Source organism: Manis pentadactyla, chromosome 4 (assembly GCF_030020395.1).
Source record: "Manis pentadactyla isolate mManPen7 chromosome 4, mManPen7.hap1, whole genome shotgun sequence".
Classification (NCBI taxonomy): Eukaryota; Metazoa; Chordata; class Mammalia; order Pholidota; family Manidae; genus Manis; species Manis pentadactyla.
Window position 1 is genome coordinate 17,516,149 of NC_080022.1, and position 139,762 is coordinate 17,655,910.

The window sequence follows — 139,762 nt, forward strand, 5'->3', positions numbered from 1 at the left end:
CTTGATGGGGTTGTATTGAGGGTGGAATTAAGACAGCCCAACCACTGGCGCTCAGTGCACCCGACCTAGGGTGGTCGCGAGGGTTAATCCCTGCTGGTTCCCGAGCGGCGGACCAGCCCAGGAACCACCGACAGGTGTTACTCGGGGCGGGGCTCACGGCCCCCGCCAGGGGTGGGCGGTGGGGTTTATATTCACAAGGCCGGGCGCGGGGCAGCGGCCTCATCCTCCTGCCAGGCTTCGGGCCCGCGCGCGGAGGGCCGGAAGGGGCCAGTCGCTTCCGTCTCCGCCGGGGCTGCACGGAGGGCGGAGCTGCGGCCCGAGAACGCGACGCGAGCCCAGTTCCGGCGAGGAGGCCGCGCCAGTGACAGCGATGGCGGCGGAGTCGGCGCTCCAAGTCGTGGAGAAGCTGCAGGCGCGCCTGGCCGCGAACCCAGACCCGAAGAAGGTGAGCGGGCTCGCAGCGCGGAGCGGGGCGGGCGTTGGGCGCGGGGCGGCCCCGTAACGGTCGCCGGCCCGGGTGTGGCCCATCCCGACCGCCGGGGCCGTGGGCGCTCGGACCCGAGGCCAGGCCCCGCCGAGCTCGCGTCCGGGGTCGAGAAGTTCGCGGCCATCACCGCTGCCCGTGCGGCCAGGTCCGCACGCCAGGCGGCGGGCTCGGCGGGCCCGGCCTCCGGCCTCCTTGCCTTCCTGCCCCCCGGCCGGGCCGGGCCGGGCCGGGCCAGGCCAGGCCGTGGGCACCACACGTCGTGCCGCCCTGGAGCCGCTCCCCGCGGTCCCGGGCCAGCTGTCTCCCGTCGGGAGCTCGTCCGGAGTTCACTCCCTCTGCGCGCCTCTCCCTGCAAAGTGTTTCCCAGTGTCTTGATGATTGTTGGGAGGAGAAGGAACCGGTTCTGCCCGTGGTCGGTGGAGTCTGGGCTCCTTGTGTGGTCCCGCGTCTCTAAGAGACGTTTTTATTGCTTTCCGGTTTAATATGAGAACGTGGATCTTTTCTATATCTTAGTAAATCCCTTTCAGAACCAAACAAAATGAATCTTATGTCACCTGGCTGTAGGTACGCCTAAAAACTTGGCTGCAGTCAGAAGAAAAGGTTATAGAAGTTGCAGCTTTTAGCTTTCCTTCTGGGCTTTATAGAAAGGTAAGAGCTACCGTGTCTCCTGGCAGCAAGGGATGGGCAACCATTTTTAATTGAACTCAGCTAGTTTTGTTTTGAACTGTTTTCTTAAGTTAAACGCCTTCTTTTCCCTGTCCGACTTTCTGTTATCCGGCTTCTGGTGTCTGAGAGAGCGTCTGATGGATGTCAGAATTTTTAAAAATAGAAATACACTGATGAAAGCGCTTAAGGTGTTTGACATTCTCCGTCAGCACTGTAGCCTGAGTGTACAGCCCCTGGGTTGGACCTCTGCCCCAGAGTACCTTTTGAAGAGGAAGTAATCGAGGGAGGAAGTCTAGATAAAGTGGTGGCGAGATTTGTGTTCTAATCCGTTTACCAGCCTGGACGTTGGGGACGTTCTTTGCCGAGCCTCTTTCCTCCCCTACTTCTTCCCAGGACTAAACTAACAGCGGAAGCGCCAGGCTCATACGAAGCGCTCACTAGATATTATTGGCAACTATTCACTTTTTCTTGAAAGGTGCCTTCTCTTCACCTTGCTTCCAGTCTAACGGGAAGTTCTTTCTGCATCTCTAAAGGCTGCTGCACACAGCATCTCACCACCAGGCCACTTCTTAACTCTTTTCGTGCATCCCTAGCTCAGAGAGCCAGTTCTTCAGGAAGCCATTTTAGTTTTAAATCTGTAAAAACTTAAATGCTTCCAGTTGTTTTATGTTCTATTTTCTATTGCGGCTTTAGTACCTAGTAGCCAGGCATATTTACAAGTTTCTTTTCACAATAACCCTTTGTGAACATCTAATAAGTGGTCATTATTTCTGGGTACTAGTTTGTTTTCCTAAATACTGTAGGTTTGTGACCGATTTTTAAAACAGAGCAATACTGTGTAACCTCCCTCTCCCTCCCAATTTTGCCTTTATTTCTTTCAGGTTAAAAAGTGATCCATATAGTAGCTATAGTCATTTTTCCAGGGGAGTTTAAATTTTGAAGTAGCATTTCTAGTAGTTGATGTGCCTGACATTTCAAATAAGGAAAATATTTGGTTGGTTTCTCATCCTACTTGAACTATTAGTGATTATTGTGAGTATTTGGGCTTTCTCTTCCCAGACAGAAAATCACCCTTTATGAAGATGAGAAAATGTTGGGAGATCATTTCTGCAAAGGGCACAATAGTTGGCATTCAGAAATGATCCAACTGCAGAGGGAAAACTGCAAGCTGGCACACCAGCCTTTTTAACCTTCTGTTAACCTGACAAGCTCCCACAGGTTGTTCCTGAAATTGCAAGATGATTATATAGCAGTATTGAATTTGCAACGTTCTTGATGTCAAACCATCATTAGTCAAAGGGTTGATTCCACACCTATGTTCATGGATCTTCTGTTGTTAAACATTGGTGTTCAACTGTAACTTTGTTTTCACTTAAGTCCATCTATTACCTAGGCTTACTTGGGGGAAAGTATCAGGCAGACGAGGTCACTTGGTTCCTACTGTATAACTGGGAACAGTTTTCATGGCTGGTAATTCTACCTGTCCTGTGTTAGGTTTTGAATGTGAAAACTGCCAAGAACACAGTTGGATGGCAAGTAGAGAACAAGGGGTCAACATTATGAACGTCTTTTGTCCATTGGGTTAAAGGAGTGTGCAAAGGACAACTGAGATTCCTAAGCGTGTATTATGCAAATGCTTGACATTTCTCAATGACCCGTTATCAGTTCTTGCAAACTCTACAATTGGTCCCTTGGTTTGATAACAGCAAGTTGTTATTGCTTTGCTCTTTCTTGAACCTCATTGAAAATAGAAAGGCTCCAAAGTTCTTTTTCTCTTATATTGAGCTACATCAGTTTGAAAATCTCCAGGGTTTTAGTTTTGTCTGCTTTTAAGTTGTCCCTGCTAAGCCAAAGCAAAGCAGAAGGGCAGCGTTTACCCTTCCAGTTAGTGCTCTGCTTTGAGATGAGCACACCCTCCGTGACTTCTGGCCCCATCCTTAGATGTTGGCTTTGTAGAGGTCCTGGGAGTCTGTCTCCATGGTGACCTCTTTTATTCTGTGGACTCTAAACTGTCTAACAACATGATAGTGATGGAGGAACTCTTCTGCTTTTTTTTGGATATGCTAAGAAGCATGTGAGTTCCCGTTCTGTCTTCTTTTGCTATTTTCTAAGGACAGTTATTACTGTGGTGTATGTTTCTCCTGGCTTTGTTTATGTGCTGCGGTAGACACTTTGACTGACTGGCTCTTCAGGCAAGTTACCTAACCTCTCTGGGCTTGATTTCATTATCTATAAAATGGGGAGAACAATACCCATTTTACAGAGTTGTTCATTGAGGATGAAATGAGGTGATTGATGTAGGAATTTAGCATAGTAACTGACACACAGTAGATGGTGTATAGTTGCCTTCCAGGGAGACAACCTGTTTTTAACCTTTCCAATCATTCTAAATTTTCCATTAAGAAAAGGAATTGGCAGTCTTTGCACCCATAGTTTGGGTGACAAGAAATACACATAAACTTTTTCTTGAGTTGGATGATGGTGATTGATGAAGTGGAGCATAATTTTCACTCAGCTATGATGGTGAAACTCCCTAGACACACCACTTGGCTTCCTGTTTGTTCCCAAACAAGATTTTCACTTAGGATCCAATTGCTGTGTCTAGTGATGATGTTCAATAATTATGGAAGTAGAATGACCAGAAAAACATACCTTCCTGCTCCACCTAACAATAGTGTGGCACACTAGTTATAGCCTGGCTACACGTGAAAAAGACAGATCTGATTGTCTAATATTTAAATGTAAAGATGATCACAGTGATCTGTTTTGAACTACTTTACAGCACTCCTCCAGTGGTGCATTTATCCACACAGAACCATTTCCTAGAGAAAGGCATAGCCAGTTATGGCTAGGTAAAAATGTTGCAATTAGGAATTGGCTGGGGAATGTCCGGGTGAGGATTAAGGGTAGACATTTAAAGAGCTGTTGGTTGATAAGTGAAATGATTAATAGTAACCCTTTATTGAGCTTTTCTAGCGTGACAGGCCCTATTGCTAAGGACTGCACATGGTTTGTCTCAGCAAATCCTCCCAGCTGGTGAAGCAGAGACAGGATCCAGTTCTTCTTTTACAGATGAAGTAACTAAGGTTGGAGAGGCTACCAACTTGCACACGGTCACCAGGCAAGGAGGTGACAGAGCCAAGCTGAAGCTTGTCTCTAACTCTGGGACTCTGTCTTAACAGTTCTGCTATCCTGATTTTGACCTACTTTTAGGGACTCCAGAAAGGAAATGTGGCCAAACCCATATGACTTTCCTAACCTACCCAAACGTTTTGTGTTCACCATTTGCTATGGCAAAGCTCTGATGCTGGCAACTTGATATTGGTCTTGGCTTCCCACTTGTATGAGAAAAACAATTCTATTAAACACCATGACTCTTCTTGGAAACATGCTGCCCTTTTCCTGTAGAGACCTCTTCTCCTTTTTACTTTCCTCTGAGTCTGTGGGTAATTTTCCTAAAATTGGTACCTTTCTCAGAAATTCTCTCTGAAAACTGGGGCAAGTGATAGTAGCTGATGGCCTTTATTAGAGTTGGTATGTTTGATTTTCTTCTCCAAGTCTCAGTTCCTCTTGGTGTAGCATAATGGTTGAAAGCATGGAATCCAAAACCACAGGCCTGAATGAGTCCTGCCCTACTTGCATCCTGGGGCAAGTGACTTTTCTGAGCCTGTTTTCACTCTTGTAAAATCCCTATTGACCGTCTTATTCCTGTATAACGCTTAGAAGTGAGTAAGTACGTGACCATCAGATATTCTTATTTATTCCAGTGAATGAGGATGATTTTATAGAAATTAATGTTTATTGTGTCCTCTCTGCAGCTATTGAAAAATTTGAAGAAACTCTCCACTTTGCCTATTACAGTAGACATTCTTGCGGTAAGAACTGTGTAACTTTATATATTATATAACTATATCCCATCTCCACTGGGAGAGATTGTACAGGAAGATTAAGAGCATGGACTTTGGAAATGAAAGAAACCAGACACAAGATCACATATTGTATGGTTCTATTTATAGGAAATGTCCAGAATAGGCAAATCCATAAACAGACAGTAGACTAGTGGTTGCCCATCCCTGAGGGGAATTGGGAGGAACAGCGTTTCTTTTTAGGTTTATAGAAATGTTCTGGAATTAGTGGCAATGGTTGCACAGTATTGAGTGTCTTGGAAACCACTGAACTATACACTTTAAAATGGTTAAAATGATGAATTTTATATTACATGAATTTTATCTCACAAAAATTAAAATATTGGCTTTAGCATCAACTAGTTCTAGATTCAAATCCAAATTCTGTAGCTTTAGGCTGTTCCTTCTTTGTAAAATGGGGCAGATTCCTGCCTCTCAGAGTTGTAAGGATTGGTTCAGATATTATATACAAAACTCTTAACTCAGTGCCTGACTCTAGCCAAAATCACTCCTGTTTTTATTATTTAAGTCTAGAAATGTTTTAGTTCAGTGTTTTCATCTTAATCTGGTGTGCTTTGCTGCTGTCATTAGCATTTTGGGCCACAGGCACCAAGCACTTTTGTACTGAGACTTGCAAGGTATGTTTTCGGAAGGAGTATTGATTGGTGATCCTAGGTCCACAGCCTTCTAACAATTTCTTTGTTAAATTTGTAGGAGACTGGGGTTGGGAAGACGGTAAATAGCCTGAGAAAACATGAGCACGTTGGAAGCTTTGCCAGGGACTTGGTGGCCCAGTGGAAGAAGCTGGTTCCTGTGGAGCGGTAAGAGCATCACTAGTAGGTTTGTTCAGCTTCTCTGTTAAGTCTGGTACTTGGAGTGTTTACAGGCTGAAGTGTTTTTGTTTATTCCTTCTCTGCCTTCTTATTTAAAATATTTATTTTGCATCTGTTATAAGAATAATTCATTATTGTTGTAGAATATCAGAAAATATTTAAAAATAGAAGTAAGAATCAAAATTTCTTATAATTCTACCATCCAGAGATAAGCATTATTAACATTTTGGTATGCTTCTTCCTACGTACTTCTTAAAAGGCATTTTTTGCATAGCTGTGAACAAACTATATAAATAGCAACCCCTTTGTTATGTGACAAGTTAAATATGTCCCTGTGTTGAAATTTGTTTAAGTATTTTCATGTCCACAGATATATGATATTCTTTTTATCCTGTAGTTAAGCTCATCATTTTCCATTTATTAAATTTTTGAGTTTTCCCTATTTTAAAACTTAGTTGAGGATCTTTGAGCAGAGCCCATTTACCTTCTTCCCAAGACCTTGTGAGTTCAGGTTCTGTAACTTTGTCCTCTGAACAAGGATTACATTGAGATTTATATCTGCTTTATCTACCTCTTTTTTTTTTTTAATTTTAGAAACACGGAGCCTGATGAGCAGGACTTTGAGAAGAGCAATTCCCAAAAGCGCCCCAGGGATGCTGTTCAGAGAGAGGAGGAGGTGGAGGGGGACTACCAGGAACACTGGAGAGCCTCCAGCAGCCAGTCATATAGTCCTGATCACAGACAGAAACACCGGAAGCTCTCAGAGCTCGAGAGACCTCACAAAGTGTCTCACGGTCAGGAGAGGAGAGAAGAGAGAAGGAGGTGCCACAGAGGCTCACCAGTGTACTCTTCAGACCATGAATCTTCTGATTATGGCCATGTTCAGTCCCCCCGATCTTCTGCCAGTCCTCATCAGATGTCCATGGACCATTACAGATCCCCGGAGGAAGATCATGAGCCCTTTGTTCCACACCAGAAGCCTGGAAAAGGCCACAGTAATGCCTTTCAGGACAGGCTGGGGGTCGGTCAGGAACGACACCTCGAGGAACCCCCAGGGAAAGGGGTTGTGAGTCAGAACAAGGAGCACAGATCCTCTCATAGGGAAAAACGTCCAGTGGATGGCAGAGGAGATGAGCGGTCGTGTTTGAGCCGAGAGAAGTCACACAAAGCCATCTCCAAAGAGGAAAACCGAAGGCCACTCTCAGGGGCGAGCACCAAGGAGAAGCTGTCCTCCAGCGGTGTCAAGAAGGAGAAGGAGAAAGACAGCAGCACCAAGAAGAAGTATTTACCCCCCTTGGAGGCTGCTTCAGACAACCACCTGAAAAAGCCGAAGCACGAAGACTCAGAGAAAACCAAGTCCGACAGACACAGGCCGGGCCCAGACAGCCTGCACACAGGGAAGGGGGCAGGGGGCCAGCTGCCCAAGGGAAAAGAGAAGGTTTCCAACAACCTGAAGACTCAGGAAGGAAAGGGGAAAACTTCTCATTTGGATAGAAAGTCAGCAGGCTCCCTTCCTAAAGCTGAGGAGGCAGATATGGATGATGAATTCGAACAGCCTACCATGTCTTTTGAGTCATACCTCAGCTACGACCAGCCCCGGAAGAAAAAGAAGAAAATCGTGAAAACTTCAAACACAGCTCTTGGAGGGAAAGGACTTAAAAAAAATGATTCGAAAAGCAGTAGTAAAAACTTGGACTCAGCTCAGAAATTACCTAAGGTGAATGAAACCAAGTCAGAGACACTTCAGCCTCCTGGAGCCAATTCAGCCAAGCTGAAAAAGGTAACCGTCAGCCCTTGGGTGGCTTCCATTCAGAGCACCCAGCCCTCTGAAGCTCCCTGGGCCCACCCTGCCACTGTTTTGCATGGCTGCCTTCTCTGTGCCTGTTGAATTTGAGTTTGAAGTAATTTCCTCTGGGCCTCTCTAGCTGCCAGGGTCGGTAGTACCCGAGTTAAGTATTTTCTGAGGTGTCCCTTTATGCTGGGCCCATCCCTGTGTTTTTCCTGACTAGGTGGTATCGCACATGAGTGCCTCCCCTCCTCCAGCCTGGATCTGCGCTGCTGGGCTGGGCTGCGGGGAAGAACTGGTGCATGTAGGAAGGGGCTGTCCAGACAGTCACCGGTCTCCTCTCCGCAGGTCCCCATCGATGCACTGCCAGCATTGCCGGACCTCCCTTTACCCATGATACAGGCCAATTACCGTCCACTTCCTTCCCTTGAATTGATATCCTCCTTCCAACCAAAGCGCAAAGGTAATTTTCTGTATCTTTTCTTTCACTGGGAAAAAGATTTAAAAAGTTCATTCATGATCTGATGGCAGGTGTTTGTGCCTCTCTTAATCACACAGGCTCTGCAGTTTGATGGCTTGGGTGTGAATCCCAGTTCTGGCTTTTCCAAGTTATATGAACTTGGGTAATAACTTAATTTCTTTGGAGTTGAGTTTCATATTCTAAAAACGGGAATAATAATGGTATGTGCCTCACAGGGCTGTTGTGTAGATTAAAGGTGATCATGCTGATAAAGCTCTTAGCTCTGGGTTTTCCCACATAGTAAGTGTTCAGTAAATCTTAGCTGCTGCTGTTACTAGCTGCCCTTTACTCTATTTGTTCTACATGAACTTTTTGTTTTTAAAAGAAGCCATTTTAACAGCTAAAGAATTAGGATCCACATGAGTGTCCCTCAAGCAAGAGACTAACAGATAAATCAAGGTTCATCCACACAGTGGCATCCTGAGCAGTTGCAAAAAAATGTGAGATGTATTGATGTGGAATAATTTCTAAAATAAGGCAAATGGAAAAAACTAGTAATGTGTTATTGGTTAAAAAGGAATAAAATACATGTGTGCTTGTTTTTGCATAGATTGTTTGGAAGGATACAGAAGAAACGGGTAGCGTTGGTTGCTTTGAGAAAGGGAGCTGGAGGCCGAGGAACGGGCTGGGAAGGAGAGCTTTCATTGAGTGGCGTAGTGCCTTTCATAACTCACAGCTCTGGCTTTCTGGCCCTGTAGCACTCTCTTCACCCCAGGAAGAGGAAGAAGCTGGATTCACTGGACGAAGGATGAACTCTAAGATGCAAGTGTATTCTGGTTCCAAGTGTGCCTATCTCCCTAAAATGATGACCTTGCACCAGCAGTGCATCCGGGTACTTAAAAACAACATTGACTGTAAGTCACATGCTTCTCTCTTGCTTTCAAGCACTTTCTGGCACTGGGACCTGACCGCTGGGTGGCTTGGCTGCTGCTCAACACTTTCACCTTTGATTCTCTGCAGCAATCTTTGAAGTGGGAGGCGTCCCATATTCTGTTCTGGAACCTGTTTTGGAGAGGTGTACACCTGATCAGCTATATCGCATAGAGGAATACAATCATGTGAGCATCCTGTTTGGGTGGGAAGAGGGTGGTTTTCTGGCTTGGGTTTTTAGGAATGGCTTTGTCTCTGTGAATCGGCCACAGCTGAAGGGCAGGCAGCAGTGGTCAGATCACCATTCTGAGCACGTCTGGTTTGTCTATAGGCCTTTAAACAAGCGTATTTTTAGCACCTGCTTCTGGCATCAAATCAAGGTGGGATTTAAAGGGAGCAAAAAACACTTGCCACACATCCTTTGACCTTGCCTCGTTACAGAGGTCAAGGGAGAATTCTGGCAGCACAGCCCCAGGGATCCAGGGTGGGGGCAGAGCTTTGTGTTCACACTCAGGTGTCTGGTGATTATGAAAGAGCACAGATTGGCTGGGTGTCTCTTAGAGACATCGGGATCTGTCCAAAATCCTTCTCATCATGCTGGGACCTACTGGTTTGATGGCATTAGCTGTCTCTGATTCTGGAGGATCGACAGCAGCATCCTTCTTAGGTTGCCATTTCAGCTCCGTGTGTGCTGGCAAACACCTGGATTTGACTTCATCCCAGTTCCCCTTTCACTGATTTTTCTAAAGGAAAAGGCTGATCTTAAAACTAATTTTTGTGTTGTCTTCTCTTGTAGCCCCCCAGTTCCCCAAAAGCAGCTACTACAGTGCCTCACACTTAATAATTTTTAAATTATTGATTTGATTTTTTTTTTTAGAACCATGATGTTTTAATATACTAGTGCTATGGAGGACCAAAAATCATTAGGAAACTGGTCACCCCTAGGTGATTAAGGGTGGAAAAGAGATTTGTTAGAGTGCTTGAATATAAATGATGTCTTGGTTCTGATTTTAGGTATTAATTGAAGAAACAGATCAATTATGGAAAGTTCATTGTCACCGAGACTTTAAGGAAGAAAGGCCAGAAGAGTATGAGTCGTGGCGGGAGATGTACCTGCGGCTTCAGGATGCCCGGGAGCAGCGGCTACGAGTCCTGACAAAGAATATCAGATCGGCACACGCCAATAAGCCCAAAGGTGAGCGGGCAGGAGAAGAACCGGCAGGATGGGGCTTCTGGCAACTTAGTGAGCCCTGTGCTGTGGTTGACAGCAGGGCTGTAGTGGGCCTGGCTGATGAAGCCTCTGGCCCTTAGAGCCCCCTTGGATTTACAGAAGTAGGGTAGGGATGACGTGTTTTTTTCTGCCATTTTCCTTGCTGCCCTACAGAGGGGTTTTCAGGGTTAATAATTCCCTAACTTTGGGGGTATTTGAAAAGCTTTTATCTCCTAATAGTGTAGATTATGAAAATATTAGTAGCATCTCTGTCCAGAGAGGCAGGTGTTCATCACCATATTTTTTCATAGGCCGACAAGCAAAGATGGCCTTTGTCAACTCTGTAGCCAAGCCGCCTCGTGATGTTCGAAGGAGGCAGGAGAAGTTTGGAACAGGAGGAGCAGCTGTGCCTGAGAAAATCAAGTAAGATCTCTGCTCTCTGCTCCTCTGTAATTTTGTGCATGCTCCGGGCCAAGAGCCCCAAGAGCCTGCTGTTCAGCCTCAAGAGGCAGCCTAGGGGCAGGAAGCAAGGCCCTTTTGGGATGAGAGCCCAGCCGGGCAGAGTGGGCTCCGGAAGCCGACCGTGAGCAGCTCTGCATGAGACCTCCCTGGGTCCCAGCTTCCTTGACCTCAGCGTGGACCAGATCATTGTTTCTGCCTCTCAGAGGGGAAAGTTAAGTGGGGACTAGCTTCTAGGAGGCATTCCGTTATGCTTTCCCTTCACCCATTTAAACAAAACATGTTACTGTCGGGACTAAATTATTTAATCTAATTCACATTAGCATTTTCAAAATACAGATTTACACCTAAATGGTGAAAAATTAGTTGAGATTTTCATTCATTCTGAAGGAGATTATCATTCATTCTGAAGGGCTAACGCCATCACCTCTGAGCCATCCACAGAATCTAGGGTACTCGGGTCTGCTGGTCAAAACCACAAACCTGAGTCTCCCTCAAAGCAGGCCAGCTTTGGGCTCCGAAGGCAGGTTGCTGGGGCTCATGACTAACCAGTTCCATCCCGTCTGTGTTCCAGGATTAAGCCCGCCCCCTACCCCATAGGAAGCAGCCACGCCCCCTCCAGTGGTGGCAGCAACAGCTTTAACGCCAGCCATGAGGACCTGGCCTACGACGGCCCGAGCACCAGCAGTGCCCACTTGGCACCGGTGGTCAGCAGCACTGTTTCCTATGACCCTAGGAAACCGACTGTGAAGAGTATGTAACTTGGGGTTCCTGCTAAGAAAGTTCACAGCTAGTATTGGGAGGCTTTGAATGTCATCACCACTGTGTCGTGGGCGTAGCGTCTGTACATGCCTGCACGTGGCTGCTGTAAATGTCAGTGCAGATACCTTTTAAATAACGATTATAGTGAACATTCATTTTGGCACTCTGCATTTTTTTTTACTTAAATGTAAACCTTTTTCTCCAGGAAATAACATGGGATTCATAACTATTAATAACTAAATGGCAGCCCATCTTATTGAGGCTTTATAACCTTATAACCGCAGCTTCCAAGTACTTACTTTTTTGTATCTAGTTGGGTCTATTTTGTATTTTATTAGCTTTATTATCATAGACTATCCCCACTATTACAAGGGGGTATCCTAACTTAAGAAAAGCATTATTCTGTATTCACTTCAGGGCCCACGGGAGGGTGTGGGAGTCCGGGCTTGAGCTTTGGCTGTGCTCATGTTGACCAGCTGAGAGGGCAAGCTAGGCCTCTTTAGGTGGTGGGCGCACTGAGGTCATCTTAGACCTGTTGCTACGCTAGACAGATGCGGGCTCAAAGGGGGTGCTTTTCACTGGTTTGGATATTGGTGAGGTAGAGCTAAATGATGGCTCAGAATGGCCTGTAGAGTCAGGCGAGGATTGAATTCCAGTTCTGCCATTTCTGTACAACCAAGGGCAAGTTGCCCAGGCTCTGTGTGTCTTGGTGGGGCTGTTAGAGATTGAGCACCCAGCAGGTGCTCAGGAGGTTGCTGCTTTTATGGGGGAGGAGCAGATAGCTCCTGCTCGGATCCATTTGGTCACGCAGAGCCGAGAGTAGTGAGGTTTAGTGGGATGTGTCTGAACAGCACACATCTGAAACCACTCCCTTATTTCTCTTTTCACAGAAATTGCCCCAATGATGGCCAAGACGATTAAAGCTTTCAAGAACAGATTCTCCCGACGATAAACTGAGGCCTGGCCTTGGGGATGAAATTTGAGGGGAAGAAAGCAGGGACACTGGGGGTTGGGGAATGGAGCTTCCGAAGGAGGCCGGGGCCTTTTGGTCTCCGGGTCCTGCCCTGTTCGCAGGTGTGGCTTGCACCTGTGAGCCCGTGTGTGGCAGCCACTGCCTCCCTGCTTGAGAACCCTTCAGAGTTCTGAAGAAGATGTGAAGCTCAGTCTCACTGAGGATTTTAAGGTCAATATACTTTTGTTGTTAATTAACGTCTTTGTAAACTATAAGACATAGTTTTAATTAATAAATATCGCCCCCAGATTGTATTTATATTACCCCCAGTTTTTTTTTCTTTTTCTTTTTTTGCCCTCTACCACACACTTAGCCTTTTATTTTCAGGGTTCTTTATTAAAGTTAGATAAAAGCCTAGTGAAAGCCATTCCCCTGCCCCAGGTCAGCTCTCCTGAGGGGACTCTTGTCCAGAGGGAGGACAGGCACCCCCAAAGCCTGTGTGGTGCCTGCTGCACATAGGGCGAGGAGTGGGGCCTGGGCGGCCCGTCCTAGAGAGGAGCCTCTATGGGAAGACAGAGGTGTTCAGCTCACCTCCTCACCTCCGAGGCCCTTTCCAGTGTCGCTTTGAGTTCCTCTGCAGGTGCGTCTCTTTCTTACTCATTAAATAGTATTTATTGAGGAAGGTTATTTGTAAAGGTCTAGCATCTTTCCCCCATCCTTTTTGCCAGTTCCCACTTTTTTGAGGCTCACTAGAGGACACAAAACTTTGGGAGATGAATTTGCACAGGTGCCCAGCATTTTTATAATTTCCAGTTTCTGATAAAAACTTTAGGGGTTTTTCCTCCCCCATTTTTCCTTCTCCCCACAAGCAGGGGGAAAAAACACAAATACATGGCAGGGCTTTTTGTAGCCTCCAAATACAACTGTAGAATTTTAAAAGCCAGCACTTTAATCTCCTGTTCCCTATGAATTGCTACTAGAAGTGAATGGTTTTAAAAGTTGCAATGCTATGTTGGAAATCGGTTTTATTTTTGCCTGTCTTTAAAAGGTAAGATCATGTAATTGGAAGAGCACAACAGTGTGTTATGTTTTGTAGAGAACTTTGGAAGGAAGGGCCAACTTAAGGCAAGTGTCTGAGCTGTAGTGTCAGGATCAGAGAGAACTGGGAGGGCATGCATGAGGTTTGGGAGGGAGGGAGGGCCTCACTTTTGAGTTGGTGTAGGAGCAGGGCCAGATCTAGGAGGACACTGTTATCACCCCTCTTGGCTGTTGAACAGTGCTGATCTAGTAGAAGCCTCCCTGGCTGTGACCCAGATGGATGGATGGAGATGCTCTACATTTGAGGTGCCCATCCTTAAACATGATGAATAGACTGAGGGTGTGGGTACTGCGACAGCCTTGGGGGCTTGGCAGTCCCCTCAGCAAGCTCATTCAAAACCCTAGGAGATGAAGCCCCCTGTTTCTAACCATCCTGGAGACCCCAATTAGGCTAATTTTAAAGATTCCAGAGCAACACAGGAAATCTGTGTAGCAGAAGCCCGTCGTTCAGTGTGTGTTGCTATGCAGGGTACCTGATGTGTCGGGATACACATGTTGCTGTGTTTTCTCCTGCTGTATTTTGAATTACATAAAGCTTGATTTCTCTTGATCATTTGTGTTACCATTCCACCCATCCCCTAGCTTGCTCCCCAAACCCTTTATCAGGAAGTTCCTTACCTAAAACCAAATGAACACCGAGTCAGGTGCCAGACATCTGTTGCCTAGAATGACTTCCTCTAGGTGCCCACCACCTTGGATTGGTCTCTTAGCTGTGTGTTCAAGTCTTTGTCATTGAAACAAGTTTTTCGTATTTCAGACTCAGTTGTGGATGATTTAATTTCCTTTATTAGGAGTCTTTAGGCAGGGAGGGAACAAAGGACACATATTCATGCTGACATCACTCATTTTTGGCACAAAAAAATGTTTGATCACCCCTGTGTGCATAGAGCCGGATCTTCCCCTCTTCCCCCTCCAAGAGTATCTGCATCAGGGATGTGACTTGGTGAGAAGAGTAAGGAGGGGAAGAGGAAAAACCAAATTTTGAAACAACCTCCTCACCTGGGCTATTAAAATGGCTGCAGAGCAGACACAGGGTGATGGTCAACCTTAGGTCTCATTTGTGAAAACGTGCAATTTTTTTCTGTGCTACACTACACACAAATCACCAAATTGCAAATTAACCCTTTGTGGTCCTTGGTGTAATGGGCGGCTTCGTTGGGGCTTTCTCGTTCTGGGAAGCGGGAGGGAAAGGAGCAAGGTATCATCCTGCTCTTCATTTGTATTTTGGTCCCAAAATGTAAATACAATTTTCTATGTTACTTTTTTGTGGTAACTACCAAGATGAATATTTTAATTAGATAAGTTATATGAAAAGGAAGGAAATTCCATGTCTAAATAAAAAAAAAAACCCATATACTGTTGTCTTTCTTCCTTTCTCCATTATCATGTTAGAGAATGGGAGTCGGCCATAAAACTTCTGGTTCCTGGGCTCTGAGGTAAAGATCTTAATCCTTGGACTGGGCTGTAAAGGATGTTGACTTTCTGTCTGTAGCATAACAGGACTGGGAGAGAGGAATCTGGGGGAGCAAACCCAGTGAGAAAGGGAGGGAAAATGCAGATAGAAATGAGCACCTAGTGGGGATCAGGCATTGTCTGGGATCCTGGGATTGAGTGATTAACCCTGTTTAACAGTTAGAAGCTGAGGCTCAGAGGGGTGATCGATATCACAGCCATAGCCATATAGCTGCTAAGTGGCAAAGGAAAGGATTTGCAATTCAGATTCATGGGCTGCAAAGCGTGTGACACTCCACCTTTCAGTCACTTCTTGGGCGCAAAGGACCCTGGTAGGTCTCATCAGTCGTACACTGGCTTCCTAATGACAGCGTAATGGACACTAATGCAGAAAGGTCGTGGCAGCAAGGACTTCACAAGAACCTGCTATGTCGGCCCTGTCTGAGCTGCATGAGCCTCAGCATTCGCTAAGGGCTTGGTTATAGCCCCTGCTTATGTGGAGTGGGTTGGATCTTAAACCTACAACATCTCACAGCAGCAGGGTTTTATTATCCTTTCTCTCCTAAAGAAGCATTCATGGTATATGGTCTGGAATTATTTTCCTAATTCTTTATTGGATCTAATTCTGCTAGGGATTAGTATGCATTGAAGTTAATTATGGATTGTGGTATCTGATGGATGACTTCACCTGGGTTTTGAAAGTTAGCCCTTTGTCCCTTATCCAATAGTTCAACATTTACTGAGCCAGGACCTGCATTAGACCCTGAAGTACAGAATAACAGCCTGGCACTCACTGGTAAGAGTAACTGATCTCCCTAGTTATGTACCTACTATGTGCCAGGCACCACTCTGACTCATATACATCATCTCGGTTATTACAATGATCCTACAAAGTAATCAGTCATGGACCCATTTTAAAAACAAGAAAACAGCAGCACAGAGAAATGAAGAACTTGCCCCAGGACACATCATCAAGGAGCAGTGGTTCTGTGTATTGGCCTGACATGGCCCAAGCACATGTTCTGAGTCACATTCACCATCATACACAAACACATAGCTAATGTTAGACTTCTGGACAAAGCTGACCCTCCAATGCAAAAAGATGCCAAGGCCAAGTGAGTAGGCCAAGGCCCTGATCATTTATAAGGGTTATTTCTTTTCTCTGCTGCATGTAGCTGATGCCCAGAAGAATCCTCTACCTGGCTTGTCACCTTGACAGATGTGCCCTTCACAGGGTTCTTTACTAGGGTTCAGCATCCACTTGGGTCTCTCCCTAGTTATTTGACTAAATAGTGAAAGGAGCAGTTTGTCTTTACAGGCCCCCAGTCTTCTCTTCCTGTGATGCCTACTGTCTCAACCCTTTTCAAAAACTCCCATGGAAAATTCAAGCCATCAAAATTTTGTATAGCTACATCTGTGTTTACCAAGCATAGACTCTGGGGTGGGGCCCCAGAGTGTGCATGAATAATAAAAAATAAGTGACTGGGGGAACCCTCCTACACTGCTGGTGGGAATGTAAAATTAGTTCAACCATTGTGGAAAGCAGTATGGAAGTTCCTCAAAATGCTCAAAATAGACTTACCATTTGACCCAGGAATTCCACTCCTAGGAATTTACCCTAAGAATGCAGCAGCCCAGTTTGGAAAAGACAGATGCACCCCTATGTTTATTGCAGCATTATTTATAATAGCCAAGAAATGGAAGCAACCTAAGTGTCCATCAGTAGATGACTGGATAAAGAAGATGTGGTACATATACACAATGGAATATTCAGCCATAAGAAGAAAACAAATCCTACAATTTGCCACAACATGGATGGAGCTAGAGGGTATTATGCTCAGTGAAATAAGCCAAGCGAAGAAAGACAAATACCAAATGATTTCACTCATATGTGGAGTATAAGAACAAAGAAAAACTGAAGGAACAAAACAGCAGCAGAATCACAGAATCCAAGAAGGGACTAACAGTTACCAAAGGGAAAGGGACTGGGGAGGATCGGTGGGAAGGGAGGGATAAGAGGGGGGAAAAAGAAAGGGGGCATTACGATTAGCATGTATAATGGGGGGGTGGGGGAAAGGGGAGGGCTGTGCAACACAGAGAAGACAAGTAGTGATTCTACAACATCTTACTGAGCTGATGGACAGTGACTGTAATGGGGTTTGTTGGGGGGACTTGGTGAAGGGGAGAGCCTAGTAAACATAATGTCCTTCATGTAATTGTAGATTAATGATAACAAAGTAACAACAAAAAAAGTATCAAACTGAACACACACACACACAAAATAAGTGACCCAAGTAATTCTTTAAATACACATTAAAGCTTGAGAACTGCTCCAGAGAATTTGCCACAAATAGTTTAAACACTCTTTCACAGCTGGCCCATGGGACAGGGCTGGGAAGCCAGCATGTTCAGTCGCAGTGAACCCTTGTGTTGCCCTTACCTTGTGTCACTGCGTAAGACAGGGCTGCTGCCTTCGCGGAGCTTTCATCTGGTAGGCGAGATGAATCAATAGAGGTTTCTGGGCCCCACTGCAGAAATCTGTTCAAAAAGGTCAGACTTAGGATCTAGAAGTATGTACTTTTTTATAGGCCTTCCCCAGTGAATTCAGTGAGCTGCCTGGTGTAGTGTAGACAAAGGACTCACTTTCAAAACAATGCATGAGCTTTGGAATGAGTCAGATAAGGTTCAAATCCTGGCTCCACCACCCTTTAGCCTTGTTGACACCCATCTGAGCCTCAGTTTCCTCATCTGTAGCATGGGAATAATGACACCCACAGGAATTCTAAGGATTCAATGGGAGAAGGAGAGCTCAGTAAGTTTCAGTGTCCTTCCTTCATTCCCACTAAATGTGGAATGAAAGGAAAACTCTTGTTTCCTGTTGACGGGAATTGAATCTTTAGGGTCACAAGCTAAGAACTGTTTTGAGGTCAGTGAGTCCTTCCTGAGAATCTTTGCTTCTGCTGCCTTTGATAGGGTTCGTTCAACATTTCTGTTTGGACTCATCTATTCTTTCAGTCCTTTACACTACAGGTCCTAACAACCACCCAAAAGGAAGATTCTACCTAATTTCTTCTTAGGAGTCACAAACTCAAACACCAGGCATTTGGTGTGAGACAATGGGGAGTGGCGGGACAGGAAGAACGGGGGAGCTATTGACCCAGCTCTGCATGTTCTCCAGGGGGAAGCAGAGCCCAGTATGGTCACATCTGAGTTTGAAAGAAAAGGCAAAAATCTAGACTGCATGTAAAATCTCCCAGTTTTTAAAGCCCTGTGCCCCAGCTATATACAACATACCAGAAAACCTTTATGAAGTGGATAATTTTCCAGAAAAATGCAGCTTACCAAAATGGGTTCCTACAGAGATGGCAAGTCTAATAGACTAATGACCATAGAAGAAATTAAGTAGTTGAAGAGCCTCCCCTGTAAGAAAGCTCCAAGCCCAAGATGGTTTTATAGAGGAATTCTTTCAACCATAAAGGTCAGGTAATACCAACGCCACTTAAACTATTCCAAAGCAATGAAAAAGAAGGAAAATGCTGTTGTAGCTAGTATAACACTGACATGGAAACTGGATAAAGACTGCACAAAGAAAAAAAAAATAGCAGACCAATCTTATTTATTAATATTGATGGGACCATCTTAAATATTAGCAGAATCTAACAGCAGACTGAAACAAATCATGCCTGAATGATTTTTTTATTCAGGTGCATTTAGGATAGGTAGGGTAATCAGACTATTAGGATAGGCTAGGGCAGAAATTCTCAACTGCAGGTGATTTTTCCCCCAATGTGACACTTGGCAAAAAAAAAATGTTAAACATTCCACAACACGTACAAGACAGTTCCCAATAGCAAAGACTTATTTGACCCAAAACGTCAACAGTGTCGAGGTTGAGGACCCCTGGACCTGATTATGTTGCAGAAATACCTCCCAAATCTCAGGGGCTCAAAACAGAGGTTTCTCTCTTTGTGGATCAGATGGGGCTGTGCTATACATCATCCTCTCTCAGGCCCCAAGCTAAGGGAGGCACCATCCCTGTGCTGCTATTTCCCAGGAAAGTAAAGAATATTACACTGGCCCCTAAGCTATGTCCAGAAGTGACATCCATCATTCCCATCATATTTCATTGACTGCACCTAAATTTCAGGGGACATGGAAATAAAATCCATCCATATGCCTGGATGCAGAGAACTGGAAATACTTGCTAACAGTAACAAAGACTCCAAAGGCAGTCATAGCAGCCTGGACATTCAGGTAATCCACAAGGCCACCCAGCTTCCAATCTCATACTTTCTAGCTGTGTGCCCTTGAGCAAGTCACTAGCCTCTCTGTGTCTCCATTTCTTCCTCCAAAAAGGAGAAAAATACATCAACTTTACTGAGGTATTGTACAATGAGCTAATGAGTTAAAACATGTGAAGGGCTTGGGACAGTGCCTGGCACATAGGAAGAGCTCAGGACATGGCTAGCCAGGAAGTTGATGATGAATAGGTGAAGTAGTCAACATGGAATGGGCATGTAGTAAAGGACTATCATGACTGAAGCTCTAAGGAAAATAACTTGTCCAAGAAAATGCAGCTGGTCAGTATAGCATGGTGGTTAAGTAAGCTCTGGGTTCTTAGCTTGACACATAGTACATAAGTACTTAACAGATGTTAATTAATATTTGGAGAAGGCTCAATGTGTATAAGAGTATGGACCTCAGAGGCCTGCTGCACTGGTTTAAATCCTAGTTCTGCTCCTAACCAGTTGTGTGACCTTGGACAAGTTACTTAGCTTCTCTGTCCAGGTTTTCTCATCTACACAGTGAAGATAATAATAGGACACCTGCAATTCTGAAGATTTAAAATAATTGAAGTAAAGCCCTTGGGACAGTGTTTGTCCCAGTATTGGTGCCATATAGCTGTTAGTTATTATTACTACTATGCTCTCCGTTTGCCACAAAGGAGCACTAAAGAATGACAGAAAATGGTTTGTTTCTCCCTGCCTAATGGAGAGAGGAGAGAAGGGAAGGTGGATACAAATTCAGCAGTCCTTGAGCTACAGAAATGTTTGCAGATGAACCTGGGAATGGGAGAAAGAAAAAAAAATTGGAAGTTTTTCCTACCTGCCTTAGGGTAGTCCTAGAAGTCAGTGAGAATTCCCATTTGTCCTCAGACATCCCTGCAACATAGGAGTGCAAGGGACAAGCAGAGTAAGCAGAGGCAAAACACATTATTCCCAAATCAGAGCTAAATCACCCTGCAACCATTGGTTTCTTTCAAATCTAGCCTCCTTGGCAACTGCAGTTTCACATCCACCAGCTGGGGGCTCTGAACTGGAAGTCTGGCCCTTGGCAACAGTATTAGCCACTATTTAATCTTTTCCAATGACTGGATGTCGTTCCAAATACTTTTCATGCATTATCTAATATTACCCTCATGATAAAACCCTATAAAGTATGTATTCTTAATAGTCCCATGTCTTATATGATAAATACAAGGCTTAGAGATGTTAAGCAGCTTGCCTAGCAGGCCATATGTAGTATTTGAGGGACTGGGGCAAGAGTACAAATGGAGGCATACTTAAAAGGTTATACATGGAGCTAACGAACTGTTAAATAAAATACAGTCTATTCTGCTACCTTGGTAAATATACCTTACAATAACCTGGAAGGCCACATTCAAATTTCTGGGCCTCTTGGAGCTCTGCATTAGAAGGTGTTAGAAAATGGTAGATCAGGACTAGCCACACCCCTTTTCTCTTCATATCCCTAAATATGTTACCCTGCAAGGGGCGTACATGTATGCAGATGTCCTAGCCTGTGTGCTCACATTCTGTTCTATGGTTCCTCAGCTGAAAGGGCCCATCATGTATCCAGCACAGTGAATGACAAAAGAACCAACAGCATCACCACACTTGAGAATACTAGGGACCAAGAGAAGTATAAGAGGAGAATAAGGACATTTTCAGTGGTAGTGGAGTAGCCAGCCTTTAATGAATTCTACCCTACTGGTATTCATACCTTTATATAGTTCCTGCTCACCCTGAATATGGTTGACCTGTGGAAACATGGGATATTGCAGAATTGACAGGTGATTTCTAAGGCCTGGTCATAAAAATCATTGTGCTTTAGATGATTGCTCTGTCTTGGGTCACATGCTCTGCTGCAGTGTCATGAGGATACCTAAGCAGTCCTGTGGAGAGGTCCATATGGCAAGGAACTGAGGCTTCCGGCCAACAGCCTGCACCAACTTGCCAGCCCTGTGAGTGCACCATCTTGGAACAGAACCACCAGCTAAGCTGCTCCCAAACTCCTGACTCACAGAAACTGAAATAAATGTTAACTGTTGCTTTAAGCCATTAAGTCTGGGAGTAATTTATTATACAACAAAAGATAACTATTACACAGGTACATTGGAGCCACAGTATTCTGTAGCTCTTCCAGTTGAAAGGTGAAGTCTATCTCTCCACCTTTGAATTTGTATTTGGCCATGAGACTTGTTTTGGCTGATGGGACATCAGCAAAAATTACAGAAGTAGAGGCTTAAAAAATGCTTGTGCAATGGGTCTTCCTTCTCTTGCTCCTGGAACTCTGCAACTGCTACCATGTGACTGAGCTCAGGTAGCCTGCTGGAGGCACATTACTTCACCATCTCAGGGGACAGCCAACATCAACCAGATATGTGAATGAGGCCATTCCAAATCAGCCCAAGCCAAACTGGTCCAGAAAAGAAATGCCCAATAATCAACAGGATCATGTGAAATAATAAATGCTTGTTGTTTAAAGCTTTTAAGCTGTGGGGTGATTTGTTACACAAGATAAGCTAATTGATTCAACATACTTCATGTGCACTTTTTGTTTCAGGGGGCCATAGGATGTCTTCAAAGTCTGGTTATTTCCCTAAACTCATCTGATCTTGGGTAGGATCATTCATCTCTTTCAGTCTCAGTCTTCCTCATCTTCAAGTTGGAGGTAACATTGGGTAACACTACCTATCTCTTAAAAGTTCATCTGACAAATAATTGAGATGAACTACATAACACGCTTAGCACAATGTCTGGCACATAGTGCTCAATAAATCAGTAAAATATGAGAGTGATCAAAATGACAGGAAAGAAGTCAGAAGTGTGTAGATGTCCTAGATAAGGCTTATGTCAGTCCTGTACTGGGACACTGCCTTTCCAAAGAAAGGCTACTGAGTGTATCGCTCAATTAAACAAATATTTATTACCTGTGCCATGTCCCTTCCCTGAAACTGTGATGTGAAAGCAGGAATAATTCATGACGTTGAGCTATTTTAAACCAGAAGCAAGCTTCTGATTCAAAATTAAGATATTTTGAATTGAATTAAGATATCAAAATATTTCTGAATGGAACTTGAACAGATGGATATTTTGGCTTCTGTTTCACCAGCCACACTCCAGAGCCAGATGTGAAAGGCACGGGATATCCAGAGTACCCCATAATTCTCTCTACAGCCTCTGTCTCTTCCCCTCCCCTCCAAGGAGTAAGAATGAATTCTAGCTTGAAACCAAAATCACTTCAACTCTAAAACAGTGGCTTTCAATTCTTGTGACCTCAACCCACAATATGAAAAACACTTTACATTGCATCTGAGTACACAAAAGCCAAAACTGAAACACAAGTTCCATAAACTGAGACTTAAAATGTATAATACATTCTGAACTTTTTATTACATACTATTTGATTTTTTAAATGCTGGTCACAATCCTCTAAACGGATTTTAAGAACCTTTAATAGATCACAACCAGATGTTTGGAAAAACTGCTCTGAAAATATCACACAGGGAGAGGACTTAAAGGTCATCAAGTCCAATCCTTGCACTTGACAGGGGATAAAGTGGGACGCAGAGCGGTTAAGTCACTTGCCCAAGGTCACACAGCTAGTAAGTGGCAGTGCTTGGAATTGAACTAAGATCTGACTCAGCTATTGAACTCTTACCACATGTCGGCTACTGTGCTGTGTTCTTTAAGCCCATTTTTCATTTAATATTGCAATCTTATGAAACATACCATTATCATTACCACTCCAGAGATGAGGAAACGAAGTTTCAGGATGGGGAACATGAGTAAGCAATTCAGGGTGTCAGGCTATCAGTAGACCCAGCACTTGTCTCCAGATCAGCCGCCCACAAAGCTCTGGACCGCCAAGCCCGCTCTGAAGAAAGCGGTCTGCGATCTTTAAGCGCCTAAGGACGGTGATAACGTCGCCCTCCCTCCCCTTCAGGGCCTTATCATTGAGCACACTTTTCTCCACCAGCTCCCGAAAAACATTGGTGGTAAAAGAAAAGAGCACAGTCTTTTAGCCTCACAGGAAGGAGGATTGGAATCCTAGCCCCACCATTTACTCGAAACACCAGCTTAATCTCTCTGTCCTTCAGTTTTCGCGTCTGCGAAGCTGGGGCAGAAACATCGTCCCTCTCCAGGCCTGAGTCAACGTTAATTCTCCCGCACCTGCCCCCGCCTGTCAATTTCTTCCGAGCCACGCCCCCCTGCTCCCCGAACGCATGCGCCGCACAGGGGCGCCTTTTACGACGCAACGGCCGCAGCGCGCTTGGCGGCTGGAGCGGAGCGAACGCTTAGCGGGTGGCGGCGCTCGGCCCGGGACGACTTGCGGGTGGCGGTGTCGCCATGTCGCATGGCCACAGTCACGGCGGGGGCGGCTGCCGCTGCGCCGCCGAACGGGAGGAGCCGCCTGAGCAGCGCGGCCTGGCCTATGGCCTGTACCTGCGCATCGACCTGGAGCGGCTGCAGTGCCTTAACGAGAGCCGCGAGGGCAGCGGCCGCACGGTCTTCAAGCCGTGGGAGGAGCGGACCGACCGCTCCAAGGTGGGCCTTCCCGGGCCTGGGCCGGGGACCCGCGCGCGGCCTCATTCCTGATTTTAAAAATAACGCCAGCCTGATGGCCAAGCGTTTTCCCGTACCTGCCTCCTGCCATCCCATTGGCAGGCGAACACGGTCGAGTCTCCCCATATTGCAGACAGAGGAACTGAGGCCTAGAGAATGAAGGGGGCGCTTTGGCTTTACACAGCCAGAGTTCTGTTCCAGGGCTTGGGAGTTAGGGAGGGAGGATGGCCGTGAGGACGTTTTCTCTGCCATTTGACCACTAGTCCCAGTCGCTGCCTGATCATCTCACCTGGTGAAGACCAGACTAGCTTAGAGAGATGAAGCATGCTATTCTGTCCAGAGCATTTATCGTTGTGGGGTCACAGACATTTAAAAGCTGTGGACCACATAGGCACAGATCCTTGTGCACAGTTTCAGGAGGCTAGTCGGTCCTGGAAGTTCATTAAGGGCTCCCCATTAAGAGCCCTCCGGTTGAATAGTCTGTGACTATTAACATCAAGTTAAGTGCTGGAAAATCGAGGGAGGCTGACTATTTATTTGCATTGCACTCCAGTTGTAGAACAGGGTGGAAGATGCCTGAAATTGTAGGCTCTCAGCAAATATTTGTTGCTTTCTCCACCCCCCTTCCCTCTACCCTCCAGTTTGTTGAAAGTGATGCAGATGAAGAGCTTCTGTTTAATATTCCGTAAGTATCTCCTCGGTGCTTGCCTCAGGTTAAATAGGGTGTATCTGGTTGCCTTATCAGGATTCATTCATTGATTGGCACCCATCTGTTTCTAGAAATGAGGGATAAATTGCCATCGTGGGTTTGAGGAGGAAAACATTATAGCTTTCTTGGTGCAGACCGGAAAAAAATGTATTACTTGAAAGATAACTGAGAAATCAAGGTAAATCTCTTAGAACTGTAGAATGCCAGAGGCAGACAGGATCTTAGAAATTATCAGGTGCAAGCCTGACACATGAGTGAACTGAAGCCCAGAAGGGGTAAGGGTCTTGCCCAGGGTCACACAACAAAGCAGAACTTCAAACCCAGGTTGACAACCTTCTCTTTTGCATTCTGGCAGATTTACAGGCAATGTCAAGCTTAAAGGCATCATTATAATGGGAGAGGACGATGACTCACACCCCTCTGAGATGAGACTGTAAGTGGCAAGGGCTTAGGCCCTCAAGAAGCTCCTAGTTCTCAGAATAATACAATTTTTTTCTTTTTAGTGGATTAAATGTGTCCTCCCTTAAAAAAATCTTGGTCTTGTTCTGCATCAGAATACACTTATTTCTTCCTGAATTAATGACTTTTTTAGATTGAGTATCTTTAAGACCAACAACTTGTCTCTTCAAAGTACTGGGTATGGCATCATTCATTCAGAGAGCATCCTATAAATGCCAGTTGTTGATGACTTTGCAGTTTTCTTAATAACACAGCTACAGATATCAAGTGATCTTTATGGCTTTTACTCTTGGGGTTAGCTTCAAAATTTCCCTTTGCTATTTCATACAGTTACAATTTTTGCATGTGTTCTGTTGACTTGGAGTTACTCCATCTGGGTATGCGTGGCCTTTATTTAGTTAGCAAGGTTCTGTCTACCAATACAGTAGATCTGTTGCCACCAGGGTTAGTTCTCCCTTTTTGATAACTTGCCTTATTCCAACATAGCTTTCCTAAAGGAAGAGGAAAACTGCTTTTTGAGTAATGGAGAAATATCAGAAGAACTTTACATGTAAAAAGCTTCTAGAGAAAGACAAATACCACATGGTTTTACTTGTAGGTGGAGTCTAAAAGATGAACAAACAAAGCAGAAATAGACTCATAGATGCAGAGGACACCTGGTGATTGCCATAGAAGAGGGGGCCAGGAGGGTGAGGGGACAAGGGCAAAATAAGTGAAGAGGATAAAGAGGTACAGACTTCCAATTATAAAGTAAGTCACAGGGATGAATAGTACAGCCTAAGGAATAAAGAAAAAAAATTGTGAAAAATTGATCAATTAAATGAAATGTAAGAAATTGACAATATTTTTGAATGTTAGAGACCTGAATTTGAGAGCAAATCCACGTATTCAATCATTTTAAGGAAACAGTATGTTTGAGTTCATGCTTTTGGAGACTCATTTACTTGGGAGATGGATTGGCTTGAGAAGAGTAGATATCCGTGTTGCATATGGTTAAGAGTGGGCTCTGGCATAAACAGCTTGGGTTCACATTCTGGCTGTCCCACTTGCTGGCTGCCTGACTTTGGGTCATTGCTTACCTTCCCTATATCGCAGTGCTCTCATATGTAAAGTGGTGATAGTAATAGTTCAAACTCAGAAGATTGTGGAAAGAATTAAATTAATATGTAACATGTAAAGAGCTTAGAATAAAAGTGGAATATAGTAAGTGGCCAATTTTAGGAGGGCAGGTGCAGATACTTTCATAGTCCTCAGGTCTAAGCATTAAATATATTACTTATTGAATCTAAGATGTCATTGATTATAAAATGCACCATTATTTTATGTACCATTAATAGAGAAAAATATGTTGTTTATTCAACTATGACATGCCATTGACACATCAAGAAAAGTTCCATTGAGACTTGAATCAGTGAAATTTAAACACAGACTAGGTTTAAGAATGGTGTGTGTGTGTTTATTTTTTTAAGAAGTCTTTACTTTTTGGAGATACATACTGAAGTATTTATGACTGAGATGGTATGTTTGGGATTACTTTAAAATATCAAGCACAAGCAAAAAGGGGGTGATAGGCAAAAATGGCTCAATGTTGATTATTGAAGCTAAGTGATAAGTATATGGGTATTTATAATATTTTTCTCCTTTTGTGTATGTTTGACATTTTTCAAAGTAAAATTTTTTTGAAGTATATATATTTCTTAGAGTTGATTCAATTTGCTCTCTACATCAACTATATAGTGTATGTACTATTACTGTAACCATCTTATAGATGAGGAAACTGAAACAGAGAGGTTAAATCATTTGTGCAAAATCACACAGCTGGTAAGTGACAGAGCCAGGCTTTAAACCTAGGAAATCTGGCTCCAGAGAACCTGCTTTTAACTATAGTGCTACACTGCCTCTCATAATCCTGCTCATAAATGTTCACTATTATTATTCTTCTGTGCCTCATTCTTAGAAACACTTTGAAGCAAACATTTGCTTTCTTAAATTATGTACATTTTGCTGCATCTAATATCTAGGCTTCTCCTGTGTCAGTGTTTTAATAAAACACTGTAGAGATAGGGATGGAGTCGGGTGGCTCAGTCCTTCAGAATTTGTGAGTTGTGGAGGAGAGCTGTTTCCTTGATATTTCTTGGAAACATTTTGTTCTTCACTAGCAGTTTTACTTGAATTTCCAGAGCCCGTTGTGTTTGCAGACTTCTGTGCTCTTTTCAAAATGGAAATCCCCAAATTGTATTCTTTTAAGTATTCTAGGATGACTCAGTATAAAGGGTAATTTTGAATACAAAAAATGCTTGAGCTTTGGGTTACCTGATCTTATCTCTTAACTGTTTAGTATCTTTCTGCCAAAGTACTTTTTTCCCCATGAGTAAGCTGTTTTATTTCATTTCCTCAGCTTGGTGTGAATGTGCTGAGTTGCTTATTTTGTGCATTGGCTGCACATGACCTAGTTTGAGCCTTCCCTTTGTGGATTGCTTCTCATGTGATCATATCCCACTCAAAGATGCCATTGGTTTATGTTGCAGCTCTCAGCTCTTTTCTTGTCGTATTAGAGATAATTTGTGTATAAATGCCAGTAAAATGCCATTTCCAAAATTTGAATTCCTTTTGATAGAACTGAGGGCAGTTGAGAAGTCAGTAGGAAGTTTTGAAAAACTGAAAAATGTGAGAATTTATCTTGACTAGTCTTCCCTTTCCTTCCTCAGGTACAAGAATATTCCTCAGATGTCCTTCGGTGATACAGACAGGGAGCCAGATCAGACCTTCAGCCTGAACCGGGATCTTACGGGAGAATTAGAGTACGCTACAAAGTGAGTGCTTGGCCTGTCTTCTACTCTCTGTGGCTTCTCCTGAGAATAGCAGGCATTCCCTCATTTGCAATGGGCATATATGCATTAGCACTTACTGGAGTTGCAATTTAAGTTTGGCCTGTCCTCCGCTCTCTAAACATCAGGAATGAGTTAAAACAGTGGAGGATGCTTGTTCCTTGGCTTGGTCAATTTTTGGCAGAGATTTAGTGCAAGCTACAGACTTGTTAACTTATAAGCAATTGGCAGAGTTGAGTGAGCTCCTAGGATGGTTTTAGGAAAGATGATTTCAGAATTCCTCTTTGCTTAGGGGGCTTACAGCAGGCTAAGTTACACGTGACCTCCTAACCTCTTCACTAATTCTCTTTTTCTGAAGGGTGAGGTCAACACTGAACTTTCCAGGTCATAACAGCATTTCTCATTTCTGCTCCTTGAGGGCAGGGCAGCATTGATTCATTTTTCTCTCCGTGTTGCCTTGGGAAGGATCTTGCAGATGCTCAGTAAATGTTCACTGAATTAATTGCTTGTCCAAAGGAGAAGAATGAAACATAAGATCTCAAGAGTGTTCTCTGACATTTGCCTGGGTTTTACCACAAATTGAAGCTAAAATTGTTTTTGATATGGTGGTGAGATACTCTTTGAACTTTAACCTGTGTCTTCTCCCCACTCCTTTCATCCTCTAGAATTTCTCGTTTTTCAAATGTCTATCATCTCTCAATTCATATTTCAAAAAACTTTGGAGCAGATACCACAAAGGTCTTTTATATTGGCCTGAGAGGAGAGTGGACTGAGGTAAGATGGGGTTGGAAACCCTACTGCCCCACTCCAATACATGTGTGTGTGTATCTGCATGCGGTGGTGGTAGGCGCTATAAGGAAGGGAAACAGAGCAAATGAGACATTGGTTGTTCCCAGTCATTTTATAACCTTTATTAGTTTCATCACTGTAAACTGTCCGTCTCATTTGATAGGGTATAAGTATTTTTTGAAGGAGGTTGAAATAATGCAGTGGATATCAACTTTTTTACTTTAAAATTCTTTGTCATTCAACATTTTTGATAACCTTTCTTGTTCCAGGCACAAAGATAAGATGATAAACAAGATAGACAAGGTTCTCTTCTTATGGCCCCTCCATTATAGTGGAATAAATCTTCTAAGTTATGGGGTGAATCATTGATAATGATCTTTATAGGCTTCCTAGGATAGAAAGTATCAGAAGTCCAATTAGAACATGACTTACAGAAATGAACCTGAATAAGGACTACTCCAGTGTGTGGTCTGGGAAACGGCCGGCTGACCCAGCCTCTCACTTTTCTTGCAGCTTCGCCGACATGAGGTGACCATCTGCAATTATGAAGCGTCGGCCAACCCAGCAGACCACAGGGTCCATCAGGTTACCCCACAGACACACTTCATTTCTTAAGGGCTGGCCAGGGCTCCCACTGCGGCGCTGTGTCAGTGAAGATGAACAACATCCTGCTGGGAAGGACTAAGAGATGGGCTTCCGGAGAGCTGGCTGCCACGGCCTCTGCCAAGCTTGTCTTTGGGGCTTGCTGCAGAAACCTGGCCTATGGAAGATGCCATACCACCGGGAGGGTGGTGTGGGTGCCCAGGGACAGTCATGGTTCTTTAGGGCCCTCAGAAATTGGGTCTTGGGCTGGTCAGCGTCTGGCAGTCATGGATAATGCCTGCCTTTCCAGTCAGTGTGGCCATGGGATCCTGAGTGTCTTGTTTGTGGCAGGATTTTTGTGTGACTTGCTTTTTCAAAAGTGGAAATTATTCCTGAGCTGCAGTAAATTTTCTGAAGCCTCAGCATTGTGTTTGCATTAGCCATCAAGAGGGTCTCCAACTAGAAATACCTGTCCCTGCTTGCTGTTTCTCCCGGTCATCGTTCAGCATTCTTGTCAAGTTGCCCAGCTTGGAGTTGTCTGTCATGTACGGGTGTCCCAGGTTATGGCTAGAAGAGCAGGAAACTCCCAATGATGCTTAATAGCTTGAGGAGAAGGTCTTTTTTTACTACCGCCTATGTAAGCAGTCTGGGGTGAGCATGGACATCATTCTGTGTTTGTGAGTACCCTGGTTGGGGTAAGATTGGGACTTCAGTAAGATCCCCCTCGGGACATCCTTGATGTTTATTAGCTTCTAATTAGTGTTGTAAGCCCAGTGCCGGAATTTGGAGATCTCAGTTCTTCTGTTCATGGCTTTTTATTCACCGTGACTAATAAGCTTCGTAATAAATTCTTGCCAGACTTAATGTTTGTATATTCCTTTGAGTTCTTGATAGTGCTGATGAAACTTTTACTTTACTAGGAACTGTATGGAACTTGGAAATTTTTTGTTGTTTTGTACTAGGTAGATCATAAGTGCCACAGTTATATCAAGACTAGGTCTATTTCTCCAGGAAAAGTCCAAGCTTAATTCTGTACAGTAGGCTTACATTCTTTCATCCATTCACCCACCCAAATTTTGTGAGGATGAAGGTGAGGTTAAAAACCTATGTTCCGCTTCTCATGAAAGAAAGTAACTTGTGGTGTGACATTTACAAAAATAAGGGAGAACAGATTCTGGAGTTCGTCAGAAGAAATGAGGAGGAAAGTAAGTGAGCAGCACATGTGGCCTGAAGGTGAACCCGACTTTGGATTTAAAATTTGAAAGTCAATATGGCAATTGGAGAGAATTTAAGTATCTAAAAAGAGGGAGTTTGAGTAGTCCCTCCCTTACAGAAAATAGAAACATTTGATCTTGGGAATTAGTGTTGAATCTGATCCTCTTTTGACAGAATTCCTCTGAGGGACTGGCTGCTGACACTGTGGTTAGCAGCATATGCCCTGTTTCCCCAGCCTGTACTAGGGAAAATCTCCTGCCTCCAAGCCTTGTTGAGCCTTAACATACCTAAAATGCAACCAGAATGCCAGTACGATTCTTGATGTGCTAAGGGCCCTACTCACTGTTCAGCCACAGCCTCTTTATTTCAGTTGGATCATTTTGGAGTCTAGACTAAAAAGGCTAAATTTTATTTTGGAGTAGAGGGGAAAATAAAATTAAAACTGTTAGCACAGACCAACCCTTCATTAATTCCACTAATTAAAGCACTAATCACAGGTAGCGCCTGAGACTGGGCCTCTGAATTTACGCTTTACTCTGAAGAATTTGCTCAGTGTGCCAGCGTCTCAGGTGATTGGGGTGCAGGAGAAATTGTTCTTCCATAAACAACCCAGCAGGGATTCTCCCGGGAGTGGGGGCAGCTGTGTTTTCATCCACTCGTCCCCTTCTGACATCTAGTTCTGGGACTTTGGCTTGCTGTGGTCCTCTGGGCCCAAAGATTTCCTGCTTGGAACTTTAGGCTCTGAACTGTTAAGCACATAAGACCAAACTACCTCTTAACTTGGGAAAAAGTGCTTTGTTGAGCCTCCACGTTTACTGTTTTCTTTCAGTTCAAAGAAAAACTAGTGTAGGTTATGCTGGGAGAATTGAGTCCTAAGCTGCTGAGATGAGCATGACTCATTTCCTGTTTGCAAGGGCTCTCACATGTTCTCTTGGAGTCATGATCCTTCAACCCAGTTTGTCTTCCCTTTTCAGGCTTTCTGTGGACCCTGAGCCCCATTTCCACTTTACCAGTGCAGCAAGGAGCAAAGGGGTGACCAAATGAAGGCCTTCTTATTAGCAGCTGGTGCTCATTGATGGTGGTATTTCGTGCGCTGTTGGCATGGCATTGCTGGTGGAGGGCAGAGCAGAAGACAACACTGCTGATGCTTGGTCACCTGATACGAGGCGTGTTATTTTCCCAGGGCCCTTTTGGACTCAAAACCTCGCTCTGATTTTACAGCATATAAATATGGAGGTCATTTCCACACGACCTTATTTGGGCCCAACAGCAAAGCTGTGAAACAGGGTGGTTATTATCACCACTTTGTAGCTCAGGGAGCAGGTGCAGAGGCAGCACTATCGGCAATCTTCCTGAGCCTCGCTTTCCTCATCTTTAAGACTGAAGGACTAGATGGTCCCTAAGGATCTTTTCAATTCAGTGTTTGTATCCATGATCCTGGAACAGAGCATGAAAACCAGTGGTGGCTACCCAAGGCCCTAATGAAGTGCGGCACATGGGAATGGGAAGGCAGGAAACTATGCTAGAATGCGGAATGCTTCTCCTTCCAGACGGCGTTCCTCCAGGGGGCGCATGGATGGTGGTAGCAAGTGGGAGTCCCGAGTACGCTGTCTAGTTTCTGTGGGTGACTTCGTGCTTCAATTACCGGGAGTGGCCCACTGTATCCAACATGGCAGCCCCCACTGGAGAAACCCCGAGCCCACTTCCGGGTTCCGTACCGCTGGCCAGGCTACTTCCGGCAGCGCGATGGCTGGGTTCCCGGGACTCGAACGGAAGTTCCGGCGGGGGCGGCTGAGGGGGAAGAGTGTGTGTCTGTGCAGGAGAAAGAATCGCCCCAGACGTCTCGAAACCGCCACGGAGTGGAGGTACCCTGGTCTGGGACCAACAGGCGGAGGGAGGTACTGCGGGCAGGTCGGATCCCCCCGCAAGTGGGGAGGTCAACCGCAGTTGTGAGGTGGGGGTAGGGAGTGAGGGGCGAAGAGGCTCTGGCCAGTCTTGGGGACTTTGGGGGTAGAGGGACAAGAAGGAGGTGTTTCGGTACGATGGGAGGAACCCCAGGGTTGGATAGATCCCATTGTGGGGCAGGGGCGCCCCAGGGTCAAAGGTGGACCGCCTCTTTGTGGGCAGGAGCGGGTGCCAGGTTAGGGTGGAAAATGTCATAGTGTGGAGGGGGGACTTTTGGTCAGAACAGAAGTTCCCATTGTGGGGAGCGGGACACCTGGATCAGGGTGGAAGTTTTAACTTTGGAAAAGAGACCCCGGATCTGGGGAAGGCACTACTCTGAGAGGGGGGACCCTGAGTTGAGAGGTAGAGGTTGCCCTGTGGCGAAGGAAGGGAACACCGGCTTAAGGCAAAAGGTGCATTCCCGGGTGGGAAGAGGGGGCCCAGGGTCAGAGGTGAGGGCCCCCACTGTGGAGGGCTGCACTTGGGGGTTGAGAGATGGGAGGTGGCAGCGAGTTGGGAGGGTGGGCGGGGGCGGCGCCCACAGGTAAGGGTGGCCACTTAGATGCAGGTAGGGAAGCTTCCGGGGAGTGTGGAGGATGCTGAGGCCAGGGAGTGGCCAGCAGCTTGACATTCTTTTGTGTGCTTGGGAGTCCCAGAGCATGGTCAGGCCAGGGGACCCATGTGGAATCACTGCGCCGCAGCAGCATGTAGCCCCACTCAGGGGCTTGTGGGGTACCAGCTGAGGGCACGGGGTGGGCCCGAGTCTGTGTGCTTTCTGGGTACAGGGACAGCCCGCCGGGGCTGAGCCAGAAACTGCTGTGGAGGCTGGTTGGGGGCTGGATGGGAGGGAGTTTGGAGAATATGTGTGTGCGGGGTTGGGATAGGGGCTGGAGGCGTATTTCCCTGGCATTTTTCTCCCCTTCATTTTCCAGTAGGGCTGGGAGTTTGGGAGAAGGGGACCCAGGTTCCCTAGAGAAGGATGAAGATTAGAGAGCAGGGAGGAGGCAGTTCCCTGTTGAGGAGCGTTTGGTGGGGGAAAGGCAGCAGGGGATGCCCTGGCTTCCCTCCCCGTGGTCCCTAAGCCCTGCCTCTGCCATCTCCAGGAAGCTGTGTGGTGGATACTAGGGTGGCTGCCTGTGCTTTTCAGCTCCAGAATGGAGGCAAACTTCCTACCCACTCTGGCCCAGAACTTCTTGCCTGCCTTTTCTTTGTGCCCAGGACAGAAGTCCCAAGTGCCATGCAGGGGCTGATAGCCTGGGAGGGCCCTGGGTCTGAGGCTTTGCCTCTGTGTTAGGAGTCTCCCCTGACTTTGCACAGGCCCCAGCCGTGGAGCCCTGCAGTGTATGTGCGGTAACACCATGTCTGTGCCCCTGCTCACCGATGCTGCCACTGTGTCTGGAGTTGAGCGGGAAACGGCCGCGGTAAGGGTCCTCTCCTACCCCCAGCTGCCCCCAGGTCAGCTGAGGAACTGGCTGTAGGTGGCAGTATTGAGAAGGGTGCTGCCTGAAGCCAGGAGGTTAATAACCTGTTTGGCGGCTTCCTTAGTTCCCCCCACCATCCTTGGGCATGCAAGAGGGGTGGCCAGAAGTTGGAGGACAGAGGGGTGATAGGATGATGACTGCCCTCTTCCCCATCTCTGACCCCTTTCCAGGTTATTTTTTTACATGGACTTGGAGACACAGGGTAAGTAAGCTGGGGAGGTATTGTTCCTTGGAGAGGTGGGGAAGGGCCCAGAGGGCAGGATTGGAGAGGCCTGCACCTCTCTTTCTCCCTGTTCACATTGGTGCCTTTCCCCCCTCCCTTCCTATAGGCACAGCTGGGCTGACGCCCTCTCTACCATCCGGCTCCCTCACGTCAAGTACATCTGTCCCCATGCGTGAGTGTCACCCCTGCAAGGGAGAGGCTGAGGGTGGGGATCCGCTTACGGGTGGTTCTGTGGTCCCAGGCTTGTTCTCCCCTGCCAGCTGCATCTTGGGGCCTGGACCCAGGGCAGTTGGGAGTGCCATTTTTAGCCTTCACTCCTGTGCAGCCCCAGCCCCCAGCCCCAGGACCTCTAAGACCTGAGACATCCTAGAAGCAGGCCCTCCTGCACCCCTTCCCCAAGTACTCACCCACTGAGCTGGAGCCCCGTCATACCGAGTTTTGGGCTCTGTTTCTCCATTGCTACTGCTGATGCCTCAACCTCAGCTTCCAGCCCCACGTGGCAGGTTGCCTGGCAACACCTTAAACACAGGCCCTGCCTGCTGGGAGGGGCCCCCAAGGGCTGCTCTTGGACTCTGCTGTGGTTTCCTCATCCCTCCTGCCATCCCTCCCTAGGCCTCGGATCCCTGTGACACTCAACATGAAGATGGTGATGCCCTCATGGTGAGTTTGGGGAGATGTGGAACCAGAGTGGGCTGGCCTGGGTCTGCCAGCAGCTGCCAACGCCTCTGCTCCCCCAGGTTTGACCTGATGGGGCTGAGTCCAGATGCACCAGAGGATGAGGCTGGCATCAAGAAGGCAGCAGAGAACAGTAAGGCCCTAGCTCCTCAGCACCCTCCTTCCTCCCCTCCACCCCCAGGAAAGCGCGGGGCAGTATCTGTCTGGCTCCCCTCCCTGGGCCCCTCTGGCAGCTTCCCTCCCCGCCCACTGATGCTCCCTCCCCGCAGTCAAGGCCTTGATTGAACATGAGATGAAGAATGGGATCCCTGCTAATCGGATTGTCCTGGGAGGCTTTTCACAGGTGAGTGGGGAGGGCTGGGGGGCAGGAGAGGTGAGGTGTGCCCTCCTGACCTCTTTTATTCTCTCCTCCTTCCAGGGTGGGGCCCTGTCCCTCTACACGGCCCTCACTTGCCCCCACCCTCTGGCTGGCATTGTGGCATTGAGCTGTTGGCTGCCTCTGCACCGGGCATTCCCCCAGGTGAGTGTCTCCACCACCCGCCTCCTGCCCTTTGAGTCTCCTTGTGGCCTGGGGATTGTGCCCAAGCACTGGCTTTGTCTTCTAAGCCTCGTCTGGCCCACAGGCAGCCAATGGCAGTGCGAAGGATTTGGCCATCCTTCAGTGCCATGGGGAGCTGGACCCCATGGTTCCAGTACGGTTTGGAGCCCTGACAGCTGAGAAGCTCCGGTCCGTTGTCACGCCCGCCAGGGTCCAGTTCAAGACTTACCCAGGTGTCATGCACAACTCCTGTCCTCAGGTCAGTGGAGAGGGGCTGCTTCCCACTCACCCCTCTCCGTCCTCCCTCTAGCCAGGAGCCTCTCACTATCTCCCCTTGTCCCCAGGAGATGGCAGCGGTGAAGGAGTTTCTTGAGAAGCTGCTGCCTCCTGTCTAGCCAGAGTTGCTGGCCTCTAGCATGGTCCTCCAGCTCGAGGGACCCAGCACGCGTGGCACCATCTCAGTTCTGAGCCGGTCGAACCCATCCCCCTCTCCCCGACCTGTCCTCTTCCCACAGGCCTCTGGGGCAGGCGGGCCGAGGCCTGGCCAGGTCTTCCTTCCTGGCCTCAGCCACCTGGCTGTCTGCAGCAGGGGGTGGGCTGCTTCTTACCCCATTTCCCTGGAGGTGGGCCTCCCTGGCAGCAGTATTGGAGGGGCTGTAGGCAGCGGGAGAATGGGGCCCAGCCGCTGACCCACTCTCACTCAGGACCTCACTCACTAGCCCCGCTTTGGGCCCCCTCCTGTGACCTCAGGGTTTGGCCCACGGGCCCCTCCCAGGCCCCACCTACCACCCCCCCAGGTGATTCTGCCCAGATAATCGTGTGTGTCTCCTGCCTCCACTCCAGCTGCTTCTCAATCATGAATGTGCCCCTGGCCCTGGGCCCCACTGCTGCTGTGGGCCACCTGCCGCTGGGCAGGCATGTTGGTGAGGGGGGCGGAGTCCTTTGAGGGTACCTTCCCTCAGCAGGTCCCGGCTTGGGGCTGGGCCCTGCCTCCCTGTCATCCTGCTCCCCGCAGGCCTGGAGCCTGCAGGGCTGGACTGAGGCGCAAGGTCTCCCCCAGCTGCCTCACCCCCACGTTGTCCCCACTCTAGGGCCAAGGGGGAGGTGGGGGAGAAGTTCTGTCTCGTCTTCTGTCTCCATGTGGTTTGGGGTGTTTTTCTTGTTGTGTCCTGGATTCCGACAAAATTAAAGAAATTGCTTCAACTTCCAGGCCTGGAGGATTCCATCCAAGGGGTAGAGTGACCTTGTGTGGGAATCTGCCCTGGTGTAAGAAAACTTTTATTTTAAATACTTAGAGAAGCTCCTTCATCGCAGTATAAATTAGTGCCTGGGAGGAGGGTGTTTTGTCTCGGAGCCCTGCCTCCCCTGCTCACTCCTGGTGGTCCTCGTGGGCTCCCAGAGCCCTGGGAAGAGAAGAGTTAGAGACCCGCGCCTCTCGCTCACTGGGGCCCTTGGCCTCACGCTGAGTGGGGCCAGCTGGGGTTTGAGGTCGGGGAGCCGCTGAGGCCTGACAGAGGCTGGAGAGCAGGCGGTCCTCTTTCCCTTTCCTGGCCCACAGCAGGGGAGGCTTCAAGCCTGGGAGCTGAAGCCCGAAGGATTCTGCTTCTGCCAGCGCCACAGATCTTCACCTGCGAATACAGGGCAAGGACCACACTGGTCAGGGTCCACACTGGAACACAGGGCGCCCGAAGGGTGTATGCCCAGACCCAAACGGCCCCTTCCTAGCCCTTCACTCTCCCCCAGGGGCCAAGCCAGCACCCAGGGTCCGGCGTTGGGGCTAGCACTCACACATCCTGTCGAGCCCTAAGGCTGCAGTCCAGCCCAGCTCCTCGAGGGCCAGGCTGGGGTTGGCATAACAGGCAGCCACATCACCTTCCCGCCGTGCCACCACCTTGTATGGTATCTGTAAGAGAAGGGGCGTTTGCCGCCTAGCAGAGCCAGCCCTGGCCTCACCCATACCGCTGGTCCCAAGAAGAGCAGGTGCAGAGCAGGGCCTGACTTGCAGCACCTAGTGCTAAGGCAGCCTGAGTAGACAGGGCTGTGCTGGTGTGCCCGTCAGGTCTTCTATTGCCAAGAATCAGGTGGGGCTGCATGCCCACCTGGCCTACCTTCTTCCCTGAGGCCTTCTCCATGGCCTGGACCATTTGCAGCACCGAATAGCCCGTGCCTGTGCCCAGGTTGTAGATCTGCTCAGAAGAAAACGGATTGTGGAAGGGCCTGGACTAACCACCCCTCTGGGCCCTGTCTGCCTGGGGCTCCCGTCTCTCTCCCTTCCCTTCTGTTACCCGGCAGCCACACTGCTCCTTCAGCTTCCTCAAGGCTGCAATGTGGCCCTTGGCCAGGTCCACGACATGGATATAATCCCGGATGCCTGCAGAGGAGGAGGGCTTTCAGTACAGTCTCTGTTCCACCTCAGTGTCCGCGTCCGGGATCCCACTCCTGGATCCTCCTGGTCCTGGGCTCACCTGTGCCATCCTCTGTGTCATAGTCGTTGCCAAAGACGTTCAGTGCCTCTCGTCGCCCGATCGCCACCTATGGTGGGAGTCAGGTTAGCTCTTCCCAGGCCCCTGGCACCAGCTGTACCCCTCAACCCTATTGCCACCCCATCTTTCTTACCTGGGAGACATAGGGCATGAGGTTGTTGGGGATGCCCTGGGGGTCTTCGCCGATGTGGCCCGAGGCATGGGCGCCAATGGGGTTGAAGTACCGCAGCAACACCGCGTTCCAGGTCTACAGGACATGGGTCAGACGGGGGGGGGCAGGGGCGCAGACCATGTCCCAGTGGAATCCAGAGCCCTTCACCCACCCCTCCCACACCTGTTCTCTGTCCCTAGAAAGCAGCAGGGGATGGGGCCCTCCCCCAAGTGCTGTGACTGCTGGGTCCTGGGCCCTGGCTTCCTCCTTGGTGGATGTTGCTCACAATCTCATCCTCAGGCTCACGGGGGGCAGTGAGGAATCCATGCGCAGGGGCAGGGGCAAGGGCTTCCTCACCTTGTCTGCCTGGCACAGGTCCTGGATCATTTCCTCGATGAAAAACTTGGACTTTCCATAGGGATTGGTACAGCTGCCTGTGGGGTGGGACTCATCCAGGGGCAGGTACTGAGGTTTCCCATACACAGTGGCTGAGCTGCTGAACACCAGGTTCTTCACCCCGTGCACCCTCATGATCTGGCCATAGAAGGGAGGAGTCCCACTCAGTCCCACTCCCTTACTCCTTCACAGGTGAGTGTGGCTGGGGTTTGGCCACTCCCATTTACAGATGGGGAGACAGGCTGACAGGTAAAGAAAGCCATTTCTAAGGTGCTAACAGTTTGGGCCCTGCCCGGTTCTACCCCCGAGTCCCTTACCCATTGTGCGGCGCAGCCTGCGGGACTAGGAGCCCCCCCAGTGTCTGTGTCCTTGCCCCTCTGTCTCACCTCCAGAAGCTGGGTGGTTCCTGTCAGGTTAACTCTGTAATAGTCCAGAGGCTTCTGTATTGACTCGCCTACAGCCTTGAGCCCCGCAAAGTGGATGACCGCCATAAAGCTGTGCTGCAGGGGCAAAGCTGGGGTCAGAGGTTGCTTTACAGCCCCATCCTGCCTGTCTGCCAGGCACCCACCTTCTTGAAGAGACACTGTAGGGCTGCCTGGTCCAAGATGTCCATCTCCTCAAACTCCACAGAGCGGCCTGTTAGTTCCTGAACCCGCCGCAGGCTCTCAGGCATGGAGCCCTCTCCTGGTTTGGGTACATGGAGGCCACCAAAATCAGGAGATGGGATACTCGGTTCCCAAGGGACTAGCCCCCCCCCCAACACACACACAAAAAGGGACTACACACACACACACCTTGAAAGTGGAACCTTCCATCCCTCCAGAAGCCTGGGCTCCCCTGCCCCTGCACTCACCACGTATAGCATTATGGAAGTTGTCAATGACCACGGGTGTGTAGCCAGCCTCCAGCAGCTCCAGCACTGTATGGCTGCCAATGTAGCCTGCCCCACCTGTTACCAGCACCTTCTCTGCCATCGCACCTGGCCCAGGATACAGAGTCTCAGAGATGGCTGAGGCTATCTGCTCAGAGCCTCTTTCCAAATGGAATCTGGCCCCAGAGGGAGGCAGTGGTGTACCTAGTTAATAGGATGGCTCTAGAGTCAGCCTTGGTCCAAGTCTGGATACCATCATTTTCTGGCCTTAGGACTGGGAGATCATTTATCCTGTCCTGGCCTCAGTTTCCATCTCTATAAAACAGAGCTGGTAATTGTACAAATATGTGGTAGTGTGAGGGTTAAATGAAGTGAATTTAAAGGCCTGCCTTGTGATATGTGGGGAGACTGGTGCAAACGCACCATAGTTTTGAGTTCCAATTGACCTAGGGTTGGGAAGATGGAACCTGAGGCTCCTCAATGCCTTTCCCCAGGTGTTGGGGGACTGGACAGTCCTGGGCAGAAGGAAACATGACAGCAGCACAGGGACTCCCCAAAAGCCCAGGAAGCAGTCCTGTCTGCTTAGACTTAGGCCTTCCCAGTTCCTCTACCATCACTAGGGTAAACTGGCTCAGTGACTAGTACCTGCTGCTCTAGGCAGCCCTCCTGACTCCCTCTCCCTAAAGGGTCTGCTGGGAGGAAGCAGTAAATATACCAGATGGCCTCAGGGTGGGGTCCTTTTCCAGGCAGGCTGAGCCCAGCTCTGGAGCTGTAGCATTGCAGTCCTGGAGTGGGCCCCACCCGGCCCCACCCCACCCCAGGTCAGCCAGGCTGGTTCATCCTCTGCAGATGCCGGGGCAAGCCTGATCACTCCTGGCTTGGAGCAAAGTATCCCGCCTGGCACTGAGCCGGGGGTGTCGACGTGGCCTTGGCCCTGACTCCACTGCCAGGTGTGCGCCTCCACCATGAACAAACTGCGGGCAGAGGGGGTGGAGAGGTAGGAAACCCCAGACACTGAGGCCTTTCATTCCTGGCGGCCTGGCCCACAGCCACCTTCCTCCAGGCTGCCTCAATCCCTTTTGGGCTCTTCCACTCCAACCCACTGGACTGAGTGCCTGTTGCGTTTCAGGCTCTGTACTGGGCTCTTTTGCATTACTTTCCTAAATTATCCCCAAATCCTGATGAGGCAGGTATAATTACTGGTACTTTACATAAAAGATACTAAGGTCAGAGAGGTAAAGTGATTTGCCTAAGGTCACACAGCTAGTGATCGCCAGGCTGGAATCCATATTTCCAGGCTCGCAACCTCGCCCCAAGAAGTCCACCCCGACTGCTTCCCTTTGGACACTGCTTCCCTCTGGACTCTGCTCCGGAAGCCACCGAAGCGGTCCCCGCCCTCACCTACCGAGCTCTGCGCACTGTGCGGACTCCAGGAAAGTGGGCGCGGAGGGACTCTGGGAGACAGAAAGGCTGGTGGGACCAGCTTTGTTCCAGACCTGAGGGGTGACCTCGGTCAGCTGTCGCCTCCTCAGTTTTACCAGTCCGCATAATGGACAGAAAGGGGCGCTGGGCGCGAGCACGCAAGTGCGCTGGGCCTCGGGCTGGGATTTGGGCCATGGCTCGGAGAGGACCGAGCTAGGAGTCCCTAGGCCTGGAATGAATGAACCCGGGCCACCCCAGCCAAGGCAGAGGGAGCTGGAAGCAGCGGGGGCGGACTCGCCCCACCCTGGCCGGACTCTGTCCAGAACGCGCCGGGATCCCCGAAACTCTTCCCCGCTCCCTACCCGCTCCTCGCGAGCCCGCCCGGCCCCTCATTTGCCTCCCGAACCTGCTCGGGACATCTCGCCCCGCGCTGCCTCCCAGCGGCGCCGCCTCCCGCACCCCGCGCCCGGGTCCCTTTAAGGGTCGACTGCCCACCCTGGTCCCGCCCCCTCCACGCCCCCAAAGAAACGTGTCACTAGGGAGTTCGTACTACGGGACGCCGGGAGGTCAAAATGTGTTGCGGCTTCAGGGCGCCTGCGCCGAGCGCTCCCACAAAAGGCGAGAGCTGGCGGCCCCGTTCCCGGTGTCTGGGAAGTTGGCGGGGTGAGATGCGGGGCGCGGCCCAGACCCGAGGCCTGAGCCTAGCGGCAGAGGTCCGCTCCCTGGTCTGTGCCACCCCCTTCTCGCACCCCCAACCCCGGTCCTTACCTCTGCAAGAGGGTGCCGCGCCCCCGGGCTGGAGGAGTGCAGAGCGCCGGGAGTTAGGCCGGCGGGAGCCACAGGCGGAGGGCGGGACCGACCACCTCCGCTCCAGGCTCACCCACAGGTTTTCCAACCTTTTTATATCTGCCAAAATCCTTTCTTCAGGGTAAGCCCGGCATGAAATGCAAAGATAACGAGTGCATGCAACAAGAAAACGGGGTGGCGCTGATTGAAGGGAATGGGTGGGGGTCGCCCAAATGCTGCTGGTTCCGGGAAGTGTGGTTTGAAAATCCACCAGAGAGCTGGAGGAACGTCTGAAACTAAATAGGAATTCCAGTGCCGACTGAGCTCAACCATCACGCACCGTACCCCGCTCCTCCGCAACTGCCGGTAATGGTTTGTATGCACCTTGCCTACCACAGATTACAAAATGGTATGTTGTGTTTAAAATAAAGGTAAGGCTGTGGAATGATATGTCTAACTAAAGTCATGACATTGGGTGATGAAATCCGAGCGAGGAAATAAACGCACAAGTGTTTCTGACAGAGGACAAAGCCCGAGGTAGAGAGAGCTACTAAGGGCGTCCAGACGCACACCTCCCAGGCCCAGAGGAGCAAATGGCTGCTGCCGCCCACGGAGCAACTTGTAAAATAGCCCTGGTCACAAAGCCAAGAGCCTCAGAAACAGCATCTCCAGCGTGTTCTGGCTAGCCCTGTGTAGGCACAAAGCCACTGATTTCCAGACACTGAATTTTCATCTCAGGTCAGGAAATGGAGGAAATCCAGAGATAGCAAACTTAGTTCAAAGTCTACATTTTCCTCTCATAATGTGATGTAAAGATGTGTGATTCCCCCACCTATCCCTCATTCATTTATACACGTATCTGCACAACAGAATAGTGGAATGGTTCTATGTCATTAAAACTTTAATTATATAAACTTATCTAAAATCAGGTTCAGCGTGGAGATTTTCCAGAGGTGCTGGAGTTGGCTGGCGGCTGTCACAGAACTTAGCCTTACCCCTTCTGTGAATGTTCTCTGCCAGCCTGGGAAAAACTCCATTCCCTTTGTCCTGGAAAGTCAGAGAGCAATACCCCAAGGCCATGGCAGGGTCAAGTTGTGTATAGTAGTCAGCTGGCAGATTTCACCCAGTGATGAGACCTGAGCATCAACCCAAGCCAGGCAACTGCGTTCCCAAGTACTGTCAGGCATTCAACTTCTGGACTGTTGGGTCCAGCCCCCAAAGCTTCTCACTCATACTCAGGTCTGGAAGGCAGGGTCCTATGGCCAAGCAGTTCCTGTCCCTCACCTCCTTTCTGCAGGAGGGACTTACGTGCAGAGCTGGTGTGAGGTGCCTGCCCCTGTTAATTTCATTCCCATTTCCCTATTCCCGAGTCATCCATGCACGTCCCCCCTATTCCCACACAGTTCCCAGGGCTTTGGGTGGGCAGGGGGCTCACAATTTACAGGTAGCCTGAGCCACTTTGGAGCTGGTTTTTCTGTTCAGGGCTTGACAGATAAAGGTCCCAGCTTCCAGGAGCTTCTGGAGGTTCACACCCTTTGAGAAACAAGTTAGAGGATGTAGTGAGTCATGATGTGCTCTCAACACCCAGGGGGACATGAGGCTGGACAGAAAACTGATGCTGAAGAAGTAAAGGTGAAGACAAACAGGTTCTTGTTCCTCTGCTGGTGGGACACCAGCTGCTTGATAGGTTGTGTCCTTCTGGCATCTGGGGCTACCTCTCTGACTCCCCTTGTATAAAATGCCTCAATCTGTGTAATGGTTTCTTGTGCTGTCACCAGTAAGGACCTCACCAGTCTGGCTCAGTACTCTCATCTCCATGGCCCAGTGCAGGACCTGGCCCCCAATGGTCAGAAACTGCATATTGAATAAGCACTGTGAGGCACAGAGTAGTAGGAGTTCAAACATCAACTAAAACGGCCCCACTGAAAACCTCTGTTCGTAACAGCTCACGTGTACTATGTACTCAGCTCTGGGGTAAGCATTCTACATTTTCCTACTTAATCCACGTAACGGCCCTACAAAATAGGTGCTGTTATTCCCATTTTTTAGGCCCAGAGAGGTGAAGTAATTTGTCAGGTCACATAGCCTGTGAGTGGCAGGACTAGGTTTTAAACCCAGCTCTGTCTGATCCCAAAGCAGAGGCTGTACTGCTTTCCAACCCACCACTGATGGTGCGAACTGACTCTGACAGAGCCCTGAGGGGCTAATTCCACCACCCTCATTTACAGAGAATGAAAGAAAGGTCCAGAGGGAACTAACTAAATTCAGGTCATGGGCCTGACCCCTTTCAGGGATCTTTCCCTACACCCTGGTGCTTCCTCAGACTGAACTGTCAAAATCAACAGAGAGCCTGGCCTTCTCTTGGCCTCAACCAAGCGTACTCTGCTACCTCCAAAACAACAAAATATCCCTAATACCCTGGCACCCTTCCACTCTAACTGCCTTCTAACACCAAAACAAACCCAGCAGCTTCTGGCTTCAGGCCAAGCCCTGCTCAGTTCAGGGATGTTGCCACCAGGGGGCAGGTGGACTTACCGTGTGAATGCCCAAGCCAGACAGCATGTAGACAAGGTCCTCAGTGGCCAAGTTTCCTGATGCCCCCTCTGCATAGGGACAGCCTCCAAGTCCTGACACAGAAGAGTCCACGACACTCACTCCCATCTGGATAGCACAAGGATAGTGAAACATGGCTGTTATTGTGGGGATCAGGGCCTACATAGCCAGCCCTTGCAACCTCTCAATTGGCTGCTGAAAGTCCACTGATAGTTATTCATTCCTTTGGCTATGATTCTGTTAAACACTGAAAGAGAGTGTTTCTCTTTTTAGTTCCTGGAACAGTGTCAGTTTTTTTTGCTTATTACACTGTTTCCTCTGCCAGGAGTATCTTCCATTTTTTTTCACAGCTGATTCCTCACCCTTAAAGTCTCAGTCTAAACGCTACCTCCTTCAGGCCCTTCCTGATCACCACCTAAAGTAAGCCTCTCCCAATGTTGAGATTTTGATGTGGGCACTTTCAGGACAGGGTCACATGTCTGCATACACCATGGCCAGCTCAGGGCCTGGCACAAAGGTATCAGTGGATGCTCACTGAAAGAATAAATGAAACCTAGTTGTCCTGCTGCCATACCCTTTGGGGGAATGGCCATGTGCCTTTCTCCTAGGACATATCTTGATTACCTGCAGGGCCATCAAGGTGTTAGCCAGGGCCTGGCCGTAGGTATCATGGCAGTGGACAGCCAGGGAAGATACTGGCACCTCATGCATGACAGCAGATAGCATGTCCTTCATGATCCCAGGGGTGCCCATGCCGATTGTGTCCCCCAGGGAGATCTCATAGCAGCCCATTGAGTACAACTTCTTGGTGACCTGTGGAAGCAAGCAGGCACTTGGAGGACACCAGATTCCTCAAATCAGGGGTCCAAGAGCTCAGAAGAGGTGGTCTCTGCAGAACACCTCCATGTCTGAAATACTAAATTCCTATCAGAAAACAGGCTCCTTAAACTTTGCAAGTGAAATGATAATCCTCATTCTGCTTTTCAGGACACAGGACATGGAGCAGAGCCGGTACTGGCACAGCCTCGGGCTGTAAACCTGTGCTTTCCTTCCACCCCTGTGTCTCAAACTTCATCCTTTACTTACCATCTTTTTTTTAACAGCTTTTCCCCCACTTTGGTGCTTTATTCCATTCTGATGCTTGTCTAAAATAGCCACAAAGTCACTGATGGTTCTAAGTTTTAAGCTTGCTAGTTTTCTTAATTTTTGTTTTTTTAATTCAATTAATTTTAATTTCAATAATTTTTTATTGATGTACATACAATAAATGCACAAATCTTAGTGTATAGCTCAATGAATTTTGACATGTGTATACACTCACATAACCATCACCAAGCGTTCCCATGAATTTTTTTTTTGCCTTCACCTATTTCACCCATTCCCCTACCCCTTTATTACTTACCATCTTTACACACTGTCAAGACCAATACTGGCATCAGTAAGATTGATTTCTGTCATGTAGCATTATCCTCAAGTAAGAAGATCTGTGAAATCATGGGTCTCAGGCACTATTTCTATATTTTAAATAGCAGTACAGAACTATTTTAATTTTTAGAAGCCAACTTGCAGCCCTCTACAATCACTGCAAAACCAGAGCAGTCTGTGCCCACCCAGAGCAGGAGGTGCTGGCCCACATCATGCTGCTGGGGAGGAGGACAAGAGGCAGGGCCAGGGATACTCAACAACAGCCTGCCAGGTAAGCCTGACAGTGAGTCCCCAGCAGCTGGCAGGCAGAGTGACAAGGAGCCTCATAAGGCTGTGGGGGTGGGGGGCAGAGGAAGTGACACGATGATGGATCAAAATCCCAGTTCTGCTGCTCACTAGCTGTGGGACCTTGACAGGAACTTAAACTTATATATATATATATATATATATATATATATATATATATATATATATATTTCTTTATTAAGGTATTATTGATACACACTCTTATGATGGTTTCACATAAAAAAACAATGTGGTTACTATATTCACCCATGTTATAGTGCAGTCACTGCCCAACAGTACAGTAAGATGCCAGAGTCACTATTTGCCTTCTCTGTGCTACACTGTCTTCCCCATGATCTCCCCACACCGTATTTGCCACTCATAATGCCCCTCAATCCCCTTGTCCCTCTCTCCCCACCCGCCCTCTCCCACCCCTCCCCTTTGGTAAACACTAGTCCCTTCTTGGAGTCTTCGAGTCTGCTGCTGTTTTGTTCCTTTAGTTTTGCTTTGTTGTTATAGTCCACAAATGACGGAAATCATTTGGTACTTGCCTTTCTTCACCTGGCTTATTTCACTGAGCATAATACCCTCCAGCTCCATCCATGTTGTTGCAAATAGTAGGATTTGTTTCTTTCTTATGGCTGAATAGTATTCCATTGTGTTTATGTACCACCTCTTCTTTATCCATTCATTTACTGGTGGACAGTTAGGTTGCTTCCATATCTTGGCTATTGTAAATAGTGCTATGATAAACATAGGGGTGCAAATGTCTTTTTGAATCTGAAAAATTATATTCTTTGGGTAAATTCCTAGGAGTGAAATTCCTGGGTCAAATGGTATTTCTATTTTCAGTTTTGTTTTTTGAGGAACCTCCATACTGCTTTCCACAATAGTTGAACTAACTTACATTCCCACCAGCAGTGTAGGAGGTTCCCCTTTCTCCACATCCTTGCAGCATTTGTTGTTCTTAGTCTTTTCGATACTGGCCATTCCAACTGGTGTGAGGTGATATCTCATTGTGGTTTTTATTTGCATTTCCCTGATAATTAGTGACATGGTGCATCTTTTCATGTGCCTATTGGCCATATGAATTTCTTCTTTGGAGAACTGTCTGTTCATATCCTCCACCCATTTTTTAATCGGGTTATTTGCTTTTTGGGTGTTGAGGTGTGTGAACTCTATATATTTTGGATGCTAACCCCTTGTTGGATATGTCGTTTACAAATATATTCTCCCATACTGTAGGATGCCTTTTTGTTCTGTTGATAGTGTCCTTTGTTGTACAGAAGCTTTTTAGCATGATGTAGTCCCATGTGTTCATTTATGCTTTTGTTTCCCTTGCTTGAGGAGATGCATTCAGGAAAGAGTTGCTCATGCTTATATTCAGTAGTTTTTTGCTTATGTTGTCTTCTAAGAGTTTTATGGTTTCATGACTTAAATTCAGGTCTTTGATCCATTTCAAGTTTACTTTTGTATATGGGGATAGACAATAATCCAGTTTCATTCTCCTGCGTGTAGCTGTCCGGTTTTGCCAATGCCAGTTGTTGAAGAGGGTACCATTTCCCCATTGTATGTCCATGGCTCCTTTATCATATATTAATTTACCATATATGGTTGGGTTTACATCAGGGCTCTCTAGTCTGTTCCATTGGTCTATGGGTCTGTTCTTGTGCCAGTACCAAATTGTCTTGATTACTGTGGTTTTGTAGTAGAGCTTGAAGTCGGGGAGCGTAATCCCTCCAGCTTTATTCTTCCATCTCAGGATTGCTTTGGCTACTTGGGGTCTTTTGTGGTTCCATACAAATTTTAGAACTATTTGCTCTGGTTCGTTGAAGAATGCTTTTGGTATTTTGATAGGGATTGCATTGAATCTGTAGATTGCTTTAGGCAGGATGGCATTTTGACAATATTCTTCCTATCCATGAGCACGGGATGTGTTTCCATTTATTGGTATCTTCTTTAATTTCTCTCATGAGTGTCTTGCAGTTTTCAGAGTATAGGTCTCTCACTTCCTTCATTAAGTTTGTTCCTAGGTATTTTATTCTTTTTGATGCAATTGTGAATGGAATTGTTTTCCTGATTTCTCTCTCTGCTAGTTCATCATTAGTGTATAGGAATGCAACAGATTTCTGTGTATTAATTTTGTATCCTGTAACTCTGCTGAATTCAGATATTAGATCTAGTAGTTTTGGAGTGGAGTCTTCAGAGTTTTTTATGTACAATATCATGTCATCTGCAAACAGTGACAGTTTAACTTCTTCTTTACCAATCTGGATGCCTTTTGTTTGTTTGTGTTGTTTGATTGCCATGGCTAGGACCTCCAGAACTATGTTGAATAAAAGTGGGGAGAGTGGGCATCCTTGTCTTGTTCCCGATCTTAAAGGAAAGGCTTTCAGCTTCTCACTGTTAAGTATGCTGTTGGCTGTGGGTCTGTCATATATGGCCTTTATTATGTTGAGGTACTTGCCCTCTATACCCATTTTGTTGAGAGTTTTATCATGAATTGATGTTGAATTTTGTCGAATGCTTTTTCTTGTTCCTGATCTCAAAGGAAAGGCTTTCAGCTTCTCACTGTTAAGTATGCTGTTAGCTGTGGGTTTGTCATATGTGGCTTTTTATAATGTTGAGGTACTTGCCCTCTATACCCATTTTGTTGAGAGTTTTATCATGAATGGATGTTGAATTTTGTCAAATGCTTTTTCAGCATGTATTGAGATGATCATGTGGTTTTTGTTCTTCTTTTTGTTGATGTGGTGGATGATGTTGATGGATTTCCTGATATTGTACCATCCTTGCATCCTACTTGATCACGATGGATGATCTTTTTGATATATTTTTGAGTTTGGTTTGCTAATATTTTGTTGAGTATTTTTGCATCTATGTTCATCAGGTATATTGGTCTGTAATTTTCTTTTTTTGTGGTGTCTTTGCCTGGTTTTGGTATTAGGGTGATGCTGGCCTCATAGAATGAATTTGGAGTATTCCCTCCACTTCTACTTTTTGGAAAACATTAAGGAGAATGGGTATTAGGTCTTCACTAAATGTTTGATAAAATTCAGCAGTGAAGCCATCTGGTCCAAGAGTTTTGTTTTTAGGTAGTTTTTTGATTACCAATTTAATTTTGTTGCTAGTAATTGGTCTGTTCAGATTTTCTGTTTCTTCCTGGGTCAGCCTTAGAAGGTTGTATTTTTCTAGAAAGTTATCCATTTCTTCTAGGTTATCCATTTTGTTGGCATATAATTTTTCATAGTATTCTCTAATAATTCTTTGTATTTCTGTGGTGTCTGTAGTGATTTTTTTTTCCTCATTTTTGATTCTGCTTATGTGTGTAGACTCTCTTTTTTTCTTGATAAGTCTGGCTAGGGGTTTATCTATTTTATTTGCTTGAAAAACCAGCTCCTGCTTTCATTGATTTTTTATATTGGTTTATTCTTTTGATTTTATTTATTTCTGCTCTAATCTTTATTATGTACCTCCTTCTACTGACTTTGGGCCTTCTTTGTTCTTCTTTTTCTAGTTTCATTAATTTTGAGTTTAGAGTGTTCATATGGGATTGTTCTTCTTTCCTGAGGTAGGCCTGTATTGCGATATACTTCCCTCTCAGTGCAGTCTTTGCTGCATCCCACGGATTTTGTGGTGTTGAATTATTGTTGTCATTTGTCTCCATATATTGCTTGATCTCTGTTTTTATTTGGTCATTGATCCATTGGTTATTTAGGAGCATGTTGTTAAATCTCCATGTGTTTGTGGGGTTTTTCATATTATTTGCATAATTTATTTCTAGTTTCATACTTTGTGGTTTGAGAAGCTGGTTGGTAGAATTTCAATCTTTTTGAATTTACTGAGGCTCTTTTTGTGGCCTAGTATATGATCTATTCTTGAAAATGTTCCATGGGCATTTGAGAAGAATGTGTATCCTGCTGCTTTTGGGTGTAGAGTTCTGTAGATGTCTGTTAGGTCCATCTGTTTTAATGTGTTGTTCAATGCTTCTGTCTCCTTACTTATTTTCTGTCCAGTTAATCTGTCCTTTGGAGTGAGTGGAGTGTTGAAGTCTCCTAGAATGAATGCATTGCATTCTATTTCCCCTTTTAATTCTGTTAGTATTTGTTTCACATATGTAGGTGCTCCTGTGTTGGGTGCATAGATATTTATAATAGTTATATCCTCTTGTTGGATTGGTCCCTTTATCATTATGTAATGTTCTTCTTTGTCTCTTGTGACTTTCTTTGTTTTAAAGTCTATTTTGTCTGATACAAGTACTGCAATACCTGTCTTTTTCTCCCTATTATTTGCATGAAATATCATTTTCCATCTCTTCACTTTTAGTCTGTGTATGTCTTTGGGTTTGAAGTGAGTCTCTTATAGGCAGCATATAGTTGGGTCTTGTTTTTTTATCCATTCAGTGACTCTATGTCTTTTGATTGGTGCATTCAGACCACTTACATTTAGGGTGATTATTGATAGGTGTGTATTTACTGCCATTGCAGGTTTTAGATTCGTTGGTTACCAAAGGTTCAAGGGTAACTTCCTTACTATCTAAGAGTCTAACTTAACTCACTTAGTATGCTCTTACAAACACAATCTAAAGGTTCTTTTTTTTCTCCTCTTTTCTTCCTCCTCCATTCTTTATATATTAGGTATCATATTCTGTACTCTTTGTCTATCCCTTATTATTACCTCTGGTGACAGCTATTTAACCTTAGGAACACTTCCATCTATAGCAGTCCCTACAAAATAGACTGTAGAGATGGTTTGTTGGGAGGTAAATTCTCTCAGCTTTTGCTTATCTGGAAATTGTTTAATCCCTCCTTCAAATTTAAATGATAATCTTGCTGGATAGAGTATTCTTGGTTTGAGGCCCTTTGGCTTCATTGCATTAAATATATCATGCCACTCCCTTCTGGCCTGTAAGGTTTCTGCTTGCTGAGAAGTCTGATGATAGCCTGATGGGCTTTCCTTTGTATGTGATCTTATTTCTCTCTCTAGATGCTTTTAATAGTCTGTCCTTATCCTTGATCTTTGCCATTTTAATTATTATATGTCTTGGTGTTGTCCTCCTTGGGTCCCTTGTGTTGGGAGATCTGTGCACGTCCATGGCCTGAGAGACTGTCTCCTTCCCCAGATTGGGGAAGTTTTCAGCAATTACTTCCTCAAAGACACTTTCTATCCTTTTCTCTCTCTTCATCTTCTGGTACCCCTATAATATGAATATTGTTCCATTTGGATTGGTCACAGTTCTCTCAGTATTCTTTCATTCCTAGAGATCCTTTTTTCTCTCTATGCCTCAGCTTCTTTGTATTCCTCTTCTCTAATTTCTATTTCATTTATCGTCTTCTCCACCGTATCTAATCTGTTTTTAATACCCTCCATTGTGTTCCTCAACAATTGAATCTCCATCCTAAATTCTTTCCTGAGTTCTTGAATACCTTTTTGTACCTCTATGAGCAAGTTTATGATTTTTTTTTTAATCTCTTGCAGGAAGATTTATTAGTTCAGTCTCACTCGACCCTTTTTCTGGGATTGTTGAGATTTTGCTTTGAACCAGGTTCCTTTCATGTTTCATATTTGTATGTGGTGCCTTCTAGTGCCCAGAAGCTCTACTCTCCGGTGCTGCTCAGCCCCTGGAGTGATGTTGGGGGTCGCAGGGGAGTGGTGCTGGTGCCTGGTGGGAGGAAAGAGCTGTTTCCTGCTTCCTGGCTACTATACCTGTCTCCACTGCCAGAACCAGTGGGCTGAACACACAGGTGTAAGTCTCTATGCTTTGTGTTTGTAGCTCTTGTAGGCGGGGCTTCCCTGTGGCAGGCCTGATGCCAAGGCAGGGTTTGCCAGTTTGTGAACCAGGTGCGAGCTGGTCGGGAGGAAGGTGCAGCAGGCTGGGTATCATGGTGGGAGGCCTTGAAGTTGTGTAGCCAGCCAGGGGGCTGGAGTGCCTGAGGATTGTGAGAGTTCCCAACCTGCTGGGCAGAGTGCACCTGGACAATTCTGTTTACCTGTCCTTTCTCCTGAGCAGTAAGCTCTGTGCAATCCTTGCCCCTTTAGCATCCCTCTTGCTTTTAGAAAGTCTCTCAGACTGCCCCACCCAGATCAGCCAGATATGGATCCCTGTTTTCCCCAAGCAGCTGGAGTGTCAGTTTCTCCAGTTATTCCACCTCTCTTAGCTTTCCAACCCTGCTAATCACCAGAGCAACATGCAATGTAGGTTTGTGCTCCCAGAGCAGATCTCCAGGGCTAGGTGTTCAGCGGTCCCAGGCCTCCACTCCCTCCCTGCTCTGTTTCTCTTCCTCCCACCGGTGAGCTGGGGTGGGGAAGGGCTTGGGTCCCACCGGGTCACGGCTTTGGTACGTTATCCTGTTCTGTGAAGTCTGTTATTTCCTCCACGTGTATGCAGTCTGGCACAGCCTTCTTTCCTGTTCTCTTTCAGGATTAGTTGTATTCATTATATTTTTGTATTATATGAGGTTTTAGAAGGAGGTCTCTGTCTCATCTCTCACGCTGCCATCTTTAATCCTCCTTCAGGACTTAAACTTTTTTGAGCTTTATTTCTGCTTCTAACAAACAGGATGAGCCTTTGCAGGGCTGCAGTGAGAACTGGCAGCAATGGGAGGCTGTGCCTTGGAGCACAGCAGCCACTGCACTGAGCTGTGTCACTGCTGTTACCATTCCTCATTTGGGGGATGCTCCATGGTGCATGGGAAGAGCAAGTGGACTTCAGAGGTGAACAAAATGAGGGCTGAGACCTGATTTCACATTTTCAACCTGTATGGCAATTATTTAGTCCTGTTTCCTCAGTTTCCCCAACTGTGAAATGGAATAATAATGACAATAACACCTAATGTGCTGTGTGGTTATTTGACACAGGCTCCTGGGTTCTAATGACTAAATGACACAAGCTTCTGGGTTCCTCAGACTCAGTTCCTGCTCTGTGTTCTTCTCAGTACTGACTTGGTCACTGCCCAGATGATGTCTGGGGTATGTCCTCTCCAACCACTACAAGGACTGCAGGAACCCAGTTCACCTGTCCACTGACCAGGCTAGAAACTGAATCAGAGGCTTTTATTCTGGGGTAGAGAGTAGGGTTTCAGAAACTCCATGCCAGTCTAGGAGGTGGGCCTCGGGGAACAAGTGCAGGGCTGTGCTCACAGAGGGGCTTAATGAAGGAGATGTGTGAACAAATAAAATCAGTGACCCATCAGGAAAAGGTAGGGAGAGGAACCTCTATGCTCGGGGCAGGCCAGGTAGCAGATAGCAGACCCTCACAAAATCCCACCCCTACACACACACCTCAGCCACTTTAGCCGGGGAGATCTTCCCTTCATAGGGGCATCCAAGTGCACAGGAAACATACCTGTGGGAAGACAGGGGAGGAATGTCAATGCCCCCAAGCTCCTTGGCCAGCAAGGCTGGGGCGGGTGGCTGTTTGACCTACATCCCTGGTTAGCCTGAAATCAAAACCTGAAGCTGGGCAGAGGTAAGGTGTGTGGGTGAAAGGCTAATTCGATGATTGTAGCAAGAATGAAGGTAGTGTTGCTAATGCCAGGAGGGAGCAGTGGAGAGTTACAGCAGAGTGTTGGGACAAATAGGCCTGTAGTTCAGGAAGCAGGCCTCAGGAGAGGCAGCCAGACACCAGCAGAGGGGGAGCAGTATGAGCGAGAGCCTGAGCTGCACAGCGGTGAGGTAAATATGCACCACAGGGCAGCTGGGGCCCATCCTCACAAGGGGGGACCAATGAAACCAAAGGTAGGAAGAGAAGAGCCGGGCTGGCCTGAGGGCCAAGGGATCAGCTGCTTTAGAGGATTCACGCACTCGTTTATTCAAACTGATATTTATGAAGTTGCCCATTTTGTGCAAGGCAATCAAACAAGTCAAAGAAATAATCTCAGGAAGTGATGTGCTATGAAGGAAAGGGGGGAATGTAACAGGAGCAACTACCAGAGGCCAACAGTAGCTAGGACGGTCCAGGAAGAGCTGTGAGGACAAGATGGTGGAGCAGAGAGGAGAGAAAGTCTCGGGAAGGGCATTCCAGGCAGAGAGGAGGCGGAGTGTAGAGGGCCTGAGGTGGAATGGCAGGCGTGTTGAAGATGCAGAACACAGGACAGAAGCTGAGGCACAGACAGCAAGAGCCAAAGAAGTCTGGCATGAGGTTGGGGAGGTGGACGTGGGCCTGATCACGGGGTCTTGCAAGACATGGTAAGGAGTTTGGATCTTTGGATCTTGGGTGGGCTTCTATTCCCACACATCCTGTTGGAGCTTAGGTGCCATTAAAACCTTTTAGTCTAGCGAACTATTCTGCATATTACAAGGCATAACAAATGTTTGCTGTATAATGTCAGACTCAAAGATCTCAGTCTGTTTTTCCATTTTAACTCTCTCCCTTATGCTCCAATCACTGCTGAGCAAGGAAAAGATAGAGACACTGAGGAACGATCATGTGCAGTGCCCACGTGGTCTGACTCACCCCCGCACAGCAATGCTCGCTGTCCGGGCGGCTTTCAAGATGTCGTCACACCGCTGCAAACTCTCTTCTATGGAGCAATTGACATTCCTTTGGCTGAACAGCTCCGAGGCAGCTCCAAAGACGGCTACTTCCTTGGCTCCAGCAGCAACCTGCAAACAGCCAGTGAGGACCTCTCAGCATTTTTCTTGTCAAGGAACACCAGAATGGCAAAAACCATTGTCTTTTTTGCTTTTATTTTTTGTTGAAGTGTAGTTAATATACAGTGTTATATTGGTTTCAGATGTACAACACAGGGATTGACAATTATATACATTATGAAATGCTCACTGCAATGTGTTGTTACCCTCTCTCACCAGTTATTACAATATTACTGATTATGTTCCCTGTGGTGTACTTCCAGCCCCATGACTAATTTATTTTATAATCGGAAGTTTGTACCTTTTTATCCCTTCATCTATGCACCTGTCCCCCCAGGCCTTTCCTCTATGGCAACCACCAGTTTGTTCTCTGTATTTATGAGTCTGTTGCTGCAAAAACACTTGTCTTACAGTAAATTTCATGGTATTTGAATGTTATAGGTTGAAATGTGCCCCCCGACAAAAAAGATTAATATTAGAGTCCTAACCCTTAAAAACAGATGTGACCTTATTTGGAAATAGGGTCACTGTAGATGTAACTAGTTAGGATGAGGTCATACTGGTCCGTACTCCAGCATAACTGGTATCTTACTAGGTAGCTTACTAGGTAGCTTACGAGGCTCTTGCTAAGCAATTTATGTGCACTCTTAATGTGTGAATTCCTCATTTTAGGAACTGTCATTAGCCTGATCTTATACGTGGAATGTGAGGCTTGGAGAGGTTAAGCAGCTTGTCAAGATCAGAGAGCTGGGAGTGGCAGGGCCAGGACCGCCTGGAGTCTGCCTGACAGTGCTCATCACCTTGGGAGATAAGACCTTCAGAGAGACGTCCTGGGACGGGGACTGGGACCTGCGGAACAAAACAGGAACCAGAGCCAACAATCTCATTTCAGGAGCCTTCACCAACATGCTATGTCTCTTACCGCTGCCTGGAAGCCTTTGAAATTTGGGGTCAGGACTGGGTAGTTGATGCCAGGAAATTTCTGGATGCCCATTAACACTTCAGAGTGGTCAGCCATCTAGGAGGCAAAGGAGACATTGCCAAATCACTGCCAAGAGCAGGCAGAGAACTCAAGCAGAGAAAATGTTTTTAAATCACAAATCTCTTTTTTCCAGAACACATGAATGAGTTCTTTTGCAGAGCTGAGTCTCCCCAATGCTTTTTCTATCTGTTTGACTGATGATGGGCCAGAAGGCTCCTTGGTGTGGGTGATATCCCCAATTTCTCCATATGGCTGACTGTCAGCAATAACACTACCAGCCATTTATTGAGGATGTGCTCTGAGCCAGGCACTGGGCTCAGCATCCTATGTTATTTAACACTCAGCTGGAACAGGATATTTCTTCCCACATGACTGTTTCTGTGAAGCAGGAGTTGTCATATTTTTATTTTCCATTTTACAAACACAGAAACCATGTCTCTAGACAGACCTAGAGATTCTAGACTTCTAGAGCCAGAAGAGACCAGGAGTCATCTTCAACTGGAGAGGGGAAGGCCTCATCAAGGTCACGAAGTCACAACCAAATCCAGACTTCCTGCCTCCCAGGTTACTTTCTTCTGCTACACCATGCTATTATGAATCACCTGAGGCTTCTCAGAGCCAGAGACCTGGAAACCTATGTTCCAGACTTTTATTTACTTTTCAGGAAACTGCAAAACTTTACACTCCTCTTATCTGAGAAACGTCTCTTACTGAGGGCTGAGGCTCACCTGGGGAACCCACTTGGGTGACACAAAGCTGGTGGCTTCTATAACGGGGAGTCCTGCTTCAGAAAGCATGTTTATCAGCTTGATTTTCATGGGTGTAGGTACGATATTCTGTGATGGAGAAACACCAGAAAACAGGTCAGCAAAGTTGGGAATAAAATGTTCTCAGAATGCAGTGCCGGTTGGTTCAAGGCTTTTGCTACAGCATGCGCTTCACTACCTCAACTTCCAAACGCTAACAGTAGGTGGAGTACAAGGCTTCTTTTCAAGTTAGCATCTTTTTTTTTTTTTGCAATACAGGCAGCTTCTCACTTGAAGAGGAGTTAATATTTACATGGAAACAGTATTTTCCACCATACAGACTTCTTCTTAACTAAATGTTGGTTATATATGACCCCATCATTTACAAATTGGGGGCAAAGTGCCATGGCCTGAAAAGACAGAGATAACCAACCCCTCTGGGTCCTCTGAGATGGGGCCCCCAAAGTATCACACCTTCTTCTTTTTAAAGTGCCACTGGCACAGGATCTCATCCTTACATGTTCAAACTACTGCTTCTTTCTCTTCCTCCCCTACCATGGCTAGTTGTTTACCAGAGTCAATGGATTCCTCTTTCCAAATGTATCATCATTACCCCATGTATATTATGGGTGGCCTGATCTCACTCAACTAATTCATCCCACAGGAATCCTTCTAAAACAGTCTCCATTATTTCATTCAGCTCAAAAGCCTCCCATGACTCCCTTGTACTTACAGGATTAGGTAAAAAAATCCTAAGAACTCCAAGTCCCTCTCTCCTTCCACAGCTTCCCCCTCTAATTTTTCTCCCACTGCTTTAACTCAGTCCATTCCTCAAGATGTTTTTGAGAGCCCTCCATGTTCCAGGGATTGTGCTAGGTGCTAGGGATAAAGCGATGAGCAGCCTAGACATGATTCTGCCCTCACAGAGATTACAGTTTATTGTTTCCAACAAGTACCCAATATTAAAAAGCTAGGCTGATCATGCTTTTAAAAAAAGGAAAAAAACTTTTTTTCTTGAAAAAATAATTAATACACAATTAATTCAGAAAAACATGCCCAACCAAAACTACCCTTTAAACTTCCCAGAGGTAACACTCTCAGCACCCTGACATGTATCTTTCTAGATCTGTGCAGCCCAGTACATTAGACACTAGCCATATGTGATTATTTGAATTTAAACTGACATTATATATATATCAAAAAATTCAGTTCTCCAGTCACACCAGCCACATTTCAAGTGCTCAACAGCCGCATGTGTCCAGTGGCTGCTGTGTGGGGCAGCTCACACCTAGAACATTGCCATTTTCACAGAAAGTTGTATTTAACAGCCCTGTTCCAGATCTTTTTCTAAGTAGATACTCCCACACATATAAAACCCTTTTTGGTTTTTACACAAAAGTAAAAGATTAAAAAATACATATAGTTATTTGATATTTTATACTACTTTATACTCTGTTCATAATCTGCTTAAGTCACTTAATATATGCCTCTATATTAATGGCTTCATAATCCATTTTAATTAATGTATTTGATCTAATTTTTCCCATACTGAGCATTTAGGTTATCACAACTGGGCTGTAAGGAACATTACCAAGGCTAAATCTTTGCATGTGGCCTTCATGACTTCTTTGTGTAGAATTGCTGGATAAAAAAAACATGCTTGAAACTTGACTCTACATTCCTGCAGCACTTACCATCCACCCGGCCCCACTGGGCCTTGGGATGGATCCAGGGACACCATACCTGTTGCACCTCCATGTTAGATCACAGGTGCCTGCCTGGCCTTCTCCACCTCCCCTACGTAGGGCTAGGTGATCACATCTTACATAGCTCTGTCCATCCTGGCTGCACCTACCACATGGACTCTCAATGCTCATTTAAAACCTTTTCAAATTTCCATCTTTACCTTTTCATTCTGTAGTCCGTCTCGGGGTCCAACTTCAACAATTTTCACCTGCTTTGGGACTGTACCCAGAGATGAGGTGCTGACCTTTGGTTTAAAAGAGGAAACCAAAAGTTAACAGGAAGAGACAAAATCTGAAAAGGGGGACCAATCTGAAAGAATGGATCCATCTTCACTAATATTGAGACGAGAAGCAATAATTCTCACAGTTTAATTCACATTTGACCTGTTTCAGAACTAAGAACGAAAAGAATATTTCACTGAAAAATGAGCAAGTGATTCATGCTCCCAGAATAGGCCCATTTCCAGCTCCTTTGAAGTCTAGACCCATTTTTAGCTGCCTAACAATTGAGCATTTAGGTGCAATCTTTTTTGCACCTCTCAAACTTAGTAGTCCCAAAACAGAACTGTTTACGCTCTCCTCAAGCCCTGTCTGACTTCCTTCTTATCTCAGTAAAAGGCATCACATGCAACCTGTTGCTTAAGGCCAGAAAACTGACTCATCCCTTTCCCCCACTCACCATGGGCTGTAAGTCTCTTATCATTTGGATCCACTTATCTCAGTGAACTTATTACATTCGCCCCACTGTCCCCCACCCCAAGGGGTCCCACTGGCCTTTCTCCCATACCAAGGACTTGGTGCTTACTTTTCCCTCTGCCCAGAATGCTCTTCACCTGGCTCTTCCCACATCTGGCTTCCTCTTATCTTTCGGTCACAGATGGACATCCTCTGACTGCCCTTTGAAAAGCTGCCAATCCCCTCACCCTCATTATTTTCTATTTCAAGAATAAAATACTTCCTTTAGAGCATGGCACATAATGCCTACTCAATGTTTCCTCCAGTAGAATATGAGCTCCATGAGGAACTTTGTCACGACCTCCACTTCATCCCTTGTGTTTGGCACTGTGCTTGGCATGAAGCATGCACTCATTAAAATGTTGCCAAAGTAACAGATAAATGTGTGACGGGCATAGCTGCCCCACAGGAGGGCAACTACTAGCTGTGGGGAGGAGCAGTCAGTCTTGGACTTTGTGGGGTTGGGGGAATGGAGGAGGGCTCTGTTCTGTTACAATCACAGGCTGGGTGGGTCTGTGCATGGATGACATCGTCAGCTGCTAAAAACAATAAATAGGCTTGGAGTCTTCTCTACATAACATCTCCCCCAAATCTTCCCCTTCTCACCGCCAAGTAACACAGGCTTCTTTTCCCTCTTTCCTCAGTTCTTAATACTACAAATCTTCAAATTAACTTCATTTTACCAGATTTAATCTGGATAAACATACTGAAATGGAGTAAGGGGAGAGGTGTACTGTGTAATCTGCAAGGGTCCAGATTCCTAAAACCCTTAAGGAAATATTCCCTTCTATGAATCAGCTGGAACTTGAACAATTTACCTGAACTGACCTTGGCTGTTAACCAGCAAAGCTTCCTAGAGACGAAGATGATTAACCACTAGATGCCATGATGTCAGCAGGCTAAACCCAAGGCCCCTGCAAGCTGAAACGCCCTCCAACAGGGATGTTCAGCCTCTGCTGGAACACCACTCTAAAATGATCCCCCTGGAATATAAGCTTCATGAGACAGGGGCTTTGTTTTGTTCATTGCTATATTTCCAAAGGACTGGACATAATAGGGGCATAGTAAATAACTGCTGAATGTTGTGGGAAGAATGTAAAACCTGTTTCCAAGTTCCTTTTATTAGAACAAACTCAATTCTACTTCCTTCTTCATAACAACTTTTCATATAATAATAGAACAGTAATTCCTATTTATTAAGCATTTAATATTTATCAGGCACTTCATGCCAAGCACAGTGCCAAACACAAGGGATGAAGTGGAGGTCGTGACAAAGTCCCTCATGGAGCTCATATTCTACTGGAGGAAACACTGAGTAGGCATTATGTGCCATATGTATAAGAGTGTTTTACATATTAACCTGTATCATTCTCTCAACAACCTTATTAGGTAGGGACTATTATAATCCCCATTTTACTGTGAGAAATCTGAAGCCCAAAGAGATTAAGTAACTTTCCCAAGACCACATGCTTAGCTAGTCACTGAGCCACTATGTGAACCTGGCCATGTGGCTCTAGAGCACACGCTCTTAATTCCTGGGCCATGTTGCCTCTCTGCAACCCGGCAGTCCCCCATCTTCTCTTGTTTTGGTTAAAGTATCCAGTTCCTTCCCTCTGTAAAGTTCTGCTCAGAGATAATCCCCTCTTAACCACACAAGTCCTGGGCCACAGCCTCCTGAACTGTATGTAGTGTACCTGTATCAACAGCTAATACTGACAAAAGCCCAGTGCTAACTTCAGGCAGCAGTGCCTCATTTAGTCCCTACATGGCTGGGACTATTATCATCTCAACTTCATAGGAAGAAACAGCTTCCAAAAGATTACTCAGAATCACACAACTAGGAAGTTTAGACCTGAGCTGTCTGGCTCTGGTACCAAATCGATGCTAGTAACCGCGTGGAGGGCCTGTCACCACCACGTCATTATGCCGAGAGTTTTTCAAACCACATTAATATCCACCATCTCATTCAATTTTCTTAACTTTTCAAGTTGGAATTACCATCTTTATTCTACACATGAGCAATTGGTGGGGATGGGTGGCCTAGCAGACATTAGTTTTTTGAGTTGGGTCCACCACCAAGATAGTGTAATTTTTCCCACTATACAGTCATAACTTCTTTTATAATCTCTAAGATAAAAAATACCACAACTAATCAATCATTTACTAAGAGCTAGAACAATGTTTGATGCTTTACCTACATTTTCTTTAATGTCCAAAAAACCTTTATGTAATGTTCATCCATGTTATGAGAACACAGGTTTACTGAGTAAATAACTAACTCAACCTAGAAAGTGGCATAACGACTGGGACACCACAAGTTGAGCTTTACCAACACAACTCATTCAACCTTTTATACAACTAGGTCTCCTTACACCTTCTCTCCACCCATTTAACATGGGAGAGAGGGGGAAACAGCAGGAAGGAACATGCCCAAAGTACAATTCCAAGGCCCCACGAGGCCCAAGTCCTGGTTGGCACGCTGGGATAGCCCGCCAAGCGGCCCCAGACGCAACAGGAGCTGAAAAAACGGAGGCTTACGGAGGAGGACTTTGTTTTTTCTACTCAGAATGGAAGGGTATTCGTGATTTTCATTAATATGGGGCTTGGAGAGGTCTGAAGCCCAATAAGAGGGAGAAAGGTGCCAAGGTCACTGGGAGGGCCCTGGACAGGGAATTAGGGCCTGTGAGATGGCGTCCCAGATCTCCGCGACCCAGACACCTCGCTCCCCCTCTCCGGGCCTCCGTTTCCCCATAGCCCTCAAGGGATTTGGGCGGGACAGAGGGTCCAAGGCTCTCCAGACTATGGTCCGAAGAGCTGTCCGGCTTCGCCTCATAGAGAGCGGACGCCACGGGCCAAGCTCAAGACCCCGACCGTCACGGCGCCTGCAGGGCCGCCCCTCGGCAACCGGGGCACTTACGGCCCGGAGGAACGTCAAGCCCACCAGTCTCCGAGGTAGCGCCCTCCTCACTGACGCCATCTTGGCCCAGCTTCCCCTGCGGCAGCCCTGCTGAGCCACACGTAAACCCCTCAAGGGCCAGGTAGGTGTGGCCTCACCCTTGGGGCGGAGCCTCTGGAGCGACGTGTGACGCCTTACGCTGGCTTCGTCCCCGTTCTCTCGGTTTTTATTATTTCCGGCTAGTTCTTCCTTCAGCGTTAAGTTTCCTGAGCTCTTATTCTGTGCTTGGTAAAGTGGAGCTCTAGGACTGTAAAGAGGAACAAAAATTAATCAGAGGCTTTGACTTCATGGTCTGGAGTCTGGGAGGTGTGGGAAGACAGATATGAGCACAGATAGTTGTGTCATTACTACCTTTCAGAATAAGATGAAACATTACTATTTGCCTATTGGATCGTTCATCACATTCTTAAGGATTCAAATGCAGGCAGCCGACTCTGGAGATGCATCCTTTGATTTCATATCTTGAAGAATGAGTAAGATTTATCCAGGTAAAGAGGATACAAGAAAAGCTTTTACAGGCAGAAGTCGTAGCATATGCAAAGGCTCAGAAAAAAGAAACAATGCCTAGAGAAGTGTTTTTCAAAATGCATGTTGTGCCTCATTAATTAGATTTATCAATTTAATGGGTGCCACATTTAAAAACAATAGAAACTATCAGAGTGCATTACATAAGTAGTAAAGGTAAGTACTGTTTTAAAAACATTATATGTCAACCAGGTTGGCGGTGTAAAATAAATTTACTGTAGGCTGCAATTAGAAAAATTTGAAAAACATTGTTTTAGAAAGATGAAAAGAAGGCCAGAATGATGGGAAAGCAGAGAAGGGTACTTCCTACTAAGATGAGAGTTTGACAGGGACCGTAACAAAGGGCTTTGGGAACACATTAATAACAGCTTTCCTTAATCACATGTATTGTAATAAAGAGACAGAGGCAGTTAGAGAGAGAGAGAGAGACATACATTCAGAGGAGAAGGAAATGTAAAGGCAAAAGCAGAGCCTGGAACGATGCAGTCATAAGCCAAGGAATGCCAACAGCCAACAGATGCTGGAGAGGCAAGAAACAGATCACTAGAACCTCAGAGGGAGCACAGCCCTACTGAAACCGTGATTTTAGACTTCTGGCCTCCAGATTTGTGAGACAATAAATTTCTTTGTTTTAAGCAAAATAAATAAATAATAACAGCTTTCCTAATAGCAATGCATTTGAAGGGTGTTAAGCAGGGAGATAGGACCAAATATGGATGCCTTTTAGTTCCTCTTCTTGTCTAATTTTTCTGGCTAGAACTTCCAGTACTATGTTGAGTAGAAGTGGAGAAAGTGGGAATCCTTGTCTTGTTTTTGGTCTTAGAGGAAAAGCTTTCAGTCTTTCACTATTTAATATAGTGTTAGCTCTAGGCTTTTATATATGGCTTTTATTATGTGAGGTAATTTCCTTCTATTCCTACTTGGTGTGTTTTTACCACAAAACATGTTGCATTTTGTCAAATGGTTTTACTGCATCAACTGAGACAGTCATGTAATTTCCCCCCCTTCATTCTGTTAATGAGGTGTATTACACTGATCAATTTTTGTATGTTGAACTATCCTTGCATTTCAGGAATAAATCCCACTTGGTCATGGTGTGTTGCTGAATTAATTTTGCTGGTATTTTGCTCAGGATTTTTGCATCAATGTTCATAGGTGATATTGGTCTGTAGTTTTCTTGTGTTTTTGTCTGGGTTTGGTTATCGGCTTAATGCTGGCCTCCTAGAATGAGTTTTGAAATGGTGTGTCCAACTTTTTTTTGGAAAGTTAGTTCTTTAATGTTTGGTGGAATTCACTAAATATGCCATTGGGCTTCTTCTTTTTTGGTCAGAAGATATTTTATTACAGATTCAATCTCCTTACTAGTTAGAGGTATATTCAGATTTTCAATTTCTTGATTTAGTTTTGGTAGGTTTTGTGTTTTTAGGAATTTTTCATCTATGCTTTTTGTTGGCATTCAGTTGTTCATAGTTCTGTTATAACCCTTTTTTATTTCAACAGAATTGGTAGTAATGTCCCCACTTTCATTTCTAATTTTAGTAATATGAGTATTTTTTTCTTAGTCCATCTAGTTCCAGGTTCATCATTTTGTTGATCTTTTTGAATAACCAACTTTTGGTTTCATTAATTTTTCTATTAAAAAAAATATCTGCTCTAATCTTTGTTTCCTTTCTTCTGCTAGCTTTGGACTTAGTTTGTTCTTAAACTAGTTCCTTAAATTTTAAAGTATGTCAATTTGAGATCAATTTTTTAGTGTATTTATAGATTTCCCCCTTAGCACTGCTTTCACTGCATCCAGTTAAGTTTTGGTATGTTGTATTTTTGTTTCTGTTCATCTCTAAATGTTTTGTAATTTCCCTTGTTTCTTCTTTGATTCATTGGTTGTTAAAGAGTGTGATATTTAATTTCCACAATTTTGTGAATTTTTCAGCTTTCCTTCTGCTATTGATTTCTAACTTCATCCAGCTGTGGTCAGAGAAGATATTTCTGTTGTCAGGTAGCTGCATACGGGGAGGTCTCTCCTTGTGCACTAAGTGAAACCTCAACCTGGACGGGGGAGGCTTCTTGACTCTGATCGAGAAAGAATTATTGAACAGGTTGGATGAGTGTAGGTAAGGAAGGAATTCGTTGAAGCAAGAGTAGTAGTGAATGGCAGCAGCCGAGTAGTCAGTAGAGAGCAGGGACGAACAGAGGGAGGAAAGGGAAGCTCACTGAACTCCTGTTCGGCATAGGGCAGGTCTCTGGCCAACTCCTGGAGCCAGGGTCCCCTGGTGTCCAGTATTTGCTTGATCCGCACAGCGTGGGAACCAAGCATCTACCACCCCAGGATTTAGCAGAGCCACAGACCACTGCATGGAAAGAGATTATGTTCTGAGAACTTTGCAAAGCAAAGAAAGATTTTCGGGCAGGCTGCTAAAGGGCATGATAATACAACTGCAGTCCAGTCCTGGTCATGCAGGTGATGGGAACTTGCAAGCCCAAATCAGAGATCTCAGTAGCCCTTCCCTACTTGTCTGAAGTAGGACAGAGAAAGTGAAGAGTTGTGTCTAAGTCTAGAAAATTGAAGGAAGTAGTGAAGTAACAAAGGCACTTATCACCGGGAAAGGGGTCTCTTATTAACCTCCCTGCAGGCTTGGAAGAGCATGGAGACAAACCAATAAACTGAGGACCAAGGTTTTATTTAAAGCAAAGTACACACTTGGAGAAAAGGGGAATGAAGCAGCCTCAGAGGAGAGGTGCGCTTAAAGGCTTAGGATTCCAGTGTTTGAGGATTTCAAGAATGGGGTAAAGGGCCAAGGGAGTGTTGGCTGATGTGTGGTCTCATAATGTCTATCTCCAGTGGCATAGAGACATTAACATGATCAGTCCTTACATAATATTCTGTAAGAAAAACTTAACACAAGCTATTGGTCCTGTTCTTCTCCAAGACCATGGTTACCCTCAAGCAGTGGAGACATATCATTTATAAATGCTTGTCTGGCCTTAAGATAAGGTAGGCTGTTGGCTAATCACCGTAAAATATATTAGGAATCTTACCTCTTAACTCCTTGGTTAAAATGGAATCTTAGCCTTAAGATGGAGTCCCTCCTGTTCTTACTATTTATATCTCAGCATTTTTCATCATAGGAAAAATTAATAATGTTTGTCCCATGTCTCTGCTTTTTTTTTTTTTTTAGCTCCATATATAGTGTTTTAAATTATCATTCTAAGTATTTTATAAGTCTCCATATGGTGCCTTCTTTGATCAATTAATTAGAAGAATGTTTTAAAGTTTGCAAACATGGGTTTTTGCCAAGTTTTTATGGTCTTTTAATTATGTTGTAGACATACTATATAGTCTGTATGATACTGCTTCTTTGTTACGTTTGTAAATGTTCCATATGTGTTTGAGAAAAACAAATATTCCTTAAATGTTGGGTAAAGATTTCTAATACATCTAGTAAATAAAAAAGAAACAAAATTTGACTAGATCTAAAACAAAGAGGCTAAACTGATAGTCAACTCAAAAGAATGGTACCAGAAGTGAGCAGAAAACCAAATGGCTTCCACCGGGGCTCTGCATCATGCAGGCTTGGCAGGCTGCCCTGCAGCCCCAGAATTTTTTGTTTTTTTTAAAGAACATAAAGCTATAGGCAGCTCACATAGTCCCGGAAGAAAGTTACAACATGCTTTTTGGTAGTAATAATCTGACATACAAATTTATTTATTTGTTCATGTTTTAAAAAGCAGGGCAGAATCACATTCATTTTCTTACAGTATTGCTCTAAACAGACTCATTTTCAGAGCTCTTAGTTTGCTTTGGAAATTTCTGAAAAGCTGACCATAGCAGCCTAGCAAGCCTTTTCCTGCCCATCCAGGCTCTCCTGCTCCTGTTGGGTGATGGGGGTTCGGAGGATAAGCGGGTTTTTGATGACAACTGATACTAAATAATTAGCATGAGGCTAAGTTTACCAAACCCGTTTCGCCCCTTCCCATGGGCAAAAGGGTGACCTGGCTTATTCTTCACCTGAAGTCAATGAATAACTTCAACCACAGAGGTTATCAAACACAGAGAATGGAGGGTAATTTTCAGTGTAGCTAATTTCCAAAGTTAGGTATGGATGAAGTCAGAGCTTAACTGTTTAGTTCCTCCTTCTGCTGATCAGAGATGCTAACAGTGGATCTCAGATCCTTGACCCATTGAGACATCAGTGTAATGCACTCAGTTCCACTGATTGAAATGTGTTGGAAAAGGCATTTCTGGGTAGAGAAGAGTAGTTTATTACAATGATGATACTCCAGAGGAAAATCAAAGTAGCAGACAGCAGGTAGTGTTCCTCTTGAACTCCCGTGATCACTTAACTCCTGTCAGCTTTAGAGCCCAACCAAACTGAACGGGGAGAACTGAGAATGGTAACTGGGGCAGATAAATGAGAAAACCTACATTTGGATCTTTGGTCCACTTCAGATCTTTTTCGACTCCCAGCAACCTTATCTGCAGAAAGTAAAAGGGATGGAGAAATCATGAATGCATTAATGAGGTCAGAATATGGCCTGAACATGGTGGGAAACAATCCTGCTGGGCCAGGACAGGGAAGACAGTCTACAAGGGGAATAAATATGGGGAAACCTGGGGAAGGAAGACATAGAGAAGATGTGCCAATTTCTTCAGAGAAAGTTATATGGCGGGAAGGACTGACTGAAGCTCCTCACCTGGGTAGCTGAGGTAGTTACAGGGGTTTGAAGTATTAAGATTCCATTTTCTGGCCAGTACAGGAAAAAGGCATAAACATCTGATCCTTTTGAGGTATACCTGGGAAAAAAAGACACATCACTCTCAAAGATACCTGCCTTGTTACCCTGGCACATAATCTCACACATCTCTCTCTCAATTATCCACCCATTCCAAGACCTTGAGTCTGTCACTGCTACTAGGAAGCACTGATAACTTGGTACCAGTTAAACTCTGTGGGAAGGAGGCAGCCCTGTAAGATTCTTTTGGTGACACCTCCATATTGGGCTAAAGTTTTCTTTAAAACATTTTAATTCTTATACTAGGTATTTCACACTGTGAAGTATCTGCCTTATCATTTGCCTTATTATTCAAATCTTTTTTCAACTCCAAATCCAAGAGAAAACAGTAGAGGACATAACAAGGGCAAGATGTGCAAAGGAGATGAATCTGTTGTTTTGAGATCTCACTGTGCTTAGAGAAGAGCAAGAAAATCACTAAAACAGAACTCACCCAAAACAAAGGGATGAATGTCTTTCCCCTGACCTGAAGACCTATGCTCTACAGCAATAACACCAGCAGATACCTTTTGTTGAACATGTGGCATGTGCCTGGCACTCCACTGGGCACTTTACATTGGCTCATTAACCCTCACAATAACTCCAGGAAGTTAAGTATCATCACCCCATTATGCGGTTGAAAAACTGAGTCCCACAATCAAATAACTAGATCCATAATTCCAAGTATGAATCAAGACTTCTCCACTTTTCAGCTCTGTGATATGACTGCCCTGGGTCCTGTTTCTCACTTATAACAGGGGGACAATAACAATCTACTTAGGTGAAACTGTTGAGGAGATTAAATGAGTGGAAAGTCTTTATAATGGAGCCTTGCGCCCTGCAGGTGCTATACAAGTATTAACTACTGCTGTGTTTAGGAGGCAGGGCAACAGTGTCACATACATTGACTGATGCTTTGTAGCTCCTTTTTCCACCAAGCCTACCATCTCCCTCACTAGTCAGGTATGTTGGTGGCCTAATACATAAATTGGGATACAAATTTAATAGCAAAAGGATAGATTTTGGGTTTCCTCACGATGACTTTCAGCCTAGCTTGTAATATTGTGGAGATGCCAGTTCAAGATGGGCTGCAATCCTGTTTCTGTGCACAACAGATGACAAGACTCACCAGACAGATGTCATGTTCTTTTCAGATTGCACCCTCCATGGTTTAGAGGAATAGATGGCCTCCCCGTTGATGTGTAGCCACTTCCCAACTGCAAGTAGCCTTTCTTGGAAGATGGGAACAATCAGTCCGTCTTTAGTTGGTCCAATGTTGAGAAGATAGTTGCCTCCTAAGCTCACTGTCTCTATCAGTTCCTGGAGAGGGCACAAACAGTGAGATCTTAGCTATGAAGACCAAGCCTGGCACGACACTCAGAACACACAGACGTGAGAAGAAAAAGAATCTAGGGCATATTCTCTGCTTTGTGAATGTCCCTTTTGAAAATAGTCACTATTTCTGCCATTATAAAAGCAGGACAGGCTTGTATCAGAAAATTGAAACATCCTGATACAAGATGGAGAAATATATTAAATTGAATCCCAGGCAGTGATGATGGGTACTTCCCTGCAGGACCGCACTTCTCATGGTGCTGTATACAGCGGGGACGGTCGTGTATCAGAAGCACCAAGTGTGAGCAGGGAAGCTGGGAACAGAGCACTTGGCAGTGAAGGAATCAGAAGGAGCCACAGAGAGGGAATATAGGGATCAGAGGGGAGACATTCTGAGTGGGTGTCATGGAGCCTTTGGGGAGATGAAGAGAGATGAAAATCTTTGGGACACTTGGTATTCAATGGACTATGTAAATATAAATGCTGCTCTTTTGGGAAAACATGCTGTGAACAGATACATTCTTTAAGGCTTCTGGAGTGTGGGGGGGGTGTGTGTCCTCAGATAGGTGCACTTCAAAGCAGCTTGGAAAAATTAAGGTTACATACAGAAAATTTTTAAAAGGAGAATTTACAACATCCTAAAGACACCACACCACCACTAACTTTCGTTTCCTTCTGTTTTTTTTTCTGTGCAGTTAATTTTATATAGTTGCTATAATATATGACTATTTTTTTCACTCCACCCCTAAGCATTTACCCATATTACATTCATGAACATTTTAATGGCTAAGTAAAATCCTCAAATCGACTTTAATTATCCTCTTATGGTTGCAACAAATTGAAACCCATATGTCTAGCTGAAAATAATCCTGGGAAGAACATCTCTGTACATAAAACTTCCTTTTGCAATTATAATTATTTCTTTAATAATTAAAAAGTAACTTGTTTCTATGAGTATGTTTAGTAATAGCCCCAAAGGGTTCCGTCAGCCTGCACTTCCAACCAGAGTGCTTCCACCACTCTTAGGAGGCTAGCTGGAAATAATAGTTAACAAACAATGAGCACACAGGTGCTCTTACTGAAATTATTTCAGCTTCACTTGAAATGCCAGACATCTTCATGTTTCGGCGATAGCCCCACGACAGCTTGTCTATCGAGGTGCACATCTCCCACTTGTGATTTGGCAAAGTCTGTGGCTTGAATTTATCTTCACAGTTGTAGTATCCTCCATGCCGACAGATGCAGCTCTTACACCATCGGTCATTTACCACTACTCCATTCTAAAGGAAGAAAGAGTACTGTGTCATCGGGTAAAACCACTTAGCTTCCTTATATAATGCAGTTTTATGAATTAAGTGTCTATTTGGAAACAAGGAACTGACTTAGTCTAGAGCAGTAGTTCTTATCTGGGGGCCACTTTGTCCTGGAGGAGTCTTTTGGCAAAGTCTGGAGACATTTCAAGTTGTCACACTGGAGTGGTGCTACTTGCATCTAGTGGGTAGGGACCAGGGATTCTGTTAAACATCTTAACATATAACGACAGCAGCCCCCTTACAACAAAGAAATACCCAGCCCTAAATGTCAATAGTAATGAGACTGAGAAACCTGGTCTAACGTTATGTAATGTCAGAGTTGGAAGAGTCTGTTTTAAAGATCATCTAATAAACCACTGATTCTATTAGAGGAAGAAAGGGGAAGAGAAGACTTGCTTGAAGTCATATCCCTAGGCCGAGTTTCAGAAAGCTGGAACTATGAATCATGAAACCAGCCCCAGATGCTTTCCACAACATAACCTGTCTTTGCAGGTAAAGAAAGTCAGCAGTCAAATACTCTTTTCCTTCTTTCAAGGTTTTGTTGAACTCTGAGAAATCATTATGTGGAATACCTTAATGTTAATGTTTAATGCTACCATGAGGCTCATACTGGGGCATCGAAGGTTCTTGCCTTCCGAGACCCAGCAGAGATCGGCTAAGGAGAAAGATCTGTGGTACTTAAAATAAGACTTCACATCAGAGTTAATTACCTAGGGGTTAGAATAAGTGGCCACGTTATTAAAGGAGAGTTTCTTTCTTGTTCAGGGAAGGATATAAATTATCAGGAGCCAGATTTAGTTGACACTGGACCAATATTATTGCCTAACTAAGCCAAGCACTGTTCTCAGCATTGGGGGTTTAGCAGTTGTCAATTTAGGGCAGACTTCCCTGCCGCCCTGCCTAGAATTACTAAGTAAGGTGAATGGTATCTCAAGTATGTTTGTCCAGGTGACCGCTAAGGGAAAAGGAGTCGGGGAAGGCATACAGTTGTGACAGGACATGCTGCAATTCTAGGCAGGGTGACAGGGAAGTATGCCTGCCCTAAATAGACAACGGCCTCTTTAGACCTACAGAAAGCATGGGAGTGAGCTACGCGGGAGTTACAGGCAGAATGAACAATATGGACAGGGGAATTTTTTTCCTAAAAGCACTTCCCTAATGTGAGTATAGCTCCTAAATAACACTCTTTCCTCATACGAGAAAACCTTCAGGACAAGACTGGGGAGAGCAGGGTTGGCAGCATCCGTGTCTGCGCGGCCCCAGCCTAAGTCCCCACACAGTTAGCAAGTCCCAGAAAATCGCTCTTAATGTCTCTTTTTGGCACATAGGATCTTTCCTTTTGTCTTTCTTCCCATTTTCGGAGTTTAGTACTAGTTACCCAGTAAGATCCGTAGAGGTTTATGAATCTACCAAGAAGATAGCTCAGTTCAAACTGGTCTTGAATTTTTCTTTAAAATCCACAATGAATCTAGATTACATAAAATTTTTGTAATTTTCTATAGTGAAGTTTAAGACTTCTACTTCGCAAGTATACTGAAATACAACCTGTAAATGGGCGGCTATTATACGGTGAAATAGTGTTGATCATGGGGAAGAGGAGGAGATAAGCAAAGTTCCCTCAATAATTTGGATATAAGGGAAATGAAATTTCTCCCTTGAGAGTTAAATTACATAATCAGCACAAAGTAGGTGAGGTCACAGATACTCACATTTTATCCCCATCATTTAGTTTGGCATGTTTTGTGTATTAACTTTTTGGGTGTTTTTCGCATTTATAACATTTGCCTACTAGTTTATTTTATTTTCTCTATGGTGATCTGAGATTTCCATATACTATTTCTATTCTACTACTTAGATTTAACAAGATCTAAACCTATGTTGTCAAAATCAAGAATTAAAGGAGAAAAAGAAAGTATATACTCCAAGGAAGGGGGAAATAAAAGAATTAAAGGAGAAACCTTTAATGTCTATTAAGTCCCCTGGTCCCTACCGCTCCTATGTTGATATGACATATTATTGCTGCCGCTGTAATTGTCATTACTCTAGATCTTGGCTCCTTACACGTTTATCATAACAGATAAATAAGAGGTAAGTCATGTAACCACGTACTTTGACTGGGCTATCATTGTAGAGCCAAGCAAGAAAGGCTGTAGAGTTCCAGTAAGACTCAGGAGCTTCCCACTGTCCGTCAGACCAAATCAAGTCAGGTCTGTACCTGCAAGACATTCGGTTAGAACCAAGTTTATTACCTGAATCCATTCATAGGAAAATCTTATGGATCTATTTTGACAACAAATACTTATAGATTAATCTTCTACCATTTTGAAATTACCATAAAATTATCATAGTACAGAGAATGTGGAAAACTAGAGACAACATACACACACACACACACACACACACACACAAACTCTTTGCTAACATAACCACTGTTAATACACAGAATTTTGTTATATTTCTTCCTAATCTTGTTTTTTTAGATATCTTCTTTTTTTTTTTGTGTGTGTGTGTGTGTATAGTATAAGGTAGGGATCCAATTCCATTTTTAGATATCTTTTTAAAAAATAGAGCTATAATTTATATACAATTTAATATAATCACTTTATATACAATTTGGTTTCCTTCCAGCAACTACTTCTAATTAAAAGAGTGGTACTCTATAACTAGAGAATTAAGGCTTCTGCTTTTAAGATGTATTAAGAGATGAACTGTTCTACATTTTTTTTTTTGGACAGCCCAAAGATTTGACTATCAGGGATCTATTGAATCCACTTGAGCCACAGCTGCACTTTTCACATCATTATTACTCTGAGACGTATGAGGTGTGTGCATGTGTTTGTGAGAAAGAGTGTGTCTACCTCTAAGGTGCACATTATTCTTTAGAGAGGAAGAATCTGAGGCCCAGCAGGGCGATTTGTTTTAGGTGACAAAGTTTTTAAGCAACAGGAGCTGGAACTCAAATGAACAATATGGACCAGAGTCCTGCCTGATGCCTAATCGTCTGCTGTACTCCCTAATTAAGGGAGCAAGTAGACACCTGTAAAAAGGCTGCCTGTTTAAGAGGCAAGAAACAACATAGATGGTCTGTGTTTTACTGTGCATGAGAAACTCTTCTAGGCACTTGATACCATTACCTCATTTGTTCTCAGAATGACTCCATGGTCTGTGTTATTCCCATTTCACAGATAAAGAAACTGAGACCTAGAGAGATCAAGTAGTTTGTTCAATGCCACACAGCCAGTAATAAAGAACTGGATTTCAGATCCAGTTCTGTCTGAGTCGAAGCCTCTGCTGGTCTCTCACAACTGTACTTTTTCCTTAGAGAAGTCATCTGGATGCAAGGACATTTTTTATTTTTTGTTCTAACATGAGAGTCCAGGCAGAGATGGCAGCCCCTTAAGCTTGTCCAGGTTCCTCTAAGCACCCAAGGTTCAATAAGGACAAACCAGGAATAAAACATGGTGAAAACTAGTGACAAATCCCAAAGTGAAAGTGGTCATTTTAAGAATAATGATGACAATAAAACCCTTATTCTGTACCAGACAAGGTGACAGATACTTTTCACATATTATTCTGAGCCCTGTATGGAAGGCATTATTATCCCTATTTTATAGCATGAGAATCTGAGGCTCAGGTAATCTGTTTAAGTTTTGCAAGAGCCAGGATTCAAATGCACATCTGCTTTGATGCCAAATTCTTTGCAGGGTCCAGCACCATGTTGCCCCTCTCCAAGGTCCTGACAAAACAGTATGTGAGGAGGGAACCAAGGTTTTCACTTAATTACCATCCTCGGTTTTGTTTGATTGTTTCAATTTATAAAGGCAATAGGACCACATTACAGAAGTCTTGAAAAGTAAGAGGGAAAAATATAATTTGTCTTAATATAATCACGACTTTTATTATTTTGATGTCTTTTTTCCCTATTCCTCCCTTTCCCTCTTCCCCCAACTTTAATAGTATCATATTATAGGGAAGTCTGATTTCATTGATAAAAGTCATAGTGCCAGAAACATTTTTTTTTTTTTTACCTGTCAACAAGGTCGTACAGCTCTGGCATTGTTTTTGCATTGACAAAATACTGTGTTTTGAAGCCATTTTTCTTGTCAAGTAGGTAGAGTGGATGGAACCATTCTAACAGTGAGTGATAGAGTCCATAGCGCATATTCCTTAAACAGAAAAACAGGACAGCAGCTGTCATCGAGCAAAGAAAAAAGCATTTAAGAAAAATCAGTGGCAGCATTTTTTCAACTCAGTGAAACTTACACGAAAGTACGTACAAAGGGGTGGGACCCCAAACCATTTCCTTAGATACCTCTTATTACTCACTTAAGCAAAATGATTGTGTTTATTATGTTTTTGGTAACATACATAATTACTTTTTATACGTGAATATCATGACATCAATGTCATTTAAACCATCTTTTATCTTTTAAGTCAATTATCTCAGTAACGACATACTGTCTTATTAAAAAGTTTTCTGTCAATTGTAAGAATACACATTGTAGAATGCTCATGTGAAACCTTCATAAGAGTGTATGTGAATGATACCACCTTAATATAAAAAAAAAACAGGAAAAAAAAAGACTACACACTGTAGAGATATTGGAAAATAGGGAAAAGTATAAAGAATAAAATATCCAAAATCTTATCACTCAGAAATAATCATTAGTAACATTTTCTCCGTTGTTAAATTAATGAATATAGGTTTGTTTCACTTACCTAAGATTTACTAATAGTTCTTAACATACTTGAAATGAAAAATGGCTGAAGTGTTTATTTTCATACACAATAAAGCTTGTTTTGAGTTATGAATGGTGTTACAGAAACACTGTAATGCAAGTAAAAGTAAGGATAACATTGCAATGGTACAGATAAAGTAGAAAGAATTGAAGTATTTCATCATATGATTCAGGGACTAAATAGATAAAACGAAGGTAAAAATCACGGGTGGTAAAATCCAAATCTAATCAACATCTTAGAATTTTACAGCAGGACTTAGCAAAGCAAAGCACCGGGAAACTGAATACTGAACAACAGGTGACAAGAGTCAGCAAATGCTTTCTTAATGGACTGGATAGAATTTTAGGCTTTGCAGGCCTTGTGGTCTCTATCCTAACTCTGAAATTGTAGCCTGAAAGCAGCCGTTGACAACATGTAAATTAATGGGCATAGCTGTGTTCCAATCAAACTTTATTTACATAGAGAGGCCACTGGCCAACCCCTTAAGTAGGACATCAAGTTTTAACAAATCACAACAGAGCTGAAATTAGGCATGGCATAAATACCACTTTTCTTTTTTATAGTAAACATATCCAGGACTGTATGGTCTAAAACCAGGATACCTGGGTTCAAATCCCACCTCTACCACTTCCTAGCTCTTTGATCCTGGCAAGTTACTTCTTACTAAGAGGTAAATATCAGGGAACATTAATTAGAATCAACCGAGTGGCTCCTTACCTCATTTTTTGCTGCTTTAATTGCCCTTTTCGGTTCCCTCTTGAGCTACCTTTCATCCAAACTTTCCCTGAGCGATCGCAAAGCTCTGTGTTGAAAACTATGGGGCACAAAAGTTAAGAGACTCAGCCCCTGGCCTCCATCAGACACTGGAAAAGGCCCTGGATTGGAAGGCTTTCTGGAAATAATCCTTCACAGGGTCAAATGGGGCACTGTGGTCTCTGCTGACCACGACCAGAGAGGGACGTGAACTTCTCTGATGGTGTCACCCTGGGTCACAAGAAAACTGCCAAGCATTAAATGCTGCTAATTTAAAGGCTAGACTCCTTCAGGTTATTAGAAATGCAGACATACAAAACACAGGAATAGAGAAGGTATGAGAAATCAGAAGAGATGGCAGAGTAACTGTCTGTAGACACGTACCTCTTCCGGATAGCTTTTCCCAGCTCGCCAACCAAATCACGATGGGGCCCCAGATCCATAGAGTTCCAGTTCCAAGATACAGGACTGGGCCAGTTTGTGAAGCCTTCATGGTGCTTTGCTGTCAGGACTACATACCTGTGGACACCAAAGTCACATGAGCAAAGGAAGTAGTAGTGGGGTGTGATATAATGAATCATAAGAAATACATATATTTGGTCATTTATATGACCAAATGTACATATTTCCCAGGTATATTTGGCCTTCTTCCACAGTTTCTGAAAACACTACAGAGTCTTAAAGGTGAAATGGGTGTTCTGTCATGTTAACGACAGACTTTTGGACCCCCACCGGCTGGAGGTTGGGTCAGCCAATGGCCAATAATTTAGTCAATGATGACTATGCAGTGAAGCCCTCACAAACACCCTCAAGAGCTTACCTCTCTGCTCTGCTCAGTTGCCGTCCTGCTTCTCCGTCAGAGAGAGCTATGCTTGGGGAACCAGAGTGCCTCCACATGCCACTGAACCAGGCCCCACGCTCCACAAGGAGAGAAGCTCCTTTATTTGGGACCAGTGTCTCTCTTCATCTGGCTGTTAACTTGTATTCTTTATAGAATTCTTTATTAAACTGGTAAATGTGTTTTCCTGAGTTCTGTGAGCTGCTCTAGCAAATTAAGAGAACCTAAGGGGCGAGGTTGTGGGAACCTCCAATCTGTAGCACAGGGAACTGCCTGGGGCTTGTGACTGGGTCTGGAGTAGCGGGTGGAGGGCAGTCTTGTAGGTTGGAGCCCTAAATATGGTTTGGTGCTGTCTCTGGGCAGACACCATCAGAATTGAGTTCTCCAACATCTTGCTGGTGTTTGAGAAGTGCTTGGTGTATGAATGTGTGGGAAGACCCCCTCCCACATATTTACACACATTGGAATTGGGTCCGGGTACCCAAATGAAGTTATATTACTATTACTGCTGTGTATAATACTGTTACTGTTATACATATATGTAGGAAAAAATACACCATTGCTTTTGGTGTTGGGCGGGTGGGAATCACAGGGCTATAAGCATGAACTTACCCAGCATATGTTAAGGCTTTTAAAATGGTTGGGAGAACTTGACTACAGGAAATGTACTTATATAAATGGGTGAAATAACAGTCAAATCACTCAACGTTTCATTTGCTTTTATGGCAGAAAAATAGATAATGTCTACACGTGATCATTTAATCACTAGCTGGTGTGGAGAGCTCCAAGACTTAAAGAGCCAGATAGTATTTCAGGTGTTTGGGCCACATTCTTCTCTGTGGCATATTTTTCTCTTACTTAAAAAATTTCTTTTTTTTTAAACAATCCTTTGAAAATGTAAAAATCATGCTCAGGGAATTTACAAACACAGGCATAGGACAAATTCCTAAGGCCATGGTTTGCAGACCCCTGGTGCGGCGTGAAGGACCTTCTCTTTGGAGTCACGAGTTTGCAGTCTAGGATGTTAGTTCCCTTCCGCTGTCTGGGCCAGTCATCCATACAGTAATGGGTCTGGATGAAGGACACCTCCCAGATTTTAATTTCTGTCATTTGTAAATTACAGGTTTCTAAGGCTCCTATAAGATAGTGAACACCACCTCTCTTTAGTCAAGCCTTATAATCCCTTGCATTTATTGGCAAACACTGAATGTCAGTTGTAATTTCTCTTTAGTATGGGAGAACTTAAAAAGTCCAAGAGAAACTAAAACCCGGAAAGACAACTGAGGAGACCTCATGAGGGTGGAACACTGCTCTAAGCCAGGAGTGGAGAAACCTCCCTGCCGCCATTCTGACTCTCTTCCAACCCCCCTTCCTCCCAGCAGGCAAACTGATTTTCTAGAAGCTGAGGGTAACCATTCGCTGACTCAACACCTGGCAACATACTTTAGTATGTTTAGTGCCTTCAGGGTGGGCTGCAGCCTTCAGCAACCTCATGGAGCCTTGCTTCGCTCTCCCCCAACCCAAGGCTCTACACTTAAGGTTCTCGGAATACTTCACACGCAGGCTACGAAAGTTCTCAGAACAACTCAAACATTTCTTGAGCACTTTCTACGTGCAGTTCATTAAGAGCAGATGAATGCGAATCTGTACTGTTGCCCAAACACAATGCACACCAGAACTCCCTTCCCTCCTGGAAATATTAAAGCTGAAAGGAACTAATACAATTACTTTCTATAACCATTGAAGGAGGCTGAAGGGCAGTGAAACGCCTTGTTCAAGTTCACAGTTGATTTAAGACCAGACTCTATACCACTGGCTTAAAATCCTGGAATCCTGATCGTCTTGCTGACTGGGAAGGGGCATTAGGTATTACCTTGCTCAGTTCTCTCAATATGCATTTGTGGACACTGAAGGCTTTCCAGTCCACCACTTCCCTGAAACCTTTATTTTCTTCTAATCCCCAACCAGATGCACCTTCTCATGATCAGACGTGCCACACTCAGTTCTGCCTCCTTCAGCAGGCAAAACCCAGGTTCCAAGGGCTATATCTTAATTAAGTCTGACGGCCGGCTTTGTGAGCCTGGGCAAGTCGCCTCCTCCAATCCCCTCCCCACTCCGCGCTCGTTTCCCACGTGCCCACTCCCCTCTCGGGGCTCCGTCAGCCGAGCCGCCTAAGGGGAGCCGTGCCCGTCCCCGCGGCGACACTTACTTGGCCCCGGCTCTCTGGAAGAGGTCCGCCCACGCCTCGGGTTCGAAAAAGCGCGTCGTGAACTGCGGCCCGAAGTCGGCGTAGGTAAAGTTGGGGGGGTAGTTGTCGTCCATGAATTTTTGGTATTGCGGCTGCAGCATACCCTTCCAGTTCCACCAGAACCACTCGCTGCCCCAGGCCGGCACCGAGAACACGCCCCAGTGTATGAATATCCCAAACTTGGCTTGGTCGAACCATTCAGGCAGCGGCCGGGAGTCCAGACTCGGCCAATCCGGGGTGTACCGGCGCACATCTCCGAGCGCCGACCCGACCGCCCCGAGCCCCAGCAGCCCCAGCAGCGGGATCAGAGAGCCCAGCCCCCGCAGCGTCCTCTCGGGGGCAGGCATCTCTGCCTCTGCGCCACTACCTCCCTCCCTTACGCGCAGGGAGGCGCGCGGCCACGCCCATCCTGGCTAATGATTGGCTCGTAAGGAAAAAGGGCGTGCTAACGCAGGCCCCCTTGGGTTGAGTCTCCACCTTTTCCGGGTCAGCAGTCCCTGCACCACCCTCTGGCGCTCAAAGGGAGAAAGACGCAAGGATCGTTGCGCTCTGCTGACCCTGGAATGAAAACTTGAGAAGGGCTTTCACTGCTGGGTTAAATCGTATCCGGGTGTGGAAGGCGAGCTTTGTGCAGAGAAGTGGGAGTAGTCCATTTGCCGTTGTGGTCACAGGGGACTTTTTTCCTTTTATTAAATTGAAGAGTTGGCATACAAAATTATATTAGTTTCATATTTACATCGTAGTGATTCTACAATTATATACATTATGAAATGGTCACTGTGACGAGTGTAGTTACTGTCAACATACCAAGAAATAACATTATTATTGGCTATATTCTCTATGCTGCCTTTCATCCCCGTGACTCAATTTTCTGTAATTTAAAGTTTGTGCCTCTTTAACTCCTTTACTATTCATATTTTACCCATCCCTCCACCTTCTCCCCTGTGGCAATCACCAGTCCCTTCTCTGTGTTTGAGTCTATTTCTATTTTGTTAGTTTGTTTTAGATTCCACGTGTAAGTGAAATCATGTGGTATTTGTCTTCTTCTATCTAATTTCACTTAGCATAATACCCTCTTGGTCCATCCATGTTGTCACAAATGCCAAGATTTCATTCTTTTTTATGACTGAGTAATATTCCATCATGTATATGTACCACATCTTCTTTATCCATTCACCCATTGATGGTTGATGATGGTTAGGTTGCTTCCATATCTTGACTATTATAAGTAATGAGGCAATAAACATAGGGGTGCATAGATCTTTTTGAATTAGTGACGTTGTTTTCTTCTGGGAAATTTCCAGAAGTAGGATTACTGAGTCTTATGGTATTTCTATTTTGTTTTTTGTGAAACCTCCATACTGCTTTCCATAGTGGCTGCACCAGTTTACATCCCTTTTCTCTACCACCTCACCAACACTTGTTTCTAGTTTTTCTTTTTTTGATATTAGTCATTCTGACTGGTGTGAGGTGATGTCTTATTGTGATTTTATTTGCATTTCCCTGATGATTAGTAATGTCGAACATCTTTACATGTGTCTGTTGGCCATCTGTATGTCTTCTTCTGAAAAATGTTTTAAAGTGGATTATTTGCCTTTTTTTGGGTATTGAGTTGTATGAGTTCTTCATAAAATTTGGATATTAGCCCTTTATTGGATATATCATTTGCAAATATCTTTTCCCATTCAGTAGACTGCCATTTTGTTTGGTTGATGGTTTCCTTTGCTGTACTTTATTTTGCTTTTGTGTCCCTTGCCTGGGGAGACATATCCAAAAAAAATTATTAGTGCTGATATTCAAGAGGTTCCTGCCTCTATTTTCTTCTAAGAGTTTTGTGGTTTCAGGTCCCATATTTAGGTCTTTAATCCATTTTGAGTTTATTTTTGTGTGTGGTATAAGACAGTGATCCAAATTCATTCTGCAGGTAGCTGTCCAGTTTTCCCAACAACATTTATTGAAGAGGCTGTTTTTTCCCCCAGGGAACTTTTGAACTGTAATATAGAAGAGCAAGAGCCTGGAGGCAGGAAGACCAGGCAGAAAGGCACCGTCACAGCCCTGGCAGAACTAGTGGGGTAGAGTGATGATGGGAGGAAGCATTGTGAGGGGAGGAGTGGGGAGCAGATGGTGCTGCAAGAGGAAGAGCAGGTGTGGCCATGCCACCTGTCTGATATTTACTGTACGTGCTTTGGGAATTCTGAGGCAATTTAAAGAGCTTAACGTCTAATCGGAAAAAAAAAAAGACCCAGGTACAGGTCCCCATGAAGTATCTTTGGAGTAGCAGGGTGAGAACATTGAGAGCCCCAAGCCCAAGGGGGGCCTGTGTGAACCTTGTCTGGCAGGGAGGTTACCAGCTCCTCTACAGTTTGTACATGCTGTGCCTGCTCAAGCAGGAGGTGAGGCCATCAGATGTAGGAAGTCTAAAGGCCCCACTGAGCACAGCTGGTTCCCATATGTTAGTGAGAGAACTGCAGTATGTCAGATTTGGAGAGACTTTGGAGTTCCTTGACATTCTCCCTTTCCTTACTCTTCCCATTTTACAGAGGAGGAAACTGAGGCCCAGAGAGGAGATCGGAGTTGCACAAGACCATGCAACTAGTTTGGGTCAGGGAGGAGCCCAGGTCTTCAGGTGCAGAACCTATGCTTCTTAACAGGCTGCTTCTCTCTTGCAACCTGGGAGGGTCACAGCCTGTGTTGACAGAGTCAAGCAGTTCCTCATTCTGGAGTAATAAAGAAACAATGACGATTTTGAATGAACAGCCATTTTCCTTATTGTCTGTGTTCTTCCTCTGCAAGATTATGTTGAAATATTGTCCAAAGCAGTAAGCATCTTAAAAAACCCCATTCACATCTAATGACCAGAGTGAGTAACGGTCTTTGATGTTACAGAACTCATCTTAGGGAAGATAAAATGGGACACTGGGACCTTTGATTCTCCTTATCTTCATAACAAAATGTATGTCTGCAGGGACAAGTGAGAGGCATTGCAATAGAGTGGGCAAAACTAGAAGTTGGGAAATCTGGGTTTCTTGCACTGGACACCACCTTTGGTTCTCCTCAGCAAGTCTTGTCCACTGTCTGGATCTGTTTCCTCATCTAAACAATGAGGGAAGTTCTCCATCATATCCAGGGACCCTTTCCCCCAGTTTCTCTCCCCCTCCATAAACTCCAGGTCTTTACTGAAAGCAGAATTAGAGTGTGCTTGTGGAAGGAAAGAGGTAGAAAGTGTGGAAATGCATTTAATTCAATGATTTTACACTCTAAGTTTATTCTATTTACTGAGTGTCAATTTATCTCAGGCACTTGGGCATTTTCTTTGCTAAAATGAGAAAGAAAAACCCACCAATGAATAAATAAAAATCATGTCCCAACCTAAGGAACTGAGGTAGGGCAGAGACATGGGATAAGCATCATGATTAATTTTCCAAAAAAGCCGAGATATAAATGGCATAGTAAGAACAGGAGAGACTCCATCTTAAAGCCAAGATTCCATTTTAAAAAGCAGAGTGTTGAGAAGTAAGATTCCTAACATATTCTTTAGTAATCAGCCAATAGCTACCTTACAGCAGCACAAGCCTAAATGATATGTCCCCTGCTTGAGGGTAACTACTATCTTGGTGAGGAGCAGGATCAATAAATTCCTCGGGTTAAGTTTATCCTACAGAATTATCTAGAGAACTGACTGTGAATGAAGACATAGTATCCTTCACTGGAGAGAGATATCATGAGACCACAAGTCAAGCTGAAGCCCAACAATCCCCCCTCTGCCCTTTGCCCCATTCTTGAAAGCCTTAAAAGACAGAATCCCCAGCCTTTCAGTGCACTTCATCTCTGAGGTTGCCCGCACTCCCCTTTAGGTGTGTACTCCTAAATAAAGCCTTCTCACTGCTCAACTTACTGCGTTGTCTCTTTGCTCTCCCAGTGGTGTGTGCCTTTGTTGTCTCTTTGCCGTTTTATTTTATTTCCAAGTCTTCACTGTGTCTGTGTTTTACTCCTGATAAATATGGAGGAGCTGCTGAGAGCTCTGATTTGGGCCTGTAAGTTCCCGTGGCCTGGGTGACGCAGACCGAACTGCAGCTGTACAATCTGCCCTTAGTAGCCTTCCTGAAAGTCTCCTTTCTTTGGGAAGTTCTCAGAACATAATCTCACTCCATCCTGTGCCCCGTGGCTCCCCCAAATCCTGGGGTGGTAGGGGCTCAGTCCCCTTGCTGTGCAGATCCAAGTGGATACAGGACACAGGGTCACCTTGGCTTTAGGACTTGGCAAGGAAATCTGCCTTAGGCCGAGAAGGAATTCAACAAACTTGCCCTCCATCCCTCTGTATCTCCCTGTTCTCAGCCACCCAGAGGGCAGCTGCCACTCCCTACTACTACTCTTGCTTTAATGAATTCCTTCCTCACCTGTGTTTGTCTGACCTGTTTGAAAATTCTTTCTAGTCCAGAGTCAAGAACCCCGTCCAGGTGAGGTTTCTCCTAGCGCTTCACCTAGGGAGCAGGGAGAGACCTCCCCAGACGCAGCTGCCTGGCAACAGAACCCCAAATTCACCTTTAAAAAATCATGCCATTTCTTTCCTGACAAAAAAGATAGGTGTCTTGGTTAAAGTAAAGTTTGATTTTCCAAAATGCAATTCAAAGCTTTTCAGAAGCAGTTCAGGTCCACAGATACTGACTGGTCCCCCAGATGACTGTATGCTGCGTCCTCATGGGACCCTGGCATCCACAGGTGAACATGGAGCTCACTCCATGGGGGAAGACGGGCCAGTGACGGCCACTAGCACAGTTCATGATATGGGCTGTAAGAGGGGCGTGGACTTTGTCCTTGGGGGCTCTGCTGGGTTGAATAGTGTCCTCCAAAACTTCATGTCTGCTCAGAACCTGTGAATGCTACCTTAGTTACTAGGAAATAGTCATTGTAGATGTAATTTATTACAGTAAGGTGAGGTCATACTGGATTAGGGTGTGCTTTAATCCAATGACTGGTGTCCCTAAAAGAAGACACCAATAAGCAAAGGTGGGGAAGGCCATGTGAAGATGGAGGCAGAGATTGGAGTTTTGTTACCACAAGCCAAACACAGAAGCTACCAGAAGTTGGAAGAGGCAAAAAAGGATCTTCCCCCCTTGAAACTTTGGAGGGAGCATGGCCCTGTCAGCGCCTTGATTTTGTACTTCTAGCCTCTGGAACTGTGAAAGAATAAACTTATGCTTTTTTTTAGCCTCTCAGTTTGTGGAAAATTGTTACAGGAAATTAATACAAAGCATAAAATGAAATACATCAAGAAATAATGAGTTAAAAGTTGCAGGAATCAGATGTTTCAGAAGCCTAATATCACTCCTAATCAAGCCTGATTTGACTGAAGAAGGCCAAGAGGTTAGTGGTGAAGAGGGCAGGCTTTGAAGTCAACAAAACTGGACTGGCAACCCAGCTTTGGTTGTATTAGCAGTATGGCCCCAGGCAAGTGGTTTTGCCTCTTAGAAGTTTCCTTATCTGTAAAATGAGGATACCAAGACTCTCTTCAGCAGGTTTTTGTGAAGACTAAGTGAATCACCTCATTGAAAAGCACTTAGCCCAGTGCCTGGCACATAGTGAAGACTCCGTAAAAGCCAGCAGGCATTAGGGCCAGAGGACACAGCGTGTTTTCTCTCTGCCTCACTCAGTCCCTACCCCATGACCCTGATGATCTCCTTACCTGTACCACCAGTAATTATCTTCTTTATTTACTTATTGGCTTTCTTCCCACCATAATGTAGAATGTATGTCCCATTAGACAGCAGTAGTTTTGTTTATGGCTGGGTATCAGGGACCCATCACAGAACCTGACACATATTTGTCAGATGGGTGGATGAGTGAATGAACAGTGGTTACCTTGTCATTAAATGAAGGCATGTCTAATAAATATTTTTCTTTTTCTTCTGCCTATGATCCTGAATAATTACATTAGAATTCCTCTGCAATCCTCCCCACCACCACCAATTTCTCTTGTCTACTGTTTTAAGTCCCTCTGGTAGCAATCCAGCCTCCCTGATATGTAAAATGTGGGTGTTTCCTGGAATCTGGAAAAGCATGGGGCTGTATTCTTGCTGGAGATAATGGACTGCGGACTGTGGGCTATGGGCTGTCAGCCTTGTGTCTGGCACATAGTAAGGGAGTTTCCCTCTCCCCACCCGCTCTGCTTATTATTCATTATAGGGGTGTGAAGAAGACAGTGGGGCTGAATTGAGGGGCACCTGGGAGGAATTTGGAGATTTGTAAAGTATATCCCCCCCTTTCTGGAGTTGGCTTAGGCTGGGACTTCGCTTGCTTCCTGTGGTGCCACCAAATAGGATGTCATAGGATCAGTAAAATTCTCTGAAGGTTCTGTGTCTCAAGTGATCCCAGCCTCTTCTGTATTCCCCAGGGACCTAGGAGGTCACAGTGGCAGTGAGTGGGGATGATCAGGGTGTCAGGGAGAGCCACTGCCCTAATAACAAGGTATCCTGAGCTGGGGGGGTAGGGGGGCTGGTTATCAATTACCTCAGAAAAAGGTAGACCAAAACCCTTGAGCCTCATCTCATCATAGTTCTTGGTCCTTCATGGGAAAGGGTGACCTGAAGGTGGGGCCTCTCATAGCTCCGGAAGCAGGGAGCTCCCAGCAATTAAGCAGGAACAAGGACTGGCCAGCTATCCCATCCCATACCCTTGGATTCCAGAATAATCCGTTCTCCTTCTCAGATCTCTTCTGAGTCCCTCAGTGCTGATGCTAAAGGCTCCATCTGGCTCCTGTGGTCCCTGGAGGATGCAGGCACTAAGCCATCTTGTTGGGAAGGTTGTCCTAACCTGATAGGCTATGAGCCTGTCCCAGCCTCTTGCTTCCTGCCTACCTGGCCACTCCAAGCTATCCCGCAAACTGTGCAGGGAGGCATGGCCAGGCTATGCTCCAGGGTTCAGTGCCAACACTCATCAACAAAATGGGGTAAGTGTCCAGGCCCCTGAGGCTGGTTCAAGTAAGATTGGACGGTCAAGACCACTCTCTTTTCTCTAGGGAGTGAAATGACTTCTGACTTTGCTTGTTTAAAACTGTGAAAGAGGCCTCATCAGCAATCAGGGCAGTATAGACCTCTGGAATCTGGTCACTGGGTGATTTTCACATCAGCCTCTGTCTCAGTGACTGAGGACTTCGGGACCTCTTCTTTTCCCTCGGGCCCAGGGCCCCTCAGGTGCCTCCTCCAGCGGGCCAGGCAGTGGTAGGCAGAGGAGCGGATCTCCCCACTCCGAAGGGCATAGATGACAGGGTTGGCCATGGAATTAACAAGGCAGAGCAAGGAGAAGAAGGCAAAGACTTTCCTGACCTGGTCGCTTAGAGTGGTGACCAGGCTGTAGACCATGAGGGCCAGTACCGGAAACCAGCATATGCAGAGCACAGCCAGCAGCATGCCCAGGGTCTTAGCCAACTTCACATCCAGCCTCATCCGGGCCATTCCTGGCACCTGCCTGTCCTGGTGCTCGGTCAAGCTGGCTACATGCTGATGAGCCTTCCAGAGGACATGCCCATAGGTGTAGATGATACCAGAGAAGAGGAAGGCAATGAACAGGAGCCAGCTCAGCAGATAGTCATTGGGGATCAGGGGGAAAAGCTCAGAGCAGGGACTGGGACAACAAGTCCATCCCATGAGGGGCAGGTAGGAGACCAATGCTGAGAGGACCCACATGATGCCCAGCATCACCAGTGCCCTCCCACGGGTGAGTAGGGCTTTGTATGCAGGTGGGTAGCGCAGACAGAGGTAGCGGTCAATGGCGGTCAGCAGCAGGCTGCCTACAGAGGCTGTGAAGGTCATGGTCACGCTGCAGATCTTCAGCAGAAAGACAGCCTCAGAATCCACACCTTGGAAGACATGAAAATTTACAAAGCTGCAGGCAAAGACCACACTGGCCAGGAAGTCAGCTACAGCCAAACTGCCAATGAACAGGTATGAGGGCCTCCTGCGGAGCCGGTGGGAGGATAGGATCAGGTAGAGCACAGCCAGGTTCTCCAGGGCACTTAGCAGGCCCAAAGGTGTGCACAGCACTGCAACAGCTATCTTTTGGGAACTGCTCAGGATCATGTAGTGCTTCATGGGGTTGGAATCCAAGCCATCCTTGGAGCCATTGGCTGCCTCCATCCGGCATCTCTCCATGGGGTGGGTTCCTTTGCTTCTGCTGGCCTTGCCCAGAAGCCTTTGCTGTAGTACAATGAGAAGAAGAAATGGGTCTTTCTCAATTAGTGCAATGACTGCCACAATCGCCGACTTTAGACAACCCCTTTACCTGTGTGGATGGATCATATGTTGAAATAGCAATTTACGTTTGTTTTTTTAATATTTTGCCCTCTGGCGCTCAGTCTGTGCTGGTTGCTTTAGGAGAGGTATGTGGGAATTCAAGAAGCAGAAGTAGCCTGCAAAGCTTTTGGCCTTTTGTTTTCAAAAAGGCTAATCCTGAGGCTTCCCTTTGAAAGTAAGGGAAATCTCCAAAGGTCAAAAACAGAGGAAATTCAAACCAAGAAAAAAAAAGGAATCCAGAGTGATAAGGTGAAGGGATTTTTTCTGTATTGACACTTTATTTGCCAGTTTTGGTAAGTAAGATGCTGAAGTTTCAACATTTTAGGGACAGGAGACAAGGCTTTCACCTCACACCAGCAGAGTTGTCAGATAAAATATAGGGGTCCCGATAAATTTGAGTTGACAGGTAATGAATCATTTTTTTAAGTATAACTGTGTCCTAAATATCAAGAACAATAAACAAAAAAACAAACCCAAACCAGAACACTCAAATATTGTACGGGACATTATTAGATACTTTTAGAAAGCAAACTCCAAATTTCTTTAGAGGGATATGCTTTTCTATCCAGGTTATACAAGATTCCCACATATAAAGGCCCAGAGAATTTGAGCTCACAATGCAAATTTACAAAATGCAAAATGAAATATGAACAAGAATTAGCAGAAATGTCAGATGGTCGAATTAGATTTCCAAGAACTTAATGTAATTCTTGGGTATATATATATATAAATATGTTTAATATGATTAATCAATAAAGAATAAAAAATGTGAGTACATAATTAGAGACCGCCTAGCCAGATTTGAAAAAGAATCAAGTAGAATTTCTGGGAATGAAAAAGTCATTGAAAAAAGAAACCCTTATAGGTAGGCTAAAGAAGCGAACAGAATAGTTGGAAAGCATCAGTCTAGAAGGCAGATCTGAAGAAGTTTCATGAATGCAATGCAAGGAGATAAAGAGATGGGAAGTATAAAAGAGAGGTTAAGAGACATGGAGGACTAAATGAAAAGGTTTAAAGGTATATTGAATTGGAGTTTCAGAAGGTAAGAACAGAATTTATGGTGGGCACTGGGGAGACTATATTCAGAGATAAGAGTGGAGAATTTTACAGAATTTATACCTCAGATTCAGAAATCACAGTGAACCACAAGCAGAATTTTAAAGACAAACTAATTCTACATTCACATATATCATGATGAAACTCTAAAACAGAAAAAAAATAAAAGTGATCAGAAAGAAAAGATACAATACCAGCAAAGGAATCATAACTAAATTTAAAAGAAGATTTCCCAATAGCAACAAGAGTAGCCAGAAGATAGAGGGGAAAAAAGCTAAATCATCACTCGAAGTAAGAATATTTTTAAGAATTGCCCACTAACAGACCTTTACTGAAGGAACAGCTAAAGGATATACCTTCAGAAGAAGGAAATTCTTCATAGAGGGAGGACTAGAAAGACAAGTAGGAATTGTGAACAAATATGTTGATAAACGTTATGAATAAAGAAAACATACGGCTGTATAAAGCAATAATACCAACAATAATAATAGCTGACTTGGAAGGTAGAAAAACAAAGTGGAAGTAAAACTGTGAATGACAGTAACATAAGTTAAAAGAGAGATGAACAGAGTTGAAACTGCTTAGGGAGTGAGTAAAGGCATTGGTCCAATTTAGACTTAAAATCAGGCATCATCATTTCTTACCTGGTTTACCTCAAGAGCTTCCTAACTGGGTTCCGTGCTTCTCATCAGGCCCATCTTTAGTCTAATGTCAACACAACAGCCAGAGTGATCCTTTAAAACTATGTCAGATCCTGCGACTCTCTGTCCCAAACCCTGCATTCCATTCGGTGTAAAAGCCTGAGTACTTACAGTGGCCTAGAAAGCTGTGTTCTGGCCCCATTACTTCTCTGACCTCCCTAAGACTGTGCTTTCCTTGGTGAAGCAGCATTAGCCCTGCTGGCCTCCTGATGGGTCCAGTCTCCTGCTGCAGGGCCTGTGCCCTGGCTGTTTCTTCTACCTGAACACTTTTTCCACACATAAATGCTTGGCTCAGGCTCTTAACCTTCTTCAAGCCTTGGCTCAAATTTTACCTCTTCATTGACATCTGACCCGCCATCCTATTTAATACTGTAACTCGTCCCACCTTCCTGCCCTGCTAGTCTCCCTTACTTTGATCTATTTAAAATTTTTTTCCAAATATCACCTTCTAACATATAATTTACTCTATATAGCTTACCTATTTATTATGTTTTATTGTTGATTATCTGTTTGTTCCACTAGAATTAAGTTCCATGAGGTCAAGAAACTATTTTCTTTGTTGACATAAGGGCTTAGAACAGTATCTGGTGCATAATAGATCCTCAACAAATATTTGGGGAATCAAATTGAAATGAAATTAAATAGTGAGTGATTTTAGCATTCTTTTCTCAGAAGTTGGTAGATTAAGCAGACATTCTAGTCAATAGAATGTATAAGATTTGAACATGAAATTAACAAGCTTGATTTATGTCATATATGGAATTCAACATCCAGTAATTGGAAAATATACATAATTTTCATGCAAATGTGGACATTTACCAAAACTGGCTAAGTCTTCTGCAAAAAGTAAATTCTACAAATTTCAAATAATCTGTAACATACAAACCATATACTCTGACCACAGTGCAATTTGTTTAGAAACCAAGAACCTAAAAATACATAGCTAACAAACTTCATAGATATGAGTATTTAAAAACACACTTCTGAATAATTCTCGGGTCAAGAAATAATAAAGGAAATGAGAAAAACATTAAGATTTGTAACATAGTAAAATTCATGGGATGCATGTGAGTGGTACTGAAAAGGAGATTCAAAGCCTACATGATCACTTTAGAAAAGAAAAAAGACTAATGCCCTAAACATCCAACTCATGAAGTAGAAAAAAAAAACCAACAGCATAAGTAAAAGAAGGCAGAATAAACATAAACAGAATAAATAAATAAAGCAGAAGACAGAAATAATAAGAGCAGACATTAATGACATGTGAAAGCAATAGAGAAGATAAAGAAATGACAGAGACAGAGGCTAGTTCTTTGAAAAGATAATAAAATAGATAAGCCTCAGGTGAGATTATTTAAGAAAACAAGTGGGGAACCCACTAATAAGTAGAATAGCAAGCATGAAAGAGAGATGGTCAATAATCCTTTCAGAAGATGTTTAACCTCAAAGGTATCACAGAAGTGAAAGTTTCACTCCCAATAGGTTGGCATAAAATTCAATCTGACAATATCCAATGTTGAAGAAGGTGTGGAGTGACGGTACCATTCAGCGCTGTGATGGGATGTGAGTTGGCACAACGGCTTTGGAGAGGAGTTTGGCAAAATCTAGTGAAATTGACTGAGATAAATTGTCTGAGATGAGAGGAAAGATGTGCACTTCTATATGGACATTTCCAATGTATTCTTCAGATTAAAAAAAAAATTATACATTAAAACACTAGTTGCTATTGAAAAATTTGTAAGTAGGTGTATCAGTATTTGTACAAAGTTTAAATATTGTATTTACATCCAAAACAGGATGTTTTATAATTTTTTGGCACTCATTTAAATTTTGAGCCCATGTTAAGTGCCTCCCTCTCACCCCACTTGTGGTCCTGCTAGAGGCTCTTAGGGAGGAGAAGTTGGGACAAGATTGGTCTGTGGCTTCCTGAGCAGCGGCTTCCTGGTGTTTCTGGGTAGGAAGACCTGGGTATTTCCAAATTTCCCCTCACAATGCACTTCAAGGTGGATGTGCTTTATAGAGGAAGCAGGCTTAGGAATGATAAGCTCTTGTGGCCCCCTGTACTCCTGTTTCCTCATCTGTGAAATGAGGATAATGAAGGCAACTCACCTTTATATGTAATTCATGTTTTGAAGATTCAGTGAATTAATATGTAAAATACATTTAGAAGAGAGCTTGATACTGGAGGTAGCTACTCTTAATTGGGAACTTGCCCAGGAGGAACCCAGTTACTTAAATGTGGGAACCGGGATTCAATTTCAGTTCTGTCCATCCCTGTGCTGTAAGTGTAGCTAGTCTGAATTGAGATGTGTCTTAAGTGTAAAATACACACCAGATTTCAGACAACATGGAGGAAAGAACATAAAGTATCTCACTGATAGTTTTTTTCTATTGATTACAAGTTGAAATATTGTATTTACATCCCAAACAGGATGTTTTATAATTTTTTGGCACTCATTTAAATTTTGAGCCCATGTTAAGTGCCTCCCTCTCACCCCACTTGTGGTCCTGCTAGAGGCTCCTAGGGAGGAGAAGTTGGGACAAGATTGGTCTGTGGCTTCCTGAGCAGAGGCTTCCTGGTGTGTCTGGGTAGTTGACATGATAAATTTTGGATATATTGGGCTAAAAAAAACATTTATTTTGCCAGTTGCCTTTTATTTATTTTTTCAAAGTGGCTACTAGAAAAATTTAAATGACACGTGGCTCATGTCATCTTTCTATGGGTCAGTGCTGGGCCTCCCCAGGGGTGCTGAACTGCTTGTTGACAGGCAGGTCAGGACTGATTCATCAATGGCCATTGCAGGCAACCGCAGTCTGGCTCAGTGGCTGCCTCCCCATTCCCCAAATAGTTCTTCTCTTGTACCTTTGCCTACACTTTTGCCCCAGGGTTCCTTTTCTGGCTCACCTTCCTTCTGGAGTCATCTCTTGTCCAGGGAAGCCTTCCCTGATCCCCCAATCACACATGGAGCGTCTGGCCCTATTCTGCATGAATTGTGGCTGATTCTGCATGAGTCTCCTCTCCAACCAACTTTTCTCCAACTAACCAACATTTATATGGCATTTAAGTTTTACAAAATATTTTTCACAGTCACAATCAAATGCAATCCATACTACTCTGGGATATAAGGGTTATGGTTATTGCTCTTCCATAGATAATGGAGGCTCAGAGGTGTTAAACCACTTGGCAGAGGCCACACAGTTTGTCAAGGTCAGGGACTGAGCCGTCATCATTTCTGGGTCCTCAGCGCTTAGCACAATGTCCGCCGCAGAGTAGGTGCTCAAAAACTACTTAATGAATGAAACCCATGTGGATGGAAACGGGCTGTCTCAGAAAGAGTAGTTCCCAAGTAAGAGCATGTAGGGGTGGGGAGAACACTGTGTAGGTTCGAATCCCAGCTAGGTGGCGTTGTTCAAGCTACCTAATGTCTTGTTTTCCCCATTTCTCATTTGTAAAATGGGTTTTTGTGAGGATTTAAGTAAATTAATATAATATACTGAAGTACTTATTATTACTATTATTATTACTATGAGCATCTTCAAATGGGGATAATGCACCTACTCTGTGAGGTTGTTAAGAATAATACACCTAGCATATCACAAGGCTCAATAAATGGCAGCTTTATCATAATCCAGTGTTTTGTAAATTTTTAAGAGAGCAGAACACTTTTTTATGATCTCTGTAACCCTACTCATAAATTAGGGAAAATCTGAGTTCATGTCACCATTGTCCTCTCTTCAAGGAACAGATCAAAGCTCTCTCATATAACCCAACTCCATTGTTTTCTCACCAAGAAAACAGGCCAGGGGTGGGCATATGGTTTCCTAAGGTCACCCAACAGATCAGCAGCAGAGCTGGAACTAAATATCACATCCCCTAAATCACAAGACACAACTCTTTCGTGCTGTGAGCATAGAGATGCCGCTGCCTAAGGAAGCTGAGAAGAGGTGTTTCTCTAAGACAGATGCCCTTTGCTGAGTGTTGCCAAGGTCACACCTGAGCTGAGACAGGAAGTGGTGCCAGCCAAGTTCTCAGCCCTGTTCACAAATGAGTGACAGGCAGGGCGAGCCTTTCTCAGTTCTCACGTCCTAACCCTGCCACTTTTGGGAGCTTCCTCCCTGCACCTCCGCTGCCCCAGCCCCCACCCCTTCCCATATTTCTCTTAGAAAACAGCGCCCTCCTGTCAGAGCACAGCTTACCTCATGTAAAGTCCAGCCCAGAAGAAGGATGCCAAGGGGGCAGAGGCCTGCATTTGTGTCTCACCTGGGCCTGGCATGGCCGCCAACCTGTGGTTATTGTCCAAATTAGGTAAGGGCAGGAAATGTAGGCATTTGGATGGAAGTCCTAACAAGACAGCATCCCACAACACCAGGATGCACAGAGCAACAGGAAATTGAGCTCCCTGTCTGCCTCGCCTCTGGACAGAGAGAAATCCCTGTTGGAGTCAGAGCATATAGACGGGGCCTTCCTCCTCAAAGCAGAGGGAGACACCACTGTTTGGGCGCTGTGGGGTTGTTCTAGTTCCACCTCTGCCGTGGCTTGCAAGTGACTGTGGGCAAGTCCCTTCAGCTTTCTGAGCCCCTTTTCTCATTTCTGAAATGACAATGACAACTCCTGTCCCCAAATCCTTGGGAAAAGCTCACCGGCCTGATCTCCCCCACAGCTGTTTCACTGGGCCCATTGGTCAGCTGTGGGGGAGATGTCAGTCCTTTCAAGGCTGATGTAGGACTTTAGGCCTGTGCATTTGTCACTGGGAGTGTTCACATATTTTTATAAGCCTGTCAGTGGAGTTAAACGTTAAGAACCACTGAGGCATGCAAAAAGCATTCTGTGACCTGACCAGCAAACGTGTAAGATGACAAGAGAACCACCAACCAAGTGCTTTCCCCACCTGAGAAAAATGCCAAAGGCCCACAGCTACCTGATACGCTTTCCCCAGACAGCACGTCCACGCTACCGTGGGTGCCCGGGGCCTGCTGCCAGGAGCCCTGACTCGGGCTGAGTGTCTGGGAAGGGCTACCTAGGAAGCCGAGAAGAGCCTGGGAACTGCTCAGGAAACGGTGTGCTGGGGGTTTTCCTGGCCAGAAGTGAAAATGCGAAGTGAAAGAATGCCACAGAGCAGCGGGCCCCACGTTGCTGTTGGGCTTAAAGCCTGAAGGCGCTGAGGACAGCATGTGTGCTGAGCAGGACCCCTCAGCTGTGGGTGCTCCATGAGCAGGGACGAGTGGAGACCGGAGGCCAGGAGCCATTACTTTTATCTCTGACTGGGAGTGGGGTGCCAGGCCCTGTTCTGTTACTGAGTGACTTTGGGTAGGCCTTTCTGGGCCTTTCTTCTCTCATCTTTAAAGCAGGTGGGTGGCTGGGTGATTTCTTAAGGTCCCCCTGGGAAACTCACCATGCCGGATTCCTATGTCACAGGCTTGGTAGCCAGATGTCCCTAGATTCAAACCCAGCTCTGTATCTCTTGGGCCTTGTGATGCTGGGCAAGCTACTTCACGTCTCTGAGCCTGTTTCATTCACCTATGAACTGGGACAAATGCTACCCCCATCACATTGTTGTGCAGATTGAGTGAGAGAAGTTTACTGAATCCATGGTGCCATGACTCACTTTCAGAGTCTAAAGAAAGGCAGGCTGTGCCTCAGTGTGTTAGTTTACAGGAGTTTGAGCTCAGGTCTTATCTGACCTTTGTCTGAGAGCTGAGGCAGAAATATCTCTACACCTCTCAGCTGACACTTCATACCACGAAGGCCAAACCATCACATTTCAAAAAACCTGCTAGATGTGCATGAATGATCCCTGAGTCATAGAACCAGGAGACGTCCTTGACCTGCTTCCCAGCAGGCTGGGGCTCTTGGCACTCTGTCTAGGAAGGGTGCCACAGGGCCTTCCTCCCACATTTCTTCTCTCAGTCCCTCTCTGTGCTTGGTAGTGCTTGGTTGCAGTTGCAAGGAAGTTTTCTGGAGTTTTGGGCTATGTTCCTTTATCCAAAATCTTCAGGCCCTCTAGCAAAAGCCACCTTCTCTAGGAAGCATTCTCTGGTTTTCCCTTACCCTTCCAGTTGGATGAAATTCATTGAGTCTTGCCACATGGATTACTGTCTACCTTCTATTATTTATATCCATTCCTCCTCTTGCTTCCTGGACTGTGTGTGAGAGGAGAATCTGGCTCAGGGAGTGGAGGCATCTCTGTATTATACTACTGCTCACACCACAAAACAGCCCACAGTAGATTCTTGGTGGAGGTTTTTTCATGGGGGAGCCCAAGCTAAGCTAAGCAGGCCTTAGAGAGATGGAACAGCCAGAGAAGTGAGTCGGTGAGATGGCCCCCAAGCCACCACTTCCCACTCCCAAGTCACGGCAAACATTGCCCATCGGTCCCAGTCCTCATTCTCCCTAAGCGTCCCCATGAGCTTCTCACCATAGTGCTGCTGACCTAGGGAACCAGACTTGCGGAAAGAGGCAGGAACCACAAACAGCAGGGTTAAAGCAGAAAGTGAACTTGAACGTCGGTAACTGTCCGGGGTCATTGACCTTGTAAACAGACCGCCACGATCCTGTGATCCTAATATGAATTTGATGGGGGAGGTGGGACAGCACGTGGGGGAAAGAACTTGAAATATCTCTGTGATACACCTCGCAGGAAAAGTTTATGGATGTGAGGCAAAATGTGGAAACTGACCCGAGGACAGATGCAGAGGGCTGCCAGAGGGGCTGTTTTCCAAACCAATTTCTCTAAAAGAGTCCTCTGGGATTTCCAGCACTTGAACACAGGGTCTGGCACAAAGCAGGCACTGAGATATTTTTAAAATGACTTATTGAATGAATGAATGAACCACTGTCTACTAGGGAAAAAGGAGGCTTCTTCAGTGGTGTTTCCTTTTCCCTCAGCTGCCTGGAAGCTCAGAGGGGAATGTCCCTCAGGCCTACAGTCCTGAGTTATTCAATGTTGGCTCCTGATTCATTTATTGCTCCTTTTAGTGGCTTTTCTTTTATTTCAAATGCCCTAATTCATAATACAGACTACTTCCAGTGGTATTTTGGGAAAGAATTCATAATTACAGAATTGGGACAAAGCATCACCATCAAGGTCTCCTCTGTAATTCCTTTCTCAAATGTCTATTGGCTGTCAGAGAAACCCAGGCTCCATAAACCTGCCCTGTGGGGCTGAAGGATTCCATCCCAAGCCTACTGTCTGCTGGCCGTTCATCACCCCCACCATCACGCTCCTTCCTGGACCTCCCTTCCTCATCTGTCCGCATCATCTCCAGCCTCCTTCCCAGGGGTGAACTGAACTAAATGATATCTGAGGCCTCTTTCCACTGTAGCAAAGGCTAAGTGCCAAGGCTTTAAAATGAAACAGTGCTGGGTTTGAATCCCAGCTCTGCCATTAGTGGGCTGTGTGACCCTGGGGAAAGTTACTCAGACTCTCTGAGCCTCAGTTTCTTCACCTGTAACTGGGGAAACTAATACTCATGGCATTTGTGACCTGCTGATTAAATAACTATTTAAAACAACTAAGCAATAGCCTGCCTGCCTGGTTGAACTCTAGAGTGTGTGTGTGTGTGATGTGGTGGGAAGAATAGGGTCCCAAGCTGGGAATCAGAGTTTTCAGCCTGGCTCTGGCACCTGTGGTTCTACAGAGGAGGCACTTACTGTCTCGCCCTAGAATTGCCACCTGCAAAGATCAGAGGACAATGATGGCGAGTACTGGGCATTTGTACTAATGCTCTCTACACGTGATCTCACTGACACCTCACAACAGCTCTGCGAGGCTGGTATTATTTTCCATGTTTTATAGAGGAGGAAATTGGGGTCCAGAGATGGGAAGAGATCTGCTGGGGGCACTGGGAACAAGGTGCTCTTGTTGGTGCCTCTGAAGACCTAGGGTCTCTTCCTATTGCTTTACATTCTTTATGTCCCCCAAACAAATACTTTGCTGAGTCGACTGACCTGGAATCTGCCCACTGGACAGTTTTGTGGAGTCTTTTCAAACACCTTCTTCCTCTTTTCAACTACCTTATACTCCAGCAACTTCCCACTTAGAGAATGGGTTAATCATGCTCACGTTCATGTTGTATTTGACAGTTTGCACAGAGAGGGAAGGCTCACAGCTGTTATTGGAGGCAGGTAGCATTCTGTGAGCAAATGGGTTCACAGAGGGCAAGTCACTTGCCCAAAATTCACAGGAAGTGGCAAGCGAAGCTAGGACTTGCACCAGGTATTATGACGAAGTCCGGATGAAGGGACAGGGTCTAATGCATGGCCCTGCCCAGGGCGAGGGGCCCTGGCTGTGGGCACAGGAAATCTTCCATCTTTAGTCCCAGGGCCAAGTAACACCTTTTATCTTTTTGACTTTTTCCTCTTCTGGCCATTTTCACTCAGTATTGCCTCCACTGCTACCATTAGCTGGCTGAGATTTTAGTCCTGTCCCCACCAGCCTGGCGGAAGTCTGACCTCTTCACCCCCAAGGATTTGCCAGTTAGGCTGCTGGGCTCTGGAGTTAGACAGACCTGAGTTCCAGTTCTGGCTCAGCCAGGTATTAGCTTTGTGCCTTTGAATAAAGTCACTTCATTCACTTCTTTTCCTCAATTTCCTGATCCATAAAACACGAATAACAAATAGTACTTATTTCATTGATGGTAGTGAGGCATGAGTATTGAGATGGCATCATGCTTAATACAGTGTCTGGCACAAAGTAAGCCCTCTGCTGATTGCAGATCATATGTATATATATATATATGCATATATATATAATTCATTATTTATGTGTTTTAATATATCTTTTTAAAAGTATACACACACACATACACACAAAATAGGCATACATATTATAGTTTCTCTTCACTTTCCCAAGTTTTTGACTAGTTGGCAATGAATAATGACAGTGACAATGTCATCTCTGTGGTGCCTTTGGCCTGGTAGGGAGTGTCAAGGAGGGACAGTATTAGGAGAAGAGAGAGAGTTGTTTCCTTTTGGGATTTTGGATTTTTCCGGATTTGAACCAGAAGCTGAGAAGGGGCTGAGGACCCTGATGGGTTATTCTGCAGGCTGGGGTAAAGGAGCAGCACCTGTCAGCCTGGAATCAGGGCGAGAGCCCCAGGCCGAGGAGACAGCACTCCGGCTGCCAGTTCCAGACCGCGGTGGAGCTGACGGCCGGGGAACTTTGGGTGAAACAGTCTCCTTATCAGGTTGCCCATCTGCACCAGGAGCGGGTTTGTGATGAGATGGCAAAAGGGTCCTTCCAACTTGGAAGTTGTGCAATTAACCACACGGGGAAGGGGCGGGGGCAGGGGATGTCCTCAAGCTGCAAAAGCGCAGCGGAGAGAGCCTACTCCGGAGGACCGGGGCAGCCGGCCCCAGGCCTTGTGCTCGCCCTGCCCCCGTACCATCTCGAAAGTTACTCAGGCCCTAAGGGCTTTCCTCGATGCAGGTTATGTCTTTCAATATTTATTAGACAATATTGAAATTATAAAATATTGTCTTAGCTGCCCTTGTACTGTTCACTATGTAACTTATTCATTATGTAAGAATTTGTTCTACATGTAAGAACTTTTTTGTTATGCCTCAGAAGATTGGACACTGACGAAAATTAGGCTTGGGGTGGATTAATGATTGTGCATTGAGCATTGACTCCCCTATACAGAATTTTATTGTCGTTAACAACCATTTGATCAATAAATATGAGAGATGCCCTCACAAAAAAAAAAAAAAAAAAAAGAAAAAAAAAGGACAGACTTCCAATGGTAAAATAAATTAGTAACTGGGATGTAATGTATAGCATAAGGAATATAGTCAAGATATTGTAACAGCTTGGTAGGGTGATAGCTGGAACCTAGAATTATGTATATAAATGTTTTACCACTGTGTTGTACACTTGAAACTAATGTAATGTAATACTGTGCGTCAACTACCCTTCAATAAAAAATAATTATTAAAAAAAATAAAATAAAATAAAATAAAATAAAATAAAATATTGTCTTAGACACAAACACTGACAAGTCAAAAATATATTTAATAAGCCTATTACATGTTAGTAGAAATAACATGTTTAATGAAAATAATTTTTTTTTTAAGCAAACCTCTTTACTGTCTGGCAGCTGGATTCTCATCTCTGCTTTAGCATTCAGCCTGTTGTGATAGGTCACTGTGGTTGAAGTTTATCAAGCAAATGAATTACGGTCCCTAGTGCTTCCTTTGTGGCAGGCCAGACAAGGAGACAGAAGCACACAGAGATGAAGTGACTTGCCCAAGGTCATACAAAAGGGCAGAGCCCAGGTGAATCCATGATCCTGTCCTTCAGCCAGCCCCAGCACCTTCCTCCTGGTGACTCCCTTGCTGTCGGGTGGGGAGGGCCGGGTGGCTCTTGAAATACTGTAAGTAGCATAAGGTTCTCTGTTTCTGGCTTCACCAGATCCCAGAGTTCAGGGTCTCAAGATGGGCACCTTGACACACTGTCTGAAGACACGTCTTAGTTCTGCCCCTCCAGAGAGCTCCCCTGTGATTCAGGACACATCACTAGGATTCTCAGCCCTTTATCTTCATCTTTATAACAGGAACTAAAAGGACTATACCTCTCTTTCAAAGAAAACCTGCTACAGAAAATTTTGGAAACTCAGTCATATTAAGGTGTAAAGACTGATAATAATGCATGGCTCTCTGTCTCCTGGGGCAGCTTGCTAATGCTGCAAGCCTGGTCCGCAGTCACTGGGAAGTGTGTGCACTGGGGCTGTGGGCACATTTGGGGAGCATTGTTAAAATTGTTAAAATTACACCTGCAAGTGGCTGGTCACCTCTTCTGCCCATGAAGAGTTCTCTGTGGGACCAGCAATGCATTATAACCAGGAGGACAGAGAGGCCTTTGAATGGTAACAAGGACTTTTCATGGTGGCTTCTCCATATAGCAGAGTAGGAAAGGTAAACCACGGGATGGGTCATTCTGAATTGCCTGCGGTTTCCCTCCAGGTTGCTCAGCCTCTTCCTGGGCTTGGCCAGATCCCCAAGGGTAGGGGTCCTGCCCCGGCCTTGACTCAGCTTGTTTCTACAGTTGCAGCAGTGGGGGTGGGGGATCCCTGAGCCCAGCGGTGGAGGCTCAGCTCTTGAAACACCCTGGTGATCATGACAATAAGAGCAAGTAACACAGAATGAGCGCCTCCAGGGTGCTGTGTGCCAGACACCACTGCATGCACTTTGCACAGTAGCTCATATATTCTATACAAGCCAACAAAGGACTGCGATCACTCCCATTTTACAAGGATGAAACTGGCGCCAGCAAAAGGGCTGACTCACAGGGCTTCAGGCCATGAAGGTCTGTGAGTGGTGGCAAAGTGGCTGGAGGGTCACAGAGACAGCTGGACAGAAGCTGATGGATAAATTAAACCTGGTGTGGGCACTCTGGCCATGGGGAGATGAGGAGAGGCATCTGGGGAGTTGACCCACATGCATGCCCCATCTACCTTTCTTTCTTTCTGCTAGAATGAATTAAGGTATATTTGTGGATCTGTTGACTTTTGGTCCCTGGGGCTGGGAAGAAGAAAGCACGTGAACATTTCTGCCCTGGGACATGGGATCATACCCAGCAGTACTGACTCTCTCAGAACACCAAGTTGCAAGGTGACCTGGTTTCCTATCTCCTGCTTTTGTGAAAGAAGTGGTTAACAGGTAAGGGACAGCCAAGAATAAGAAGGGAACATGCAGACTGGGGTTTTAGAGGAAGCCCTGAGTCACAGTTCTGAGTTCTGATTGTACCCCTTATTAAGCCTGTGGTCTCTGGGCAAATTACTTCACCTCCCAAGCCTCAGTGTTCTCATCTGCAAAATGGGGATAATGAACATATCTTCACTCAGGGCTGCTACAAGGAGGAAATGGGGTGAGTGGCTTGGAGAAACTGTATAGCATAGTGCCTGGCTGGCACTCAATAAATCCTTGATAAACATCAGCTCTTCTGTTTATTGTCTTAAGGCTTATAGCCAGGTTACTTAAGGATCATAGCCAAAACTTAAAGACTAAAATGAAATAGAATGAAGGGCTTGGAATGTGTCCAATCTTTTCCTATCCAGGAACTCTTTCACAGTAATATATAATGTTATAAACCCATGGGAATTACTTAAGCCATTTTATAATTTTCTATGGTGCATGAAAAAGGAAGTGATTTTAAGTCAAATGTATTATTTTCATTTATTTCAATAATGAAATTATTGAATAATTGAAATTGTTAAATCATTATCAATTTCAATTATGTGTTATTATCATAACTTTATTTTCAATCACTTAGAAAATTTCACTAACATTTATTCTAAACCATTTAAATTAGATGCATGACATATGATAAATTTTGAAGCCTCTCCACTTTGAAGTGGCATATGTACTTGCTTTACTTTAAAGTCATGACAGAACAAAATATGTGGTTGGTGAATAAATTTTAAAGTGATGTTTTATTGGGGTACCAAATGGACATTAAAATGGACTGAAAGGTAATGAGAGGACAGAAATCACTTTCATGACCTGAGGGTTTGAATTCTTGCATTTGATGCTGGAAAGCAAATTTGCACATTTTAAAAAGAATTTTCTGTTTCTTATATGGCAAGATCAAATTGATCGCAGGCCCTTATTTGCAAGCACCTCTCTGCCAATGCTTTACAAGCACAGATCACCTTTACACCCAACACAAGAAAAGAAAGAATACATATTATTTTCTCTTTTTAACAACCTTTGAAATTTTGTGAAGTACAAGAATTTCTCTGATCAGCTATATGAGGAATTTGAGCTGATAAATTCAACTTAGGGATCTTGGGGCAAATTTGCAAAGGAGCTATCTTATCATTTTCCTTCTCCTTATCTCCTTGTAATTTTGACATCAGAGTTCCTTTTGCTTTCTGTCTTTAATCATTGGTTCATTCAGGTTATAAGTTAAATAATATATGGTTAAGAATAGGACCAATGTAAAACCATATATTAGCCATAGTCACTCCAGTGGTCAAGATAAACAGCCTGGTTGAGAGCCAGGATCATCACTACCTGCTGTTTATCCTGTTAGTGTTTATCCTAAGAAGCTCTCATATGGAGAAAAATATCTTTTAAAGAGCAAAATAGTTATTTGTTAATTAAAAAAAAAATGGAGGCAGGTGCCATGACCTTCTAATGATGTGAAATTTCTGGAACACCACCCTCCCTGCTGGGAAAAGCAGGTGGGAAGTAGTGGAAAGACAGTCAGATCTGGGCTTGACTCTAGTCTCTGCCAGTTACCTGCTGAGCCTCAGTGGTCTCATCTGTTAAGTGGGTATTATTAAGATGAGCCTCATGTGAAATTAGTGAAGGTCCATGAAGTACCTCGACCCCCATGGTTCTCAGCAGGCTCCCCTTCTCTGCTTTCGGCCTGATCAGATTCCCCAGGACCCAGACAGATCGATGGAGACACACAGCAGACAGACTCAAAGACTTTTGGCAGAGGCAACACCGTGAGCATAGCTGTGGTTCTCAAAGGAGAATGTCAGGGTCGCCCCAACCCCCAGGGAGTGGAGGGTTGGGTGGGGGGATTGGTGAGAGCCTCTGACTCACTGTGTGAGCGGATCACCCACCTCCCCTGCAGGGGTGGATGCAGGAGGGGGAGGAGAAGAGAATGTCCAACTCAACCCACATCTGCCCTGGGGTCTCACCAGTGTCCTGTCCGTTTGGGTGGGCTGCCAGTAGCCTTCCTGCCCATGGCTGGCTCCAGTGACACTGGGGTTCCTTCCCCATCTGATCTATCTATCCATCCATCTGCCTTTCCTTGGCTTTTGGAGTCTTTGCTGATTGGCTTGGAGAAGGATACACCCCATGCTCTGTGGACCCTATCACTTCCCAGGAGACAGGGGGAGAGAATAATGGTCTTATCCTGTCCCGAGCTCTGCTGGAAGACGGTGGCTATTCCTCGAGCCTGCATTGTACCTTCGCAGGTATGAGGCACTTTCCACATCTGTTCTCTTATTTGATGCTCACCATAATATAATATGGCTCTGGATTATGTTGGCCCTGAGTCTGAGTCTTGGTTTTGCTGGGTGCCACAGCTCTGTGAGGTCTTCAGCTGGTGTGAGCTTCCGTTTCTCACCTCTCGAGTGTGGGTAGCAACAGCACTCCCTGGCAAGCTACTGTGAGGACTGAACCAGGTAAATTCGCAGTGCCAGCAGATCTCTGGTTTGTAGTGAATGCTCAATAAATGTTAATTTAAGAAAACAAAGGAGTTCCCTTTTAAGGCAGGTTGGTAATGTTGTTTTGCTTCACTTTTAGAGTTGGAGAAACTGGGGTTTAGAAAGGTACTGCGATTCACCTGACTAACTGGTGAGGGAAATGTGGATCTTCCACGGGATTCAGTGACTGATAGCATAGACTCTGAAGCCCACAGAGCTGGACGTGGCCCTGGCTCCACTCTTCTTTGGCCACGTGACCTCGAGTGCGTCACCATTGCCTTTGAGCCTTGGTTCCCTTCTCTGTAAGACAGGACTGCATGTCCCCCTTCACAGAGCACCCTTGGTGTCTCCTGGCTCAGGGACTTTTTGTAAGGGTTGGGGGTAGAAAGTAGAAGCTATTTGAAGATAGTCCTTCTTCCTGTCATTTGTGAGAACTTGAGGTCAGTGAGAAGATGAAGCTGGGGTCCTGGTGGGTGAGAGAGGGAGGCCTGCATGTGCGACCCAAAGCCAAAGGGAAAGGAGAGATGGCCCCACACTAGAAGGAAGCCACTGGGCATGGGTTCCTTGAGTGTTGACGTCCTGGGCTCCACTTCCTGGAGGTGCTCTGAGGAGATGATGGGACCTCTAGGGGGAGTTGCTGGTTCTTGCACCCTGGAAGTTGAACCCAAGGCACAGTGGTTTCCAATCCTGGCAAAGAATCCAGGCTCCAGGCATGCCAGAGAAATGCACAGGGCTTGACTTCAGGAGATCAAGCCCTTTTGGACAACGGGCATCCATCATAGGAGGAGCCGGGATGGAATGAGATGCCTTCTTCACTCTCTGTTGTGCGTGTGACCCTAGGAGTGGTTGTGCGATCTTGGGGGTGGGGTAAGGGTGGGGGGTGTGGGAAGTTCACTACACACCGAGATTCAATTTCCGACCAGCCCAGTAGGATAAGTCCTACTGAATGTACTTTAGGAAGAATGAATAAAAGAACATTCTTTGCACATCTGAAAGCCTGGGGTAAGACTGATAGTTAAGACAGGATGAGGAGGGAAGAGAGTGGTGCTGGAAGGCTGCCATTCTGCCTACCTTAACCTGGCTTTAACCTGATCTCTTAACCTGGCCTTAACCAGACAAAGGGTAAAAGACATGCTTCATTGGTGGAAACTGACGCCAGGGCCCAGGGCATTTTACAGGGCCACCTCCACAGTGAGCCACAAGGTCACTGGGCACTGCCATCCAGGGCCTCCCCAGGTTCCTCCCAGCCCTCCTCTGCTTCAGCCCTGGTGTTTGTGCCCTCAAGGCACCACCCCTTTGAGTGAAAACAGCCCATGGCCTCATTATCCTCATCTCTAATCCACAGCAAGGGCAGGTGGGATGACGCTCAGAATCTCCATGGCAGCCATTCGCTGAGCCTCTAGCAGGTCCCCACTCTGGTGCCAGGCGCATCCAATATACCCTCCCACAAAGGAATGGTCTCAGGCCCAAATTTTTCCGAAGAGAGAGATGAGCGGGCAAGATGTGGAGTGCTTTGCCTGAGGCCGCAGAGTTACCAGAAGCAGCACTGGGGTCACAAACACTCATAAACACTAATGTCCTGCTGAGTGGAATGTTCCCGGAGGCGGACCCCCGGTCTCCTGCATCGAGCGTGGCTCTAACTCCCCAGCTGTCCAGCGGGGCTCACTGTGCTGCTCCGTGCTTCCGCCTCCCCAGTTGTAAAACGAGAGCACTGTACTCACCGAATGATCTCCAAGGCCTCTCCCAAGCCCTAGTCTTTCGGGGGCTTTCCTGGCCCACTGTCTCCTATTTAAGTCTGCACCTTGTAAGGCAGAATAGTCTAGGGGTGATGGGTGGCTGTGGCGCTCATGGCCTAAGTTCAAGCAGAGTTCTTATTTATGCCTGGGTCACTTTAGGTAAGTCAGCCCCCAGTTGTAGAGTGGGGAACAATGGTATTTGCTGTAGATAGTTGTTGGGAGGATTACATCAATTAAACGATGAAAGGCCCTTAGAGCAATGCCCGGCACCCAGTAAGGCCATCCACATGTTGATGATTATCGCCTTCCGTCCTGACCTCAGTGGGCGTGACAGCTGAGGGGTGATTCTCGGCCCTGTCTGGGGACGAGGGCCGCCCCAGCCCCGAGCCCCCACCACAGATCCCCAAAACCCCAGGAGTCCTCATGTGACGTGGGCCCCTGGCCCCAGGCAGGCCCACCCAGCTTCTTCCTCCCCTGGAGGGGAGAGCTACGGTAAGGCACGGCTTTCCTGGGATGAGGAAGACACCTGACATAAAGCAGCAAAAACATCTACTCACATTTTCCTGCGGCAAGTAACCCGACCTGCTGGGTGGTAGGAGCCTCAGCGGCTGTGTGTCTAAGAGCCGGCCCGGGGTCCCAGCCAGACGCCCCGCCGAGCTGCTGCCTCTGACCCGCTTTCTCTTACTTTTGCTCTTTCTCACAGATGAATGAGTGTGCGGAGGCCTGGCCTTCCGTCCCTGTCACCACTTCCCCTCTGGGTCTCCAGTGCCACATTTCTTGCCCCTGCAGCTGAGCTGTTCCTCATGGGGAACTCTAGCCAGGGTGGGGCACAAGCACAGGCCCTGGAGTCAAGGGACGTGGGTTCTGATTGGGTCTCACTGTCATGACCTCAAGCAATTCATGTTAGTTTCTTTATCTGTGAAATGGGGATAATGCATCAGCCTTACACGGATCACCTAAAAGGACATTCCATTCCAATGCCTCTTGCTCACCAGACTGTGGCTTTGAAATCCAAATGCCTACAGGTGTCAGGCAGATAACATAAATGGGTGAAGGTTGCTAGTATGGGGTAATAGGGAGTGGTGGAGACTGTGGAGAACGGGGAAGACACGACCCAGCCAAGGGGATGGGCATCTCTGAGCATGGTGGGCATCTAGCCCAGCCTTGCCACTTGGAAGTCCAGGGCCAGTTGCCACATTTTCCAAGAGAGAATATAAATCCTGACTTTAATGTAATGGCTTCCAATTTTAGAATGCTCGTCGCAAAGTCATATCTTAAAAATGTTATGTGGGTCAAATGAAACACCATTTTCAGTTTATGTTTGCTAGGCCACAGGCTCCCTGAATGCAGGTTGTATGTCCCTAATGCACAGTCCTGGGCTCAGGAAATTTGCAAGTATGTACCTGATACAGTTCAGTGTTTTCTGAATATTTAGATTATTTATTGAAAGTCTACTTTTTCCCAGGTATACAAAGGTATATATGATAAAACTCCTGCCCTTCTAGGCTAATGGCCTTTGATTATGTCCTCAGATCTTTTCCCTTATTGCCCTCCACATCCCGGATCCCAAGGCTCAGATCTGGAGTTCTCAAGGAGAGGGCTTTTGCCCCCAGGGGAGAGCTGCCAGGTTCAAGGAAAAAAAGGATGGTAATATTTGAGACACACACACTAAAAGATTATTTGTAGTTTATCTGAAGTTGAAAATTTTTTAAATTAAGGTATCACTGATATACACTCTTATGAAGGTTTCACATGAAAAACACTGTGGTTACTACATGCACCCATATTATCAAGTCCCCCCATGCCCCATTGCAGTCATTGAGGTTGAAATTTGACTGAGCATTCTGTATCTTATCCTACCCAGAGGAGATGTCAGACAATGTTACAACGGGGAGGAGATGCTACGGACATCTGGTGTGTAGAGGTCAACAGGGCTGCACAACATCCCACAGGGCCGAGGACACGAGGAATAACGCAGCTCACGATGTTAACAGTGCAGGTTGGACAAGGGCTCTAGACCCCGCCCAGGTCCCTTCAGAGCAAACTTCACACACGGGGAGGCCTTCAGTCTGGTAATCAATCCCTTGGGGAGAGGGCACAGTGACAGCCCCGCCCTCCTGCCTCTGCCATTAGTAAGTAGTTGACAGCAAAGAATGGGGCAGGGAGCCCCGGGCATCAAGAAAGAGGAGAAAGGGCACAAGCAAAGGAGACAAGAGGGAGGAAGAGGAGGTAGCTGGGGAGTGGGAGCCCCCCGCAGCGCCGCTCGGGCCTCTGTCTGGGCCAGACTGGGAGAACCCTGCGGGGTGAACTGGCAGAGATCCAGCAGATGCTTCCACGATCCCGAATCCTGGGCCCCTGGCCTTGAAGCCCCGCCACGAAGAGGAGTGCGGTCACCCCCCCACCCCGGACCTGCCTCTCTCTCTCAGCCCAACGTGTATAACGGCAGGCGGAATGCATGACAGGTATGAATGGGTGAATGAATGACTGCAAAGGAGGAAGCTACTCACAGGCTCAAAGGGAAAGAACACTGAAGATCTGGGGTCTAGTGTGGTCTGTGCTACTGCCTGGTCGTAGGACCAGTTACTTCTTCAGTTGACCTCAATTTCCCCATTCCCCAAATAAGGAAGTTGGAGGCAATAGATCCTTCTATAGGTGCCTCATGCATCCAAATCGCCCCAGAGGGCTCGTTAAAACACAGGTTGCTGCCCTCCCACCCCCAATTTCCAACTAAAGTATTCTGGGGCCTGAGAATCTGCATTCCTAACAAGTTCCCAGGTGCTGGTGCTTGGACACACCTTGGGTAGCACTGGGCAAGACGAAGGAAAAGAGCTCTTTCTTGCTCCAAGTCCCCTGGGAGCCCCAGGCAGGGCTGATGGGGCTCACACAGGAAGTGCACCCTCTTTCCCCCCAGGGAGGGCTGGGCGCACCTGCCGGAAGCTGGCTTTCTCAGTTCCTTGCTGCCATCCCTCCTCACCAGCCTTTGCTCTGGGAGACGCTGCCACCTACTGGATGCATCTACCGTACTCCGTGCTGGGTCCAGAGCGTCGCCTCTTTAGGGCCTGGTTGCAGGAGGAACGTTCAGGGTCCTGTCCTTCCTATAGGGGTCCCAGGGAAGCAGCCTTAGTAAGATCCGGGCGCTCCGATCCCTTTAGATGGATGAGTCAGGTTCCAATATGGATAGTGGTGCCTGAATTAAAACAAAAACAAAATGTTCCTGCAAGCCTACGGGGAATAACCCATTTCCACCAAACATAGCTATTTTCTGCTTTAAAAGCCTGACATACAGTTATATTAATTTACTAAATTTATATTATTTACTATCTTAATTTGGTCAATTGCTTACTTCACTAAATTTATTAAATGTAGGTGGCGATACTTATATGGAAAGGATTTGTGTATCTTTACAAATTTTTACTATAGGCACTCCTGCAGGTAGTTCCATAAGGCATGTTTAAGATGTGGTGATTCATCTATTCAATTAGGCAAAAAAAAAAAATGAAAAAAAAGAAACCAATAGCATCATTAGCAAGTGTGAGATGAGACTGACACCCTTGTACGGTTAGTGGGAGTGTAACCTGAAAGTGAGCTGACACTGTTTTCCAGAGTGGGATAGTGGTTTGAGGACAATGTCTGGAACTGGGCTGAAACCTAGGTTTAAATTCTGCTTGGGGTGAATCTATGTTGCCTCGGTCAAAGCACTTTCTTTCTGTGGTCTCAATTCCTTTGACGAGAAATGAGGAACCCAGAGCCGGTCAATGTTTCTCAAACCTTTAACCTCATTAAACTCACCAGGAGAGCTTGTGGAAGGACAGAGATGCTGATTCAGTAGGTCTGAGATGAGCCGGAGGGCCCATATTTCTAACTAACTCCCTGGTCACCTGCACGAACAGGTGACCTTGGCCACACACCCCTCAGAGCCTTAGCTTCTTTACCTGGGAATCTTCAAGTCTGATTGTAGCTATTATGTGAGATATTGTGTATAATGCTATTGCTGCTCTCATGAGTCTTAAACATGTTCATTGCATTTGAATCAGTAATTAGCTTGCAGAAATCTATCTTAAGAAATGAATCATGTGATCAAAGATGTAACAGTAATAGTATTTATGATAGTGAGGATCAGGAGACATTCTAAACAGCCATGAGGAATTATTAATAAATTATGGTACATGTTAAGAGAACGGAGCAAATTGAAAGACTGTTTTTAAATGGGCAAAAAACGTGGACATCGTTACATATTCAATGTTAAGCATATGAAAAGGTGGGCATAGGGGTGGGAGGTGGGGATCTCAGTAGGAGGGTAAGGTCACCTTGGGCCTTATTTCCATTTCTCAAAGATACCACACTTTCTCCAACCTCAGGGCCTTCAATGCTGTTCCCCCTCACTAGAATGCTCTTCCCTCTGAATTCATCCTTTAGAAGTCAGCTACAATGGCATTGCCTCCTCTGGGAAGCCCTCCCTGACTACTCAGGCAAGGTTAAGCCCCACCTGTGTAAGCATGTCTCACATTTGTAATTCTTGCCCTTCCCTTTGGATGACTGTAAATCCCACAACAGCACAGGTCCACCTATCATGTTCACTGATGTACCCTCTGCAACTGGCCACAGAGTCTGGCACATAGTAAATGCTCAATTAATAACTATGCATGAGTAGATTTGGTGAGATCACTCAAGTTTTATTTGGGAGACAAATTGGAATCAGGAGAAAATTTGATGAACATGTTAATCCTTACGGGTTGCTGTCCTTAAGCTGTGCAGACCTTGGGTAAACCACTTCCTTTTTCTGGACCTTAATCTCCTCCTCTGGAAAATGAGTACGATTGGGTTTCCAAGAATGGTGGATAGACTTTTTTCTTGAGTGCCAAGACTGGTTTTAGGCGATTGTTGCAGGAGCACAGTGTCTAGGAGGACGCTGAAGCTGAGTAAAAGCTCAGTAGAATAAAGGGTCATGATCAATTGATGAGGTCTGCAGGGGGGTCTAAGAGGGGCAGTGGTAGTTTGCATGCCAGCTTGGGGCACCCTTGAAATATAGTGCTTAAGGTTTTTAAGTCATGGCCCCCAACTTATTTTTAAAGAATCTGATGAAATGTCAGACAAGTATTACGACGCGACTGTGTAGGGGCAGGGCGAGAGCCAGGTGCAGTATTAGAGAGCGGAGGCCTGTGGCCGAGGGAGAGCCCTGGCCCTGTCCAAGGGAGGCAGTGCCTCGCGGCTCTGCTGATTGCTCCTGTGGGAACGGGCTCAAGGGGCCATTCCTTGTGATTTTTTAACAGAAGCCAAAAATCTGGATTTGTATGTGAAATTCCTTGATTTTTAAAAATCAAACGCTGTGAAGAACAAGCCACACACATCTGCAGGCTGTGGGACTCCAGCTTGCAACCTGCCTAAGGAACCTTCTGGCTGCGGCTCTGGCACGCCCATTGCCCTGGCCTCTCCCTCCCAGTGAGGACAGCTGGGAACATTTCCTAGATGAACACACACACACCCCCTCCCCATGGGTACCTGTTCTTTCCCTTTCGGAGGCATTGCCTTTGTATTTTAAAAGAAGGGAACATGCCATTCCCGCTACCTCTAAAATCCATCAGAATCAACCTTTGCTATTTGTATGGCCTTTTTTTCTGATCATGAAAGTAAGTAGAAGTAACAATGTTGACACAGGTCCCAGGTAAAAAAAGAGAAGCAGAATAAGACATGTGGCACGCTATTGCTTTAGTAGATTGGGAAACACCTACACATATAAACAGTACAGCGTATTTTACAAGGACACGTTTAAAGTCAAGGCTACTTAGCGACCAAAGAGGTACCCCAGATGAGTTACCTGTGGTGTGGGGTGGGGAAGGGCAGGGGATAAAAGAAACTTAATACATCAATGAATCAATGAATTGGTTGCACAAGAGGACCTTGCACAGACTTCAGTGATGATGAGCCATAGACTTGAGACAGTAAATTAGTAATAATTTAGTAATTAGTAATAATTCTGATTGCAGACATTTTGGACATTGAAGGAAGAAGACAAGAATGCCCCTTGATCCCACCACAGGGAGAGAGGTGACCACTGCTAACTTGTAGATGTGCTTCTAGGCCAAGCACACAGGCATTTTGACCTGTTCTTTGCCGTTGTGTCATGGCCCAGCCCCAGTGGTAAACAATCAACTCTATAAGTAGGTGTGGACAGGGGCCAAGGGCAGATCTGAGCCTGCCAGGCTTAGGGTACTGAGAACATTTTTTTTTTACTTGATGTATAGTTGATATACAATCTTATATTAGTTTCAAGTATATAACACATTGGTTCACCAGTTACCCACATTATTGATTATTGATTCCGCACCCCAACTAGTGCAGTTACTATCTGTTAACATAGAAAAATGTTACAGAGTCATTGGTTGTATTCTCCAGCTTTACTACTATCCCAATGACCAACTTCCATTATGACTGAGAATTTTTGTGCCCCTTTATCCTCCTGCCCCTTCCAACCCCTCCCCCATGGCAACCATCAGTCATTTCTCAGTGTCTAAGAGTCTACTGCTATTTTATTCCTTTTGTTTTATTCTGTTTTTAGATCCACAAATAAGTGAAATCATGTGGTATTTGTCTTTCTCTTCCTGGCTTAATTTAATTTAGCATAATACCATCTAGGTCCCTCCCTGTTGGCGCAAATGGCAGGATTTCTTTCTTTTTTATAGGTGAATAATATTCCCTTGTGTATATATACCACATTTTCTTCATCCATTCATCTATTGATGGACACTTTGATTACTTCATACCTTGGTTAATGTAAGTAATGCAGCAATAAACATAGGGGTGCATATATCTTCTCAAATCAAGGATTTTGTTTTCTTCAGGTAAATTCCTAGAAGTAGAATTATTGTATCATATGGTATTTCTATTTTATTTTTTTGAGGAACCTCCATATTGCTTTCCACAGTGACTGCACCAATTTACATCCTCACCAAAGGTTTATGAGGTTCCCTTTCCTCCACATTCTGACCAGTACTTATTATTTCTTGTTTTGTTGATATTAGAGATTCTGACTGGCGTGAGGTGATATCTCATTATGGTTTTGATTTGCATTTCCCTGGTGATTAGCGATGTGGAGCATGCTTTTCATGTGCATGTATTTCTTCTTTGGAGAAATGTCTGTTCAGGTCCTCAGACCATTTTTTAATCAGGTTATTTTATTTTTTGGTGTTGAGACATAATGAGTTCTTTATATATTTTGGATGTTAACCCTATATCAGATAAATCATTTACTAATATATGCTCCCATACCACAGGCTGCCTTTTTGTTCTGTTGGTGGCTGAGGGTGTTTAATAACAGCCTTGACTCCCACCATTGGGTTCAGACAGCAGTGCAAGTTCAGGCAGGTGACATCCCTTCTCCAAAACAGGACTGTGGCAGGCATCTCCAGTGACACAAGATGGGATTTGGGTTTTCAAGCTGGGTTCTCGCCATGAGAAGCAACACAGCACAGTGGTTAAGCATCTGGGCTCTAAAGGCAGATGGACCTGGGTCCCTGTTCTCAGTTCTGCCACCGATCAGCTGTGTGACCTTGGGCAAGTTACTTAATTTCCCTGAGCCCCAGTTTTCCCATCTACTAATAATATCTAGCAATTAAATGCAAAAATTGGAAGGCATCATATAAACATCAGGGACAAGTGTGAACACAAGATAAATAAGGCAGGTCAAGATGCTGTCACTGACAAGGACTCCCTCCCTGGGCAAACTCTCATTTGCTCCTGTGAGTCCTTTTTTCAACTGAGCCTTGACGCTGGCCCCTGTCCTGTCTTAGGCTGCCCAGCCCAGTCTTAGCAAAGAACCCTGTTTTCATCCTTCATATTTGATCAAATTCCTCATCCCCCACCTTAATGTCTGAGTCCTTGGCCTGCCTTTACAAGAATCCTGTTAGGTCAGTTTAGCAAGAATCCCTGTACCCTTATGTCTCTTTTTAGTGACTTTCCATCACCTGACCCCCTCACCCTGCTCCCTGGCTATAAATCCCCAGCTGCCTGTGCTGGAGCTGGGGCGGGTCCCCCCTCCCTCCCTTATTGCAATGCCTCTATTGTAATATTCTTAATAAAGTCTTCCTTAGTGTTTTAACAGGTGTCACAATACTTTTTCTTTAACATCCCCAATCTGAACAAAAAATTTAAGAAGTTAACGCAACAGAAAACCAGTATCAGGCAGCAACCCTACACTCACATCGTAAACTCCATTCTATCCCCAGTACCTGGCATAAACGGCCAACCCGGAGTAAGCCCTCAACAAACAAGTATTTGTTGAATGAGTAAATGTGGGGTATCCTTGGGAGGGTAAAAATACCAGGAGCCATGGTGTGCAGAGCAGAGCTCCCCCTGTTCCCTGAGCTCAAGAAGGTCGGGTGGTGTGCAGAGGGGCCCTGGAGTTAGAGGCCCCAGCTCTGCCCTGGCTCTCTGAGCTCCACTCCCCTCATCTGTGAAACTACAGGCTGGGTTTGTTAAGAGAGTTAAAGAAATTGTTTTAAACTGTAATCCATGACAAATTCATTTTACATTATGACCCAGTACACTTATAATGCATACTGTACATAAAATTGCCACATCCATTTCACGAAACAGTAATAATCCTACTATGTGGGACACACTCTGATATTTTCCTTTCTGTTTTATTCTCATCGAAGCTACTCTCTTTCATTTAAGAAACGCTCTTTGTAGCCAAAGAAATTTTCATCACCCACCAATGGGTCACAAACTGAAGTCTGAAAAAACACTTGCTGTAGGGCCTCCCCTCCGGTCTGGAATTCGAATCTGCCTGCGTATTTCTGCCTCCACGCCATTCCCCCAGCAGCCCTCTTCTTCCTGCTTCTCTAGGTTGACCCTGACTCCTTCGTCCAGGCCACACCCAAATCCCTTCTCCTGCAGGAAGTCTTTCCTCCTAATCACAAGTCCCGCTTCTCAATCTGTTTTGATTTTTCTTAAATCGCCTATCTATCAAATAGTGTTTTTTGTCTACTTATGTGCCTGGACCTGTGCTTGGGACTATGGAGGAGTCAAAAAGCCTTAAGACACTTCCAGATGCAGGGGCTGAGTTGGAGAGATCAGCAAGTCGTGGAGAAAGCGAACAGGAGAAGGTGCCTCTGAGGGGTGGCAGCTCTGGAGGAGGAGGGAAGGAGAACCCTTTTTTCACTCCCCAACCCCACCCCTGCTGGAAAGATTTCGAAGCAGTGGGTGGGTGGGGGGTGCAAAGAGAGTTTGTACTGGGGACAAAGTGAGCCCCAATGCAAGAGGAGCCCCAGTCCAAGGCCCCCGTGCAGGGGTCAAAGGAACTGGGTTAGAGGGAGGTGCTTCCTGCCGCCCGACTGGCTGGGTCCCTGGTGATTAAGCCACCCTGAGGTCAGCAGCTGTAGTTTCCACTCTGGACAGATGCCAAAATGTCCAACTGGCTGGATACTCCTGACCCCAGAGCTGGCTAGAGAAGCTGTGGATAGATTTATCTTGAACCTCCCAGGGGAGGAAAGCTGGCTGAATTATTCCATGGTTTTAAATCACTGACTGAATAGAGACAAAGATTCTCTACTTGACCAAACTCTATTCAGGCTTCCCTGAACTTTCCAATTAGGCCTCAGTGTTTGGATGTCTGTGTTCATCTGCATTGTCCAATTTTAGCAAGGATGTTATGAAGTTGGTTTAACTAGAATCCCCCATCCTCCACATCTGATCTCCCTCTATATTTAAACAGGTTCCTCACCCCCCATCAGCCCCCAGGAGATGCCTGATCACTCTGGCCTGACTTCAGCAGGTAAAGTTAGTTCACTTTACCCAGAATCCCTCCTTCCTCCTGATGTGCCTTTCCAGTAAGTGTCCACTCACCACCCCACCTGCTCCTTGGCTGTGAATCCCCTCTTGCCCCTCGTGCTGTATTTCCTGCTGAGCCTAATCTCTTCCCCACTGTGAAACCCCACGACAAACCGACAAACCGTATCCTATCTTAGCTATAGGCTTCCTTAAACATCTTTAACAAGTGTCATGAATAATTTTTTCTTGAACAAGAGCTGGCAGGACCCCTGAGAGGGCCTAGGACACAGACAGCAAACGAGGAGTTGTGGGGGATACGTGGACGGTGAGGCAGCAGCGGCGGACGGAAGACTGGATGAAGGCCCAGGTTCTGCTTCTGGCTCTGCCTCCCTCTGGCCGTGGGATCTTAAGCAAGTTGGAGCCTGAGATTCTTCTGTAAAATGGGGGGATGGCATGGACCACCCAGCTCTGACTTTTTGTTGGTGCTTAGTAAACACCAGTTAAATGAATGAAAGTAGTAACAGCCCCTACGTATCGAGCCCTCACTGTGTGCCAGGCATCGAACTCAACTTCTTACAAAAATTACCTCATTTAGTTCTCATAACACTTGGCAGTAAGGACTTTTTATCCATATATATTACATATGGAAACAATTCCCCAGGAAGGAAGTAGGAGGTGCTTTGGGTAAGACCAGGCCCACCACCCTTTGTGCCCAAGACTCTCATCTTCACGTGGTTCTACAGGCCAGGAGGCAAATTCCTCCCACCTCACCCCAGAGCGCCCTGTCCCCTGGCCTCACTTTATGTTTCTCCAAGGTACTTATCATCATCCAACATACACTATATATTTCACTTATGTGTTCGTTTGTTTCTCTTCCCTAAAATAAAAACTCCGTGAGGGCGGGGATCTATGTCTGTTTTGGTCACTTCTACATCCCCAGTGCCTAGAATAGTGTTTGGTACGTAATAGGTGTTCAACTAATATTTGTTGAATGAATGAAACAGCTGAGTGTCACAGAGGTTTAATACAATAACTTACCCAATGTTACCCAGCCAGCATGGGGAAGAGCTGAAATTCAATGCAGGACTGTGACACCCTTGGAGTCAATCCATTTAACCTCTATGCCATAACGGTCTTGTTCATTTAACAAATGTTGCTGAGATCCTATTCTAGGTGCTGGGGATACAGCAGCGAACAAAACGGACAAAATCCTCACTGTCATGGTGCTTCCGTTCTAATATCCTTACATATAAAAAGAGGCAGAACATTACAAGACTGGGAAGGTGGATACAAAGGCTAAGTGCTGACCCTCCTGCATATATGCCCATGACAGGCATGAGTAGTCAATCACAGCCCTCATTGCTGTTAAGCTCAGACGCTGCTCATGATCTTCTGTGCAGCTCTCAGGCTGCTACTGTCCGCTGGAGTTGGCATCAAAATAAACCCTAATTGCTACGTGTGAATAGGCAAATCGAATCCTAACCCTGCACTGTCCGGCCAGAACCTCTGAGACCGCATGCAAATGGTAGTCCCATGGCTGGCACAGGACTTAGGGTTCCTTCCCACTGGCCCTAAGCAGCGTCTCCCTAGTTCCTTTCTTCAGCTACTAACCTACCCTAGGGGGATGGGGGATGAGGAGATTTGCCAAAGTACAGACCAAAAGGCCCAAGAGGCAAGCAGGCTAATGCTGGCACTGGAAGTGCAGTCCGGTGTAAGGAATGAGCATAGGCTCTGGAATGGGCAGTTCTGGGTTCAAACCACGACTTTCCTATTCAATTGTGTGACTTGGGCAAATCACCACACCATTATAAGCCTTAGTTTTCTCACTTGTTAAATAGGGATTATGCATTCACTTCAGAGTTGACAAGAAGATTAGGTGAAATATTCTACATAAAGGGCCTAGCTTAGGGCTAGGCACATGGTAGGCACTCAACAAGCTTTTGATAAGTGAACAAATACACAGATGACTGAACAGATGAGTGTTCTAGCAGGAAAGCCGACACAGAAGCTGCCCTGCCAGACTGTATTTTCTAATGATGACCTCAACTAAGTCACCCGTCCATATTACTCTCCCTTTGAGAGGCGAGGTCTATGTTCCCTCCCCTTGAAATTAGGAAGACTTTCATACTATTTCAGCCAACAGGGCATGCCAGAGGTGACACTATGTGACTTCAAGCCTGGGAATACTGGCTCTTGAAGCCTTCCGTTACCATGTAAGCAATCTGAAGGCCCTGGGGTTGCCATGCCGTGAGGAAGCCCGAGCTTGCCTACACGGAGAGTCCGTGAAGACAGATGCCCAGCGAGCTCCCCGCTGTTCTAGCTCCACCCACCACCCACCATCAGCAGCCCTGTGAGAGACCCTGAGAGACCCGCCCATCTCTTCCCGGGTTCCTCACACTCAGAAACCTTGAGACATGATAAAATGACTGCTGTTGCTTTGAACTACTAAGCTTTGGGTGGTTTATCCTGTAGGACAGTAACTGGGACAGCAGGTAACTCAAATACCCTAGAGGACTGCTACACTAGCGTTTGAGAACACAGAGTAGGGAGCCACTAAAAGTAGTTGAATATTCTACAGGAAGAAAGAAATTACACTAACATATCTAAGGATACACCACCAGATTGACTTGCTGTTGGGAGTCATCTTCAGATAAAGGCTTTCAGATTCTGGAGGTCAAGAAAACTCTCTAGGTCATGTTGTCTTAGGAAACCTCCCTGGATTTTCCTTACCCCCCACTTCCTGCCACTCCTTTTCCCCAGACCCTGGGGCAGGTTCTGGACTCCCATATCCTTCAGACTGCTGAACAACAGAAAGAGCTAGATAAGGAAAATATTCAACACAGCCGTCAAGGTCAGCAAACCGCTTTTTCCCTCTGGTTGGCAAAGCACCCCCAGCTTCCTGCTCCCCTCCTCCGGGCTCCTCTTTTGCCCTGCGCATGCCGACATGCCACATATCAAAATAATATAAATTGATCCCCCTGCTTGTGTGCAGGGCTCTGACCTTGGGAGATGACTCCCCTCTGGGCCGGCCAGTGTAAAATAAAATCTCAACACTCGGGCCTCCGAGTGCTGCTTGGTTCTTCTGTCAGCGATCCGGTCCAGGTTTTCCAGTATTTTCCGTAACACTAGAAACTAGAGTTAGAAGTCTTGGATTCAAGTTCTACCCAACCACTTACGAGCTGAGTGGTTCTGGGCAAGTCATTTTAACTAGGTAAACCTAAGCCTCCTCATTTATAAAGCAGAAAGATCACAACTGCTAACACAGAATGCTCTGTATGTCCTGGGCGCTAAGCGCTGTAGATGGACCCCCTCACTTAATCCTTACAACCACCCAGTGAGGTAGAGAATATTATTATCTCTACTTTACCAATGAGGAAAATGAGCCAAGGGCGTTCAGTAATTTGCTCAGGGTTATGCATCGTCTGGGTGGGAGGTCTGGGCTTCCAAACCAGGCTGTCTAGCTTCAGAGCGGGTGCTCTCAGCGTGAGGCTGACCCAGCTGGGATGGGGGAAACTCAAGGAGAGCTTGTGAAAGTAAGCTTGTAAATGAAAGCAGTGCCATATGCAAAGGAGAGGAAACCTTTTTATAGTTATTTGCACTTGACGTGCTCTGCATTATAGTATACACAGTTGTTCCTATCTCTGGATCCTTCCATCAAAGCTCCTAAAAGTCAAGACCCGTGTCTTAATTCCTCTTGGCACCTTCACAGTACCCAGCCCAGCTCCAGGAACTGCACGGGGCTCTGAGAAGGAAAAGGGAGATTGAGTGGATTTCCTTGTTCAGCTGAAGCACGAAGGCAATTATATCTGCTCATAAAAACATAATGCAAACAAGAGCACCTTTAAAAAACACATTTAAAAGCATTCTCAACATTCCTGAAACACTTCTAACCCAAGCTTTCTATCCTGGGCTTGAAAACACAGCCCAGCATTTTCTTCCGGAGAGTTTGCATATGTGATCAACAAAATGAAGGGAAAAAGAGAAACAGAGTCTTCAGACACCCCCTGACACATTCCCCGGGGTGGGAAGGAGGCCTCATCACAGTGGCAGAATCTGGTTGGGGAAGAAATGGGGGTGGAGCTGTTTGAAGCCGAACGCTCTCAGGCCAAGAGGTTCGTTCTGTGGAAACTTGTTTTCACAAAGTTCTCTTGAGTGTGATCTGACCCAGAAACTCTGGGGAAGTTTGCAGGAGATTTGATGCTATGAGGTAGCTACCTATGAAGTTACATCCAGAAGCTTCCTTCATGCTGAGGTTCTTCTTACTGGAGAACATAAATAATTTCTAGTACAGCAAGAAGGGAGATTCTTCAACGTGTTTGTGTTAATAGCTTTGTCCCTTTCCCACAGTGGATAGCTAACTTTCATAACAACTTGACATTGAACCAAAATAGGACTTCTCAAATTCATTTGACTAGTGCTAAATACAGCTGAAAGAGCTTATTCTTCTACTCATGAGCAGAAGTCTGAGAATTTGCCAGTCATAAACCGTTCTAAATTATAACCAACTACATTCCACATGCATCTGAAATATTGAAGCAGTCAAGCATGCATGGATAGTACAACTCTTAAAAATACAGCTTTAGAATTGGACAGGCTGGGTTCTAATCCTGACTCCGTCATTTTGTAGCTGTGGGGCCACAGGTAAATAGTTTAATCTCTCTAAAATTCAGTTCCCTTTAGCAAAAATTACATATAATAATAGTTCCAGATTCCCAAGGTTATTTTTCAGGATTAAGTCAGTATATGGCTTAGTATATTAAGTCCTTAATAAACATTAGCTATTGCAGTAGGTAGCCCTCAGATGGTTCCCAGCCATCCCTGCCTCTTGTTAGTCACACCATTTGAGTAATTCCCTCTTGATTATGGGCTGGACTCAGTAACTAGCTTCCAACAAGAACATAGCAAAATGATGGCCTGTCAGGGACCCTGAATAGCCAAAACAATCTTGAAAACAGAACAAAGTTGGAGGTCTCATACTTCCTGATTTTGAAACTTACTACAAAGCTGCAGTACTCAAAACAATGTGTTGCTGGAATAAAGATAGACATACAGATCCATGGAAGAGAACAGAAAGCCCAGAAATAAACTCTCACACATATGGTCAAATGATTTTCAGCAAGGGTGCCAAGACTTTTCAATGGGGAAAGGATAGTTTTTTCAACAAATGGGACCGGGAAAATTGGATATCCATGTACAAAAGAATGAATTTGGACTCATCTTATTCTATTTTGTTCCAGACCTAACCTGGAACAAAAGCTGCACCACATTAGACTTGGCAGTGATTTGTTGGATTTGACACCAAAAACACAGAACACAAAAGAAAAATTAAACAAATTGGACTTCATGAAAACTAAAGAAAACTTTTATGCACCAAAGGCCACTATTAACAGTGTGAAAAGGCAACCTATGGAAAGATAGAAAATATTTGCAAATCATATATCTAATGAAAGATTAATGTCCAGACTATATAAAGAAAATCAACAATAAAATGACCCAATTCATAAATGGGCAAAGGACTTAAATAGATGTTTCTCCAAAGAAAATATACAGTTGGCCAGTAAATACATGAAAAGATGCTCAACATTACTGACCATTAAGGAAATACAAATAAAAAATATAATGAAATACCACTTCACAACCATTAGGATGGCTATTATAAAAACAAAAACAGAAAACCATAAAATAACAAATGTTGGCGAGGGTGTGGAAAATTGGAGCCCTTGTATATTGCTGGTGGAAATATGAAATGGTTCAGCTATTGTGGAAAACAGTATGAAATCCCTGAAAAAATTCAACATAGCATTACCATATGGTCCAGCAATTCCACTTCTGCTTACCAACAAATAGATTGAAGGGTGGGACTTGAACAGATGTTTGCTACACCCACATTCATATCAGCATTATTCAGAATAGCCAAAAGTGGAAACAATCGAAATGTCCATCAACTAATGAATGGATAAACAAAATGTGATCTATCCATAGAGTGGAATATTACTCAGCCTTAAAAAGGAAGGAAATTCTGACGTATATTACAACACAGCTGAGCCTTGACAATGTTATGCTAAGTGAAATAAGCTGGACACAAAGGAAAAATATTGTAGGATTCCACTTACATGAGGTACCTAGAGAAGTCTGAAATCAGAGAGACAGAAAATAAAGTGGCCATGGCCAGGGGCTGGGAGGAAGGGGAAATGAGGAGTTATTCAGTGGGTAGAGAGTTTCAGTTTGGGAAGATGAAATGTTCTGGACACGACTGGTGGTGATGTTTGTACGACAGTGTGAATGTACTTAATGCCACTGAACTGCATGCTTAAAAATGGTGAGGTTGGTAAGTGTTATGTTATGCATATTTTACCACAATAGAGAAACAGTGATGGGATATTACTTCTGAGATTAGGTCGAAAAAAGAGACTTCCGTCTTTCTTGCTTTCATCCTGAGGAAAAACATCTGTCATATTGTGAGCTTCCCTGAGGAGGCCCACGTGGCAAGGAGAAGATGGTTTCTCTGGCCAATGGCCAGTGAGAGCCTGAGGCCTGTGAGCCTGAGACCGTGTGAATGAGTTTGGAAGTGGATTCTCCCCAAGCAGAGCTTTCAAATGACTGGCTGACACCTCATTCCAATTTTGTGAGGGACCACGAGCCAGAGAATTCAGTTAAGCAGCACCCAGATTCTTGACCTACAAAAACTGTGAGATAAATAAATACTTGCTGCTAAGTTTTGGGGTAATTTGTTATGCAACAAAAATAACTAATATAGCTGTTGCTATTTTTATAAAAATGACTTCATATTATATATACTATCTTATAATCTATTTGTTTCGCTTGCCAGTATATTTTGACACTTACCTGTTACACAACATACTTCTCTACACTTTGATTTTTTAAAGTTAGGTGTCTAATTTAGTTATGTGGGGACACCTCTCTTCTATATATGCATTTATTCAACAAACTTATAAAGATGTTTGAATAAGCTGCATACATTCAGTGAAAGGTATATGGGCAGCTGTAACAGGATTTTCCACTGGGATCCCAGGAAGGAAAGTCCTTTGTATAACTCATGTGTGTCTGATCCTTAAAAAGGAAGGAAGAGAGGGAGGGCTGAGGTATTAGTTTTTCCAGGAGCTCTCTAGAAAAGGGCTGCCAAAGAGAAGACCACGAACCACAATGTTTGATGGCACTTGTGGTCTCCTCATGTACCCAATGCCTGCTCCACAGTCCTTTTAATGGAGAGAGTTGCCACAGGACTATTAGATACCCCAGTTGATCTCTATTTCATTTCTACTAGATTCTAGGGACATATAAGCCCATATATGACCTCCTAGATCAGGCAAGAAAGGCCCTTGCTCTGGGGCTCACAACTTAGAGGACTCCTTATCACAACCACACATAAAATAAGTTTACTGAAAGAGAAATAAAAATGAAATACCAAATCAAATTATGTGATAAATTATTAAGAATGAAATACACAACCAGGTGATTATCATCCTATCTTGAAATGAATGAACACAGGAATGGAAACCAGAATGTCTGAATAAACCTAATTCTGCCAGCCGGGAGTTGAATGACTGTGGCTGTGGCCACATGCGTTGCTCTGTATGACAAGAACACACTTCTTGCCTTCAGTGCTGGCACAACACAACCCTCAACATCTACTCTATGACTCCCATTGTCCAGGTGCCTGGAAAATGCTTCTCCACATCTCTTGCCTGATGACCCTGAAATGAAAGGCCTGCATCCAAATGATATGGAAGTTTGTGGTTAATTTTGTCATTGTAAATGTAAATTTGTTAAGGTAGGAAGATAGAACATCTTTTATTTAAATATTTGTTAGTCTGTACCATTTGAATATTTAGACAAATGATATGTGGGTCTCCATTTGTACCCTTGACTCAGATTCCACCAATGTCAGGGACAGGCCTGAGCAAATGTGATGGTGTGTTGATAAAGAAGATCCATGGTATCTTTACTCTTTTTTCCAATGTTTTTAATTGTGGTAAAATATGTATAACATAAAATTTACCAACTTAACCATTTTTAACTGTACAGTTCAGTGACTAAGTTCATTTATACCACTGTGCAACCATCACCACCCTCCATCTCCAGATCTCTCTTCACCTTGCAAAACTGAAACTCTATACCCATTAAACAATAATGGTTGTTTAATAATGGTCCCCTCTTCCCTGGCCCCTGGTAGCCACCATTATATTTTGACCACTCAAGGAACTTCCTATAAGTGGAATCACACAGCATTTATCTTTTGGTGATTGGCTTATTTTACTTAGCATAATGTCCTCAAGGTTCATCCATGTTGTAGCATGTGTCAAAAATTCCATCTTTTCTAAGGCTGAATAATATTCCATTGTACATATATATTACATTTGCTTATCCCTTCATTTATTGATGGACACTTGGGTTGCTTCCCTGTGTTAGCTATTATGAATAACGCTGCTGTGAATGTGGGTGTAACAAACGTCTGGTCAAGACTTCACTTTTGATTCTTTTGTTACATATCCAGCAGTGGAATTGCTGAGTCATACGGCAATTCTATTCTTAAGTTTTAGGAATCACCCTACTGTTTTCCAGAGTGGCTATACCAATTTATATTCCCACCAACAGTGCACAGGGTTCCAATGTATCCATCTATTGCCAACAATTGTTATTTTCTATATTTTTTTATAGTAGCCATTCTACTTGGTATGTGGCAGTAGGTGTCTCATTGTGGTTTGAGTTGCATGTTCCTAATAATTATTGATGTCGAGCATCTTCACATGCGCTCATTGGCCATTTGTAGATCATCTTGGAGAAATGTCTTCTTCAGCCCTTTGCCCATTTTTGAATTGGATTATTTTCATTGCTGTTATTGAGTTTTAGGAGTTCTTTATTATGGACTTTAATCACTTATCAGATATGCGAATTGCAAATTTTTCTCCAATCCCATAGGTTGCCTTTTCAGTCGGTTAATAGTGTCCTTTGATGCACAAGAGTTTTCAGTTTCATGAGGTCCAATTTTGTTAAAGTCTATTTTCTCTTTTGTTTGTGCCTTTGGTGTCATAATCCAATAAATCACTGCTAACTCTAACATAGTGAGGCTTTTCTTCTAAGAGTTTTGTAGCTTTAGCTCTTACGTTTGTTTCTGATCTATTCTGAGTTAATTTTTGTAAATGGTGTTAAGCAAGGGTCCAACTTCATTCTTTTGCATGTGGATATGTGCAGTTTCCCCAGAGTTAGCTGTTGAAAAAACTGTTTTTTCCCTCTTGGCACTTTTGCTGAATATCATTTGACTATGTATGTATGGGTTTATTTCTGGGCTCTCTATTCTCTGCCATGTATCTGTATGTCTATCTTTATTCCAGCAACATATTGTTTTGGTTACTGTAGCTGTGTAGTAAGTTTTGAAATCAGGAAGTGTGAGACCTCTAACTTGTTCTGTTCTGAAGATTGTTTTTGGCTATTCAGGGTCCCTTGAGAGTCCATAAAATTTCATGGGGGATTTTTCTATTTCTGCAAAAAAATGTCATTGCAAATTTAATAGGGATTTCATTGAATCTGTAGATCACTTTGGATCCCTTAACTATATTAAATCTTCCTATCGGTGAACATTGATGTCTTTCCACTTACTTATATCTCCTTTAATTTCTTCTAGCAATGTTTTAAAATTTTCATTGTGCAAGTCTTTCACATCCTTGATTAAGTTAATTGCTAAGTATTGTATTCTTTTTGATGTGATTGCAAATGGAATTGCTTTCTTAATTTCCATTTCAGATTGTTGTGGTGAGTGTAAAGAAATGCAACTGATTTTTGGTGTTGACTGTGTATCTGGCTACTTTGCCTTATTCATTTATTAGTTCTAATAGGTTTTAAATGGATTTTCTACATATGAGATCATATAATTTGAGAACAGAGATAATTTTACTTTTTTCCTTTCCAATTTGGATGTCTTGTATTTCTTTTTCTTGCCCAATTGCTCTGACTAGGACTCCTAATACTATGTTGAATAATAAAATTGGCAAAAGTGGGCATCCTTGCTTTGTTCCTGATCTCAGAGGAAAATTTTTCCATCTCTTACCATTGAGTATGATGTTTGCTCTGGGCTTTTTACAAGGCTTTTATTAGTTGAGGTAGTTTCCTTCTATTCCTAGTTTGTTGAGTGTTTTTACCATGAAAGGTGTTGAATTTTATCAGATGCTTTTTCTGCACCAGTTGAGATGATCATATTTTTTCCCCCTTCATTCTGCTAATGTTTTGTATTATGTTGATCAATCTATGCATGTTGAACTGTCTTTGCATTCCAGGAATAAATCTCACTTGGCATGCTGTTGAATTCAGTTTGATAGTATTTGCTTGGGAATTTTTGTACTCATGTTCATAGGGATATGGTCTTTAGTTTTCTGGTAGTGTCTTTATCTTTCTTTGGTATCAGGGAGTTATACAGTGAGTTGGGTAGTGTTCCCTCCTCTTCAATTTTCTGGAAAAGTTTGAGAAGGATTGGCATTGGTTCTTAAAATGTTGGTAGAATTCATTCAGTGAAGTCATTAGGTTGAGGGCTTTTTTTGCCAGGATATATTTCGTTACTGATTCAATCTTCTTACTAGTTATGGGTCTATTCAAATTTTATATTTCTTCATGCTTTAACTATTGATAGGTTTTGTGTCTCTGGGCACTTTTTCATTTAGTCATCCAATTTGTTGGCATACAATTTTTTTTGTACACTCATATAGTCTTTTTTTTTTTGGTATCATTAATATACAATCACATGAGCAACTTTGTGATTACTAGTTTCCCCCATTATCAAGTCCTCACCACATACCCCATTACAGTCACTGTCCATCAGCGTAGTAAGATGCTATAGAGTCACTAGTTGTCTTCTCTGTGCTATACTGCCTTGCCCATGCCCCACCTCCTACATTACGTGTGCTAATCATAATGCCCTTTATTCCCCTTCTCCCTCCCTTCCCACCCACCCTCCTCAGTCCCTTTCCCTTTGGTAACTGTTAGTCTTGGGTTCTGTGAGTCTGCTGCTGTTTTATTCCTTCAGTTTTTGCTTTGTTCTTATGCTCCACAGATGAGTGAAATCATTTGGTACTTGTCTTTCTCCACCTGGCTTATTTCACTGAGCATAATCCCCTCTAGCTCCATCCATGTTGCTGCACATGGTAGGATTTGTTTTCTTCTTGTGGCTGAATAATATTCCATTGCACTCATATAATCTTTATTTTGTAGAATTGGTAGTAATGTCCCACTTTTCATTCCTGATTTTAGTAATCAGCAGCTGCTCTTTTTTTTTCTTAGTCAATCTAGTTACAGGTTTGTCAATTTTATTGATCTTTTCAAAGAACCAGCTTTGGTTTCATTGGAGGCCTTGGATCTTCTCTACTGTTTTCCTATTCTCTATTCATTTATCTTTACTCTAAACTTTAGTATTTATTTTCTTCTTCTAGCTGAGTTTAGTTTGTTTTTCATCTTCTGGTTCCTTAAGTTGTAAAGCTAAGTCATTGACTTGAGATCTTTCTTATTTTCTGATGTAGTTATACCTATAAATTTCTCCTTTAAGTACTGCTTTCATTGCATCCAATGTGTTGGCATGATATGCTTTCATTTTAATTCATCTCAAAGTGTTTTCTAATTTTCCTTGTGATAGAGTTTTTGACCCATTTGTTGCTCAAAAGGTTGTTGTTTAATTCCCACAATTTTGTTAGTTTTTCAGTTTTTCTTCTGTTTTTGATTTCTAACATCATCCCAATGTGTTGAAGCACATACTTTGAATGAATGATATCTATATTTTAAAATCTACTGAGACTTAATTTGTGGCCTAAATCATGGCCTTTCCTGGATAATGTCTCATATGCACTTGGGAAGGCTGTGTATGCTGCTCTTGTTGGGTAAAGTGTCCTCCATTTTAAAACTCAATTCAAATTTTATACTGACTTCCTTCCTAAGAATATGGACTCTTCAGACTATACCAGTATAGTAGATGGCTAAGAGCAGAGGTTTTGGTATTGCACTGACTCAGGTTTGAATTCTCTGTGTATGATTTTGGGGAAATTATTTAACTTATCTCCCTGTGCCTCAGTTTCCTCATCTGTTAAGTGGGGATAATACTACTATTGACCTCAGGAGGGTTGTGATGAGAATTAAATAAGATAACGCATATAGACTACTTGATAGTGTCTTGCTCACAGTAAAGTGCTCAATACATACCGCTATTATCTAATGAGGGGTACATTGGGAATATACAAAAAATCATACCTTTGAATCCTACATGGTAACAGAACGAAATAAAGATACGTCAGTTAAAGGCAAGGAGAGAGTATAAAAATTCAACCCTGCTGAACTGATATTAAGAGATCAGATTGTATTGGGGTAAATTACTTCACCTCCCCATTCCTTAGAAGCTGCAAGTTTAATGGAGATTCTCTTGGTGCCTGCTGTTTCCCAGAGCGGGAGTCATTCTATGGTATCAACTACGCCACACAGTTTTACTCATCTTTTAAGACTACGTCAATCTGCATTTTTTTCTTTCTGCTATGGCAAAACACAGGCTCTTGAGCCATGGAAGCTTGAGTCACAAACCTGCGCAGTCAGCCAGAGGACAAACATTGGCCTGCTTGAGTCAATGGAAAAATTCCAGATATGTTTGTGGCTCATTAACTGCCAAATTAACAGCTATAGAGACCGTCAACTGGGATGAATAGGTAGAACTCATTAGCAACATGTTCCCCTGAAGAAAGAGCTGTCCCATAGGCGTATTTCTTAAAATTTTGGGCCACATTAGAAAAAGTGATCTTTAAAAGACTTTTAAAATCCTTTTGATTGCTACATAAATTCACCAACTCCTCTTACAGATCCAATGTCAGAGAAGCAGCTATTAAGAACAAGGAGAAAGAATAGTATCCTCAAGCCAGAAGACTGAGACTTGATTTTTACTCTGATGGTAGGCTCATAAATCAAGAGTTTTATATATACTTACCCTAAATGTGCCACCACTATGAACTTACTGAAAGGAAGTTCATCTAAGGAAATGAAGATTTATCTATAAGGATATTCAGTTCAGCATATAATAGCAAAAAAATTGAAAACACAACAATAGGGGCTGGTGAAATTCATGACATATGGTCATAACATAACAATGATGTAGGTATGCATATATCCATAGAAACGTGTTCACAATATATAGAGTTTAAAAAGTGAAAAAAGTCAGCTAAAAAAGAATATATATCACTTATTACTATCTTTTAAAAAAAAAAGTTCAGTAATGGAGGGCTTTCTATGTGTCAGGCATTGTTCTAAGTACTTCAACAATGTTGACTTTATTTAATCCTTATGCTGTTAGATATTGTTATTATTTCCATTTTACAGATGTGAAAACAAGCACAGAGAGGTTAAAGGCTTGCCATCATTTGCCAGTAAAGCACAGAGCTGAAATTTGACTCTGAACAGGTTTTGGAGTCTGTGCTTTTATCACTCCATATTGCCATTCAGTACAGAAAAAAGACTGGAAGAACATACCCTCAGAAGCTTAATTTAACAGTGGTTATCTCTGGGAGGTAAGATGTTGAGTAATTTTTATTTTAGTTTTTGTTTATCTTTCTTTTCTACAGTTAATACATGTGACTTAGGTAACATGCCAAGCTCCAATAAAAATGTTCAAGATAGAAGAGCTTTGTTGCAGACTTGAATAAGTCTCTCTGAGACTCAGTTTCTTCATCTGTAGAATGGTGACAATACATGTCCTATAGATCTAATGCTGAGATTGAGGGAGATGATGAATTGTGAAGGCACTTGGACAGTGTAGGTTTAGAATATGTTAAAAATGAGAGGTGTTACAATACAATACAATACAATGCAGAGAGTGATGAGCAAATATGTCTCCAGGAATTCAGAGATTGTCAAGTGGAGCAAACACGTGGGAGTTTGAGTGATTTCGTATCTCATTTGATTCTTGTTAGAGACTTCCATGATAGCTGAGTTGAGGATTGTCTCTCTGCTTTGTGCCACGAGTGTGATAGTTGTGAGACAGGTATTGTCATGGTCATATTAGAAGGCTCCACTAATTTTGTCCAGTGAGTGGTGGGTGCCTTAGATTTCCTCTTTGAACTCTCTGAGCCTGCTTTGGTTATTCTTGACAAGGTTGCTGCCCATCTCTCTGTTCACACAGCTTCTGGCCTGCAGGAGGACTGCGAGCTCAGACCATGGAATGAGCCAAGAAATAGACAGCTTGGATCAGCAGACTGGCGAGGAGCCTGAAGGTGGAGCCTGGGAGTCCACCTGTGCGATGAACACTTCAACAAAGCGAATCTAAATACTTCTGGGTGTTCAGGAACTTGTTTCTCACTTTTTTCAGTTGTTTGATGTGATCACCATCTTTGAAGATGACAGAGGAGAAAGACCATCTTCATACACACACCCCCACCTCAGGGGAGTGCCCTTAGAAAAACTCAGAGCAGTAGTTCTTAGCAGGAGACACTGGAGTGAACAGTGCAGGGGAAACAAAACCTCATCTCCACCCTCTTAGAGTCCTCAGCTGAGCCCCGACAATGAAATTGATTTAATACAGATTAACAGGAGAAAAGCATTAGAATTTATTTAATGTAAATTTTAAGTAACATAGAAGCCTACATAAGGAAATAAAGACTCAAAAAAGTGGCAAAAACCTCAATGTTTTTATACCAGGTTGAATAAAGAGATACAATTGTGGACATGTAACTAAAACACATGGGGAAGCTAAAGTTATTTTGACAAGGACTGTAGAGAATTCTTTGAGCTTCACCTCCCTCCCCTCACCATCCTCCTGGTGTAAGGAGGACATATTTCACCTGGGAGTCTTCTCTCGTTTTTTCAGGAAGAAAAGAGGATCAGGGATGATCAGAATGCCCTTCTTGCTCCTGCTGTTTTTCAAGTGCCTTTAGCTCAAAATAATCTTTATGCCTAAGTGGAACATTTGGGAGAGGCATATTCTGCCTTCTTTCAGCTGGAATCGAAACCTCCAAGCATCCATCCTCAGAGTCTGATTCTGGGGTTGGAGTCCATTCATCAGAGTCCCTTAAAAGTCCTGGGTGTTGAGAACCCCTAGGTCAGAGTTACAGGAAGTGTGGAAGGTTAGCATTGACTTCCTGTGCCCCATTTAGTAATTAGACCAAAATGGCCGAGAACTGATTTGCAACTGCTTGGGAATGTGTGAGCTACTGGGGAGCACGCGGCAGATGCTTCCCCAGGAAACAAATTCACGGTAGAGGGGTGTGTGTTGTGATACTAGTTTGATAACAAGATCAGAGCCCTAAGGCACCTCAAAGTATCAAGTGGGTGTTTTCTACTTTTTTCTTGCAGCAGGTTCCAAGAACTTGCTTCTCCTAGCTGAAATAAGCCATCAGCTGACAGACCTGCAGACATTCAAAGTCGTCCTCTGAATTCGTAGGTGAGTTTGAGGAAAAAAAATAACCCAACCAGCCTCTTTTGAGGCAGACACACTGGGTGGTAAATATCCAGCCTGAAAGCCAGTCAGTCAGACTAGAGACTTGTTCCAAAGATTTGGCAGACGTGGGTGATTGCCTCAACTGCTCTGGCACTCAGGGGTCTAAAATAATACGGTAAGCATCCGCTTGTAGCCAGTTCTCCAAAGCTGGACTTTCAGAAACACCTTTTTGACCTACTTCTAATTACAGATTAAGTAGGTAGTGTTTATACAAACAGATTGTGCTGATTCTGGCTCCCAGTGATACGTAATTTAAAATAGATCCTCCTGGGAAAGGATTTCAGCAAAAGTGGGAATCCCTTTCTTTTCCCCTTCACTTCACAGGGTCCAGGTACAATATCTGTAACCTGCATTCTTTAGTGACGTGAGTAGGTTGATTTTGGTGTTTACAATGGGCATTGTCTGTCCTTGACTCTCAGGAGAACAGAGGAAATGAACTTCTTCAGACGCCAGCTTTCCTTTCTGATAAACAGTATAAAGGGAACAGCTTTTGAGTTCTTTTAGGGGTGGGATGGAAGGAAGCTCATTCACTGTTGTACCCCCAGGGCTTGGCAGAGTGCCTCCTTCAAAGAAAGCACCAGATAAATCTTAATTAAATAAATGTTTGTATTAACCACCCAGTATTTATTATGCATTTGGCTCCTAGCATTGGTGGCTGATCTACATCCTGAGAGCTGTTGCTGCATCAACGTTTTCCTATTTGAACTGAGAACCACTAATTGGATTGTGTTGGTGGCACTGACTTTAAAGACCAACCAGAGACAAGCAGAGGCTGTGTCAGATCTTCTGAACAGGTTATGATTTTAAATCCTGCTCTCCTGAGCGGTTGTGTACCCTTGGTAAATACTAATGACGGATTAGGCTGGAGCTTTTTGAAAGGCTGCTGGAGTCTGGGACATGGTGAGAGCTTTAACAGCGCACTCCTGAGGGCAGCCTGACTCAGAGACTGGTTCAGCCAGAGAGCAGGATGGAGGCTTCATCCTGCCGCAGCCCAGTCAGTGTCTGCTCTGGGCAAAGCACCTTTCAGGCACTGCAGAGGACACAGAGGTGACTCAGACACCGATGCTGCAAGGAACATAAAGAGTCTGGGCTCTGCAGGGTTAGAGTGGCTTTGGCTGTTGGCTTTAAACAGTCTGAATCTCAGATTCTTCATCTGTACAGTGGAGATCAAAACAGCAGCTACTCCACAATTTGTGAAAATTAAATCAAACGATGTAAGCAAAACAATTTAGCACAGGGCAGGGGGAGGCAGAGTAAGCATCCAATACATTGTGTGCATTTGTAAGTATCTAATACATTACTTGCTTGTTTATGCAAATGAGAGATAGAGGGCAAGGGAATTCTGTATTACAATTTGGGCCAACGAAGTGTTTTTGTTTTTGAATAACACAGATCTGTGGAGGGTAGAGAAAAAAGAGGGAGGGTTGGGAGTGTAGCGGGAATGAATTAGATACTAGGATGTTGAAAATAAGAAAGAATTAGAAAAAAAATGTTCAGACTGTTCACTTTACAAGCCATTGTATTAAAATATATATTGGATAGATCTTTTTGGAAGTCAAAATCGTGAACCCATTAAATACAGCCTGGTTATTATCTGGCTAGATGTCTGAGCCATCTTCTTGAATTTTTAGGAAACAGATTACTTTCAGTAAGCATAGTTAAGATACTATGTACATGTTATTTGAGTATATGATTAGCATCAGAAAACCCCACGTTCAAAAATATCTCTCCTACACATTTTACTAAATTAATTTGATTAAAAATTGCTCTTTTAAAATGCAGTTGCTTCAGTAGTATTCTTAAGAAAACTTAAGGTCCATGGATAGAAGAACATAGGGGTGGGGGATGATGGTAGCAAAAAACTGAAGATTAAAAAACGAATTATGGGAAACCTGTAAGTATATGTAACTCCAGTAATGAAAATGTTCATGTGTTCATGGAAACTGGTGTTATCTCTTAAAACACTTTAGGTGGCTTCTCAATTCACTCCAAAATTGCCCTTTTCCTCTTTCTTGCGCCTTGCTGGCATTACCAGCTTAACCACGTCTTTTCTCCCCCTTTCACATACAAATTGGGCAGAAAGGGAACTAAGGGAGCCCCTGTTCTCTCAAACTTCTTGTGCACTCATAATGTGCGCGGCACTGTGCTCAGAAAAACAAAACCTGGCCTTGTCCCTCGAGGTGTGTTGGGTGGGGGTAAGGGGGGTGGGTGGGCAGTTATAAGTAATTAAAGCATGATAAAGGGCTCTAACTGAAGCCACGGACCAGTGGGGACAGAAAGGAGGAACGGATTTGATCCGCGCGTGTGTCGGAAATGCCTTCACGGGGGGGGGGGGGGGGCAATTTCTGAAGAATTTCAAGGCCGGGGGTGGAGAGGACAGTAGGGAACCGCAAGGCAACCGCAAGCTTTGGCAGCTGCGAAGGACGTCCCGTGACCAAGGAGGGTCAGGGGCAAAGCGGGCAGGGGCCGAGGCCAAAAGGCAACTTGGCTGAGTATCTGCCATCTGTAACAAATTGGTTACAAGGCTCAGTGAACTTAACCCGGGAACCAAATGTCCATTTCCTTCAGTAATTCCCTACAGGGGTTACACCACCCGGGACCTATGGGCCACGGGACCCGGGAGCCTGGGCGCCGAGGTGGAGGCTGCTGCCCCGGAGCCCACGCCCCTTCCCAGGCGCCGAGCGCGCCCGGAGTGTCGGGGACGCCGCGGTTCCAGACCCCGGGAGTCGCGGCGAGGCGCTGGTGCTCGCAGCGCCGGTGGTGGGCAACCAGCCGCGCCCTGGAGTACCGGGAGCCGCAAGGCGGGCGTCTTGGAGAAGCCCGCGGAGGGGATGCGGCTGGGCCCGCAGGAGCCGGTCCCGACAGGCTTCTTTCCGGGAGGTTTTCAAACCCTCGGCAACAACCTCCCCTCCGTCGTCCCCGTTGGGCCCCAGCAACAGGCGGTGGCCCGTGTATCATTGGCCGGGCTGCGTGTCGGCGTGTTTTGATTGGCCGCTGCGCCTCCCGGCCCCGCTCCTGCGCTCGCTGCCGCCTCCATTTTGTCGGTAGAGGCAGGAGGAGGTGGTGGGTCCGGGACGGAGGTGGTCAGCAGCTGGTTCATCGGTGCTCGCGGGCCTTGTTCGTGGCGTGCCTCGTCTCTCCCTGGAAAGGGAGGGGGGCCTCGACGCCGAGCCGGAGCCGCCGCCGCTGTAGTCTCGAGCTCGAAGTCGGTGAGTGGCGGCGGCGCCGCGGGCGCGGCCATGTTGGCGGCCGCGCTTCCCATTGTTGGGGGAAGGAGGCGAGATCTGGAACCGGGGTGGGGCGCGCCGGGCTGCGGGCCGAACTCGAGAAGGATGGCGCTAGTCGGAGGCCAGGCCTCGTGAGAAGAGCTGAACTTCCCGGACTCGCGTTGTGAATGACTCAAGGTCCCGGAACTCGTAATTTATTTAGGGCTGTTAAAGTAGTGTGGAAGGCTTTCTCAGAGAGATTTCTTTCGAAAAGAACAGGGCTTACTATGTTTGTTTACTTTGAATAACAATGAAGTCTTGAAAGTTTAATGCTCACTGTAGGGAGGAGTTTTTAAATATTTAAGATGGGAAATTGGCTTAGTCTTTGAAATTAGGAAATTGTTAGGCTTTGAAAACTTTAAAATGGGGAGTCGAGAGTTCATTATTAAAGGAGGTACTCTGCATGACGTAGACATGTTAGGAGAGGCGGCTTTGAAAACCGATACGAAATGTGCCAAAAGACTGGAAAATACTCGGGGGACTTTAAAACATGGCCTCTTTAGAAAACTAATTTTAAGCCACTTTTTTGACATGGCTGTAAAAGTTAGTGCTTCCCTAGTTTGACATTTTGGTCACATAATCCGTGAGACTCTGAAGGGTCCCAAGAAAAAAAATTGTTGCGGGACTTGCAAGACCCCTGTCATCAAATCCCCTAGTTCTTGTATCAAGGCTAATAAGAGTTCTTAAAGGATGACAGTTACAAGGTCAAAGAAAGCCATCTTCAGAGACATATCTTCGGCCTTCTAGTTCAGAGGTAGCCATTCTTAAGCTTTTTCTGTAGTAAATATAAACGATGACTTCCGTGTTTTTGAATTAAAATAATGAAGTAATCTATTTTCTAGCTAGGACTTCTCTCAAACTTGTGTGCTGAGGAGACTCAGATGTTGGCCTCAGCTCCTAGGCTGAACTCAGCAGATTGGCCCATGAAAACTTCTGTATTGAGACAAAGGAAAGGATCCATCAGAAAGCAACATCTATTATCCTGGGCTTGGCAGCAAGGAAGAGGACAGGTACTGGAAATCCTGCGATCTGCAAAGCAGACCGAAAGGTATAAAAAAGTGCATGTTGTAATACAGGGGCAAACATTTTATGGACTTATCCTAAACCAGTTATTATTTTTAAATAGATGGTTATTCAGACTTGTGGGTAATTTTTCTTAGGAACATAATAAAAGCTGTGTATATATTGAACTGAGAACATACAGTGAAGTTAAAAGCAGCTGGATAGTACATTTTTGAGTCTTACCGAGATTTCTGGAGTTACAAATTGGACTTACAGAAGCTTAAACATTTTGAACTTACTGAGATTCACACAGTGCTTTCTTCCCGTTCACTTACAGGTGACAAAGCTGAAGATGGGTGGTGGAGAGAGGTATAACATTCCAGCCCCTCAATCTAGAAATATTAGTAAGAACCAACAACAGCTTAGTAGACCGAAGACCAAGGACCAGAATTCCCAGATGAAGATTGTTCATAAGAAAAAAGAAAGGGGACATACGTATAACTCTTCAGCAGCTGCATGGCAGGCCATGCAAAATGGGGGAAAGAACAAAAATTTTCCAAATAATCAAAATTGGAGCTCTAGCTTATCAAGTCCTAGCTTACTTTTTAAGTCTCAAACTAACCAGAACTATGCTGGAGCCAAATTTAGTGAGCCACCATCGCCAAGTGTTCTTCCTAAGCCACCAAGCCACTGGGTTCCTGTTTCCTTTAATCCTTCTGATAAGGAAATAATGACATTTCAACTTAAAACCTTACTTAAAGTACAGGTATAAAGTGCTAATTGTTTAAATTTAGTTCTATTTAAGGCAGGTGTCAGTTTCAGACCAAATTCACAATGGAATTAATCTGTGTAAAACTCAAATAATATAGAAAATATAAACTTGTTTCATGTGTGTGTACTATGATGTAATGTTAGTATCAGTGCAACTTAAAGTAAGTAAATTACTGATAATTGTACTTGGTATTAAGTGTTCTCAGTTGAAGGACTCTGAAACCAGGTTTCAATTTTGGGAATGGTAAAGGAGTCAACTTCTATTGCTTCTTGTGGGAAAATACTAATTTTAGATTGTCATTCATGGATCAGTAGACTTGTTGAAAGCTAGTGAATCTGATCCTAAGCATCCAGTTAAGACATACAGGGATTGAAAACTAGTTGCATATTTGAAAGTTTATGCTACCAACCTGATGCACTGCCAAAAAATGTGAATTTTTCTTAATAGTTGCATTTTAGTAAACTTAGTAGGGTGGTGAATGTGGAAAGGGCACTGGGGGCTTTTTGGAATGAGAAAGTATACCCCAGCAACCCTATTTCTTACATGGAGTGTATAGACCTATGCCAGCAAATGCACCAAAACCATTTTCTATAGAAACAGTATTTGGTGGTCACAGAGTAGCTTTCAAAATACATTTTTGTATTAAAAGCACTGCATAAGCTATTCTCAGTGATCTGGCCTCAGATGATCCCTGCAAAGCTTGCTTAAAGTGGGGAGCTGTATAATGTGAAAGATCAAAGTACTTAGGAAACAAAGAGCCATGTAAATATATGTAATAAACTTGTAGCATATGTAAAGTTTTGTTGGCATTTATCCTATAAAAATATAATTATTTTAGTATGAATTTGCTGAATGTAAGACATGGACTCTTTATACTATGGCCTAATTTTAAAGGTCCAAAATAATTTGTTTTTAAAATTTGTCCTTGTGCTCAAGGCTCAGTGTATGTATGTATGTAATTGATCTGGTTGTAAAGTATATTTCAAAGTAAATCCTAGTGTAATAGGTTTTATGTAATTGAAAAGGTTTTAAGCTGCTAAAAACACTTCCTATTTTTAAGAGATGTGAAATGCAGTATGGGACTACTTTTTCTTTAAGCCCAAAGATTAACTATAAAAGGGTCCCTCAAACCTTATGACTCATTTTGACTTTGAACAGTTTTGGCACCCTATATAACAGAGTGTAGTTTATGTATGATGCCAGCTAGTTTTCTTTTTGGTCACCAGTAAAGTACAACCTAGGGGATCACTTATGCAAAAGATGCAATTTCCTGCATAATACCTTGATAACATGTTTTGCCTACCTTAAAGATAAATGCTGCAACTAACCCAATAGCAAATAAGTGTGTTTGTGGGGGCGTCAGTTTAAAATTTGATTGTAAGAGCCCTATTTTCTAATTTAGCAGTTTTCATTGTTCCTAAGCAAAATGGCTAAGTTGTATTTGTCCAAATTCAACTATTGCCCAAGTTAAATGATGTCCTAAAGACGTTTATATGGTACTGAATATGACATGAATTTGAAGCATGAAATTAAACTGTTTTCTCCCCAGTGGCTTGTTTTTATTTTATAGAAGATTGTGACTGCCTAATTTTTTCTTAAAATGCATTTAATTAACCCCACTGAAATACAATAGGACTTTTGGTTTTAAGAGGCAACCAATTTACTGATTGATGAAGACATTTGGTTAGTTCAGCTATATGATTAAAGCAACTACTTGTGACTCCCTCATTTACCACTTTTGAGTAAAGCAGATGTAATTACTCTCTCCCCTTTTTCTCTACATTTTAAGATGATTTGGGTTTACAAGAAAAATTAAAAATTCTGTAAAGAGGAATAGTGCAAACTAGGAAAAATTTAGAGGAAGTCAATGTCTGATTTTTATATTCCTGTTATATTCCCAGTGTAATTTCTGTGAAATGATGTTAGGGGTTGCCAAATTCTTTACTGGAATTTTACTAGATTGAACAAGTTCTCAGCCCAGGCACCTGTTTTTGATCTGTGCATTTAAATACAGCATATATTAGGTTTTTGGCTTGGGAACTGACCTAAGTGCTCAGAGAATTGGCAGTGGTAATACAAAAGGCTTTTAACTATAAACAATTTTAATAGCCAAGGGTAACAATGTAGGTTAATGGTTGTAGCAACAGCTCATACCTTAGAAGGTACAAATAAAGCTGTGGTTAGCCTATAGGGACATTATCTCTCAAATCATATTGGGAGAACGCAAGTTGCTACAGAGAACCACTCAATCTATGCTGTAGGGCCGATGTTGGCCATAGCGTGAGCCTTAAGTTTAAATTTGTCCTTTTTGTTAGTGTATAAAATGGAATGAGTCCATAACCTATCCTTGCACTTAAATTCTAGTGTTCTCTGATTCCCAAAAGCAAGCACAAGGTGGAAAAAAACCGAAGGCTTTTGGGTAAATTTTGTTTCTTTAATTGCATTCTCACAGGCAGTTTGTAAAACAAGCACATCTCTAAAACCTTACACATATGAGAAGAGCCTACCCAATCAGAAATCTTAAGGCAGAGCTAAATTACTGAAACAAAACGAAAATACCAGAGACGTTTATTTCACTGTCTAGCATTCAAAGGTGTCATCTACAAAAAAAGACAAAGGCCTTTTATTTCTTTACAAACTACTCTGTCAATTATCAATAAAACATGTACATGCCTTGCTTTTTATTCCAAATAAGAATCCCAACTTTAATTACAAGGATGAAACAACTGCTAGGAATACACAGAAACCCAGCATAATAAACATAAGCAACACCCTTGGAGGACACGGCCAAGGCAACTTTTCCACAGTAACTAGCTTTGCTTTAATAGATTTTAATAGTTCAAGACAAATAGGTTGCATACATAATGTATCAATGAGAACAGTTTACTCCTGGGATTTTTTGATAGACGTCTTAGTAGAACACTATTGGATTACTCTGGGCTACCACTATGCTGTCTCAAGTCACAGCCTCACCATTTAAAAATATCTCAGGATTTTTGTAAACGAGAATATGGCCAGAATACAACACAGGTTGAAAACTGAGAAAGCCAGACTGGAAAGAGTGAGTCACAACAGCTGTGTGAGAACTTGGATTAGTAACAAAAGGCTTTTTGTAATTAAATCTATTTTTACAAATTGATTTACTCTTCCCTCTAAGTGAACTCTAGATAGGTTAAAAACTCCCCTATTAAAAAAAAAGCAACCAGTAACATAGATGAATCAAATGAAGAACCATGGACTCTAGGATCTGCCACTTACTGTGTGATCTTGGGCAAATTTGAAAAAAATGAAAACAGGCAAAAATATCTGTTCTATATATCCCTTAGTTATGTTCTATATTTCAAATCTTTATAAAGGCTTAAACACTTCTGTATTTTTAAATGAGTATGCTTAAATTAGAAGTTTTATATATAAGGCAGAAATAAGACAAAAATATGTGAGTGATGGAATCAATGTACAGGTAAATACTTTATAACCTAATGAACTAAGGAATCCAAAACATTTTGTGATACTATAAAAGTTATTTATTCACTATACACAGAACATGTCCCCTATAAAATGTACATGTAAATCACTAAAAAGTATAACTTGGTGAACATTTTCTCAATTACAGAACATACTAAATCAGTTGGGATAACAAGCTGTCTGCCTCAAAAGAATCTAATTATAGCACCCAGAGTCTCCTTTATATCTAACACAAAGTTAAATGCTTATTTTGGGGATTACTTCCTAGTATGTGTTCGAGGAGGCAGAGTTAACAATTTAATATAACTAGTATATTACAGCCACTGCACAATAAATCATTTATTACAGATTTAAACAAGTCATTTTTTTCATTGTACTGAGATGCAAACAAATACTGGATATGTTTAAATGGCAGATAACCACAAAATTATCTTTGATATAGTGTATTGGGCTTTATAATTACATTATATGAATGGTGTAAAATAGTTACGAATAATACACCTCTAACAAAACGAGGCCATACTGTAATGATTCACTAGATTGTGCTCAGTAGACATTAAGTGAATTTTATCTAATTTTCTCCCCAATTTACCCAGTCCAATTTTGCCCATAGTTAAGGGCTCAGTAAATGTTTGCTACTGACTAGGAAAGAGGTGAGAAGAGATGGACCCTCTTACTGGATGTCAAGTATTATAATTGGAATTTACCTGGGAAAGTGTTAAGGAAGATGTAAACTGCACAAGGCATACAATAAACTCAGATGCCAACAAAGCAAACCATTAAGCAGAAAACACTGGCACTGTAATAAACAAAGGGAAGATTTGCCAATAGCAAAATGGAACCAACTTTTAAGAGATATCAAGAAAAAGTTTATACTGGACCATACCTTTTCTCACCCAATTCAGTTTGAGACAGACCAATAGAGGCACTGTAAGACTATGGCTGTCTTCCTTGATATTCAGACATCCTAGTTTCCAATGATTTATTATGGACCTGTTACCCATGAATCAATATAAATCTATTCAGATTTAGGGATTAGTTTTCACAAGTACAAAGTTGAATTTCCTTTTATTTGTCCTAAAATGCTTACTTTCAAACTTGAAGGGACTTCAATTATTCCATGTAGTTTCGATAACATTCTTTTATCTTTTCAGACCAGAGTCAAAATATTCGTACAGTATTCATACTGCAGCACCTTCCACCCACCCTTTGGTCGCTTGAACTGCCCTTCTTTGGTTCTTTTTCCGCTTTCTCAGATCTTTCTTGAAGTGTAGTAAGCAGAACTGTACTGGGTATTCCAGCTGCAGTTTGGTCTTAAATAAAAGAAGGATGTTTGTCAGTTTGGTTTTCTTTATTCTTCTCTGTGGTATACAGGATTTTGTTAGTTGAACTGGATGCAGCTTACTGGGCCAAATTTTCAAGAGAATAGTACAATAGTTCCCAGGTCTTTTCCCTGGGTTGTAACTTAACAGCTCATATTCTATGTAGAACCTTCCCTTTCTCACTGAAGCATTATCTGTCATTTTTCTTCTTGCTTACTTGGCTTCAAAAAAAAAAAAAATGCAGAGAGATCTTAATTAACAGTTAGAGGTGAAGTGTCAGCCCTTGAATCTTGATATGATCTACCTGAATATTGAGCACAGTGCCAGACACACAGTAGGTACTCAATTGTGGAACTCAACGATGTACCCAAAATTAAAGCACTATGTAAGGATCCTCATCAAGTATCAGCAGGATCCTAACTATCATGGGTTCAATTATAATATAGTTAGATCTTTTGAAGCACTGTTAGGCATGTCACTTTACAAATAACATGTAAGGTTCTCAAGAAAATAGTCTGAATCTAGAAATAAGTGACACAAGTAAACAATGAAAAACATAAGGTCTTCTAATCCTACAGAGACTGAGAACAATTTCAATGGGCTATCTCAATCTATTCCTCTCAAACTATAGCCCATAAAAAAGAAATCTATGGACCAAGCCTGGGCTCATATAATGGATGGGCCTTTCACAGCCTTTTCTTTGTGCCTCAATTTCCTTATCTGTCATGTGGGGAAAATAAATCTTTCCACAAGGTTTTATGAAGAGCGAGTTAACACAATGCTTTTAGAACAGGGTCTGGCACCATAAACAGTAA

General features: G+C 44.4%; 9 protein-coding genes and 1 long non-coding RNA gene across 32 annotated transcripts in view; 5 read left to right on the forward strand and 5 right to left on the reverse strand.

Moving 5' to 3' along the window:
- Positions 1-287: 287 nt before the first annotated feature.
- Positions 288-12,773, forward strand: ELOA (elongin A). Of its 2 annotated transcripts, XM_057499841.1 has the most exons (12): positions 301-445; positions 1,052-1,135; positions 4,972-5,028; positions 5,773-5,879; positions 6,486-7,671; positions 8,026-8,140; positions 8,896-9,051; positions 9,158-9,255; positions 10,082-10,262; positions 10,589-10,700; positions 11,311-11,489; positions 12,389-12,773. In XM_057499841.1, the coding sequence occupies exons 1-12, from the start codon at positions 371-373 to the stop codon at positions 12,448-12,450; spliced, it is 2,412 nt and encodes an 803-aa protein (XP_057355824.1). In that variant the 5' UTR covers positions 301-370; the 3' UTR covers positions 12,451-12,773. The 2 variants fall into 2 exon arrangements, with proteins under 2 accessions (XP_036770576.2, XP_057355824.1); XM_036914681.2 differs by lacking the exon at positions 1,052-1,135 and having other exon boundaries at positions 288-445.
- A 10,749-nt stretch (positions 12,774-23,522) lies between these two features.
- PITHD1 (PITH domain containing 1) lies at positions 23,523-30,078 on the forward strand. Of its 2 annotated transcripts, XM_036914694.2 has the most exons (6): positions 23,525-23,831; positions 24,491-24,534; positions 24,914-24,991; positions 27,726-27,830; positions 28,511-28,619; positions 29,148-30,078. In XM_036914694.2, the coding sequence occupies exons 1-6, from the start codon at positions 23,634-23,636 to the stop codon at positions 29,247-29,249; spliced, it is 636 nt and encodes a 211-aa protein (XP_036770589.1). In that variant the 5' UTR covers positions 23,525-23,633; the 3' UTR covers positions 29,250-30,078. The 2 variants fall into 2 exon arrangements, with proteins under 2 accessions (XP_036770591.1, XP_036770589.1); XM_036914696.2 differs by lacking the exon at positions 24,914-24,991 and having other exon boundaries at positions 23,523-23,831.
- A 2,065-nt stretch (positions 30,079-32,143) lies between these two features.
- On the forward strand, positions 32,144-36,495 carry LYPLA2 (lysophospholipase 2). 3 transcript variants are annotated; one of them, XM_036914691.2, is made up of 10 exons: positions 32,144-32,296; positions 33,693-33,796; positions 34,027-34,058; positions 34,186-34,251; positions 34,692-34,739; positions 34,817-34,887; positions 35,024-35,097; positions 35,173-35,274; positions 35,378-35,551; positions 35,637-36,495. In XM_036914691.2, exons 2-10 carry the CDS (start codon positions 33,719-33,721, stop codon positions 35,685-35,687), a joined length of 696 nt encoding a protein of 231 aa, XP_036770586.1. In that variant the 5' UTR covers positions 32,144-32,296; positions 33,693-33,718; the 3' UTR covers positions 35,688-36,495. The 3 variants fall into 3 exon arrangements, with proteins under 3 accessions (XP_036770586.1, XP_036770587.1, XP_036770588.1); XM_036914692.2 differs by having other exon boundaries at positions 32,199-32,329; XM_036914693.2 differs by having other exon boundaries at positions 32,281-32,342.
- Positions 36,496-36,554: 59 nt separating this feature from the next.
- GALE (UDP-galactose-4-epimerase) lies at positions 36,555-42,934 on the reverse strand. Of its 6 annotated transcripts, XM_036914683.2 has the most exons (12): positions 39,617-39,632; positions 39,398-39,508; positions 39,176-39,301; positions 38,891-39,006; positions 38,709-38,822; positions 38,284-38,460; positions 37,909-38,022; positions 37,758-37,824; positions 37,578-37,663; positions 37,401-37,478; positions 37,081-37,195; positions 36,555-36,920 (listed from the first exon to the last, which is right to left on the reverse strand). In XM_036914683.2, the coding sequence occupies exons 3-12, from the start codon at positions 39,294-39,296 to the stop codon at positions 36,862-36,864; spliced, it is 1,047 nt and encodes a 348-aa protein (XP_036770578.2). In that variant the 5' UTR covers positions 39,297-39,301; positions 39,398-39,508; positions 39,617-39,632; the 3' UTR covers positions 36,555-36,861. The 6 variants fall into 6 exon arrangements, with proteins under 6 accessions (XP_036770578.2, XP_057355825.1, XP_036770580.2 ...); XM_057499842.1 differs by lacking the exons at positions 39,398-39,508; positions 39,617-39,632 and adding an exon at positions 42,837-42,934; XM_036914685.2 differs by lacking the exons at positions 39,398-39,508; positions 39,617-39,632 and adding an exon at positions 41,384-41,404.
- HMGCL (3-hydroxy-3-methylglutaryl-CoA lyase) lies at positions 41,682-61,531 on the reverse strand. Its single transcript, XM_036914688.2, has 10 exons — positions 61,382-61,531; positions 57,891-57,974; positions 55,967-56,074; positions 55,179-55,274; positions 54,120-54,268; positions 52,946-53,009; positions 44,579-44,767; positions 43,937-44,062; positions 42,837-42,934; positions 41,682-41,790 (listed from the first exon to the last, which is right to left on the reverse strand). The coding sequence occupies exons 1-10, from the start codon at positions 61,439-61,441 to the stop codon at positions 41,727-41,729; spliced, it is 1,038 nt and encodes a 345-aa protein (XP_036770583.1). The 5' UTR covers positions 61,442-61,531; the 3' UTR covers positions 41,682-41,726.
- Positions 61,532-65,614: 4,083 nt separating this feature from the next.
- On the reverse strand, positions 65,615-78,304 carry FUCA1 (alpha-L-fucosidase 1). 2 transcript variants are annotated; one of them, XM_036914697.2, is made up of 8 exons: positions 77,904-78,304; positions 75,241-75,375; positions 73,392-73,529; positions 71,473-71,578; positions 69,130-69,330; positions 67,845-68,035; positions 66,638-66,737; positions 65,615-66,419 (listed from the first exon to the last, which is right to left on the reverse strand). In XM_036914697.2, the coding sequence occupies exons 1-8, from the start codon at positions 78,287-78,289 to the stop codon at positions 66,279-66,281; spliced, it is 1,398 nt and encodes a 465-aa protein (XP_036770592.2). In that variant the 5' UTR covers positions 78,290-78,304; the 3' UTR covers positions 65,615-66,278. The 2 variants fall into 2 exon arrangements, with proteins under 2 accessions (XP_036770592.2, XP_036770593.2); XM_036914698.2 differs by lacking the exon at positions 73,392-73,529.
- Positions 78,305-78,453: 149 nt separating this feature from the next.
- Positions 78,454-81,836, forward strand: LOC118927027 (uncharacterized). The gene is made up of 2 exons (XR_005030687.2): positions 78,454-80,118; positions 80,483-81,836. It is a non-coding gene; the product is annotated as an uncharacterized LOC118927027 (long non-coding RNA).
- A 2,825-nt stretch (positions 81,837-84,661) lies between these two features.
- CNR2 (cannabinoid receptor 2) lies at positions 84,662-86,156 on the reverse strand. The gene has a single exon (XM_057501922.1). The coding sequence runs from the start codon at positions 86,087-86,089 to the stop codon at positions 85,046-85,048; it is 1,044 nt and encodes a 347-aa protein (XP_057357905.1). The 5' UTR covers positions 86,090-86,156; the 3' UTR covers positions 84,662-85,045.
- A 45,233-nt stretch (positions 86,157-131,389) lies between these two features.
- PNRC2 (proline rich nuclear receptor coactivator 2) lies at positions 131,390-135,708 on the forward strand. Of its 2 annotated transcripts, XM_036914710.2 has the most exons (3): positions 132,141-132,329; positions 133,229-133,434; positions 133,726-135,708. In XM_036914710.2, the coding sequence occupies exon 3, from the start codon at positions 133,741-133,743 to the stop codon at positions 134,158-134,160; it is 420 nt and encodes a 139-aa protein (XP_036770605.1). In that variant the 5' UTR covers positions 132,141-132,329; positions 133,229-133,434; positions 133,726-133,740; the 3' UTR covers positions 134,161-135,708. The 2 variants fall into 2 exon arrangements, with proteins under 2 accessions (XP_036770604.2, XP_036770605.1); XM_036914709.2 differs by lacking the exon at positions 133,726-135,708 and having other exon boundaries at positions 131,390-132,329; positions 133,229-133,432.
- A 988-nt stretch (positions 135,709-136,696) lies between these two features.
- The window catches only part of SRSF10 (serine and arginine rich splicing factor 10), a 12,762-nt gene continuing 9,696 nt past the window's right edge, over positions 136,697-139,762 (reverse strand). For 4 of the 12 annotated variants that reach the window (XR_008996925.1, XR_008996926.1, XM_036914706.2 and 1 more), the window contains one exon: positions 136,697-139,168. Coding sequence is in view for 6 of the 12 variants with exons in the window: in XM_036914706.2 (XP_036770601.1) it covers positions 139,138-139,168 (31 nt within the window). In the remaining 6 variants the exon portion in view is untranslated. The other 8 variants (XM_036914707.2, XM_036914703.2, XM_036914702.2 and 5 more) reach the window with 2 other exon arrangements.

Excerpts from the sequence above, each read along its gene's own strand:
- ELOA (XM_057499841.1), top strand. The coding sequence starts at position 371 with ATGGCGGCGGAGTCGGCGCTCCAAGTCGTGGAGAAGCTGCAGGCGCGC. Across the intron at positions 1,136-4,971 it reads CTTCTGGGCTTTATAGAAAG|CTATTGAAAAATTTGAAGAA; the intron begins GTAAGAGCTACC and ends TCCTCTCTGCAG. Across the intron at positions 5,029-5,772 it reads TTACAGTAGACATTCTTGCG|GAGACTGGGGTTGGGAAGAC; the intron begins GTAAGAACTGTG and ends TTAAATTTGTAG.
- PITHD1 (XM_036914694.2), top strand. The coding sequence starts at position 23,634 with ATGTCGCATGGCCACAGTCACGGCGGGGGCGGCTGCCGCTGCGCCGCC. Across the intron at positions 23,832-24,490 it reads AGCGGACCGACCGCTCCAAG|TTTGTTGAAAGTGATGCAGA; the intron begins GTGGGCCTTCCC and ends TCTACCCTCCAG. Across the intron at positions 24,535-24,913 it reads GAGCTTCTGTTTAATATTCC|ATTTACAGGCAATGTCAAGC; the intron begins GTAAGTATCTCC and ends GCATTCTGGCAG.
- LYPLA2 (XM_036914691.2), top strand. The coding sequence starts at position 33,719 with ATGTGCGGTAACACCATGTCTGTGCCCCTGCTCACCGATGCTGCCACT. Across the intron at positions 34,740-34,816 it reads AAGATGGTGATGCCCTCATG|GTTTGACCTGATGGGGCTGA; the intron begins GTGAGTTTGGGG and ends CTGCTCCCCCAG. Across the intron at positions 35,552-35,636 it reads TGCACAACTCCTGTCCTCAG|GAGATGGCAGCGGTGAAGGA; the intron begins GTCAGTGGAGAG and ends CCTTGTCCCCAG.
- GALE (XM_036914682.2), bottom strand. Across the intron at positions 37,825-37,908 it reads TCATGCCCTATGTCTCCCAG|GTGGCGATCGGGCGACGAGA; the intron begins GTAAGAAAGATG and ends CTCCCACCATAG. Across the intron at positions 36,921-37,080 it reads CTTAGGGCTCGACAGGATGT|GTGAAGATCTGTGGCGCTGG; the intron begins GTGAGTGCTAGC and ends CTGTATTCGCAG.
- HMGCL (XM_036914688.2), bottom strand. The coding sequence starts at position 61,441 with ATGGCGTCAGTGAGGAGGGCGCTACCTCGGAGACTGGTGGGCTTGACG. Across the intron at positions 55,275-55,966 it reads CACCCAAGTGGGTTCCCCAG|ATGGCTGACCACTCTGAAGT; the intron begins GTGAGCCTCAGC and ends TTTGCCTCCTAG. Across the intron at positions 53,010-54,119 it reads GCGAGCATTGCTGTGCGGGG|GTATGTTTCCTGTGCACTTG; the intron begins GTGAGTCAGACC and ends GTCTTCCCACAG.
- FUCA1 (XM_036914697.2), bottom strand. The coding sequence starts at position 78,289 with ATGCCTGCCCCCGAGAGGACGCTGCGGGGGCTGGGCTCTCTGATCCCG. Across the intron at positions 71,579-73,391 it reads CTGTACGACCTTGTTGACAG|GTACAGACCTGACTTGATTT; the intron begins GTAAAAAAAAAA and ends AATGTCTTGCAG. Across the intron at positions 66,738-67,844 it reads AAGAACATGACATCTGTCTG|GTATACCTCAAAAGGATCAG; the intron begins GTGAGTCTTGTC and ends TTTTTTTCCCAG.
- CNR2 (XM_057501922.1), bottom strand. The coding sequence starts at position 86,089 with ATGGAGAGATGCCGGATGGAGGCAGCCAATGGCTCCAAGGATGGCTTG.
- PNRC2 (XM_036914709.2), top strand. The coding sequence starts at position 131,672 with ATGTCCATTTCCTTCAGTAATTCCCTACAGGGGTTACACCACCCGGGA. Across the intron at positions 132,330-133,228 it reads TAGTCTCGAGCTCGAAGTCG|CTAGGACTTCTCTCAAACTT; the intron begins GTGAGTGGCGGC and ends TCTATTTTCTAG.